This window comes from Parus major, chromosome 1A (genome assembly GCF_001522545.3).
Source record: "Parus major isolate Abel chromosome 1A, Parus_major1.1, whole genome shotgun sequence".
NCBI lineage: Eukaryota > Metazoa > Chordata > Aves > Passeriformes > Paridae > Parus > Parus major.
In genome coordinates, this window is record NC_031773.1 from 57,324,158 (window position 1) to 57,466,677 (window position 142,520).

The following is a 142,520-nucleotide window of genomic DNA, read 5'->3' on the forward strand; positions in this document are numbered from 1 at the left end:
TTTCCTTTTTTTTTCCCCCCTTTTTTTTTTTATTTCTTCTTTTTGTTGTTGTTTCTGTTTTAACCAGAAGCCCTCCTTTTAAAAATACCCAGGCAGGTAATTACTGGCACTAATTTGTGTTGCATTGGATAAGGTGGGGTTTTTAAGTACACTTTCCACAAGGCCAGCTGAAGCTCTTCTGAATGTTTTTTCTTTGAACTTTTGTTCATTAAAAATAAAACATAGAAAACCTTTCTTCCCTACAACTTGACCCAAGATTGAACATTAGATATTTTATGCTATGTTTTCCAACTAAGTCTTCCAATTACCAACTATCTTCCTCCTTTTGCAGAGGGGTAGAACAAGACAAAGCATGTAGCTGAAACAATAAGCAGTCTGGTGTAATGGTATTTCACCCTGTATCAGTTTCCAGATGTCTGAACAGAAGTGTGATGACACTCTCTCACTCTTCCAGAGATCCCTGTAGCCTTTTCACACCCATTCAGATCCAAAAAGCCTCTAGAAATCAAACTTCAGATTCCATGGGGGAGAAGCTCCAGGGCTGCCTGTGTGGCAGCAAGGAGGGAGGAACACAGAGCCACCAGAAGTGGCATAAGGACATTGACAGAGCCTGAGTTGCTCAGACAAGCAGTGAGGTTGCTCAGAGAAGTTTATCAGCTCTGATTGCATCAGTTCCTTGTTGCACTAGCAGATGCCAAAGAGGCTCCTTTCCAGTCAGCCCTGGACAGCACACAGAGCTCACTGCAAAGGATGGGGGAAAAGAAGTACACAGCATACTGTGTACTGTATGCTGGAAAAAGGGAGCAAAATAGACCAATAGAGATTGTCTCCATCCAGTATTTCTGGAGAAAGTTAATGATGAAGCAGTGTCTGATCCAGAAAGTACTCATTAACATTAGCTACAATATCAAAGGTAGCAAATATATCATTTTCAAGCAAGGCAATTAATGGGGACCACTGTTCATTGAGCCCTACTTCAGACACCAGACATCTTAGTTGAAACAATCATTAAAAATTTGGTTTATAAAGGAATACTACCTAGCTGACACAGGCATGACAGGAAGAAGAATTCAGGCTTCTGAACAAAATGGATCATTGATCTGGTCTGGTTTTGCAACTCATTAGTGGTCCAGTTATACTGAGCTAGCTAGTGCTGCAGCAGCCATATACAAGTACACCACTTCATTCTTTAAAGGCAAAGCAAAAGATCAGAACCATCAGCTGTAGCCCTGTCTCTGCTGAGCACACTGGGAAACCTTAGTTACCACAAAAGCCAGCCAGCTAACTGGCACAGGAGCAGGAAAGGGCACCTTTTGGAACACAGGGCCTCCACAACTTCCACAGCCCTGACAACAACAGTGCTAGGGCTTCAGTGGAGTTCATGGCATTGTCCTATTGCCAGTCAACAGTGCCACTACTGTTAGCTCACTTCTCACATCTAATGAGATTAGGCTCCTGTTAGCTTAGGAAAATCCATTTGTTGGGATATTAGACTAAGGACTGCATTTGGATGGCTTAAATCACAAGTCTCCAGCTGCATCAAGTTTCCAGCCTTGATTAGCTCAAATGATCTCAAGCAAGCTTCACACTCTGTCTGGTCTCAGCACAGTACCTACACCTGAATCTGGCCTAAAAGGCCTTCTACTTCTTGTTCAAACATTAATTTCTTTCTGCTCCCTGAAGCATCAGGGCACCCTGCACTTGTTGTGGGAAGAATCTGTACATTCAGCTTCTCTCCCTGATCACCTCCAAGTGAACCTCTGCCTCTTTGCTTTAAGTTACACTTCCCCTGAGTCACTGACCAATTCTGTCATTTCAGGGTTACTGTTAATTTTAATAACAGTTCCTCAGCTGAAAACAAGCTCCTCTTCCCTCCTGCAGTGCCTGGGCTTGATCTGATTTAGATTACAGCACATTTACAGTAAACGAGCTCGTCTGCCATAGAGGCCCAACACCTCAAGGAAATTGCCATTTAGGAGAGCGCCTGTGGCCTAATGCTGGACACAGGGCTATTTCTGGAATTGTTTCAGCTGGACAGAGCAACTTTGGCCTTAGCCCTGCCTTCAGGCCCAGTGTTCTGTGACAGAGTTCCAACAACTCTGTTGTGAGACATGCGCGACATGAACGGTGCAATCCCAGCGAACCATGAACTGTAAAGACCCAAAGTTTCAGAGGGGAATTTATTGTATGGGAGCATCTCCAATATTTTTTGTCAACCATTCATGAGAATAATAAAAAATAGAAGCTTTTTAAGTGACAAAAAATATAGTTACATATAATACAGATTTTCATCTTGCATTGAAGCGGAGCAGTAATAAAACACTCACTTGAGTTTTCACAGTTTGTGTTGCTTCTCCAGGTGAAGCATCAGCAACTCAAGTGTTCCAATCAGAACCCCTAGTTAGCAGTTTCATGGGATGACGGTGAGGGTAAATGCTCTCAGCATTCTGACACACTTCACAAGTACAGCAGGCACACTTGATTTGTTTCAGAATTTCTAAAATTCTCAGAGGTACCAGCTACACTTGAAGCATCCTTGCTGCAACTGAAAGGGTTTTGAATCAGAACATTTTTAGGTCCCAGTCAGAAACACATCTGTGGAACACTCAAGAATGTCCTTAAATCCAATGTGGTTCAAAGGGCTCTGAGTTGAGCCTTTGTGACCCCCCTGTTCTGCCCTCACAAGCACCACACATGGGCACAAAGCTCTAACCAGTACCTGGTCACATGTGTAAAGTGCTTGCAAGACCACAGAGATTTAACATTCTTCAGCACTCCACTTAGAGACCTAAAGGCATTCACTGCATGCCTACATTGGTATTGACTACACACACTTACACCCAGCTCCCCAGTATTATTGCAGTAATTCCTTGCTGGTATAACAGCTCATACACCAAGCTTCACTTATTTAGTTTTCTACAAACATAGGAAAAAAAAAACCCACCTGAAGAGAGCTATAACAGCTTTCAATCAGTCACTATGTTGGCATTGAAAGCTTTATTTTGAAAACTTTAAGCAGCAATACTGAATAAATAGACAGAATGATTGTTTTGTCATCTCCATACAAGTGATGGCCTTCATCCAAAACATTAAAATACTGTAGCAAACATAATAAACATGCACATTTCAATGTTCTAAAAAAAACAAAACCAAACAAAAAACAACAAAACAAACAAAAAAATGAGGTGTAATATAAAAGTAACACTTTGACACTTTTTTTTTTTAATACAGTACAGACCATTAGAGACTATTTTCTGGAAAAAAAAAATCTGAATACAGTTTTGTTATTTACATGTATCATTAAGGCCCAATTCACTCATGTTAATGCACATCAGGAATTTATATGCTTCAAGGTAACTCACTAAAAATTACAAGATCGATGTTCCTTTGATCATATGATCCCAGTTCACTAAAATAATGCAATACTCTTCATGCTAAAAACAAGGCAATTGCTGCCCCAAGAGGAGATTTTTATTTCACTGAAGGATCTTCTTCCCTCTTACCTCATATGTTTGCATATTGCTAATGCTAGTAGTGGTAGTTCTCTTCTTCAAGAACTTCCTCCAAACTTGCCAGGATTTTAGAAAAGCAAGCCATCTCAAAGCTAAAATACCATTTCCAGAAGCAATTCAGGCACTTGGGAACCTAAGTCCCACTGAAAGAAACTGGGAGCTGACTTGTCAGAGTGGGACTTGGTTTCTCCCTTGCTCATGCATTCAGTTCACCTTAGCCTTAACCTACTGGCTTTTCAGATGGTCACCCCCCTCTTTTCCCCTAACAACTTAGCATCTCCAGCAAAAATAAACTGTATCCTCATGGATGAGAGAGGTAACACAGTTAATTTCCATTAGTAATAAATTACAGGAGTTCTCCATATAAATTCCCTGTGCACTGGAAAATAGTGCTTGTGTATTCAACTATATAATGCAAGCAAAAAACCCCATTTTTATCATGCTGCCCAATAAATAATATGGCACTTGTTAAAATTAGTAAGTGTAGCTTCCTTTCTGCTAATGCCCCAGGAGGTTTGGAACACTTCTGAAAATGGACTTTTTGTACAGTTGTAAAGAAAGAGTGAGTTTCTGCAGTTGATCAGAAGCAAAATTCTAAATGCTGTAGTGTGAGGAAATTTTCTGACTGTTACACATGAGTCAATTCACATTTAATGCAAGGGCATGCCATTTCTTTTTGGTTTATTTACAGAGAGGGTGAAAATGCTACGGAACTTCAGCCTGGGTGAAATTCAATAAGCAAGAGGAGTATGGTGGGGGCAGGGGAATTTGTCAGTGTCTCACAACTGGCAGGTCTGGATACCAAAGCCTCTCCTTGGCCACAGGAGTGGCTGAAGCTGCCAACGTTTTTCAGATCACCTTGACATGTGCCAAAGCCCTGGCAAGGAGGGACCACTCAAAGGGTGCTGCAGTGGTCACTCCTGAGCCAGCTCCAGGCTGGCCCCTGTGTCCAACAGCTGCTGCAGTCAGCAGGTGCTACTTTATTACTCAAAAGGCAAATTCTTCCCTTGATTCTATGACAAAGCTGTAATTCAAGACCTCCAAAGCTGCTCTTACTCTTCCTTTTAATCCTTTTTGTTCTCCTTCTGTATTACAGAATAACCTGGCAGAGAAAGAGAGCCCAAACCGACATCTGTGGGAGATGGACCAGTCACAGAATGACAGAATCATTAGCTGGGGTAAATATGCTGATCTCCTTTAAAAATACTTCATCTCAGGACAAAACCTTTTCCCCCCACCCCGATGCAGCATAATTTGGGCCAGACTTTGCAAGGTGCTGAGTGCCTCAGTTCTCTAACATCAAGAGGTGCTGAAGATGCAAGATATCCACTGGAGAGGGCCATTTAATTTCTGTAAATTGAACCCAGAATGTAAGGCATATATGCTCAAGTACCTTGGACAGATATTGTCCCCAAACTATGTATATTTTACACTTTATATATATATATACACACAATCTTTCTTTTTTCTTTTTTCTTTTAATACAAAGTTATGGGCACAGTAAACATGAGCACAGAATTGTGATAAACTAACAGTAAAATGGGTGAGCACTGCAAAGGTTCCTCAGGTAGGAATATCTCATTTTCCAGTTTGCTCACAAGGGAAGATGAAAAAAAAAAATGGCCTGATAAGTTAAACAGTAAAAATTCAGAGTCCATTTGGAAAGGTCCTTTATATATTCACAGCCTTATCTGTTGCTGTTAATCTAAATACAGCAGCATTTTTAGAATATATGGTGCCATTAATAAGTGGAAAGGAAAAAAAAATGCATTAAACACTCAAGAATCCTTCATCTTCTGCTATATCTTTTAAAACTTCCATTTGTCAGGAAGCTCCTTTTTTAGAAAAAGAGACTTAAATTAACATTTATCTGCACATCAGTTAATCAACACAAGAGGATGCTAGGAGTATTTCTCTATGGCTAAAAGCTTGGAGTTTCCTAGTAGTGGTAAAATCCTGACCCTGCCAAGGAGGACATCAGGAGCCCAAGTCTTCAGCACTGCAGTGAGGGCACAGTGTGCCCCTTCATTCCCTGGGCATCTCCATGGTGTGGCTGATGCTGTGAGTTGCTGTTAGAACAGGAAATTTAAACTAGGGAAGGCCCATCCCTAACTCATCCATGAGGTCAGCCCCCAACGCTTACAATGTGTTCCACTGATGCCAGTCCCTTTCTCCACAAACCTGGTGTCCCCTGCAGCAATCTCACTTCAAGGCCTGCAACCAACAATCTATTTGGGAGTGGATACTTTCTGCAGGGAACCCTTTTTGTCTAATTCTTTCTTAGCTTTGATTGCATTAGAGCAACATCAAGATGTGATAATGTTCTCTTTTCATATGTTTTGTGAAAAATGGCCACCAAATGTGTCAATCTTCTGCTTGGAAGCTTTACATTCTGTAAGTGACTGTCTTTCAAAGGGACCAAATGTCTCCACCAGGGAGCTGAATGAAATCCTGGCCTCACTCCTATCAATAAGAACTGCTATGAACTTCAAAGGACTCTGCCAGGATTCTTCCCTTCACAAAACTTGAATGGATTCTGGAAGGTTGGAAGTGGATACTTATTTGTGTTGTGTCTTTCTTCCCCTCCAACAGCAAGATTTGTAACAAAACAACAACACTGTAATGGCTAGTGAAAAAAAATGAAGTACAAAATCACACACAGTGAAAGCCTCCTACTGTCTTTTGGTAAGATATATGAAGACAACTTCTTACATTGTTCTTTTCTCAAAAGGCATATACAATGTGGCAAAATATTTCAAATATACATTCTATATAATAAAATATCATCTAACTAGTGCATCCTCAATCATATGCTGGAAATATTTTTACCAAGCCAAGGTTTAAAATCCATAAATCTTTTGAACACTAGGTGCTTCATTCAAGGCAGATACAATAGCAAGTAAATCCCACAAGCTCACTTTTCAAGCCTTAAAAGGTAGCAATGGATGGAACATGACATATGATGACCCACGACAGAAATGAACAAAGTTAGTGGTGAGAAACCACTGCAATGGTTCAGCACCCCTCAGAACTCTGCATTGCAGGTTGCTGTACTTGATCAGATGGGGAATGTTGGTACACACAAATTAAAGTCACCTTGTCAGACTGATACACAGCCATACGTGATAATTCACAAGTTAAAAATAAAAATATAAAAGGTCAACATTCACAGGTCCATTGACTAAAGGGAATAAATTAAACCTCAGATAAGTTGCATACACAGTTTCCTTCACTCTCAGTCTTCCATTTATGCCTATACAAGGAACAATACTTTCCCAAACACTTCTGAAGTGGCAAAAACAATGAAGGTTTTTGCACTCAAGCTGTGTTGACAGCAAGGTCATCCTTGCCAGTTATGAACTGAGACAGTTCCTGTCTCTTTAGCATCAGTGCACAGGGTATGGCTCCAAGTAGTGTTGGAGGAAGAAGAAAAAAAATCACACGGTGGTGTAACAAAAAAACAAAACAAGACAAACTTCTTCCATTCATCATTGGCAGAATAAAATAAAGTGTATCTTGTCCAGGGTACCTTGCTAGGTCCTCTCTAGAAGAGGTATGTACTGTCATACATAAATGCCCTCCGGGTTAAAACCAGATGACAGGGGGTTCTGTAGGATCCGAAGGTTACTGGGGAGTTGCCTCGATGAGCCGGGGCGCTTCAGTGACCCAGATTGAAAGGTTGGCTCTGCATGAGAAAAAGGCAATTAGAAAAGTCACCAGCAGGGGTGCACCTCTCTTCCTACAAAAAAACTAATTCCACGTGTAACAAACTACTGAAGTGCCTGAATAGGAAGTGAGAAGATCTAAGGTGCACACTTCCTACTTATTTCAAAACAGAACAAAACCCACACAGAAGAATTACCCTCCCATGAGAAACACGTACACAGACACACACTTATATGGTCATGTGCAGGAAGAGCTTGAACCTGTGACATAACTCAAAGCTTCAGCTTCCTGTCCACTTAGAAGAGTTCATCATACAAGTGCTGCATTTGTAGGCCTGGTTGTCTTTTCTTCTCTCCCCATCCCCTTGCCCTCCCCGTGCCTTTTGGTTTTAAAGTTTTCTGAGCAGAGGGACAGATCCAGCACAGGAGAATGCCAAAACAAAGAACCCCTTGGAAGCAGAGCACTGGAAAAAGCACACGACCGTGCTGGTGCTGCAGCTCTGACACGCATTCAAAACGCTCCATGGTTCTGCCCAGGGAATTCTGAATGCAGATGTGGGCACGTGCAGGCTGCACTGATCTCACTGGGGGCAAAGTCAATTCGCACCCGCCGTAACAGCCATCTGTGCAGGGCTTCTGCATGGCTGGCAGCCCAGCTGGATTGGCTCCTGTTCCTGTGTGGCTGCTGTCTGGGATTTCTTGGGATCCAGACACATTCCTTTTTCTGCTTTGACAACCTCCCCACCAGAAGAAGAAGAACCCAGATGAACAGCAATGTCAGAGGTACAATCACGTTCCGTGCTGGCAGCCAGCCATGGCGGCCACTCTTGAAAGCTGCAGGCTTAATGCGTTGCTGATGGGACAAACGTATGCCCCGGCACAGTGGGAGAGAAGTTCTCCACATGCTGCTCTTTATTTAGAGCCTGCTAAACCCTTGGAATGAAAAGAAGTATTCAACGGTGCGGCTCTCATAGTGTTTTAGTAATGCCTTCGCTAAGGGAGCATTCACTTCGCTAGGAGTGCCAGCATTAAGCGGCAGTAAAGGCACTGCCCGCCCCTTCTCCCTCCTTCCCTCCCTCCCTCCGAAAGCATTCCGAGGGCTGCACCTCTCTCCAGCTCCACATGTGGGGCCTCCACCTCCATGGGGTCTGCCGGCAGCACCGTCACCTTGGTTCCGGTTTGCTGGATGAACTGCTGCAGGTTCACCTGGCGCAGCTCCTTGGTCAGTTGCTCCAGTTCTTGTTCCCTGTCCTGCCAGGAAACAGAAAACATCTGCTGAGCAAGTAAAGCAGCATTTCATGACCATATTGACAGCTGGGCAACTAACACTTCTCCTTTTGATGAGAAAGCCTCCAGTTTTTAAAGCTCAAATGCAAATTCAAGAATTGAAAGGTATTTTAATCTTGTATTTTATAAAGTGAGTCAACACTCACTAGCACTTACTAGAATCACAGAAGCAATTAGATGGAAGAGACCTCTGAGATCATGAAGTCCAACCCATGACCCTAATTGGGCTTTTCTTAATGTATTTTATTTTTATATTGCTTCTCGGATGACTAGCAGCTGTTTCTCGTACCACCTGAGAAAAACTTTGGCACACCAGCATATAAAGATAATAGTGTGAATGCTGAAAAAATAATCAACTGGGCAGCAGCAGTCTGGCACCAAGTCTTACTTCTTCCTGAAGTGTCCAGCATGGCTCAGACAGCTCATTTAATTATTCTGATCTTAAAAGGAATAAAATTATTTTCTCTTCTTATTATTTGTATTTTCTATTTAAACTTTTTTGGCCAGAACCTTCTCATTCTGCAACGGTTTTGAGCAATGAAGCCAAAGCCTGGCTGGTTCCCCACCCCTTCACAGCACAGATGATCATTTAGGATCTTTCTATGCACTTCTGTCACAATACGCAAAACTTACAGCTCTGCTAGATTACAACAGTCTTGGATTATTATTATTCCCACACACAGAGATTGAGCCGCTTCAGCAGATATCTTTAACTTTAGGTACACAATAAAATACTTGTCTATTTCCTCCCCTGCAAAGCTCCATAATGCAGAGCTCAGTTTATTTTCTTGTGGACTTCCAGATTTGTGCACCTTTAGGCATAGAACAAGATTGGAAGATCTGAATTGAAGGGGAACTTTCCCAAGAAAACCTAGACTACGAAAAGAACCAAGCCAGAAATATTTTGAACTATATCATAGACTCAGTAAATGTGACTGAGGATAGATAAAACACAAAGAAGACTTGAACCTTTCCATCAGTGCAAATCCTTAAGCACAGCATGTCTGGGAACTTAGCATAGATAAACATGGCCAAAACTGCTTACAGTTTTCATCCATTTTGCTTTGGATTAAAAGATTGCTTTTTTTCCCCCCTCATCACCTAGTAAAGAAAGCTCATACTGACATGGTTCTAAGGCAGGAGTAAGGATGCAAAATCCTTACATATTCACAATGGAATCACCTTAATGCCACTGCAGCACTGCAGAATATAGTAACTGTGAATCCTGGGAATCAGCAAGTACTATAACTACAACTCCAACCACAAACAGTGGTGCCTTAGGACGATCTTACGTGGCACATAAAAATCTCAGGAACGCCAATCTTTCCTCCACCTCATCCAGCCAGCAGCTGGAGTTCCTTTGTTCCTTCATGCTCTATCAAGTTCCAATTTATATCATTAACTTTAGCAAGGAAACAGGGATTGGATTCCCTTTAGACACATGTGCCACAAATGCCTGAGGTGTAGAGAAAATAAAATTCTGAGCATTAGCAAGTCAGCCAGGAAAAGACAGATGCTGTTCTTTAAAACCAAAGCCCTGCAAGGTTGCAGGTACTTTACTCAACTCTGTACCTTTCCAGGTGCTGCTTTTGGACCGTTGTTTGTAATTCATCTCTTTTGGTGGCAGACAAACCTATCAAAGACCATAAGTTTATCCCCAGAAAAGGCTACGATGGTGCAAATTACTGCTTTTCTTCTCAGTTTAAATGAGCAAGTTTAAACACAGGTGAAATAAAAACTGTCTGCTCTTCAAAAAAAACCCCCACAAACTGAAATACATTTTGAAAAGGAAAGCAACACTTTCCCCCTTTTACCCTGATTCACTTTGGAAACTTTCTTGTGTTTTCTTTCATGGGCTTCAGATTTGTGTAAGAAAAACTTGTCACAGTCTTTGACCGTCTCTAGCTATGGATAAAAAGACAGTCTTACCTGTAATCGCTTGGTAGCTTGGCCCAAAGACCTTTCTACCGCTTTAATGCCATTTTCCAATCTCAGGCTTTGCTGGCCCTGAATATCAATTTCTCCCTTCACCTTCTCAATCTTTTCCTTGACCTCTTCTTCATTTACTTGGGACTCTTGAACTTCCCGCTGTAGCTTCTCTGCTTCAAGGCCACTCTCCATGTTGTGGATCTGAGACACATAGTCCTTGAGCTTGCTCTCACACTCCAGGATCCTCTGCCTCATCTCCTGTAGCTGCTCCGTCAGCTGCTTTTCATTCTCCTGTTCGATCTGCAGCTCGTTTTCCCAGAACTCTTCCTCTTCAATCTCCACTTCATTCCGTTTGATCTTCTGCTCCAGTTTGAGGATTTCTTCTTCCAGGCTGGCGTTGTATTTTTGCTCCCAGTAGCGGATCTCGGCTTCGTTGGACTCCAGCTGCTTCTCGATACACTGAAGCTTCTCCGTCTGGAGGTGGATCAGTTTCTTCAACTCGTCCGCTGTTGTTTTACAGTTGTTGAGCACCTTTTGCTTGAACTCGGATTCCTTGCTCTTCCCGAAGATGTCCATCAGCCCCTTGGCGCCACCGGTGAAGGTGAGGGATTTCCTTTTCGGCTCCCTCCTCTTCATGGCCTTGTCCCCGGGCGGCCTCAGCTTGGCCAGGGGCGGCAAGCTCTGCCGGTACAGAGTCCTCTCGGGGATGCGCGCCACGCTGTCCGACGTGGGCCGCTCGCTCAGGGAGGGCCCGGTGCGCCGCAGGATCAGCTGCACGTCGCTGGCGTACTGTCCCCACTTGTTGAGGGACACGATGGGGTTCTCGTGCGGCGCCAGGTGCCGCTCCGTGTCCCGCCACTTCTCGATCAGCGTGTAGCGCCCGGTGCGCCCTGCAAGGGAGCACAGCGTCAGCGCGGCCGCGGGGGGGCGCCACCGCGCCGCGCTCCGCCCGTGAGGGACGGCAGCAGGACACGGCGGGACACGGCGGGACGGGACCCTCCCGCCCTCCGCAGGCTGCTTCAGAACACCTGTCCGTGTCGCAGCACACGCTGCCTCACTCACGGTGCCCGCACATCACCGAGTTCGCCTCCAAACCCCCTCTGCGCAGGGCGGGAGCGGCAGCAGTGAAGGATTGACACCGTGAGAACCGGCAGAACTGCGCAACCTGGCTGCCGTCAGGCTGGGAGGAACCTATTCATAGAATCACACAATGGTTTGTGTTGGAATGGACCTAAAGATCATCCAGTTCCACCCCCCTGCCATGGGCAGGGCCACCTGCCACTATCCCAGGTTGCTCAGAGCCACATCCAGCCTGGCCTTGGACACTGCCAGAGACCCAGGGGCAGCCACAGCTCCCCTGGGCAACCTGTGCCAGGGCCTCAGCACCCTCACAGGGAAGAATAAAGCAAGTGACCCAGCAGTGTTGGTAACCACCACATAAATACACCCAATGCAAACCTCTAGACCAAGAAAACAAGGAGTCCCACATCTTTCATACAGCCACGTACAAATGTCAAATGTGGAGGCAGTGAGTTTGCTGTTAAACTTTCACCAATCAGAGGCAGCTGTTAATGACTGACAGAGCCTTAGTCCCCTGTTCGTGCCCTCAGTCGCTGATCCAGCCCGGGCCACAGCCTGTGGTGCCCGTGGCAGTGCTGCTGAAGTGACAAATCTTCACTGAGCAGAGCAGCAGAGGCTGCCTAAACTGCAAACAAGCAATCGGGGTCCCTCCACAATCTTGTCATCTGTAACAGCAGCTCCCAAATCCTCACTGGGGCAACTCAGCCTTCAGGAAGAACCTTTCCTCTAAGTGTTGAAAGTTTTTCTGAGCGCTCTATTGACAATACTACTTAGGTTCATGGCCTCATTTTTGTTCTTATCAAACACACTTAAATTCAGCTCAGCAGTCTTCCTCCTCCAATGCCCCTTATGGTATATTTTTCTAAGCACTCACACTATTCTGAAATATAGCATTCTCCCATTCCAGAAGAGCTTCCCCTATTAAAGTAACCTCACTTAAAAGCTACAACATTATTTACAAAAAGATGGGAAAGATCAACTGCTTTTAAAGCATTTGATGCCAATGAATTTCTGAACAGCTCCACAATTGCCATTAACCTTAAAAAACATCATTAGCTACTTTAATACATTACCCACATTCATTTTCATGAGGAATGATCATTCAAGTTATTTATTCCAGCACATAAAAGCCTGAAATATCTGTCATATATGCAACTACAAAAGGGAAGAGTTGGAGGAAATGTAGTTATCAGTGGAAATGCATTCAGTGTGTTCCCTTACCTTGTACTACCTGCCCAATCCTCACATTTTTCTCAAAAGGACAAAAACATCCTAATCTCAGGCTGGAGATCTGTGACCTCCAGTCATAACACTCACATGAACTCCTCACTTCAGATTTACAGGAAACAAGCTGCACTGTGGTGATTAATGCACTGTGCACCCCTCTGGAATCAGACACTGCCTTCTGAAGAGCTTCCGGAGTTACAACTACTGTGTTGGAAATGTTCCTCTGCTCTCACTTTCTCACAATTAGCTCCCAAAGCAAAGAATAAGAACAAAAATTATCTGCAGAGGCACCACCTGGAGAACAGGTGGCTTTGGCTCGCCCATCCCAGAGGAATTGGTTGGCATAGTCAGAGACCAAAATGTCCACATTCACTTCCAAGTTAGGAGTGAGGGCTGAAAGATTTAGCTGATGGAAGTCAGCAAAACAAGGCAGGCAGCATGAGAACAGCAATCCACCAACCTGAATGCCATATAAATTAATTACATTATATAATATATAATAATATATCTGGGGGTAGGGACTGGGGGAAAAAAAGGGAAAAAAACCCCAAACCTATCAGCATACTAACATGCTTGGCAAACACTCTCAGAAAGATATTTAAGGCTTATTTTAATAAAGTTCTTTAAAATCAAGTTTATAAAGGTATATGGTATAAAGTGAGAGAATTTTGCTAATTCACAATATTGCAAATTGATCCATGAAGACTTGTAGTTTGCAGTAGGCATTGGTATTGTTACAGGAAAAATAAACCTATTACTGTTTGCCATAGCATATGAACAATAAAAGAAGAGAAATTAAATAAAAACATACCCCAGGACAAAGGCTGCACTTCACTGCTCTGTTTTGTTCATCTTAGAAGTTTCCAGCTTGTAATCATAGTTGTGCTACTAATGTTCATGTTGTGTCAGAAACAGTCAAGTTCAAAGAAGTCCTGAAATTCCAAACTGAAGTAGGTACCACTAGGGGAGCGAGCAGAGTGCAGTTCCTATTCACTCTGCTATTAAATTCATTACTTAAAAGAAATGTAACAGGAGAAAAGAGGAAAAAAAGGAAAATAAAAAAGAGGGTGGAAGAGAATAAAGCTCTAACAACCTTGACCAAAAGTAAATTAAAGAATTAAGCACAGACTTGCCAAGAACTATTTTCATCTTAGCTTAGGGTTCCAAACCAGCACGCAGCCCTAAATAATGAACTCAGCACTCAAGTTCCACATAAAAGAAAGTGTTTTGTAGAAGTAATACTTGCACAGTTCAACAACCACACCTGGGGCTCAGGACTGCCTCTAAAACAAAGCTGTTCTCTTCCGAGATCATTGCCCAGCTCTAGTGCTCAGCCTGTGCATGACGCAGATTAACAATACCGAGACAACCACAACTGTGATGTTTGCCTGCATTAGAGGGGATTAATTCACAAATGAAAGGGTGAATGAGTTAATTCAGAACTAATGACAGAGTATTTCAAAACACAGGCGTCCCTATAGCAAACTGCTGGTTTTGATGTGCAGCCACCACTGACAGGGAGAAAGCAGCTTGCCTGGGTTGTTGACGAGGAGCAGTTCGACACCTGCATGCTGCTTCTTGCCCTGTGTGTTGTCACAAGCTTCTAAACACAAAAAGCACCTGGCAGAACTCAGTCCACCTTCATTCATGTAATCTTATTATTATTCAAAAACTAAGTTACAGTTGCATTCAGGTGATGGCCACGTATCAGCAATGTATGGCATTCCTTAAATTGCAGTGTGTTTCTCCCAGCTGAATATTATATTGAATCCCACCCAAAATTTTGCAGTATCTCCAGGGAAGGTTCAGTGACCAGTTCAGCAGTGAATACCCCTAAAACTTCTGAAATAAAACTTTTCTTTAACTACAACTAGAACATATTGGACTACAAAGCCTGGAAAGGTAGAGAAAACAATCCAGACAGGCAAAAAAAGCACAAGCAATGCTATGTTCTTTGGTTTCCTCTTCATAAAACAGGGATTCAGGAGCTGGAGAAAGCACAGAACCTCCGCACTGTATTTCAGGTCCAGCTACTTCATGGGCAACAGGGGAAAGGCAGTTCTGCCTCACTCTGCTGAGCCCCCCCTGCAGGGCTGCATCCAGCCCTGGGCCCAGCACAGGAAGGACAGGGAGCTGCTGCAGCCAGGCCCGAGCAGGGACACCAAGGACATCAGAGGGATGGAGCAGCTCTGCTGGGAGGAAAGGCTGAGGGAACAATTGGGATTGTTCAGCCTGGGGAAGAGAAGGCTTTGGGGTGACCTCATTGTGGCCTTGCAGTGCCTGAAGGGAACCCACAGGAAAGATGGAGAGAGACTCTTGACAAGGGCCTGGAGTGACAGGACAAGGGGGAATGGCTTCACACTGACAGAGAGCAGGTTTAGATTGGATATGAAGAAGAAATTGTTCCCTGTGAGGGTGGTGAGGCCCTGGCACAGGTTGCCCAGAGAAGCTGTGGCTGCCCCATCCCTGGCAGTGTCCAAGGCAGATGGGGCTCTGAGCAAGCTGGGATGCCCATGGCAAGGGATTAGAATGGGATGATCTTTAGGGTCCTTTACATTTCATGCCATTCTGTGATTCGGTGGTTACTACATGGTCCCCGGAATGGGAACCCTACATGTACCATATGGTATTACCATCTTAAACAATCACCAAGAAGTTGTATCTGTTTTGAAGACAGCAAATGACAAGCAGATAATAACAGAAGCAGATATATATTTACATCCCTAAAGCACACTGCAGCTGCACAAAGGGCAGTGTCAAGGTTAACAGGTTAAGTTTCCACCTGCAGCTCCCTAAGCATACAAAGTTATCACAGGTTCTATTAATACAGGATCACCTTCAAAAGAATAATTTATTTCAAAACTGACAGACATCAAAAAAGGAAATATATATGGACTCCAGAATGCTGATGTTCTGACAACCTGCAAATAGCTGTCATGAGTGGTTTGAACCTGGGTTTCTTATGACATTAAATGGCAAAATGCACTTGGTGTCCTAGATCTGGCTCTGCTGCACAGCCAAACACAAGCTCTGGACCCAAGTGCCCAGGCTATGTGCCCAACCACTGTAGTCTTAGCTTGGGATTGATGTAATTTGCTAATTTAAACACAGATTCCATCACAATGAACAGTGATTAAACTAATGAAATATAGGTACTAGGTAATGAACATTTTTTTAGACTCTCAAGAGGCAGATTTTTAAGTTATACTCCATGAAGGTAATAGGACAACATTACTCACTTTAAGCTCCTCTATATGCTTTAATATTTGCAGCTGACATAGTAGACAGAGCAACCACTTCTGCTGCCAAAAGTGAAAATGAAACTCCAAAGGAAAGCAGCAGTAGCAACACTCTTGGCAGTGAGAGGTCATCAATTCCCTTTTTCAGGACAGAAATGATTCATCCCATTACTCACACCCAAATGTCTATCATCCTCTACAAGCAAAGCATTTCAGGCACTACATTTTTTTTTTTTTTCAATTTTTTTTTTTGCTATGCAGGTAGTATTATATACACCATGAAAAAATGTACCTGTGCCTTATCATTCCCATCAGGCTACAAATGTTTAGGCCAAGCACCAAGCAAGATGCATCTTTCCATTAAGTGTCTCCCATGCTTCAGAGCCAGGACCTACAGCAGTGAGTCAGTGCAAGCAGGTGAATCATTGCCCTGGTCTCACATTTCTGGGAAAAGTGGTGGGAGGAGCACTCTTAAACAGGAGGGTACCTCTCCTTCTCTAGAAAAGGGGTTGGGGTGGGCAGGAGCCGGTCTTTGTCACCAGAGGTGATAGAATAATTTAGGCTGGAAAAGACCTCCAAAATCAATTGAGCCGAAGCTGTGCCCGATACCCACTTTGCCACCCATCCCAGAGCACTGAGTGCCACATCCAGTCATTCTGTGGACACTTCCAGAGACAGGGAATCCAAACCTGCATGAGCAGCTCCATCCAATGCTTAACAACCTTTTCCATGAAGAAATCCCTGTTGATGTCTAGCACGAACCTTCCCTGGCACAGCTTGAGGCCGTTCCCTCTTGTCCTGTTCCTTGTTCCCTGGGAGCAGACCCCAACTTCCTCTGGCTGCACCCTCCTGTCAGGGAGTTGTGCAGAGCCAAAAAGGTCCCCCCTGAGCCTCCTTTTCTCCAGGCTGAGTCCCTCACAGCTCCTTCAGCCACTCCTCACAGGATTTGCTCTCAAACCCTTCAATGCAGCCTTGCTCCCAGTTTCTCCTCTTTCCCTGAGACCACCAGGATGCACTCAGTGCCAGGAGGGCTCTCTGTCAGGCACATTCCTAGCTCCCATTTTCCCCAGGGGTCCCATCACCTTTGCTGCACAGCAGCTGTGCCAAGGGCCTGCCCTGCAAGGTGGCACTCTGGACAGTCTTGGGGGAAAAAATAAGGTAAGAAAAGAAAATCTGCACCTAAGACAGAAGTTTTAAGACAGCCACACTAAAAGGGAAGTTGCACTAGTCTCAGTCTTGAGCTGAATCTGAATGAGCACCCCAGACTTATCACGGTGCATAATAAGAATAAACACACTGTGACCTGCCTGTACTCAGGTCTCCATGGAGGTAAAGCCAGACCTGCCAACACTTGGCTCAAGCCAAACCCAGACTGCCCAGAGCACTGAAAAATGCACACCCTCCACAACATGGATACAGCTTCCTGACCCACTTGGTTTCCCAGAGACAGCCTTCCAGCCCTAGGCTGTCTTCCTTAACAAGGCAGTGCAAAGAAAAAGCAACTGCATGTGGGTAAAAATCTTCTAAGAACTCTTAATATGTGAAACATGTGGGTGAAAATACTCTGCCTTACCAAATGGACATGAACATTAACTCCTGTATCTTTAACAGCACAGACAGGAAGGTAATTGCTGGCAATTATAATCAACTCAGGATGATTTGAACTCAGTATCTTTGAAGTATGAAGCTGACATTTCATTCATTATGTGATACTTAAGTTAACATCCATAGCAATTTTTAAAAAAAGTAATTCTGGCTACCTGAGAGTTCATTAAATACCCAAGAGAAAAAAAAAAAAAACAAACCTTCAAAATAGAGGTTAAAGTTCACATTACTCAGATTTCTTAACTCATGCTATATTCTGCAACCACAGGTATGAAATACAAAAGAAAATAAAGAGTGAGAGGAGTCCAGTCCTAGGAAGAAATACCCACAGACTCCATTGAAGGTCTGCTGAGTTCTCCAGGCACAGCCATCTCTTCCTGCCTCTACCAGAACTGAAGCCATAGTTCATTACTGTTATCCTTGCTCTCAAAAAAGGAGTATGCAGGAGTTTATCACAACCTGACAGAACAAAGCTCTCAATCATCACTTCATACTTTCAACTGCCTTTTTTCCAAGCTCCCTGCGGTACCACACCTATTTTAGAGCTGTGTCCTAAATAGGTGAAACAATGTGGAAGTTTGGCTGAGGTCACACAGCAACATGTGGCAAAACACATCCAGCAGTCCAGGTCCCTCTTGGTGGGGTTACTGTCACCAAATTTCTGAACCGGAAAGTTTATGTGATCACATCATGGGATCACCACAAAGCACAGATTTCTTGTACTTATTATCCCTCTTAAATTCACTGTTTGAACTGACAGAGAATGAAATCTTGGGGTTGAAAAAACAAAAGTTTTAAGCAGATCCTTAGCAGAGACAACTCTTATTACCCAGGTTGCTCAGAGGCCCATCCAGCCTGGCCTTGGACATTTCCAGGGATCCAGGGGCAGCCACAGCTTCTCTGGGTAACCTGTGCCAGGGCCTCAGCACCCTCACAGGGAACAATTTCTTCCTCATATCCCATCTAAACCTCCCCTTTGTCAGTGTGAAGTCATTCCCCCTTGTCCTGTCACTATACGGTTTTATAAAAGAAGTGATTCAATCTTTCCAGATACAACTCTGGTTGAGCCTTAAAATGCTCTAACACATGTGAGACAGCACTGACATTTTGACAAATACACTCCATTTATCTTTGAGGAAAAATACTCAAGTGGTATTAAAAAAAAAAAAAAAAGAATCCTAATGGCTGCATTTGTTTAATTTTAAAAAGAGACAGCTGTACTTCTTGTTCAGTGAAGTGCCACTCATTCTCCAGCCAGAAGCACCAAAATCCACAGCACTATTTAAAGCAAGTCTGCCAATTCAATTATTTGCCACAGAAAACTGCAGGGAGGAGGGCAGGAGGTTTCTTCTGGTAAGAAATTCAAGCTTCCTGTTTCTAGACTGAATTATTCTCTTTCTAGGAAACAAAAATATCATTCTGAGTAGAGGAGATGTGTTCTAGGCTCCAGGGGTAAAAGAAATCACAACAAATGCAGTAAAAATTGTCATGGGGCTGGAAGTGGGAAAGCAGCACTTCTGAAGGAACAGGACAAGTGTACTTGTGACTGCACTATTTGTCACCACATTCCTTTGGTGATTTTTTATTTTTCATGTTTGAATGGAAAACAACCAGTAAAAGCCAATTTAAAGAAAAAGACAATCTGTAGTTAAACTACATTTGCCTAAACCATCAGCTAAAATGATTAGCTCACTTTGTTTTAGGATACATCTGCTTTTCCCTTCACTATTAAATTGATTTTTTGAGAGGTGCCACTATGCTCACCCACATTCAAAACAGACTTTGTCTGCATTCATCAACCATCTCATCACATACAAAGTTTAAAAGTATCAACAACTCTATTTTTACTTTTTTTCACTTGTCCAAATTATGAAGAGGAATCAAAATGACCGAACAATGTTTCTGTGAAGCCATTTAGGTTTTTACAGAATGCACAGAAAACTTAGTGGAGAATGCACTGTCAAATGCACATTACTAAAAGAGACAAGGATGATTCTTGGAAAAACTCATTTCTCCTGGCAAAAATATTTTTAAAACAAGACTCATGCTTCTCTATTTAAACTGTGTGCTGACGTGTATTTTTGTTTTGGGGAAGGCTTTGTTTCTCATGATGAAACAATCACTTCTCTTATTTGAATTAAAAAGCCAAGTCTTCTTTGTCCCTTGCAAACAGCTTGAGTTAAAAAGAATATAAAGCAGACCTAGATAAAACTCATAAAAGGCAGTATTGAGTGTTCTTCAAGATCCCAGTGAGAGATGATTTCACTCTCTGGAAACTTGTAACTGAATAGTTTTATGTCTGTCTTGAACAGCATTCCAGTGACCCACCCTCCAGCTAAGGCAATTCCAACTCCTAAGTACAGATACAGACAATTTTAGTATCCCAAGTTATAACCAACCAATATTATTCTCTCTTGCATTCAATAAATTACATACATATTTTTTAAAATAAGCTTTGTTGAGGCACCAAAGGACACAATACTCCTTTTTTTTCCCCCCCTTTTTTGTTTTAAAGAATGAGAGGGTGTTTGAGATTGATATTTAACTTCAATCCAAACAAATTTAAAAAAAAAAAAAAAAAAAAGACAAAAGCCCCACAACCAACCAAAAAGAAACCCTATAATTCTTCCTTTGGGTAGTCATTTCCTGTTCTGCAGTGATCAAGAGATGGGCAGCAGGGGAAAGGGAAGAAACTCACAGTGCAATAACAGGTAACACAAATGTTATTTATCAGGAGTACAGCCCCAAAGAGACTTTCTACTGGAAGAGCTTCAGTTTCTAAGGAATCAAGTAGCATTAGATGGACACATTAAGTGACAGAATGCTATGGCCAAAGGATTAGACACTAAATATGGGACAGAACCTCTTACAAAGGCTCATAGCCCAGCAGAACTTATTTTTTTTTAATGCTAAAATAGCCCTAGAACATAAGAAAAAAGAAAATACCCCAAGAAACTTGTGTATCCTGAAGTTGTTACTGAATTTTCATGACAGGGGGGAAGAGTTGGTAAGTGGAGAGATGGAAACCTTTTTGTTGCTTTTATCACAGCAGGAGATCAAGAGACAGGGCCCTGCATTTGATCAAGTGACAGCAAAAGGCACTTTTTAAAATACAAGAAATTCCATGTACGGACAACACACTGACTGCCAGGGTGAGTGAGCACTGCTGCAGTCAGGTCTCCACACTTGTGCACATTCAGAACCCAACTGCTCCCCATCGTGAGCAACCTGTTCTGCCTGGCCCTGCTTTGAGCAGCAGAGTTAGATACTGCCCAAATGTGCCTTCTAACCACAGCTCTGTACTAATTTTGATTTTCCTATATTTGAACTATAGGACAAAGCTTTATTTTTCACATGGCTAGAATAGAGGCAGCTTCATTTGTCCATGAGAAGCTTCTTAACTCTGGATGTCTTAATCCAGGTATCTTTAGTTTGTGCTTTCCTGCATAAGTGGCTATAAAATAAGCCAGTTTGCAAATATTCCAGACTCTGCACTTGAAGAAAATAATATATTTCTTGCAATTCACATTTCAGGCTCAGTGAAGAAGACTGTGTTGTATGCTTTAAGTCAAGGATCTAGTAATAAACTGTAAAGCACAATGAAACAAAAGGAGCATCTCACAAACTTTACAGACAGACAAAATAATCCTGAGTGCAGCCAAGTTATGTGACCGCTGCAGGAGCCAGACTGCAAAGTGGAAAATCCCAGAGCCAAGTGAGGAGGAAGCCAACTAAGACTGGCTGCTTTCCACCACCAAATGTCAGGTGAGAGCTGGAGGGATCCATTTTCATAGATTCCCATTCAAACTTGAGTGACAATTACTCCTGGTAAGCCGGGACCTACAGACAAACCACAGGGGCAGCCAGATGGCTCTGTCCTGATGAATGGCCTGACAGGAGGGCTGGGAAAGCCCTCCCTGCCAAAGACATACAGGTGTAATTTATATGGTGCTTGAGACTGTCCTAGCTGGCCCAGTGAGAGGGGAATTGTTCTGGGGGTTTTCTAGAGAGGGTATTTGTCTTGGGAAGGAATTTCCAAAGGATTATCTTGATTTGGCTGTGGTTGCAGCTGAAATTTATCTCAGCATGGAAGCAGAGTCGCCTGTCCCAGACAAACTGGTGACGTGTTACAGAAAAGGAAGTCGGCAGAGCTGACAAAACCTGTGTGTGTTTCCAGCACTGAGGGAGTCCTTATGGAGCTCAGGCTAACAACTGAGGGTACAGAAGAAAACCCAAGGAGAAATTACACAGGAGAACATTAAATTACTGTCTAGAACTGTGAGTCTGACATTTCTGTGGGAGAAGGCAAAGGAAACAGAATGAAAGGGATGTTGAAAGCAAAGTGAAGAACAAAAGTATCAAAACCACTTTATTATTTCTAAACATGTATCACTTAATCATGACTAGAAAATGATCATGCTAGCAGAATTGTTTCTCAAAAAACCTGCAGGCAGAAAATGAGATATGGAAGCAACTGATGAACCAATTACCATTAAACAAAAAGCTTCAACTAAACCAGTAAAGAAACATTTAATAGTTTAACATCAACTACAAGATTTGAGAGAAAAACTGACTTTCTACAATTTTTAAATGAAGCTTTTAAAGGTATTTGGTGCATATAGGTAAGTACATGCCAGCATTTTGTTCAATCCTCTTAAAGTATAAAATAAATAAGTGCCAGTCTTTCATTCCATTAGATGTAAGTAGATGGAAATTATGTTTAGAAGTTAACATTTAAGTAAATAATCATCCATTTCAGAGGAATTGATTTTGTGCTTACAGGGAGAATACCTTGTTGACATTCATAGGCCTAACTCGCTTTTTATTGAGAAAATTATTATTTTCAAATAGAGTCAGACTGCTAATACAATTTGCAAAACTGCTGGCATACTAAAAAATACAGAAGCTTGCCTTTAAACTATTAACTTTAGGTAAAACATAGGTTTTATCTAAAATTAATAGTATGTATTTACCTAAATTTAAATAATATGTAAAGCCAATTATAACATTTTAGTGAAGAATAAGTATCAGCATAAGAAATACTGACAGGATGAGGTTGAAGTTTATTCAGGATGCTCTTAATCACTGAGAAGTATCTGACAAGACTTTCCTGTGTTGAAGCCTGAAAGATTTTATTTTCCTCTTCTGAAGTGTTCAGCAAAGGGCTAACAGCATGGAGACTTCCAAGTTACCCTTTCACGAGCAGCAAGTTATGTGGCATGCAGTAGTCAGAGGAGACCCTGAAGGATCTATTTCATTGATCTATACTACTCCAAATACAGCTAAAGATACTTATAATGGGTATAATTTCAATGAACATCATTAGCTAACCAATTATATTGCACTCCTTTTATATTTTCTTTGGTACTCAGAATATTGACAGTTTAGCACCTTCCTTAGTCCAGGCCATATTTACAACAACCAATGGCAGCATAATTGATATTACTTAGAGAATAAATTTTTACTGAAGGAAAGGTTATAGATTTCAAAATGTTTCTTTTCTGTCTTTTCAGTCTCTCTCTGGCAGGTGAAAAATCCAAGACTACAAGTTTACACTGCAAGATTATCCCACTGTGCATTGCATTTTCTGCTCTGCTGGTACCCAGTGCTCCCCCACCTCCCCTGGGTTTAGCTTCACAAAAAAAGCTTCATCCCACTTCCCACCTTGCAGTACTCACCAATAGCCTGAGCAAGGGCTATTACAACTTCCTGGCATGTTGTGACTTCGGTGACCCCACACACGATTCTCTGCACTCCATCCACCCATACTTTGAGCTCCATGGTTCACCAGATCATCCAAGAGCCATGAATGCAAATCAGTCAAGTCATTCTTGCAGCTGCACCAGACACAATGCAGGTGACTTCCCGCAGCAGCTGGAACAGAGAAAAAGCCTGGTGTTTAGAGCAAGGAATCACCAATTTGAAAAGTTGACAATTTCACTTTGACATCTATCAGGTAGGAGAGCCAACACAGCCTCCTTTCTTTAAAAACAACAGGAACCATACATCCACATGTTTTAAGGGCAGGGTGGCTGGAAAGTTCCCAGCAGGAAAGGATGTGGGGTGCTGGTGAACAGCAGCTGCACATGAGCCAGCTGTGCCTACGTGGGCAAGAAGGCCAGTGGCACCTGGGCTAGGTCAGCAATGGTGTGGCCAGCAGGGCAGTGACTGTCATCCTGTCATGGGCACTGGTGAGGCCACACCTCAAATCTGTGTCCAGTTGTGGGCCTGTCACTTCAGGAAGGACATTGAGGGGCTGGAGCATGTCTGTGGAAGGGGGAACAGAGCTGGGCAAGGGGCTGGAGCACAAGTCTGATGAGGAGCAGCTGAGGGAGCTGGGGAAGGAGCTCAGCCTGGAGAAAAGGAGGCTCAGGGGGAACATTCTGGCTCTCCACAGCTGCCTGGCAGGAGGGAGAGCCAGGGGCAGGTTGGGCTCTGCTTACAGGGAACTGCCTCAAGCTGTGCCAGGGAAGGCTCAGGCTGGATATCCAGAAGAATTTCATCATTAAAGGTTTGTCAAGTATTGGAAGGGGCTGTCCAGGGAGGTTTGGAGTCCCCATCCCTGGAGGTGCCCAGGGAATGACTGGACAGGGCACTCAGTGCTCTGGGCTGGGTGACAAGGCAGGGATCGGGCACAGGTTAGACTTGGTGTTCATGTCCAACCTCAATAATTCTATGATTCCATTCTAGGATCCCATGCTTTAACCATGTCTATCTCTTGTGCAGACTTACCCAAAGTTTCATTACAGTTTATTTCCTAAAATTTTATGAGTTGTTACAAAAAGAGCACCCAGAGAAATAGCACTAAATAAACAACTCCAGAATAAACTCATAACAGTTTCCAGTAACAGGTGCCCCTATTCCTTTATATGCTGCCTGACTGTTTCCAGGGACTAGTAAGGATGCTTTAAGTGTTTGTTCAATAATTTCTAGCAGATGGAGCTATAGAAAAACAAGGGGGAAACATTTTTAATTACAGCCATCCATGAGAGTCCAACTTTTGTCTCTCAGCAGAAGCAGCTGAAGGTTCCTATTCCCAACAAACCCATGCATTTTGTACCAGAAACCAGAAAGCAAAGTGAGCAGACAGCTTGCTTCTCTCTCCCTCTAAAACAAGGAGATGCATCAGGGGCAATGTTGTAGGGGTGGTTTAACCCTTGCCAGCACTGTGCTGGTTCTGTGAGAAGCCAGATCTTGTCTAATGTATTTTCCTAGGTTTTTCCACAGGCACTGCAATGATAACAAGCAAAAAAAAATTCATAGTAAACCAAACAAAAATCGTTGTCTTCAAAAGACAGAACATTCCCTCAAAAATGAAACAAAAAACAAACCACCAATAATGATGATTAAGTCTTCAAAAAAACCCCAGAAACTAACAAGAAAGCAAACACCCAAAAACCACCTACAAACCAACCAACAAGAAGAAACCAAAATCAAATAAAGAAAGCCTAATGAAACACCTGGGCTGCTTAAGCAGCTAGAGGGAAAATAATCAGTGATAACACGATAAAAAAAACTCATGTACTCAGGTAATCCCATATGGATAAAGTGATAAAATTAAAGATGGTATTTTTTAAGAATTAAGTACCAGGAAAATGGATAACACAGGGATGAAGTAAAAGAAATCTGAAAATTATTTAAAGGAGATTAGTGAAGACAGGCAGGGTAGGGTTACACGAGAAGCATGGAATTTGATGATGCTGATGGATTGAATGGAACTGCACCACGTGGAAGCAGAAACGGTGCACAGAACACTACTCAAATACTTAGTGCTGTTCACATTTACAGTCTAACCAGAGCTACTTTCCCCTGTGGATGTGAACATCTCTTCCTGCATCTGAAAGATACACCACTGCAGCCCCCAAGCTAAGGGGAAAAGTGACTTCCCATCTACAGCCAAACAGTTCACCCAGAAGATGACAAATACTGACACAAGATGCAGAGGATACCTGGAAGATCCTCACCTGACAGCCTGGAGCAGCAACAACCTCAGAGCCTGTTAGAGCCACAGGGGTCCCACCACACCAACAGGATGAGCTTTCACAGAAAAGCACCCAGAAGTAAAGTCAGGCCAGCAACCACCCCCAAAATCCCTACCCAAAGCTACCTGCTCAGAAGTACATGTAAAATTTGTATTTAAAACCAGATCTGAAATAGATTTGCACACTCAGTAGAAAAGTGATCACAGAAACAGTCTGAGAAATGAACAAGCACCTGAAAACCCAAAAAGGTTTTGCTAAACATTTTCCCACATAAAGCTAGGTAATTCAAAGAAAACATCTATCTGCACAAGCATTAACCATGTACAAACACAGAAACACTTCAGTCAGGTTAACACCATTTTAATGTACCAATAAACTAAGCAGAAGAAAATCTTTTACCAGCCTAAAACACAGTAGTGAGTGAAGAAAACACCTCACAGGCCTCATCCATGACCTCTGCTATTTATTCTTGGACCAGTTGTCTTCACAAATAAACATACCTCACATTCCTAGCCCAGCTGTAAGGAACTTTATTAATTAACTTAATAACTTGCTGAGGGTTGAACAGTTCAGATTTCCTGGCACCAACCAAGCCATCTCTCCATGTGACAACGCACACGTCAGCAAAGCATCCGACAGCTCTAATTGTTTTTCTGTCTGTCAACATCCAAAGTATTATCTCAATTTAGCAAGCCAGCAAATGCATTTTTTCCCCCAGTCAGCACACAATGTACAGTCTTGTGCTCAGTGCAGATCAGGTTTGGTCATTTGTTTTCCTACAGTCCATCTTTAAAAAAAGCAAAGACTAAAGAGAAGCATCATATAATAAGGAAATATTTGCTGACACTTCCAAGTTTGAAGAAAGCATTCACCAAAGCTGCAAATGATCTGAACAAAGTGCCTTTGAATCAGTTCAAGCTCAGGGGAAACATCCCCATTCATTTCTTACAGGACAAATAGTTTTAATAGGCTAAATAAGATAAAGAATTTGTGGTATGTGCATCCCTCAGACCAACAGGCAGGGCTGAATTAAAGGAGTGTTTTAATAAAAGGGCTGCAGGTGGAGTCCCCATCCCTGGAGTTGTTCAAGGAACAACTGGACATGGCACTCAGTGCTCTGGTTTAGTTGACAAGGTGAGGATCTGTTGCAGCTAGCAACTTCAGGATCTTGTCCAGGGAAGCAGCAGGATTCTGGGGACCAGCATCAAACTCCAACGAGACGGGCTCTCGTTCATGAAACCATTTATTCAGCATGGGAACAAAGTCAGGTCCAGAACAGAGAGCCCCGAACAGAGGCACAGCAGGGGTTTTTGAGGGACAGAACCCCCGAGGGTGGAGTTCAGGGTCAGGGACCATCAGAAACACAGCAAGGGAGAACCCCCAGGGACTGAAACCCAATCAGAACACCTGGGCCGCCCTTCACAAGGGGTTTGGGGTGGGACAATGGAACTCTTTGTCTCCCCTGAGGCCGCTGCCACAAGGATCAACCATAGGTTGGACCCAATGATCTCAGAAGTCTTTTCCTCCATGAATCCTGGGATTCCATGTGCCCCACAAGTGCTTACAGGATTCCTTTGGGACCTGCCACTAAGAATATACATCAGAAATGTTTGATCTCTGTGCTGAAATCATTGTGTCTCATTAGAGTTTCTGAGCAAAGCTCATCTGTAGTAAGTTAAAAAAATAGATCTAGGACTTGTTTTGTTTCTAGGATTGTGCAGAAATTCACAGAGAGGTCTGAAAACCAGAATTTTTTATGGCCATGTGCTTATCTCTGCTTCCCAAATAGAACTCTGCAGCACCTTTCAATTAACCTTTGGTTTTCCTTCATAGGTATTTGGTTCTTTATTTGCTGACAGTTAACTTTCATACCAGTAAAAGCTGATTTGCCTCCCCCACTTAGGGTCATCTGAGAGCCCCAAATATATTTTTCAAGCTGAAATCTGTGCCCAGAATGCATACTGTGCTTTTATGTTAGAGGAGGCAAAATAAGCCTTACCTCTATTACCATGCAAATCTCTTCCTGAAGACAATGGAGGGGTTGGGGGCTGGGGGGAGAATCATCTCACTTCAGGTTTCTCAATCCCATAAATTCAAAACCAGTTCACCTTATGCATAACTTATTTCAGCAATGACTGGGAATAGGAATGAAAAACTAATTTACTGAGAGGCACACAAGCCAAAGCACGCCTGTGATCACAGCTTTTCCTCAGTTTGTCAGCCATCAGTTCCACAGCCACACATAGTTCTGCTTGGAACCAAGCACTGGAAATCTGGCATTCCACTTCTTTCCCCCAGTTCTCCATGACCTTGCCTGAAACCTCCCTTCTTTACCATGAGTTAAACATTTTCCCAAAATTCCTCTTTTATCCTAATTGGCTGATGGTATCTTACTTTTTCAGATATTTTTTCAGTTTTTAAACATAAAGAAAATCCAGCATATATATATATATATGTACATATATACACATACAAATATATATATAGCATATATTATGCTTATATTATGCTATATTTAGCTACCTCTCCACAACTTGTTTACAAAATATAGAAAAGGCTGAAGCTTCACAAAAGACAAGCTGATCAGACTAAGTGCAAAGGATTTTTCTAGCATTTAATAAGAAACAATACTAAGTAAGCAGATACTAGGAAGACATGTTGCCAGAAGCACTAACTCACAAGGAAACCTGAGAGGTAAAAATTAAGATGGCAATTTCACCTCATTTCTACTTTTTAGAAGGTTCAGACTACCTGAAAGCATCATGCATCTCAAATAAAGGCTAAAATTCTGCTGCAGCAGAATTTTGACCAACCAGTTCAGTGACTGTAGCCCCAGCAAGTCACCAACATGTTGTTTAGCACACTTGAAAGTCAGGGTGCTTTCATCTGTAATTAGCAATAACCAAACATCATTTGGAGTTTGGCATTTACCCTTTATTTTCCATTCCCTGTGCACTATGGCCATGTTGTGCTCCTTGTTTTTCCTTATTATGACACCAGGTAGGGCCCTGGACAAACAGCTTGTTCTACCCATGCTATGAGCCATTAATAAGAATAATTAGTCAGTGCCAATAAGTCTTGATTGGAAAATACCAAACAAATGAGCACAAAGAAGCCAGTCCGGCTACCCAGAAAGAGTTTATAAACCATCCAGAAGAGCATGAACAGGGATGCATTTGGAAGGTGTTCCCCACCAGAAGAATCCTGGTAGGTAGCCAAGTAACATGTTCCAGATGAAGTTAACTGCGAATACAGAATTGGCTACTGGAAATAACCTCCCTATTACTTACCAAGAAGCCTCCTCCCTTAGACTGATGAAGAAGAAATACCCTACAAGATATGCAGCCTTCCATCAGTAAACAAGCAAAAATATTTCATGACAGGTTGAAGTAAAATTATCAAGTGAAAGTTTTCAGCAGGCAAAACTTTTATCTGAAAGGAACAGGTTGTGGGTTTGAAATCAGCCCATGAGTTTGAAAAAAAGAGTGTTTACACTGAGGTAGCATCCAGTGTGTTTTTTGTGGGACTAACCCTCGTGGAGGTTATTCATTTGCTATTGCAGAAGAATGCTCTGAGATAATAAGCACTGCTTGAGACAAATATCCAGAGGTCCCACAACCATGAAGACAGAAGTGCTGAGAACAAGCTTGAGCGAGTTTAAGACCAAGGAATTTTTCTCCATGAGACTGGACACAAATGATGGTCTGACATCTGTGTCAAACAGGCCAAAATCCTGATGCCACAAAGGATACCTAAACACACACAACACACACACCCCCTCACCTGTGAGAGGACAGCACAGCACCAACACAGGAGTTTGTACAAGCATTGACATGCAGGCAGTTGTTTCTGGCAGCCAAGGCTGCACAAAATCGTGCCTCTGGATAACCCAAAATTCCCCAAGTCACAGTTTCCCAGACAAATCACCAGTTGACTTCCATCCAGGAACCCTCAGCTGCCTTGAACAGGAACTGCTGCTTGCACTGCAATTTCTCCTGCTGCAATACAGCTAACAATTTGATGGGAAAAAATGAGGGAAAGAAACATTGTTCTGAAGCACAAATGCTGCAACTGGTATTTTGCCTAATTACAGAACATTCCCAAACTCTCCCTGAGCTACAATCTCTCCTTGAGCTGCAATCTTTACAGCACAGAAAAAACAAATTGTCTCTTCTCTTTGTATTGGTGAGAATTAGCTAGAAGGAATTAATTTGTTTTCTTTTGGGGATGGAGGAGTGATAGGAGGAGGTAAAGCATTCAGCCACGCTTTTTGTCAGCTCTTGCAAAGATACACTTTGTTAGTGGCAACTATTCACTTATTACCTGAAATAATTATTTCACCTTGAAAACTTTATTTTTGTCTTCACTATCTTAATTCTAAGACGTATCTCTGACTTCAGCAAGCATGTTAAGCCTTTAGGACTTCTTCCTGCACAGTGTTTTAATCTAAATCAATCACATGTGACAATCTGAAGAAACCAGAGAAACCACTTAATAAAGATTTAACTGCAGCACAGCACAAAACATTCATCTAACTTGGGATACAAGTGATGACATAGCTACAAACCTTCACAATTATGAACCATGTCCAAAATTCTCATGGCCTTCATAGAAAAGTAGTTCCAACCAGCTGTCACAAACACAGATTGATGGCTGGAGTGATAGTACTCCTATCACAGTCTGTAACACTTTGGAGCTACCAGGCTTGACCCAATTGTGCTGCAAAACATTTTCAAATCCCAACGAAATATTGGGAAGAAAATAAGTCAGCAGGTGAGTCAAGGAGACAGATAGCTTACTGAAGTTCCTTTGTATTTGGTAACTGCTGAGAGCATAACTTGCATTTTTAGTAGCAAGTTTGACATCCTTGCACTTGAATTAATTCAACAGGAACAACAACTCTGAAATTAATACTCTCCTTTCCCTAAGATTAGATTTAAAAACAGCATCTGAACTCCACATGGACTAGCGTTACAAAAATCCAAGGGTGTTTTGGAATTGGTAACAGCACTCAAGTCAGAGTTTCAAGGAATATTGCTTCTATTAGATCTCAGTCAGAGAGTTTCTAAAGCAGAAATTTAAAAATTTAAAACTTAAGAGAATTATATTGAGGATATGTACCAGCAAATCAAAACAATATCTGATGCAGCACTTCTTTCAGCTCTTGAGACAGGAGTTACTGTGATACAAGGGTGAATTCAATTCAAGCAGTCTTACTCACTAAATCCCAACTCTGAATGTGCTTCAGGATTTAGACTGAAGTATCACCTTCATTTTACATTCCTTTTCTTCATTCTCAAGTTTAGCTATGATCAAACAAAATTGTCAGTATGAAACATCACAATCCTAGAGAGGCAGGATTGAGAGGATTCATCCTAGAAAGCCTCACTGGTGACCAGTGTTCTAGGAAGGGCTGGATCACAGAATTACACAGTGGTTTGGGTTGGAAGGGACCTTAAAGCCCATCCAGTTCCAACCCTGCCATGGGCAGGGCCACCTTCCACTGTCCCAGCTTGCTCAGAACCCCATCCAACCTGGCCTTGGACACTTCCAGGCATGGGGCAGCCACAGCTTCTCTGGGCAACCACAGCTTTACAGGGAAGAATTTCTTCCTTGTATCCAACCTGAACCTCTTCTCTGTCACTTGGGAGCTATTGCCTCTTGTCCTGTCACTCCAGGCCCTTGTCAAGAGTCTCTCTCCATCTTTCCTGTGGGTTCCCTTCAGGCACTGCAAGGCCACAGTGAGGTCACCCAAAGCCTTCTCTTCCCCAGGCTGCACAATCCCAATTCCCCCAGCCTTTGCTCACAGCAGAGCTGCTCCATCCCTCCAACCCCCTTGGCCAGTCACTCATCTGGACTGGCTCCAGCAGGATAGCTGGTGGCAGCACAGCAGAGGTTCAGACAGCAGCTGGGACAGATTTACTCTGTGGTAGAGGAATATCCTTTTTGAGATACATTAGCCAATGAGCCTGCACTGCATATAAATGCTGTGACAAACAGCTCAAAAAAAAGTGTGTGTTAAACAAACATCTCCTGATTCATCATCGCAATCAACAGGCAGATGTTTACTGCATTGTAATGTCTTCCAAGCCATGTAAGTATTTGTTCCTCATTAGTAGCAAATATATAGTGCATTTGAGAAAACAGTTTTATTGCACACCACTTTATTAATAAACAGCAGTGTTAGGTGGAAGTCACATCTATACATCTCTAATATGGTCTAAGGAGTGTGTGGGAGTGAAAGAAAACAAAGAGCAGAGAAATAAGCAAGCTGGTTCATTGCAGGGGAAATATTTATACAAAATCTACAACACACACACCTTACTTCAAAGTTGCCTTAGACCTCGAGATGCCCTGGCTTCAAAGGAGACAAAATAGGTCATTCTCCAAACTGGTTCCAAGGAAGACACAGCTCCACCCATTCAACTTTTCCCCTCTCCCCTCGCGGCTTGTCCACAAACACTCACGCCCAGCTGAGAGACTGAAGACATTCGTGGGTAATTGCCAATATTTACACTAATGAGGCAATGAGCTCATCTGCTCCCTTTTGGAAAGACCTGCATTAACTCTTAGTTTTGTAGGGCTGAATCTTCTTTACACTTCAGCCCACATGCAGCATTTGCTTTGTCATTAGACTACAGCCACCCTGAGTCTCAGCTGTCAGAGAGGTATTCCCTGCACCTCAAATGTGAGTTGAAGTTAAATTTCAAAAAAAAAAACAAAACAAAACAAAACAAAACAAAACCATTCAAGAAACTTGTTACACTTACCACGTTTCAAGACATGGACCAAAACACAACACCTTCTTCCTCTATATTGTGGTGAACCTTGCATACAAATGAGCCCATTCCTCCCCTTCCAAATTTGCACTGAAGGATGCAGGAAATAAAATACGTCCTGCAACTGAAATCTACTTAAATTTGAATTAATAGAAGTTTTAAAAGTCACTTAAGCACATGATTTAAAGCTATGGTATGATACAACTACTGAAATCTCACTGTAATGAAATGCAATTTCTGAAACAGAAACAAGGTGAGGCACTTTCACCTTAATCAACATAACTGTCCAAAAAATTATCATCTTAAAGCTTTATTCAGTGAGCAGCTACATTATTCATTAAATATTATCCAAGAAATTTCAAGTTGCTCTCCTGGCAACTTAGAAAAGTCTGCTATACAGAACAGAACTTATTACTACGAGGAGTATTTAAACAGTTAAGCAAGATAAATGAGTGGGGGGAACCCATGACTTTCTAAAATTTACACTTGGCTGTGCTTACTTCCATATTTCCCCAGGCACAAAAGAACTTCTTTGCTTCTTCTATTCTCTATTTATAGGACTCAGCTGGATCATTTAAGTATTTCCCCTCTCTTGACAATTGTGAGCTTGGCTAATTTTACTAGAGCAAAATTTGAGGTAATCATAACACACAGCCAATATCTTATGGGCTGAAATACTTAAAGTACATTACTTAATTCATGGGATCATGGAACAAGTTGGGCTGGAAAAAGTTCATCTCATTCCCATCCCCCTGCCATGTACAAGGACACCTTCCACTGTCCCAGCTTGCTCAGAACCACATCCAGCCTGGCCTTGGACACTGCCAGGGATGGGGCAACCACAGCTTCTCTGGGCAACCTGTGCCAGGGCCTCACTGGGAACAATTTCTTCCATATATCTCACCTAATTTCCCTCTCTTTCAGTTTGAAATTCCCATAGTTTTCAGTCTGAATTCCCATAGTTCTGTGGCAATGCCACAGGCGGCTCTAACGTAAGCCTAACACCACTTGGCCATCTGGCCACACTGCACAGAAGGCATGTGGAACAAAATTCTACTTCAGGAGGTGAGGATACTTAAGTTCTCTATTCAGCTAATTTTAGGGAAACTGTTACAAACTTCATACTTTCTAAACTACTAATTCTCTATAAGTTTTGTTGAAACTCACCTAAACTCTAAAACTCACTGGGAGGAGTGAGAAGTGCAGATTTGAACGTCATAATAAATACACTTCCCCTTTGAAGGCTTATAAAGATCACGTATCACATTCATAGAAAGACCCAGCAAAGAGCTCTTCAGGAAAAACATGATTCTCTGCCAAAATACTGACAGCAATTAACAGAAGTCACAGCCAGCAATGCCAATAGAAAATAGATATTGGGTCAAATTAAATATGGCAAGCGGGGTGAAAAAAAGTTTTCATTTTCCTGCTCCTGCCTTCTTTCTCTGTGGCAACAATTTTTAAACCAGCAACAACTTTCAATGTATTAACTTCCCCCTGTATTTTCAGACAGCGTCTACATTTTGCACTTTCTGAGATAGAGACTTTCACTGCTGGCCATGCAGTCAGTCACAGGCTTTCATCTCAGCTCTAATGGCTACATCTTCCTCCTCACTGCACTCTCAGCAACCCCATTGTGTCCATTTGCCCAGCACAATGATGTCAGCACAGAATTCTGGAGTCAGCAGACTTGCCAAATGCAGGCAGAGCAAAGCAGCTCTCCCCTTTCTTCACTTGATCCACTGATTTTCAGGAAGTCCTTCCACACTGATCTCTGCCCTTCTTATTCACTTCTTGCTCAGTTTACCCAGTGAACTCTTCTTCATGACTCGCTCGCCAGACACCTCAGACATGCACATGGAAGTGCAACTCACCAAGTTACTGGTTAAATCTCTTTATCCTCCTTCACTCCATTCTTCAACTGCACAGCACCTACCAAATCACCATGGATCTGCAGGTGAGACCCAACTGCTTTTCAGGCTAATTGAGCTTACTCTATTCACCTCCACAGCTTGGGCAGGGTGCACCTTCTCTTTGGGGGTTCTGCTGTCTTTCAGAGAGGCCAAGATGAGCACAGTTTTGCTTTAAAGAGCTCCTGAATAGCACCCAGAAGATGGGCAACACAATCAAGACCTTCTGGAAGTGCACTCACCCCCCCCAGAAGGAACTGTATCATTAGTCCTCCTATCATGGTGGGTCTTCACCATTTTTTCTGAACTTGTGAGATGCCTGGGGTGCCAGACACTGATACTGAAGAGCACAGAATTATTAACATTGGAAAAGATCTCCAAGATCATTGAGTCCAACCTTTGACCAATCACCACCTTCTGAACTAGGTGCCACATCCAATTATCATTATAGATCTCCAGAGATGGTGACTCTACCACCTCCCTGGGCAGTCCCTTCCAATGCCTAACCACCCTAACCATGAAGAAATTCCTCCTGAAGCCTCCCTGACATAGAGCCCAAGTTAAACAAAACAGCATCTCAGCACTGCTGCATGAATTGTTGTGATGAACTCTCTGGGTTATCATCACACTGCTTATGAAGGACAAAGCCCAGCTTGCATTTCTCTTTGGAAGCAGGAAAAAAAAACAAACCAAAAACAAGAGATCTGATTAGGACATTTTTCATTTCCCCTGGTCTTTCTTACTTGAAAACAGCCCAGCAACTGTGGATTCTGTTTCTCCACAGAAACAGAGGAGAGGCTGTGCAGTCTGGAGAGCCACTGGTAGCACTGAGCCAGTTAATAGACAGGGTTAAGGATTTAGAACTGTGTGAGGGAGCTTAACAAAAGCAGCCTGGCCAGTTTTTTTTCAAGTAAAAAGTGGTTGCTGGGATTTCTAATCTTTACTGATATGCAGCTATGGAAATGTACAATACCAGGTAACATCAGGAGGCCAGAATGGCTTATTAAGCACAGTTACCTAGCAAGCAATCTAAATACTAGAAAGAACTCAAGGGGAACTGCCCACACAAAGTTTGTGCTAATCATAAGACAGTAAGCAAATAAACATTTAAAACTGTGCAAAATTTAAAGCACTAAGAATATGCTTTAAATCATAAAAACATCCAAAACATAACATTATATTAAAATCCAACTACATGAGTCTCCTCAGACCTAGGAAAGGTTATATGAAAGAAATCCTAAATTATTCTTTATAAAATTCTTTTTTATAAAAGTACAAAGCCAGACTTAGAGAGTGAGGTAAGCCAGACATTCACATTTCTCTTCCTATTTAGTTATGAATTACTTGAATATTCAACTTGCAGGTATCTGTTAGATTTTTGCAATTTGACAAATGAGATACATTACACTTTGTTTAGCTGCTATTTCTTCTTCCTCACTCCAAGATATCAAATACTAAACCATGTTTCCTTAACAAATACAATTCAAAACTTTATTTCTTTAAAGCCCAGAAATTCTCATATTTAAACATTGTGCAACTGTCCCTTGTAGGAAGCAGTCTACAGAACTGCCAAACCTACATGGAACAAAGAGAAGAGATTGTATCAGAATGACATGCCTCCAAAAAGCTGAGTTTCTTTCCTGCCAGACAGAGAAATGACTAATATGCATTGCAATTAGTGCAAAAAACAATACTATCTTTGCAGTTCCAGGCTGGGAAAAACTACAGTTTGATGTTTACACAGCAGTAAATAAAATGGGAAAACTTTTGAATTGGGTAATGAGCACATTTTTCCTCTCAAATGTTTAATGACAGTGAATCATTAAACACCCATGAGGTGAGATCTTCCACATTTTGCTACTACAAATATAAGAATATTGCAGAATTCCCTAGTGATTGATAAATTAATAAAACACAAACTAAGTTATTTTAACTTTAGAGTCCACAGGAATTGCATAATTTTGTTTTTTCCACTGTTCTACACCAAGTAAGAAGATGCAAACCTTGCCAAAGCTTAATAAATTAATGAATAAAAAGGAGGAAATGGTTTTCCTACAGCAGCGAAGGCTTGAATGCAGCAACCTATGTCTCAAGAATCAAATATTTTTGAAGCAGAAAAGCCAGGGACTATCATCTCTACATCTAAGTGGCATTTCCACACACCATCCCCCCCTTGCCATTTATTATCAATACTTCTGTCCTTTCCAGACATCCTGTCTCCACTTACATTCTGTTTCCAGTTTACCCTCAGCTGGCAAGCACAAGATGAATCCCAACTCTGAAAATGCACTGGAAGAATTTTTTTTTTCCCCCCAACTATTACACCACTGTATTTCTTCATAAACACTTTCAAAGTATTCAACTTGAAATGCATTTCAAATACGAGAAGCATTGCTGCTCCAAATGCAAAGAAACCATTCAAATGTGGATGTAAGATCTGAGTTTTATGTAAGGACAGATGTACACAGGACTATAAAGTAAAGGAAATTCCTTAAATGAGGAAGCAAGAAGCTGCACATAATAAAAATATGACCAAGTGAGGAAGAGGGAAGAAATGAATGTACATGCCATGGTATCTTCAATTTCAGCTGCCCCACCCGTCTGAACAAGTGCAACACAGACAGCAAGGAAACAAGCAGCACTTTGTGTAGTGTGCAGCTCTGGAGTGAGGAAGAGAGACAAGAGATAAAAAGTATCTCTTGCAATGCAAAGGATGCAGCAAAACTCAAGGATCCCAGTGATACCACTGTCAAGGAAATCTTGTTTTTTTCCTGCAGTGACTCAGTGCCCAGGCAGAAGGAGAAAGGTGTGCACCCAGCAAAGCTGAGACAGGCAGGAGACACAATGAGAACCTGAGAGGCAATGCTTTTCCCTTGAAATTATTCCTCACCTCAACCAGAACTCACCAGCAGGTCAGAGCAAAACTCTCCCTGAGCCAGAGATCCTCACAGGGAACACCCAGGAACTTCTCCCACCTATTAATGCCTTTTAGTGGATACCAATCGAAGGTGAAGGGCAGGAAATCACGAGCTCCATGAATGGAGCATTTTCTGATTCATGAGCTGGGGCACTCAGATGAAAAGGGAATTGCACTCTGCTTCTATGGTTCTGGAAGGGAGCATACAGGTGTTTTTTTTCCCAGCCAGAAGAAGTATCTGCCCGGCTTAGATAGGTCAAAGGCATCTAAATCATGACAAACACAGGTCACAAAACAGCTGGCAGATACTAATCACATCTCACTGCTCACAAACCAACAAAGTCTGGTTTTGTCACTTATCCAAAATCCCAGAAAATGCAATATCACTATGCAGAAAAACATGAAGTGGCATCCTGCGAGTGAAAGGTTCTGAAGTGGGTCTCAAAACAATTTTTGTCAACTGTATTTAAGACTTTGTGTGAGTTAATTCAATTTGAAGCATTGTTAGACTTACTCTGAACTTCAAAGAAAAAGTTATGTCTATTTTTGTCTCCTTTTCATGTTTAAAGTTTACGTATTGAAAGAAAAGTATTTCACTAAGTTGCCTCTGATTTGCTGTCCACTTGTGCTACCAGAGTGAATAAATTCTGTTCCTTTTTTCATTATTCTATTTATTGATTAACACTGAATAAAAATGGATTTATTTTTTTTTCCTTAGAAGTAAAAAAAAATCTATCATTACTCCATGATTTCAGCTGGGGAAAAAGAAGTTTTAATAAAACACATACTACAGGCTGACCCAAACAGCCAGCAAAATAAAGTCACGTAACAACAACAAATTACATTAGTGATGCTTGAGGCAAAAAAACCAAACTGGTTTGTTCAAAACAAGTGAAGGTAAATAAGTAACTCTCCCTGTATGAGGATGGGCAGGCACCATCCTGATGAATTTCCAGCAGGCAAATACCTTCTGCTCTCATACAATAAAATCATTCAGAGACAGTAACTCACATGACTTGTTTCAAAGTGACAAATAAAGGAGTGACACTAAAGTCAGCTGGCAGCCAGCCACAAACTCGCTCCACTGAAAGGAATTTATTCAAATAGAGTCAACAACAAATTCTTAAATATTTTAACTTGGCAGAAGAAAACCTGGCTCAACACCACTACATTCCAAGCTTCCTGGAGCTTCAGGTTAACATAAATATGTATATATGCTCTGGCTAAGTGTCACCTGAGAAAAATAAGGCAGCAGTGTCTGTCTAAATTCTGTGTGCTGCTTCAGCAGGACTGTCCCCATGGCTGGTACCAGCCCCCCACACAAACCATCATACCCCTTCAGCAAGCTGATGTTGTTGGCTGAAGGTAGTAATTAATGCTCTGGAAATATTTGCTTTAGAAACAATCCACTGATGTCCATTAAAGAGACACATAAGGTGCCTAGAATGTGGGGCTGAAAGTGCTTTAATGAATAACCCAAAACACTTCTCAAATATGAGGCAACTTATGGCAATTCTGAAGCCAGACTCTAGCAACACAGCATTTTGGGTGCTGTACATATGGACAGATGCATCCACACACATGTACTGCCCTTCGGCAAAGCTCCTCTTCACCACAGAGAGTGCATTTTATATATGTGCATTGATATTTCTACTAGTTCTACACTATATTAAGGATAATGGAAGTATCCATCCTATGCTGCTTTCCTTCAGCTTTTCCTGTAGTAAGATAAAGCTGTTGGATCTTTATCCTTATCTGTACCTCTGATACACAGAGCATGTGACAAGCTGTCATTGTGGCAAATGAACAAAGCATTTTAATTTATTTAGCTCTGTTGGTGCCTCAGCTGCTTCAGTTATCAACAGAATACTGCTATAAATGCTGCATTTGCAATAGAAGGAGTGGTAAAATGGCAATATACACAGAGAAATGAAAAAGGTGTGTGATTGCTATGGAAGTCTATCACAGAGAAGCTGATGTGTGCACAAAAGGCAAATCAGCGTTAAACAAGGCCTGTAAATGGTGACAAGCAAGAGAAGAAGCTGCATTCTCAGTATTTCTCACTTGCTTCACCAGCCTCATCATGAAACAGGGGACTGAAAAAATCAAACCAATATGAAAAATAAACCAATGCGTAATCTGAAAGTATATGTTTTAGTCTAAGTTCTGATATTTTTCCTGTATCAAGGATTCATCATGTCAGGAAAAACACTACCTGCTACTATTTACTTTTCCTGACAACTTTTTTTGGTTTTTGGCAAATGTTTGAGTGGCTAAGCTGGGAACAGCTCCTTACAGTAAAACACAGAATCATTAAGGTTGGAAAAGATCTCCAATATCATGGAACCTTTGACCAAGCACCATCTTGTCACCCAAACCAAAGAAGAAACACCAGTTATTGCTTGAACACCTGCAAGGATGGTGACTCCTCCTCCCTGAGGAGCCCATTCCAACACCTGACAAGCCTTTTGGTGAAGCTATTCCTTCTTAAGTGAAGATCTGCTGCCCAGGATCATCTGACAAGCAGAGGAGCCAAGGACAAAAGCTTCCTCTCATTCCACACTCCCCAGTGACAGGTTAGCTGTGGGCCTCCCTCTTATACAGCAGGAAGGTGCATATCCATGGAGATGACACCATTCAGGAGACAGAAATTCTGCAGGGTGATGGCAGGTCTGCCCAGAACACAAGTGTTTAGAGAAAACATTGTACAGAGCAGGGGGACTGGGATCTTGCTCAGATTTCTAGTCACAGGAAGAAAGGGGGAATAATGATGAACTTAGGAAGTTGCCCCATCCCTGGAAGTGTTCAGGGCCATGTTGGATGGGGCTCTGACCAACCTGGGATAGGAGAAAGTGTCCCTGCTCATAGCTGTGGGGTGGAAGGAGATGATCTTTAAGGTCCCTTCCATCCCAGACCATTCTGTAATTCTTTAGGCATTAGAGTTTTCAGAATGTTCTATGTGCAAGTACTTTCAGAAGGAAGCAGGCAAAGTCTCTCTTGGAGGGTTTTGGTGCTGAATTCTTACCTGCAGATGAAGACAGATGTCTGCTTATGCTCGATCTGCTGCTCCAAGCATCAGCGTCCACTCTGCTTACAAGGGCAGTTCCTAGAAGGAAAAAAGGAGGAATATTGCTATACATAAGTGAAACTACCTTCCTGAGGATTAACTTCTATTCCCCCTCCTTCCTTTAATGTTTTGGAAGAACACAAGTGTTCACCTGGCACCTATAGATCTACAACTGCCTGGTACACACAAGCAGTATTCTATTTTTGAAAAGTCAGTTCAAAAGAAAAGTGGAATACTGCTCTTAATTTGCTGCTTCTTATACCTGGTGTGACATGTTCCTGCTATAAATAATTAAGTGTGGTAAACAACATTTCAACAGCTTTCCAGAACATTAGAAAAAAAACCAAAAATCCCCTAAACACTGTGTTAGGTAGTCACAAGCATCTACCACTGGTAAATTGTAAATATAGGAGATTGTGAAATAATCTTCTTTCCCAATTTTCTTTTTAAGGAAAATAATCCTCAGACTGGAGCGCTTCCAGATGTAAAACCCTCCAAGTGCTCCGGAGCTGCACACCCTGACTCCCTCGCAGCAGTGAATCACGAGCAATGCATGCACAAACAGCCAAACAAACTGGGCAAAAGGTAACAAATCCCAAACTGCTGATTAAGACTAATAATCAGCTTGGAAGGGATGCTTACTACAACAATGTTTAACAGCATCATTGTGACAGACATTGCCTAATATTATGGCACAGCCAAAGAGAACATGTGAGATGTGGTTATTTTTTAAGACTTCACACCCAAAGATTTTCTGGATAATATTTTAAAGGAACATATATTTTATGTGTAACTCTACATGGGAACTTTATAGAGTGCAGCATGGAAAAACAGCTCTACATCAGAAAAACTTTCCACTGGTATTTCAGCATCTCCTCTACTACTCTTGTCAGACAATGAATTTTGCCCAGACAAAATGTTAGTCTCCTAACATCATTCCAATGGAAAGATGTAATAAGTACCAACTCCAGCATAAGAACATCATAAGAGTTTAGAAAACAACAAAAACCTCTAAAAGATCTGGAAAGAAGGGAGGTCAGTAAAATATTGGACCATGCACATGATGCATCAAAGCCCTATAGGAGTAATTGCTTCCCTCATTATAGCCCAAAACTCCACAATAGCACATTCAGGAGCTCCAAAAGTCTCAGGCACACATAATTTTCACCATGACTAACTGAATACGCAGCTTTCATCCATAAACCAGAATTAATTAAATTCCTGGTTTGCCAGAATATGTTTTTGTGATGTTTTGTGCTTTCCACTCTGCAGACCCACTAACATTTACTAATGGTTCACATAAGCCTTTCACTCTAGACCCGAAATGAACAGAATAATTTTTGGTGAGTTTATGTCTCTCAGCTGAGAAGCTGTAATTTAACAGAAGGAAGATATGCTTGTTAAATCTCCATAACGTATTTGATTGCAGTTCCATTAGAGAACATTCCTTTAAGTTCTCCACTCAGGTTTATTCACCACATAGTCCTAAGTAGGGTCAAACAGTCATAGAAAATGCAGAACATTCATCTAACCCACCACATCAGGTTAAATCACCAGTGCTTGAACCCCAGTTACTTATCAATCCCCACTTACACATGTTAGATTAGGAAAATAAATCTGGTTTCAGGATACAGATGGTGAATTAGTTAATCCAGAGGCACAGATGCTTGAATTTTGCTGGGGGAGGGAGAGAAGAGAGAAATAATCTCACCCTAAACTATGAAAACTCAGCTTTGAGATGCTAAAAGTTATCTTTATCTACTGCAAACTGATCAACTGCCAATACACAAATAGTAAACATTTCAAGTACTGCCGTTTGTTAATTACTCCAGGACACTTCATACAAAAGCCAAAGAATAGTGGATTCTGAACCTGAGAATGGAGTGGCCGTGGTGCTGATCCACAGCAGCAGGGACGAAAACTTCCACTCCAACAGAGCTCCATTATCTGCAGCTCTATTGAAACCCTAAAGCTCTTCTCAGACCACTCTGCAAACTGAGTGGGAAGGAGGTAAGGATAAGAGCCACATTCTGTCCTTGGGGACCCCTATTAAATCAGATTCCCAACATCAGCCGCTTCCTCTTTGTTTTCCTCAAGCCATATGGCTTCCTGACAAAATCTGTACAAACAATAAATCCATTAATCAAGCCACTGCTGGAGGAAAAGGCGCTTTTTTCCCCCCTTCTCTTCATCAATCCAGACATTTTAATGGAGATGTTTTATGTATTTTATTTCATGAAAGTCCCAAGGAAAATACTAAAGTGGTCTTTGTTCTCACACTGTAACCCCAGCTCCAGTTTGTACTTGTAGAAGGAGATCCTCACAGAAAATGCAAAAATATACAGGAATAGAGACAAATCAGTCAAACCAATGAGAAAGTAGTCCAGCCTAATAGAAACTTAGCAAGGATACAAGATAAATCACTGCCTAAATTTGCTGGCATACTGTCTCAAAAAAACAAAAGTTACAAAGAAAACATAATTAACAGAAGTAGGTAAAATAAGAGCCATTAAAAGTCTATTCTCGCAAGGCTCTGAGGAGATGCACACATGCAAATGCCACAAGTAGCTCAAAAGAAGAGCTTCTTTTAAGAGACAGCACAAAAAAGGACTTCCCCAGAGGTCAGGTTTCTTTTTAAGGTGAATCAAGATGACCAACCTGCTATACCCATCTGTTTTGGCACCTCCACACTGGTGAAACGGTGCTGGTGACAATGTGCATCTCAGATCAGGAGGAAATACACACTGCACATGCAGGGAACTCGGTGGGAGGGTGGAAATACAGAGAGCAGTAAGATTTCTACCTCCTGTGTGTGGGAAACTCCCTTTCCAGCAGGTGGAAAGATCTACTTCTCTGAAAGAAGGGAGACGAACACTAAACCCAAACCTAACCAGGCTCATTCTTTCACCAAACTAAACGTACACTTGAGGGACTGCTGTAAATGCAAACTGCCTGTTTTGATGATCCGTTCCCATGGAGGTTTTTCCCAAAACTTCTTTGACTGAACTTTTATTAGTCAATAGTCTGCAGTGCAAGAGGAGGATTGGGAAGAACAAGAAATAACTTTCCAACTCAGGTGGTCCCTTTCAGTCACATACTTCTAAAGCAACTGTGACCCTTCCACTCACATGGAAGGGAAACAAGATTGGCATGGTAACAAATCTTTTTACCTTTAATCATGTTTTATTTTCTTCACAGGTGGTCTACAGCTTACTGAATGATCAAAACTGTTCCTCAATTCATGTGAACAAAAACAACCCGCTGTTTAAATGAAGTTCAGGAAACACAAAGCAGTTTATCATACTGACAAAGACCTTAGAGAAAGAGCATTAAAAAAGGTGTGAAGTTCACTTTTCAAAATTTGGAGTGTGTTTCTTTTGGGGGGGGAAGGGGGGGAAGGTGGTGTTTGAGGTTTTTTTAAATACAGGAAAGCAGCATTCTTGATTAAAGGCAGGAAATCTTTGAAATTACATCCCTTTCTGTCTGTTGAATTAAGTAACAATTAGCCACAAAGAAGAAAAAATACAGAAAGAATAGCTTAGAAAGTTTGAGTCATTATCTCCACAGAGACACATCTGTAATCTTAACAAGGTCAGAACATTTCAGTCAGTTCTTGTGGGTAATGGGAGATGCAAAATGTTAGCTTCTGTTCCTATCAAGGCAACGACAACTCAGAGACTGCAGGTATCAGCTGGAGCCTACACCACTATGAATTACTAGCCTTGAGGCCACAGCCTAGAAAGATACAGTATCATATCCAAAGTACAGATGGATCTGTGAATGCCTGGAGGTAGTGATGAAAGGTGTGTTTGCTTTGGACAGGGTGGTGAGGAGGATCAGGTGCTGCCAGCTAGGGAGGCCTTTTACCACATCTGGGGCAGATGGTCCCAATTATCTTCTCATCACTAGTAATCAGAAGTCATCCTTCAGCAGCTATATAACAACCGATGTAAAAATAAACTTGGGATTGGTGTTTGGCTTCTAGCAAGAAGAGAGCTTGCCTGTCACAAGTCAGTCAGTGCAGGCAGCATCCTGGCCTGGAGTCTCATTTACAAGCCTGTGGTATGGAGCTCTGCAGGTGCCAGATGTGTCTTTGTATCAGGTGTGAAAACAATACAGGAAATGCTGACAAGAAAATTTAGGGACACACCAGTGAGGAGGAGAAGGCAGTTCTCCCTCCTGCCAGCTCACTCTTCTGTCCTTTCTGACCCTATTCATAACGAACAGCAGGTGCTCCCAAATTAACAGGATCTGATCACCCTGCTTTGGCTACTGCTCTTACCTGTGGGGACAAAACTGATTCAAACTGGAAGCAAGACACATTACTAGGAGAATATCAAGAACACCAAGCTCTTTATGTCTTCACTGACATGAAGAGTCAGTGCAGCCACTTATTCATGCCCTCACTTGACTGTTGAAGGTAGCCAGTCATAACAAGATGAAAAAAAAATTTATCACCTCTCTTCCCTGAGCAACCCAACACCTGAAAAAGAATCGAGAGGACTTGTCCAGCCCAGACTTCACTGCACCATTAAGTCCCACACCCTGTGTTTGCAGAGGCAACACCATTTACATCCCATAAAAGAAGGTGGTTCTTTGTTACTGCTCTCTTATTTAGCTCTTCTCAGGGAGAGAAAAAAAATGCTTATCTTCAAATTCAGCCTTAAACTACTCCTTATTTCTTATTTGCTCACAACACTGTATCCCAGTTTAAGCTCTGTGGTGTTGAAAAGCAAGTGCTACAAAAAAACATGACACATGAACCAAGAAAGAGTGAAATTAAAACCATAATGCAGCTTGTTATAAAAGGAAAAGTCTTGACTGAGATCTCCGGAGTTCTGCCTGTCATTTGTCTCCTCGCAAGTACGTGAAGGGCATTTGCTTTCCAGGAACAAGAGGATTGAATTAATTTAATACATTTCTAAGCCTTTAGAGTTCCAGTTGTTGAGAAAGAAGAAAAACACTTGAAGTAATTTATTTTCTTTTTGTTTAAATGACAGAGCTAGGGGAGCCCTGGCACATGAGCTCAGAGGACATGAGAGCAGAATACTCTCAGGTAGAGCATGTTGCTTTCTCTTCCTCCAAACTAACACTTCGTTTTGCAACCCCTGTGATTAAAGCCCATGGAACCATTACTCCAGGATGAAAAGGGGGTCTTATACAGCAGGGAACCATCACAGCTCACCCACAGACTCACCTGCACGTCCTACTCTAGTCCTTTATCCCCATGGCTACGCCTGGAAAACACCAGAGGAATTGCACAGGAACCAGGAGCTTCTCTTTTTCTCAGCTAGAAGACTTCATTTTTTTCAACACAGGAGGCACTGAGGTTTCACATTCACTGAAAGGAGGTTTTCCTCTGCTTCCTTCAGCAGCCCTGGAAGCACAATGGTTCCAACAAGCTGCTGATCAGAGGATTCCCTCCCAAAACACTGCTCTGACCACACCACTGTGGTTCCAAGCAGTCTGGCTCACTTCACAAGGTAATTATCCAACAGAACAACACACAAAGTCATGGCAAGAATTTGCTTTGCTGCTGAAAACTTCTTTTTCACTCACAGTCAACCCAAGTCTGCCCTTTGATTTAAAGGGAGCAGCTTCCTCACTTTACATTCCTGCCTCCCCTGCACAATTTCACACTTGACTACTAATTCTTCAAACACAGCAAACTCCTGCCATACCTACCTATGACTAAGTGTTTTTTGGACTGGTTCTCAAAAAAGCAGGTATGAGAAAGCATATTTAAAGAAAAAGAGCAAGAGACTAAGTAATACAGTCAAGCAGCATTTAGCAGAAATCAGGATTAGGCCTGGTTATTGACACACCCACTGACCTGTTCGGGTTGGAGGTTAGCTCTTGTTATTAATACTAGTGGTTAGAGCTACAGGAAGCCATTTTAAAGGAACGATTCAAGTTAAAACATGTATATCATTAAGCATGCACATCTCTGAAAAAGTACAGTTGGGCAAGTCATCCAGGTATTTAGGTAACATAGAAGGGGTAGCACATAAAAATAGAAGTACAATGACGTGGCATTTGCTTTCATTTCTTTCCTTGAGGGTAAGTCTATTTGACAGTAACTGAAAAAAAACCCAGTGGAATGAGAGTCTGGTTTATTTCCATTTGTGTAGTTAAAACCATGTAGAGCTAATGAAAAATGATCCAAAATCTCCCTTTCCAGAGGAGCTGTAGCTGCTCCATCCCTGGAAGTGTCCAAGGCCAGGCTGGATGGGGCTCTGAGAAACCTGGGATAGTGGAAGGTGTCCCTCCCTATGGCAGAGGGTTGGAACAGCATGAGCTTTAAAGTCCCTACAGATTTTATGATTCCTTTACCACTGAGCAGGTGTCCCTGCCACACTCTGCTGGTGGCAAAGCTGTGGCTCACCATGCAGCCTGTGATTGCAGTACAACCAGAAACCATCAGCCCCTCCAGTTTGCTCACAGTTGATATTGCAATTGCTAAGTAAACAATGCTCCACTTTCTAGGTACTGCCAGACAATTTCCATTTCCACATCATAATAAGAATCTATAGTCAATTTTTGAGAGCCTGTTCTATTTTTGAAAATAATGAAAGACTGCTGCTATCTTTGCAAGTGAAAGCCCTTCTTTTCTACTTCTCTGGGTTGTTTACACAGCATCCCTTTGTGTGATAATTTGGCCTGGTTTTGTATGAGCACCGAGGTAGGCTATTTGCAGAGCCCACATCAGGAGCATATATAATTAAGATATCATAAAATCATTAATAAAATAATTAAGATATCAGGATTAAACAGTCACTGTTTGTAAATTCAAATTGGTTAAGTTTAGGATTAACCCAAGCCAGCAAAAATACCCAGTGTCAAGTCAGTCTTGTCTGTAACATCAGCAGTACATTCAACATCACTCTGGATTTCCAAATAACCCTTTCAATACAAGACAGCTCTTGCTTAAACCAGAGATTTTACAGAGGGTTTAAAGGTGAACTTCAATTACTCTTTTCTTGGCAAGGAGTCATAAGCCACTGCTAATAACCCCGATTCCAGACTTCTTAGAATTGCACAGGACAAAGCAAAGCAGTTAAGACAGTGCTCCCAGCAGCAAAACCTGGCAGGTGACAGAAATCCAGCCCCTGTTCCACAGGCCTGCAGTGCTGTCTTTTGTGACTGCCACCATACAGGCAAGTGCACTGCTGCAGCCTTCCATTTGATTTCACAAACTCATCTTTTGCCTGTTTCCAAAGCACACAGCTCCATGGAAAGCAGAAAATTCTGAACTGTACTGTTCTTCCTGCCCGCTCCATTTCTGCCTGGCCCACATGGAACCCCCCAGTTCTGAATGAACTGGGGCAGGAATCAAATCCACATTTGTAAGAGCCAGAAGCTCACAAAGGGTCCAGCAATATATATATATATACATGCATGAGCCAATGAAACCACTGCTGAGAGGATCAAAGGAGCCAGTGAATTCCTCCCTGGACATGCCAGTGGCTCATCCACAAGGAAAGGACATCACCAAGACAAATCACTTTGACTCATGACACCCCCACTTCATCTTTGTACATGAGGCAAAGTTGAAGTGCTCAAGGGCCAAAGAGACTTCATATTCATCATCAATACATTAAGAGATCTTTACTTGAGATGATGTCTTGAAAAAAGCTTCATTAATGTATGTAAAATATGGAAAAGTGGATAACAACATGCAGTTTTCTTGTTTATCTTGAAACACCCACAAAGTAACTCTATTTCAGTATAAGGATAATGCAGTATGTTTGTTAAGCAATAATTTCTTCCAGGTAACTTGTGCCTGCAAATAGCTTCCATCTAATGAACTTCAAATGTCTAACTGAAAGCACACACTGGCTAATAAGAGGTAAAATAGTGAAGTGTGCAGCTGTTACGTGTTCCATGGCTGTAAAAAACAGTCACAGATGGCACCTGCAGAGAGCAAAGCCAGGCCTGAAAGCCTGCAGATTTCCAGCTTCCTCCACGAGCATTAGTCCTTGGGGAAGATGACTACTCTCCATCAGTCCTTCATCCAATGTCCCTGTCCTGTGCCATTGTGTTCCCCTCCCAGAGTGTGTCAGGAAATATTATGGGGATTATAATACACCATATCTTAGTTACTAACCAAATAAATAAACATCTTACAGCAGCTACTGCTGTTATATAATCACAGATTTCTTTTCATGTGGAGCTTTAATCTCTCACTTCATCACGTAGTCAAAAGATGCCAAACTTCCTTTTTCTTTCCTTGCAATTACCCATGAGTCAATGGAAGACAAACACGGAGCTGATTTTTGCTGGATTTACTGCACTCTGTCCAAGGAAATTTAATCAAGCCTCTGTACAACAAATTCCAAGTACACTTGGACCTCACACAGGTGCAAGTGTAAGGCAAATGTGAGAGAGAGAAAAGTTAATTTCATTATTGCAATCCACTGCCTCCTTCCCAAACAGCAGGAAGAAAAGCCACAGCATTTGTCTCTCTTGAGACTTCAACTTAGGAGAAACTCTGCAGAAAGTGATCATGGCACAGCAGTTTCAGAACTAATTACAATCTCTAGTTGGACACTTACTGGTAGTTAATTAGCACTTGGGAGATATAAGGGCCAACACATCATCAGCTACCAGGAAATGCAATTTATGCATTAAAGTCTTTGAAATTTATTTATTTATTTGATAGTATAAAGGTACATAAGTTCTTGCTTCGTCTGCTACAAAACTTCATTTTTGTCATTGGCAACACAACTCAACACTTAAAAAGTCACTAATAATCAAGAAAAAAACAACACTTTACTGTCCTGTTCTACAGCTCAGCTCATGGCACAGGCTGGTGCTGTCACTGTTAAATCCACCTCCTCACATCTCACACCAATGGGGTTGCTAAGGGTAAATAATTAATTCTAATGTAAACATTAAACCCAAGTCTTCTTATACAAACATGACCCCTCCCTATCAGTCAGAACTTGAATTCTCTGAAAAATTTTTGGGGGTGAAATGCAAGGTATGGAATGAGAGACAAGGAAAAGCTGCTTTAATAGATGACTGCTCAAGTCTAGTAGGTCAAATAAAAAAAGGAAAGTAACCACATAAGGGTTTGTCACAAACAATAAGATAATGGGCTGGTTAAAAAATATAGCAAAGTAAAAACAAACATCATAAAGCTTAGTGGCATCCCTGCCTGTGGCCTGCTGTAGACCAAGATGATTTTTAAGCTCCCTCCAACCCAAATCAGTCTGTGACTCTAGATAACCAGACTCTCCAAGTACTAGAACAGTGGAATGAGAGAAAATCTTCACATCCCCAAAGCTTTTTCTTCACAAGCTCTTCAAAGCAGGAAATCCTTTATTTTTAAAATTTTCCTAATTGACTAATGAAGTCCTCACATTAACCCCAGAGTCAGACCAAGGCAGAAGACAACACTTCAAAGACTCTTCCCTACAGTTGAACAACCAGTTGCTTGTTTACTTTTTTTTGTTTGCTTGGTTTTGTTAGGGGACTGTCAGACTCATTACCCAAAATTATGTGCCCAACTTAAGCCCGAAGAAATGGAAAGATTTCTTCAGGGTTCAAAAGTGGGACTGAGATCTGCTGCCATTAGCAGAAAAAACAGGAAAAGAATCAAGATCGAGAAAAGCAGCAATAAAGTCCATTGCATCTGTGACACTGTTTTCACACTCCTGTGGCACTGTCTCTCTTTTGATTGAGGGCAGTGGTCAGCAAACCCCCCCAAATTCCCTTTGGAAAGGTCCCATGCACTGTAACACCATGTGGGGGTTCCAAACTTGTGCAGTCCAAAGCCAAAGAGCTGCAAACACATGAGAGCAATCTGTGCCAGAGCCTAACACCCTCACAGGGAACAATTTCTTCTTCATATCCAACCTAAACCTGCTCTCTGACAGTGTGAAGCCATTGCCCCTTGTCCTGTCACTCCAGGCCCTTGTCAAGAGTCTCTCTCCATCTTTCCTGTGGGTTCCCTTCAGGCACTGCAAGGCCACAGTGAGGTCACCCCAAAGCCTTCTCTTCCCCAGGCTGAACAATCCCAATTGTTCCCTCAGCCTTTCCTCCCAGCAGAACTGCTCCATCCCTCTGATGCCCTTGGTGTCCCTGCTCTGGCCTGGCTGCAGCAGCTCCCTGTCCTTCCTGTGCTGGGATTTGGAGACAATTTTAGTTAACACTGACTCAGATCCCATCCAAATTACACCAGTTCTGATGAGCTCTCACACTTTCAATTTCCACAATTTCAGTAAAAACCAAGAAACAGCTAATTAAAGCCTTAGTTAGGATAGCTTCCTCCCCTGGGGCAAATGGATTCCACCTACACACAAAACTTACAAAACAGTCAATAGCAAAGTGTAAATATCGCCTGAAACTAACACTCAACGATCAATGAAACTGCATATATAACAAAGAGGCCGAATAGAATGTTTTAACCTTCTTTGAGAATGACCAAGTCTAACAATGTTAAAAGGCTTTTGGAGGCTAAGAAATGCACAGCTTGTTTCTATAAAAAGTCTAATGCAATCTCATTTAAAACTACTCTCTTGCTACTACATCTAAACAGCAGGTGGGTACACAACAACACTGGACAGCTGAGACACGGAAACAACCAAACTGTAAGCACAAGACCTGCATAGTGACCAAACTCCATCACAAACCCACAGGATAGCACTACCTCTCTGAAAAGTATTTAATGAAAACATCTGCTTTTCTCCTTTATGCTTCATACCTCTTAATGCAAGTGCTGAAATCACCTGAACAAAAAGCTCAGCTCTTGGGGGTACTTAACCCATGCCAGGATAGCTGGGAGCTGAACAAGAAAATCCTCACTAAGTTTTCTGTAGTTACTCAAGACACATGCAGACCATGAATTTGCCTGGTTCGTTCATCCCTTTGCTAATTCCTACAAGGACACAAGACAATTCCACCTCCAAAGAAACCAGCAGAAACCAGCAATTACCTCAAAGAGCCTCAATGATGCCCTTAAGCAGACTAATGTTTCCTTATGGAAATGCCATATAGGCACCTAAAATTCCACTGGGCAGAATCTAATATCACTAGAAGGTCTGCATTTGTATTCCTTCTTTGTTTGCTTTCCTGTTGCACCATCGGGTGCCATCTGCACAGCTTATTCTTTAAATTAGTGCTTTGTGGAAAAAACCACAAAGAACACTCAGTTATTAATCATAATCCTTAAGTATTATGTTAAGAACACACCAACTCAGTTGACTTAGCATAGTTATGCATTAAAACTATCGGAAGCTTTAAAGGACATTTACATACTTTCTCAGATTAGCCAAATACTAAGTGAAAAATCCCACTTCATGGTGAGAAAATGGGCCAGTTCTCAGTACATTAACAATATCTTAATTTTTTGAGTTAAAAGCCACATTCAAGCATTTTTACTAGACATTGCTGTTTATAATAACTGGACAACATCTGAGTTCAGGCAATCTCTTCAGCTGGAAGAGACACATCTATAACAATGAAAATTTTATTCACTTTATAATAAAGTATCAACCTACAGCACTCCTTGTAACATAATACACTAGTTGCACACAATATTTAATTCAGCTGCAGTAACTGAGAATCCTCTTTGCTGACAGAAGCTCAAAAAATAATTCATTTTTCACCTGATCAATTATAGCTAAATAATTCTATACTGTAGACTGTTTCTCTGCCACAGCACCAACTCCCTGCATTGAGACTCCTCTCTATTTCCAATATCAGAGTTTCCAACAGAAACTACTTTTAATTAGGTAACCTCTGGATTTCCATAAACAAAACAGCGTTCTACAAACTGGTTATGAGGGCCTAATTTTGACTTGCCCTTTGGATGCTCTTTACTAAAGAAAACACAGAGCAATGGGATAACAGTGCCACACAGAAGCACTTTAACTTGTCACCAAAAAGACCTATTTTGCTCACAAAATCTACCAGTTTAGGTTAGTACTACTTTCCTTTGCCAAATTTCTTTCAGGTACACTGTAGCTCCTTGTTCTTTGTGTTGGTTCAGGTCAGCAAGGCACCAAGGAAGAGATGCAGAAGCCAGGTAAGCAGTTTCAAAATAATGTTGTATGTACATGATTATCACAGGAAAGTTAGTAATTCTGACAAAAGGACTACAACAATGTGGTTGGCAAAGCGTTCCATCAGATTTTTCAAACATTCACAAGAGGCATTCAGAAACAAAGGAGAAAAACCAACATGAAACAAAGCAAGGCAAGACTTTCACTGCTGTGCTACACAGGAATCAAATGTGACTCACTCACAGCTTATCTCAGCCTCCTATCAGCATTTTCAGAAGGAAGCCTTCCCTGATCACAAGTAAAAGCCTGTTAGAACTGATACAAACATCTAATAGCTGACCCACACACACCAAAAATAAAAAACCGAAAAAACCCCAAAATAACCCAAACCCAAACTCAGCCACACCATGAACCAAACCTCAAAAAGATTTGACACAGCATGAGGAGAATGTGCTACTTCAGGAGTCAAGACCTCCTCACTCCACTGTGCTGGTGGCACAAACTCTGTTCTTCAGGCATTCAGGAAAATGGAAGAGCCACTAATGGCCAGAGCAGGAGTTCAGCAGGACAAAAAAAAACATTATACAACCTGAAACAACTTCGCAACTGATGGAAAGAGGCTTTGGAAATCCAGATGTTCAGCAGAACAGCCCAGGAGTGCCACATTCCTTCTCTGCAGAAGGCAAGAGCAGAGTGTAACACTACTTTTTTTTGTTTCAGAAGATGAATGAAAGTTTAATTAGCCCAGATCTTCAGAGGAGGGAGCTAAATTTTTTAAAGCCATGTCCAACTGTGATGAGAATTAGGAGTAACAAGAGTTATCTATATTTGATGTGTAGCAGAGGAACAAAATTACCAAACACGACCAACATTAATAGAACCAGACACTCTTGTTACTAATTTTTCTCAGTTACATTTTAGAAAGGACATTCTTTTTTTATTATTTGTAAATAGAAATCATACTTGTCAACTATTTATTCCAGTCATTTTTGTCCTTCTTGCCCTTGAGATTAATTTGATGTAGAAAAGCACATACTTTGCATAAGACATAATGCCCCATATGAGAACAATTGCTAGATTTTACTAAGTGACCTGGCATCACCATGAAATTATTTCTTTGCTACATAAAATATTTTTAAGATGGATTTAATATAGGACAAAAACATTGGTTCAGTCACCTCCAAAAGAACTCACAATAAAAAATGAGTGTATACAGGTAAGTATGCTGTTATGCAATTCTTAATAAATAAGTTTTGGAAATGCATTAAAATCAGAATCAGCATTTTCTTCACAGTTTGCCTTTAAAAGACAAATAATTATTTTATTCCTGCCAGTGTAGCAAGCTAGTAACAATCCAACTTAAAAGTTATTCTATTTCAAGCTTGTTTCCTACCCAAAATTAAGTGAAGTTGGTTTACATTACTTGACAAATGCAGTAAAGGCAAGACACCTGGCACTTGAATACAAGAGCGTCACATACACTGGATATTATTGCATAGCTGAAACAAAAATATAATTTAAATATTTAAATAATATTTAACATGGCAGAACCCTATGTCCTAGGAAAGTCCTTGCCCACAGCAGCGGCTTTGGCATAGATCAAGTCTGAGGCGTAAAGCCCCACAGGGAAACCTGAAGGGTAAAACACCCAGACCATCATTTCCCTGCACAAATAATCACTGTCATTGCACCATTTAGAACTGGATGTTCATTCACCAAAACAAAGCTGTGTATTTGGAAAATAAACATCCCCTGTGCATTTTTCTACCCAAAAAGAAGCAAAAATTAGACTGAACAGAGAGTTCAGGAAGTTCCTCCTAAGTACAAAGCAGAACAGGTGGTGCTCTAAAGTTACAGCAATAATGCACAGCTACAAAAAGCCTCACCCAAAACCAACCCAAAAACCTGAAAAACATGAGAGGAGTGCCTGTGGTACACTGCATCAAAGAATGAGAATGCATTAGAGTGGTTTGAATTGGAACAGACCCTAAAATCATCTTCTCCCAGCCCATTCCACTACCCCAGGTTGCTCAGAGCCCCATCCAGCCTGGCCTTGGACACTTCCAGGGATGGGGCAGCCACAGCTTCTCTGGGCAACCTGTGCCAGGGCCTCACCACCCTCACAGGGAAAAATTTCTTCCTAAAATCTGCTCACCATCATTCAGACTATTTTAGCTGTTGTTGCTGTAGGAAGAGGAAGATCAAATATTTTATCTCCATTTGCAGCAGGAGGAAGTAATCCACTTGCAATCCAGTTCAGTGCTACAACAGATGCATATCCAAGTACAGGATCAGCATGTCTGCACCACGTAAAAGCAGAGACCAAACACCCCAAAAGGCAAGTTGCAATGCAGTTACAGAAGGGAATATCCCATTTTTATACACCATATGAATGAAAACAACAGACTAAGCAGTGGCTTGAGACCACTGTTAAGTTCTAAGAATGTTTGACGTTAAAATCAAAGTAGGACACAATATCTCAAATAGCTGTTTAGGCTCCAAAAGGAATTATCATTTGGAGCATAGAGGCTGATTCTGTTCAGCCAACCACATTAATTAAATACATACTGCCTAAAATAAACCTGGAACTATGCACAGTGTACATACTATGATAAAGAGGTGCAGGGGAAATCCATCAGTTTAAGACATGTGCTCATAAACCAACCATAATTACTATTCTAAAGACTTCGGAATTGACTTCTTATGCATATTAGTTGAAAGGCCAAAAGCTATTTTTATAGCATGGTTTATGGTCTACATAAACCCTAGAAATATAAGATTAAGAACTAAGTCACAAGGCAAAACCAGTTTTTCAACCCAAGGTGGTGTTGTCATCAGCAAGGGGAACTCTTCATCTCCTCCAAGCCAAGAGTTAGAATTTACCGTCTTCTTCTGGAAGCAAATGTAACTGCAGATCTGCCCCTACCAATATCCCCGTGGGCTGGAGAGGGATGAGTGAGGTGGTTTTGTCTGCTTTTGCTCACAGCACAGTACACGAAGCCCTCACACAAAGTAAAACCAGTTACACTCAAGCACAAGCCCATACCTGTTTTATAGCTAGAATGGCCAAATGTCTGTGACCCAGAGCGTCCTGAGTGCTTCCCTTTTCACTCAGCTGTGTTACAACACAACACTATGACATGCTGTTGGTTTTTTCCATCCTTAAACAATGATTCTGGGGAAAACACAGATCTTCCGAGTACTAATGAGGTTATTTTTAATTCCATTAAAAGCCACTTGACCAGGACTGAGTGTGTGCTAGATGATGGATCAGAACACTCTTTACAGTAATTCAATTACAACATAACTCCTTGAGCCTTCTAAAAATAAGGAGTATAATGGAAGGAGAGTGACAATTGGTGAGCAAACTGCATCCAAGAATAACGTGAATGACAATCTCAGCTCAAAGATTCTGGGTGGGAAAAGGAGCTCCTTGCAGCATTCACCAACTGACTACTAGCATCAGAAAACAGATTTTGTTATTTATTTGTTTCTGTGTGATTATTTTTATGTCTATTATCCACACATATGACATGAAGGTGATCAAGAATTCAGCCTTGCTGTATTTCTGAAGTTGTTTACCTGCATCTTGGCTTCCTACATACACTGAAGAGAGCCTAGGTAACAAAATGCCTGGTAAACAATCTTTTATGCTCTAACTGCATTAAACAGTGTGGACAGAAAACCATTTTCAATGAGAACAACATAATATAACTCCTACTTCTGAAAAGAATGAAATATCACAGGATTCTGAGCTAGTCAGTAATTACACACTTCCATCACACAAGGCTTTCATGCACTAATACACATCTTGTTCATTATTATTGTTTACATTATTTTTTCTTTAAATCTGTGACCTATATAAGTGGTGAGAAGTCAAATAGTTATAGGAGAACTGAGTACCAGGAATGAAACAAGCAGCAGAGTAATTGCCCAGCTGGGCACACAGATATCCTGTGTTATCCTTTAAATAACACCCATGACATGGGAAGAGTAGCTGTGCTGAAGTTTCATTCACGTTTCCGTATTTCTCCATTTAAATTAATGTACAAGATCAGAAACACCAGCACAACAAAAGAATTTCTGCATGTTAAAGCACCTCCTCCAGTAACATTTCAAAAAAGATTAGAAGTTCCATTGGATTATTTGATGTTCCTGCATTTAGCTGCAGGTAAATAAGTAGTTTAGTAGGTAGTTTGGGAATGTTCTCCCTAACTAAAGGTTTATTACCATGCACATGTACCTTTGTAGAACTTATCTTTAGCTTTTAGACTTACTGATTGCTGGAACAGAGAGCAGAAGCCATTGCCAAATTATCATTATGGCAACACATTTCAAACAGAAGGCAAATTTCTTAATACAAACAAATAAGATTTCTTGGCTTTACAGGTAGCATCAGAATTATTTAATTATGCTAATTTCACTCATAACCCTGGATCTGTGCTGTAAGAAAAATGCAAGTCTCTCTTTCTCCCAGCTCCTGGTTTATATTGGCAAATTCCAGTCGAATTGCAGCCATCACAGCAGGGAAGAGTTGCCCAATTTTAGAATGAACCTGAACCTTCTACCTGAAGACAGAAAGGCCATCAGAGCAGGGATGCTGCATCTTCCTCCCGTTAAACAAGCCTGCCATACTGCACCTAAAAAAACACCTGGAATTAAAGAAATCCAGGCAGGAAGATCGATCTCCAGCAAATTCCAGCTTATGACAAAAGAGTATATGCAAATCAAATGATCTTCCCTTTTCATTCCTGATACTACTTATCTTTCTGACCTAATGAGCTTCAGAAGAAAAAAAATACACAAATGATCAAACTGATACTTCTGCTAAATAAACCTTAAAATGCAGAAAATTACATCTAAGTTCTTAATTGTAAATTATTTTTTCCTTAAGTGTTTGGAAGACATCTCTTCCAAGATCTCAGGCAGTGCTTCTGCCTTACTCATTTTCCAAAATCAAAATGGGACCTTGCTGTAACTTATTTACAAAGCTGAAAGCATAGGATTTTTTTTTTAATTTTGTTTTAAAAGTAGTCTTATTTACCTACCAAAAAGAGATTATCTTCTTTCAAACTGCCTTATTACTGCACAAAAGAAGTGAGAGGAGCTCTCTCCTTCAACATTTATGTCCAAACACATCTAGTACAGCAGCTATGCTCAAGGAATATGGCACCAACAGGGAAGGAGGTCACCTGTCCTGACTGACAGCTGAATATTTTAAAATCCAGAGAGGAGACTTTGCAGTTTAATGCACCTGTTGAAAGCTGAACTGGCATCACTGTTTCTGGTGAAGCTACATGCAGGATTGGCACCCAAACAGAGTTAATAGCCCACAAAGGCACCACTACACTACTTCTACACTACTATCCTACATCAGGAAAAAAGTTTAAAAATTTCAAGTTACAAGTCTCACACTCAATATACTGTCACTGTGGCCTCTTCTTGCACATTAAAGTAACAGAAACACAGAAATGCCAATCCATAAAGAATACTTGCTTTCAAACGGTGGTTGCAGTGATTATAACGCTCCCAAAGCAGCTCTAAATGAAAGTGCAACCCTGATACAAGTATGTCTAAATCATTAGCAGGAGTTTCACTTCACCAGCCAAGCTTCAAGAGCAGAAAAGTTACCTTCCCACACTTACTGAATGACCAAAGAACTGCAGGTTTCTGTTCTCAGCTCCACATCATAGTGGTACATTCTTCAGTGTCTCCACAATCTCACCAGTTCCATTCCACTCAGAGGCAGGAAGAGCCATCAGCTCCTTCAGGGCTTCTCCCAGAAAGTTCAGCCTTCTGCTGCTTCCCTCCCTGGCCTGTCACAGCCCTTCTGTCAGCACAAACTCCAGGCAGATCTGGCCTGGCAGCTCTGTTTTGCTGGCAAGGGCAGCACCAGAACTCAGAAAATCTTCATGATGAGCCCCGGAGTCGCTTTTTTAAAAGAGTGTGGATTGATGATGTCTTTAGGAGTAAAGTTGTCGCTGCAGATGATGTGTGCACAGCAAGGGAGAACACCTGCACTACTGCAGTCAGCTAATTAAATGAATTTGGCTTGCTTCAGCACCTGCAAAACCACACCAGCAATAAAGAAACGTCCCCACCAGAAACTATCATCTTACACATTATGCACATGGCAATTCCACAATTAGGTGACATGGCACAGGCTCTGAACATTCAGATTTCTGATCTGTAAGCAGCTGAATTTAAGCATCTCTCAGAAAAGAAATGCATGAATTATAGTTATCATTTCCCAGTCTCCACAAAATATGTGGTGCTAATATCCTGACGTGACTCTCAGTTCTGGAAGGTTTAGTGTAAGTGAACAATTTTAGTCTCCCCAAAGCCAGCCGAAAGCTGAAGTTGACAAGCGAGAGCACTAAACTTCCAGTTTCCATGGAAATGGAATTTGGATCAGTACAAACAGGGATTTCAGAATTTAAAACCCAACCGCTCTCCATCTTCCACACTTTACTTCAACATTCATTTTCCTGGGTAATAAGGGGTCAAGAGAGGCACAAATGCCACACACATTTGTGATCCAGTAACTCACCCTGCCTTGTGGCTCCTCATTTTCATTTAGAGGTTGCCAGCCCCTTCTAACCAGGCACCAGAGCCATCAATTCAGCAGCAGCCAGCCAACCACATTTATAAACATGACAGTATCCCAAAACTGTGCATCTGGGAGGACAGACCAGTTCCCAGTTACGTGATGCTAATACACATGAAATAGCTGCTTTACAGCCCCATGCTGAACCACCCAGAGCAGGGAAGTTTGTCATACAGCACAATCAGTAACAAAATTCTCATTTTTATTGTTGATATGACCCAACAGAACTGCACAGCACCAGAACTGTGGGATTTTCCAACTGTAAATCTTCAGGCAAGGACCAAAAAAAAAAAAGTACATTTCATCACCAGTAATGCAACACTCCTGCAGCAGGGGCTGTCCAGTGCTGCAAGGGAGAATTCCTACTGCAACGGTACTCACTGGCAAGTAAAACAATTTGCCAATGGTTTTTATAGCTCCTGTTCCTTCTGTTTGGCAAGAGCAGAGGAAGAGTAATTTTCTGGAAGTATTTACATTGATTTTGCAGCTGATGACAACACTCCATCTGCTCTCAGACACTTCAGTGCCTCTGCCAACTTCTTCCCTAATGTGGCGCTTTCTCCAAGCCTTGCCAAGGCTTCTCTGCTTCCTGCACTTCTTCCACCATGTCTGAAGGGGACATTTCAAGTTGAGATGTGAATATCTAACCCATGCCCAAAGCCACAGGTCAGCAAAGAGATTTCAAATTAACTCCCCCTCTTAAGACTACCACCTCCAGAAGCCTGAGGATGTGGCTGATAGCATCAACAGAGCTGGCAAAATCCCTGAAATAAAAGGGTCCAGGACAATGAGAAGAAGCAGAATTTAAAAAGTATCTAATTGAACTCATTAAGAAAAGCCCCAAAGTCCCAAGGAAATAAAGATTTTCCCTGACATTTAAATATGCGACCAAGTAAAGCAATATCCTCTCTATGGCAAATAGTGGCCTGCCCAAAAAAAATACAAAATTTCAGATGCTTATGCAGCAAGTGCAATTTTACCCACAAAACTTGTGGTGTAAATCAGAGAAGGAAGGATTCACTTTGTACCCATTTACCTGACACCTTTCACAGAGTTAAACACTAAAAGAAGCAGCAAAAGCAAATAAAGATTTGGAAGCCTGATTTTTTTAAAAAAATTTTAGGGCATTTATCAAGGCAGAAACATACACAAATAACTTGGCTGCTGTCTCCAATTTTTATACAACGTTCAAGCTACCTTGATGCCATGCCTTATCATTCAAGATAAAGTAGTCCTAAAAATGTAAGAGCTCATCTTACAGCATCATGTAAGTGAAAAATAACCCCCCCAAAGTCACATACAGCACTCTTTTTAAGATGAATCCACCACAGGAAAATGGATTGCAAGGTCAGAGATTCCTGAAAAGTGACTATGACTTTCAGTAGCTCACATGAGAATTGTAAGCGTTTAAACCCCCAAGTACTGAAATAAAGAGCATCAGCCTGCTCAGGTTTCATTTGAAAATAGGAAAGTATGTTAGTGTGAAATTGTGTCTCTAAGAAATAATCCCAACAGGGTAAATCCAGGAAATAAATGCTTTAATCCCTTTTCTATCAGTACATATTTATTAGGCCCTATCCAGAAATAACCGGGACCTGTGGTATGCAGGTTGGATTCGACATCTGAAGGTTTCTTCTAGCTCAACCTGTCTATAATTATCAAACCTATTTGCTGACAACCAGAAAAAGGATTACTGTGTTTACAGGCAAATTCTTTCTTCTGACAATTTACCCTTTTCTTCTCATTTCACTGACCACCTAAATACAGGAAAAAAGCAAATCACAGCACATGAAAAACAGGCGTCAGCCTCATTCCACTGCTGCAATTTGTCTTTGCTACTTCAAAAACCCAGGACCACACCGATAAGCCCAGAAAAAACAATGGATTTGAAACGAGCCTTTTTCTCTTCCAGAACCCCTACAATATGTAAGCAACTTGCTGCTTCAAGTTACAGGCTGGAAAAAGCTGAAAAAATTTGGAAATTACCAACTACTTTGCATTTAGGCATTGGACTCAGGTTTGCCTTTGTAGCAAATAAAAGACCAATTCAGCAGCTACATCAAATACAGCAGCTTGTTTTGGCAACCTTGTTTTTAGGAGATCAGATTTAGCTACTCAGCTTTAATACTCTTGGTTTTGAATTAACCATCTGTTCTGTAACATTGAGACAGACATGGTGAAGTGCAGTCAATCTTAGGGATCTTGAGGCTAAAACACACAAATACAGGTATATATATATATAGATATATGTACCCACAACAGGCAAAAAGAGTCCATCAAAATAACAATCAACTTTCCCCAAAAGGAGGCTGCAGTGTTGATTTGTCTATCTATTCTGGGGTCTCATTTTACCCAATTAGCAAGAGGAACTTGGGCCAACCCAGCACACATTTTAATCAATTAACACAAAAAGGGAACAACTCTGCAAGGCTTTAGAACAAAAAGACTTGCATTTACAACAGCTGTAGGTCAAAGATCTTAATCTGGGTTCTTTTGAGAAGATTGCCAAAAATAAACATGCTTTTCCACTGTAAATTGTCACTGCAAAGGAAATGCAGAATTGTCACATGAAAATATACAGTTAGAAAAAGCTCCACAGGCAATGATAGGTATTTTTAAAGTATTGCTGTGAAAATATGGAAGCTTCTTTTTCCCCTTTCAAAAAGATAGATGCAAGCACACAGTTGCTCTGCTATTTAAAGTCTCATCAAAAGAAGACAGGATTTTTAAGTGTTGCTTGACCGGTGAACTTTTAACAAACACTTTAATCAACTGATTCCTTTAAGAAAATCACATCATCAAAAAGCCATTTATTTCAGCAGGCTACCGACACAAATGGCTGAAAGTTGGCTAAAGCATGCTACAGAAACACATGACAAGCTCAGAGTTCCCAGGTCTTCAAACACTGTCTATAAAAAAACAAAGCTCCCAGTAACACCAGTGCATTTCCATGCAGTATCATCAATACTATGGTGTGCAGCTGATCCACTGCAGGAGGCTCTCCAAGATCCAGCAGGTCCTACTCCCACACGTGGTCAGTAATTAGGGCTTACTGGTCCCAGAATGCCACTTCAGCGACCTCCAGGACCTGCTTACAAGAGCTGCTACAACTGCTTTTACAACAGCTCTGGCCATGAGCCTGCACCTTGGTGTAAGGCTGGCAGCACCCAAACACTAGAGTTTATTTCCACTCTAAAATATTGCAGCTCCACATCCCAACAGACACAGCCTGTACTGCAATTCACCCTCCTATTCCCATCTATTTCCTAAAAAAAAAAATAAAATAAATTAATCCAATCCAAGTGATGTGCTACTCCTGCAGTAAGCCCCCTGTGCTCAGCAGCTTCCCATGGCACGGATGATTGTGACTGCAGAGGTGTTTAGCAGTGGCTCAGTTCCAGCTCTGCCCACCCCAGCTGGCACCGGGCCACTGGCTGCAGAATCAGTGCAATATGTGCATATTCAGAGCCCCGTGCTCAAATTCCAACAGATCATCACTTTTTAGCAAATAAACTAAGGAGTTAAACCATAAGCTTCCAAGACAAGCAAGCAAGCAGTTAAAGGGAGTCTTACATTTTACCAAAACCAGGAAGGGATACCAAAATAATTCTCAAGAACACACCTGAGATACCACAGTGACTCCAAATTTCCATCTAATCTTGATTTAGAAAACAGAAGTTGTCATTAAGGTAGGTAGGTAACTATGGATGCACGTGACTAAATCAGCAGATGATGCCAAAAACACACCACTGTCCTGACATTTCCCTTTTAACCTCCCCCAACTCACTGTGTAAGTTCTATTAAATTAACTTGTTATTTACTGGTTTTTAAATTAAGAAACTCAAGATTTTGCAATTCTGGTACTTTTGCATAAATAACTAAACACATTCAGGTATTTGCCAAAATTTCTAAGAACTGATGCTATAGTTGCTGACTGGTTTTGCACAGTCAAACCTGACCACTCAGTGAGTTTCCTTACTCCTGCAAAGTTTGATTTATCTCTATTCCATCTATCATTGCCTTCTATCAAGATTACTTCACCTAGTAAAAATTAGTGAAGAATTAATTAATTTGTCCTTTTTTTCATAGCATGTTCTAGCATTGCTTTACCAGAAAAGAAAAAAATCAATTAACTGAAAGGAAGAAAATCAGACTTCCATGAAAAAGGTACATCAAGCCACCTACTCAACATCAACTACATAAAAATTATATGACAGTACTTGAGCCAAAGGGGAACCCTTTCGCTCAACAAATAAAGTGACAGCAGAATGGTTTGATCAAGGATTTCATTTCAAGAAAAAATTCTAGTGATGTAGCACCTAGTGAAGCACAGGATATTAATCACTTATTCCCCTTCAACTTCATTAAAAATCTCTTCTTCTGCTGCCACTTCAAAGCTTGCAGCTGAAAGCCTGATTTGTCCTGCTGGGTCCAGAGTGTGGTGGCTCTCTAAATCTCAGAGTTATCACCAGGGAGTGACAGGCTCCTCCATGACAGCTCCAGACACCAACACACACTCTACTATTCCTTCCACAAAGCAAGCTGGTGTGTGAACAAGCAGCCCTGAAAACCTGGATTTACATTACCAAGCATGTATTTTTCCATATCAGCTAACTCAAGTATGTAAATAAACATTCCTATAGAAAAACCTGTATTTTAACTCCTTCTTAAAGGTCTCATCACATAAATGCAAATATTGCATCCTGTTAGAAGCATTTTGGATAGAAGATTTTTTTTCCTTCTCTTCTTTATCATCTCTAATATTTGCTAGGTTTGTAACTTTTTTTCCAACACAATGATTTTAACATATACATCTGTGACAAGTTTCGCTAAAGCACAGCTTGTTTGTCTGCTGCATTCACGTATAGAATTATTAGATTCCATATAAAAATCCAGTCCCTGGAGAGCTGAGAACTTTCCCTACAGTTTAGAGGAAGGTTGTAATAACTTGCCCTACTCAACCTATTTAAACAAAGATTATGCAGCAGTTAGAAAACAAGATGCAAAGAAAATCCTACATGTTCTGCATTTATCCAATAGAAACACTGTAAAGATAAGCAAAAAAGAGGTTTCTTTAAAAATAACTTACAAGCAAGGATTTATTTACCCCTCTGGCTTAACTGCTGGCAGTATCAGCAAGGCAATCCCATTACAGATGACAGTGGCTGTGTGGTACAAACACCTCTGAAAGAAAAAGAAAATAAACCAAAAGCCAGAGCCCTTCAGGCTGGAAGGAGCTGCTGGAGCCCAGCCTCCTGCTCAAAGCAAGGCCAGTGTTCTATTCAGACCAGGTTGCTTTCACCAGCTGGATCTGAAAACTTGACTCAGAGGATGAAGATGCTTCCCCAGAAAATTAAAGCCTTCTTTACGTATGGTCATTAATAATGACATAGCTCAGAGACCTCCCACTAGCCCTAAGCCAGTGACAAATCTTAAATCGCTTTCTTTAAATACTTCTACAGTTAATGAAGTTCAGAGCCACTGAATTACTCCAGTTTCCAATGCATTCCAAGAGTTTTTAATGAAGCACAAAAAGTATCCCCTATTATTGATGCTAAATACATATTTAAGTTGTGCTCACAAATTACTACATCAGTGCAGGCAGAGTTGGAGCCTCAGCTCTGAGGACAACCAGAGGTGACTCAAAGAAAGCAACTGGTTTTATCCCAGCCTGGGACAAGGTGGAATAAATCAACTGAAATTTCATAGAAATAACCTATGTAGGTAAGTTTGCACACTAATTTTTAATATGAGCCACCACAACTGCTCTGCTGTCCCCTCTATCCAAGACACAACACAAATCAGTTCCTAGAGACAAACCCAAACATACAAACACGGAAAAGCAAACTTACCTAAGTGATTTGTGTCACAATATTTGTTCAGGGATGATGGCTCAAATTAACTTGCACCCAATCACTCGTTACCTCACTCTCTACACACATTTTCAATGCTTCGAATAAGCTTCAGCATTTATTAAATGAGTGTAAGAGCATCTTACATGAAGACCAACAGATTAATTCCTACATATAAGTATATTTTTAATAGCATAAGGCACACAATTTTACATGCCTACATATATCCATACTTTAAGCTTTTTTTTCTTCTTTTTCTTCTTTTTAAAATAAACCCACATCTGGCAAATGCTAATGGGAAAAAAACAAAACCCCTGAAATTTCCCTAAGAAGCAAATGCAGGCACAATTCATCAGCTCTGCCTCAGATTCACACACATTGTGAAATTGGTGACAATGAGCAAATAGGTACTAGGAGAGCAAATAATATTTTATTTTTTTATAAACAAAATAGGACATGCCTGTCACCTGAACAAAGCACAGAAAGCACATATCTCAACACATCCACAGGGTTTAGCGTGTATTGAAGAATAGACATCATTTGCACCTCAAGAGTGCTAAGAAGTACAAGGTAACCAGCTAGACACCCTGAAGATGAGCTCAGCACAGCAAAACAGAATTCAGAATTCTTTTTAATAGAACTGATTGTAAAGAATTTCTCAAAGGATACTTCAATCAATTTGCTACAGTATAATTAAAATTAAAAAAAAAATCAGTAAAAGCTTCTAAACTAATACTGTTTCTTTACTTTGTGATGTCTTTTGAAGGTCTGTGTTAATTCTCAACATCAGAAATACATCCACTGCAGGAAATCATAAATGACAAAAATACATGTTTTGGAAAAGGACTGTGAAAATGAAGCAAGTCAAACTCAAGATTTGCCTAGACTTTAATGTCTTACTTGAATGTCAGATGCAGTAGAAAGGACCCATATTGGAGCACTATAGTTATTTCCCTTTTCCTAGTTCAACAAGTACAGGACTGTATTAAGACATCGCAGGAGTCAGACAGGGAGAAGAAGAACACAACACAGAAAAATGAGAACAGTGGTTATACAGCAAGATTATTTTGAACACACAAGAACACACAAACCCTCCCAAAAAGCTCTGTATGCTCAAACAGCACTGAAGCACTGGCGTTAAGAGTTACTATCCTGCAGGAAATCTAAAGTAGAAGTTGCAAGAAAAGATGGAAGAACAGCCAGTGGTTTATTTGCCACACGGTATCTGTGTACCAGCTGCTGGCTTACACTTGACACTCTTCCCAGCTCCTAGAATCGCCAAGATACAAGTACCAATTCATGGCTGCCTCCAATTACCTCGTAACAAACCTGACTCTCCCAGTCAGCTCTTCCCATAAAACGATGAACCTTTCCTTGACACTTAAAATGTTCAGTATTCCATAAGAACAGCCCTGGTTACATTTCCCTTTGCTTGAGCTTCTTGCCAGCCGAGAAGCTGTATCCCAGCTACGTGCCTGCTGTTATCCCACTTGAGGTGCCAGGTAAATCAGCTTATCTCTCAAAGGCACTTCCCCCTGGATATGTGACAGCCACAGCACACACGGCTTCCGTGACTCACAGGGTGGCTCGAAGGTGGCACTGTTTGGCCACCATCACTCTACATCTGTGCCTTTGCCACTCCAGCCTGGCTGAGGAGCGTTTCAGGGTGCAACAGAGGCTGTCATGCTGCTACACAAGTTAATCAAGAACTTCTTCCAGAGCTGGACTTCATTACAGGGACATTATCCTGGGAATGCCAACAGTATCGCCTGCTGAGGATGGGACACGCACCTACCAACTGCTAAGATCTAATTATTCATCTAGTAGCCATACCTTTTATTTTTTCGGGAAAAAAGGCTGCTGATAAGTAGTGGTCCAATGTCCAAAGGAAGTTCACAATGTAATTTTGTACTAAGATTTGAACTCTAAATGGAGCAACTCAGATAACAATATTGAAATCTGACCAGAGATTCCCATCTGCATTGTACTTGGAAATCCCAGCAGCGAAGAGGCTCAACGCTACATCTACACATTACATCATCATCACAAGAGATTTAAATATTCTTTTCTTCATTAAACCCTTGAACACTTCCAGGGATGGGCATCCAGAGCTTCTCTGGGCAGCCTCTTCCAGTGCCTCACTACCCTCACAGGGAACAATTTCTTCCAAATATCCAATCTGAACTTCCTCTCTATAAACTTGAAGCCATATGCTCTTCTTTCCTCTTGTTTAATTTCCTACTCTATTACAGAACTGTCTTCACCCTACCACATGCTTTATGTCCATGTCAGCAAGAAAAAGAAGGGTATTCTTAAAAATGGTGTATACATTGAATGCTATTCTCATTCATACTGGTCAAGCTGAGGATAATGGAGGTCTTTTGAAATAAAATACAGTTTGTCCAGAGATCATTGTGGACTATTAAAGTAAACCATGCTCAGGAAGCATATAGATTTCCAATTATTTAGGCTTTTGCTCATACACTTACAATGACAAGCATGAAGGGCACTGCAAAATAGGAAATAAATACCCTTGCAGCATATATTAAAATAAATCCAGTCATCCTCTACTCTGCTATCCACAATTAAAGCAAACATATTTTTACAAAAGTTGAGGTAATATTTAAGTTTTTTAGAACAAAATAATATTGTCTAGACGTGACAGAGCATTTGCCAAGCACGTAGGAAGCCACTAGGCTAAGACAGGAAAGTGTATTTGCAATTTCCTTCTATTTATGCCAAATTTTTATCTCACAGTGTTCAAATACAAATTCAGAAAATGTAAATGGCTTTTAAAAAAGTCAGAACATACTACACTAGTTTATGCTCAGGGAGGGAAACATAGGGGTCTTGCAGATAGTAATATTGGTATATTGTAATATGAAAACACAGCCAACTGCAGTTCCTTACCCTCTGCTGAAGATGGATATACATGACAAGTAGTGTGCATAAAAAATATTTACCTGCCACAGGCAGTTTAGCATTAGAGTACAATAAAAAAACCAAAACCTTGAGGAATGTGACTGTATTTAACTGTTCTGCACATCTGCAATCATTAACGTTTCTAAGCAGCTCCTGGAAAAATAATCAAAAGCTGAAGAATGAAGGGAAAAGCAGCTGATAAATGAAACTAAGCATCTTGTCAAGAAAGATAAAAATGTGGTTAGAGGTCACTGAAGGACAAGGGGAGGGAGAGAGTGGAAGAATTCTAGAAAATTTCTGGTTGGGCCTCCCTAGAAGGCTAAGGCAGAGAGCTGCCAGCAATAAAAACGCTGTCTCTCAAGGAGCAGGGGAAATGAGCACTGACAGGACGTCAGGATCACAACAGGACAGGTGCTTCATGCAAGTTAAACCCAACTCCTGGACAAGGAAACAGCAAAGCAAGTGTTCCCCCTGCTCCACTCCAAATAGCTCAGCAGCAGAGGAATTGGAAGAATGCTCTGTGGCTGGGAGATGGGAAGGGAAAGTGCCACTGTCTTTCTCTCCCATCCAAAAGCAGAAGCTGTGCTGCAACTAGAGAGGCACCTGTAAAGCCACAAAGTTGTGAGGGAGTGTTTAGGAAGCCTGTGGCAGGGCAGAGAGGAGTGGCAGTGCCATCAGGCACACACAGGGAGCACAGGAACAAAGCATGGCAGCAGGAGAACAGCAGGGGCTGGGAAAGAGCCCCATGTTTCAAAAGGCACACTGCAAATCCAGCACAGAATCATGGAATCACAGAATGGTCTGGGTTGGAAGGGACCTAAAGACCATCTCATTTCAAGCCCCTGCCATGGGCAGGAACACCCTCCACCAGGCTCAGGTTGCTGATCAATGTTGAAGAGAAGCTTTGCAATGAGTTACAAACAAAATACCAGGAAGTCCTAATAGACCCAAACCCCTTCTGTCTTGCTAAGAGTTGAAGTAAAATCAAACCCACCACCAGAGTACTTTTTAAATTGTAATTTCTGGCTGCTGGCACAAGTTCAGCTCTCTCACACCCCACCTAAGAAAAGTGAGCCTCTGCCCTAAATTTCTGCCTCAGAAAAATGACCAACCCATGGCACAGAGAACGTGCCAACAGCAAACTCACACACAGCTCTCCTCCTGTAGCACACACCGCCTCCTGAAGGTATGTGCCTCTTATCTTCCAGCCTTGCCCACACAGACTGCAAGTTCCTTTGATTCACTAAAACCACAAGGGAGGCAAGCAGCAGGCCCAAAGTAGGATATAATCTTAATTCTTGAGTTATGAGGTCGGACTGGGTTTTCTCACAGCTGATGATGATCACAGATGTCCATCCTCACTACACTAAAAACCATCTAAAGAGAGCTCTCTGTGCTCTCACACAGGACAGCTTAACCCCAAGTAGCGCTGCTGTGGTCTGTATCAAGCTGGTCTCTTTCTGGTCTGTTCCTGGAAAATAAGGGAACACAGGGTACAACCTTGCACATTTCATTTTGTTTTGCTCCCCTCTTCCATTCTTGGAAGAAGGAAAGCCAAAGACTTTTAATTTATGGTATATTTCAGTCTGAAACAAAGGCTAAGTTCACAGAATATGAGGGAAGCAGGTAAACTGCTAAGCAAATACAAGAACTGCAGTGAAAGAACACTCATAGTAAAAAAGAAAATTCCTTTTCTATTCAAAGTATTTCATAAACTCTTGTTAATTCAGTCATTTTCTGTCAGAACTTGTTCACTAGAGTGAGTTCTGACAAAAGATTCTGCTACACTCCACCAACTCCTTAAAAAAAAATAAAAATCTATGTTCCCTTGTATGCTAAATAGCCTTTGTTATCTCTTTGAAGTATCAGGTTACCAATTCCAATCCCATTAACTGCATGAAAACTCTGCATTGTACTCATTGTGACTGTTCTTTGTTAGGTCTGTGCTCCTCTGTGCAACTTCCACTGCTCAAAATACAAAGTCTCCAACTCAGCTTATTCAAAATTTCTGTCCTTGCTCCCAATGAAACCAGAGCATTGGTTTGACTTGGAGGTATGGATGAAGCCCAGGGCAAGCTGTCTAAAAAAAAACAACAACAAAACAAACAAAAACAAAACAAAACCAAACCTAAAAAACCACCACAATCACTTCCTGGTGGGCAAAGACAAGGACATTCAACCACTGCCATATGTTTCTCTCCAGATAGGAATTATTATTCCAGGTACTACTGCTAGTTAGTATTGTCAGCTACATAGCTGCAATGGCACATTTAAGCATTTGCTCTCTTGATTCCCAATACTAACTTCAAATATTACCAGCTGTGGCATCTTCCTACTTTCTTCTCAAGGAAGACTCTGACATGTGCAGCCACTGATGAGTTCTTTTTAACTTTCCCTCACATGTCACGGAATGAAGGCAAAAGAAAGACAAAGACAGATACAGATTTTGCAAGTGTTTAAGCACCTAAAAAAGGTGCAATTTAATATGGAACTGGGGGATTTGCATCGGTGAGTGTTCTCCCCTCTGTCTGCAAGGAAAACTTCTTTCTAAATTTCACTTAATGCCACACTGGTCAGAATTAATGTTAAAATTAATCTGCTATATTATTTTCCTATAAATTCACTAATTGTCAAGATACATGCAGCTTTTATACAGCTTCAAGCTTAATACTCAAGAAACACAGATGACAAGCAAATATCTATCTTTCAGAAAGCAAGTTTATGCTTTGCTCTCAATAATGCCATTTTACTCAGAAAGAGGTAATCACCGTCAGCACAGGCATGGCAAGAGGGAGCAGAAGGGAGAGGAGAGAAAGCAGATCTGATCTGTTGAAGATCTTCAAACAGCCCTGTAACAAGAACAGCAGACCCTTCAACCCCTAAAGCCACACTGCCTCCCCACTTCAGCACAGACACAAAACATCTGGCTGCCCAGTGGAATTACAGCCTCTATCAACGCTTACAAAACTGCTGACAGACAGTAAAACCTAAAGTTTCCAAAGGTTCTTCTGGAAACTCCAAACTCCCTTCGAACAACAGCTTGGAAGCATTGACAAACACTTCAGGAGTCCAAAAATATTTTAGCAAAACACTTCCAGTTCACTTGAAGCAAAAGGAAGTTCCAGCTCTGAAGATTCATAGGGGAAACACAATACAAAGAAAGCACCAACAGCCTGGCCAGTTTAAAACTGGACAATGCAGAGGCACAGCAAGGTACAGGCTGGAAACACGTCAGGTATTGTTGCAGTAAGGGAAGTAAAACTCAAGGTTACACCGAGTACAGCTTTCAAAGCAAGTAAATAAATTCAAACTACAATGTCAAGCCTGGAGCAAGGGCAGAAGCTGAAAGTCAGTTGCATTACACATTTCTAGAAGTTTCCCTCCCCTTTCTGCTCAAAGGGGTAGTAAGGCATTAAAATCTGACGTCCCAAAACACCATGAAACCATCACAACTGCCAACATGGAGAGAAAGAGCTCTCTTTTCAAAGGCATAGATGTCACATCACACTACTATGGAGGGAGCAATACCACAGCAGAGGACAATATCCAAGCTCACCTTTAAAGCTGTGCTGCTTGCTCGCAGGTGAAAAACAAATCCTGGAGTACCTCCCAACTTTTCCAACCTCAAATATCCTCTTAGTGCATCTACATGAGCATTTGTCATTGACAAAGAAGGTTAAACCCTCTTAGCTGAAAACCACATTGCTCTATCTGCAGTGCTCATTCCAATCCTCAAAATTAATGTCAGTCCCACACAGAAAAACTTCAGGGATCTTCACAGGTTATCCACAGACTACTTGTAGCCTCTCTGCTAGCATTTCCCCTGAGCTGCACTATCTGGGACTACACAGAACACACAGGTCGTGATGTGAAGATTCAGTCAGCAACGACGGGTGTAGACGTGTCTTGCACAGCAGACTCCAATACTGGAATTTAAGTAAAAAACATAACTCATAATACTTGGAATTGGCAGCATTGTCCTGTATTATAATGCACAAGTTCACTGGGGTTTTTTCAGTTACTGTGGATGAAGTTGTGATGTCCCTGAATTCAATTTGAAAGAGCACAATGTAATTGATGTAACTTTACTGCTTATATTTTGGAGATAAAATTAATCCAGTAATGTATATCACTATCTTTGGAGACACAAGTGATCAAAAGATCACTCTCTATGAACTATACCACACATTTTGGGAACAGCAAAAAAAAGAATAATCTAATTATAAATATTTATTCATTTAAATTACAGACCTAACTTGCTACCCACACAGAGGAGACTACAGAGATGACGGTCTGTCCTCATTACCATTCTTCTCTTCTTGTGCTAAAGATAGCATGGAGAGTAAAAATAAATAAATCCTCAACAGCATTAGGAATTAGACAATGTCATGTTGAAAGATACCCCAAATGAAGAGCCTTATCTCCCCTGGCTGGCTGGGAGGGCAGGGGGGCTCTGACCCACAGAAGGGAGGTAGCACTTAAGCCTCCCCTAGGTGGTCTCTTTGCAGCAGGCTCTGCTCCCAGCTGTAATTGCTTGCCAGTCCTAACTGGATGCCTGAACACTCTGGAACAGTTCAGCAAAGTATTTAAACAGATGGATGGTACAGGCCACTGGAACAAACCCCGTTTTTCCCTGGCTGCAGCTCTCTTTCAGCGCATTCCTTTGAAGTCTGTACCACTGAGGAATCAACAACAGCTGAGAAACATGTGTTATCATACAACACCGAGTGCAGCCACAGCGCTGCACAGTAAGATGCTTTTGTGCAATAATCCTACACTACAGCAAGCATTACAGGGTCTTTTGTTGTGGGTGAGCCCGTTTTCCAAGCACAACAAGAAAGTAAACAGATTCCTCCCTCCTTAAGGAGTGACTCAAAAGCAGAAAGGTGAATTAAGCGGATTTCTCGAGCGCCTGCGATCTGAAAGCTCACGGCGCCTGTCCTGGAGCCCTCTCGGATACATTAACACTCTCCCTATTTATGTCATCACAAAGATGACCAGATGCTTGCAGAGATCCAAGTGAAGGAACAACCCAGAGGCGTGTGCAGTTCCCCTGGCAGATGTGACAAACTCCTGTACCTACAGCTCGAACCCACCTTCCTTTCCCAAGCAGGACAAGTTCCGTCATCTCAGCTCCACAGGTGACAAACCAGAGAGAGACGGAGCAGGATGGCACCGCTCAGCACACACAGACCAGGCAACCCCCTCCCCACACTTTATCAGCACAGAGGGAGATAACATACAGCCCTCAGAACAGTCAAGGGAGAAAACAACATGAGCATCCCCCTTATCAGCCAGGAAAACTGCTCCTGTCACAGGCATGAGATCACCGCAAGCTTTGAAGGGGAATGGGAAGGGTAGGAAGAATTAGTCATTTATGAAACTGAATTTGAAACTAGATTCACTGTCCAGATTCAGAATCTTGGAGCTGGCTTATGTGCATATGCAGGAGGACAGCATGTGTACACATGTACACACAAATACACATATACTTGCCTAATAACAACTTTCTTCAGAGCTGAGTCTCCTTTTCACTGAAGAGAGACAATCAACAGGTTAGAGCCTCACATTTACTAAGTATCCCAGTCTCAAAAGTTACAGGAAGGCAGGCACTGAGATTATAATAAATCTAAACACACTGTAAAGTCCCAACCCCACCATAAAAAAAATTACAGGACAACCCAGACATTCAAAAAAGCCCCAGAAAACCATAAAACATTCACATTTAATGTCAAGATAGAAGTCTTAAAAGACTTAAAAAACCCAAGCAAAAATCCTAAAATAAGAAAGCAAACTGGTGGACTAAGCTAAGTTCATAATTACAGACCTCACAAAATAAAATTACCAGGAACAGCAAGCATCACGCTGAGGGGGGTCCTCAGCCCAGTCCCCACAGGACAGTTTTCCACCCTGTAATTCAATTTAACAATTTCTTTCTGGAGAGGTCAATGCTGTCCTTCATATTCAGCTTGAGGCAGACTTAAGGGACCATAGAAAAAGCACGCACTGATACTGTCAGAGATATTCAGGGGATAAAAATAACCCCAGTCTCAAGACCTTTGCAGCAATATAAAAGTCCAGGCTCACTCAAAATAAACGGTGATGCTCAAGATCCCTACAACTTTCCAAGAATGACTATTAGCATGAGCCAAACTATTACTTGATCAGCAATCAAAACCACAACTGAACACTTACACGCAATTATTCTTATAAATCATGTGAAAAAGCACTTAAGGGAATCGGGGAAATCTCAGTATCCCAGGAGGTGCAGGCAGGAAGGCAGCTCAGGCAGGAGGTCACACTGCCCTGCGATGGCAGAAGCAGGAACAGAACCCAGCATCCTCAGTGCTCAGCTCTGCACTTTCAGCAACTCAATCTCCTTCATTCCTTCTCAGAGCTTTCCTCAAACAGATTTTAAGAAGTTATATTAATCACCTTAATTTGGCTCTTCAGAATTGTTGCTGGTGTTTCCAGTAACAGTTCAAGTTAGTTTTGAAAGACTTAAACTTCTTGCTAAATATGACTTGGTATTTTTCTCCTCCTATTTCCCACTATCCCAAACTTTTTCATCTCTAGGAAAGATTAATTTAAACAACAGATCAAATTCTTCTGGGCTCGCGAAGGTGGAAAGGATGGAGAGATTACTCAGCTGTAAGAAGTGAAGCACCTTTATCTCTCAGTTGTCCTAAAGGGGACACAACTAAATATGATCAATCCCAAGCAGTCATTTCAGTTCCCTCAGCAATTCATCCCGTATCAAAAAAATGTGCTCTACGGCACAGAAAAGTACTTCAAATTTCGTGTCTAGCCTACTTTCCAATGAGATATCATCAATCAAAGAGTTAATCCGAAATTAAATTTTCTCTCTTCTTTAAAGAAAGCGGGGGGAAAAAAAGTAAGGCTGATTTTATTTGCCGTTCAGCTTTTGGAACAGTATCCATCACAAGAGGCCATGTAACAGAAAGAAGAAGAACCACCTCCCACCAAAAGAGTTGACAGTTCGTTCACAAGCTATGTATTCTCAACTAAGAAAAGACAGAGCCCTTTACTTTTACAGCACTTCAGACAATCGCACCGCTCCCCAACACAATGAGCTGGGAGCCCGAACGCCCTTAAACAGGTGTCTTTGCAGAGATCAATTGATTCGCTCGCTCCCCACAGCCCGGCGAACACTCAATTCCAACGTGTGATGCCGACTAGAGCTGAAGCAGAAACTCACAAGGTCCGAACCAGACATCCTAAACCCCCGACAGCACTTTTTGACACGGATGCCAGCAGTTTCCAGTGATTTTGTTAAATGTGTCAATCTCCGACACACCTGCAGTTTGGGGATGGAAGGTGTGACAGGTGTAATTCCAAAGGGGTCACCGAAATCTCTAACTTTCCCCCGCCTCCTCATTTTCCACACTGACGGAACCCTTAAATGCAGTTTAGGGCTGCATTTAAATCACCATTCTGCTGGACAAAAAAACCAACTCAGGCTGGCACACACCGGACTAACACAACCCCAATCCGGACCCTGGAGCAGACCTCCCCAACAACACTACAGAGCTGGAGAAACCAAGCAACAGAATCCATTTCCTTACCCTTTAAAGTTCATGCCTCTGTATTGTCCTACCGCACTGTATTTGCTTAAGCTTTTCTCATCAATAGTACCCCACGAGAGGGGAAAAAAAAAAACCAAAAAAAAAAACCCTAACCAAAAAGTCTCATGCATTCCCTGCTGGCAAAACACATTTTCTTCTAATCTTTCTTCTTACTAGGGAAGAAAAAGAGAGAAGGAGGGGCTGGGGAAGGAATAAAAGAGATTAATCGTGAAACAAACCTGCACTACCAGGAGAAGGGGGGAGAAGAAAAAAAAAAGACCAAAATAAACAGTCCACGTAGCAAAAGAGAAATGAAATGGAGAAAAATAGGTTTAATTTTCTTTCCGGGGATAGGAAGAGAAGGGGAAAGAAAACTACTAGAAGGATTTCCCTGTGTAAGAAAAGTAGGTTTTGAATTCCCTTCCTCAAGGACACCGAGAAATATCCCTTACTTTTCCACGCGATGCCCAACGGAGAAAAACAGAATGCCAGGAGAGGAAAAGCCGGAGGAAGCCGGGGAAGTTGCGAAGGAAGAAGCGAAAGGACAGAAGCGAGTGAGAGAGAGCTGGGAAGAGGCGAGAGGGGCAACGGCAGAGCCGAAAATGCAAAAAAAAAAAAAAACAAAAACCCCAAAACAAAACAAACATCACAAAACTGAGCTGGACGGTTTTCCTTTTAAAAAAATTAAAATCCATGGTACATACAGGAAGTGACTGTAGTGCAAAAAAAAAAAAAAAACAGGAAAAGAAACAAAACCCCCACGAAAATCCGAAGGGAGATGGGAAACGGGCGAGAAGGACGGGAAAGTTGGCGATCGAAGAGGGGGCAGGGAAGGGTAGCAAACCCCCCCCAGTGGGGACGAGCCGGGAGCTGCCGGAGAGGGGACGCGGAGCCGGGAGAGGGAGCGAGGGACGGAGGGAGGGAGCGGGGCAGGGGAGCGGGGCAGGGCAGCGGCACTTACCGCCCGTCCCCTCGCTCGCCGTGCCGGCAGCGGCTCCGGGCGCCCGTCCCGCGGCGGCTCCCGGGCAGCGCCAGCGGCCGCCGGCCCCGCCTCGCTGCCCGCGGGGGCGGCGCGGCCGGAGCAGCGCCCGGGGCTCGGCGCGGCCCTGCCCCGCTGCTGCCCCGCTCCTCCCCCGGCCCCGCCGCGCCGCGGGGGTGGGCGGGCGTCCTCCGCCTCCTTCCTGCCGCTCCCTCGCTCCCCTTCACCGGGGGAGACATGTAACGGAACCGGGGCGCCAGCGCGGCATTGTGGGAGCTCTTAAAGCCGCAGCCGCCCCCGCCGCCCCGGCAGCCTCGGGAGGCGGCGGCGCTGCAGCCTCGGCAGAGTGGAGTCCCTGCGAGCCGTGTCCGGCACCCGGAGCCGCCGCCCCGGCAGCCTGAGGCACTGCAGCCTCGGCCGAGGGCAGCCCCGTGCCCGGAGCCGCCGCCCCGGCAGCCTGAGGCGCTGCAGCCTCGGCCGAGGGGAGCCCCGGAGCCGGGGCCGCCCGCCCTCCTCCACAGCCCACGAGCCCCGGCCGCGCCGGAGACCTCAGGTTGCTCTGCTGTTTTCTACGAGATTTTAACCGGCAGACAGCGTGCTGTGTTGTGGCTGATTCGGATTTTGATGATGGAAAATTCCCCGGAAAAAAAAACCGAAAAAGCAACAAAACCCAACCTCATAAACCTCAGAGCAGCAAAGACTGCAGGCGGCTGTTTGGGGCAAAAAGTTTTTGAGTATGAAGTTTTAATCGGTTTTGGGATAATGACCATTAAAAAAATCCGAAACCTATTTGGAAATGAACTTGAGCGCAGAACTGTGATGCACAGGCATTTTTCGCTGTGTGCAAACACTGGCGCAGGGTCTGCTCTTGGTTCTCCGCAGTAGAGCAGCAGCAGTCAGTCCCAGCTCTTCCCAGGGCTTGTGGCCTTCCCAAAACTGCCTGTGCCATGTCCACGACACACCAGTCATTTAAAGAAGAATCTCATCAAAAGAACAGTTTTTTCCTGTTTGTGCTATCACTGTTCCTCTTGCGGGTTTTGAGCATCCCGAAGCGTTTTTATGGAGGTGTGTTTTTTTTAATTCCTGGTCCTTCAGCAGAGAGCAGGGTTTTGCTTCCACACAACTCTCTGCTGGTGCTACATGGAGGACATTTTCAAGACTACACGCATAACTTCAGTTTAGATATGAGCAAATAAATATTTGAGATTTGGGTTTGGGGATGTTTGTACAAATATTCCTAATAGGTCTGGATCTTGGGTTATGATCGCATCTTTTCTCATGGGTTCATTTTCCTAAGCAGATTTTTTGTAAGCACACCTCCGAAGTTCCTGCTGAAAGAGTCTTCAGAAGGCTGTCACTTTTATTTCTTTGTCTAGGCCTTTTTATCCTCTTTTACAGGAAGAGGTGCTAAGCAGCGTATGAGAAGAGCCCTGAGCACAACATGAAGTGAAGATGTGTTTGTAAAAATTAGATTATTCTGTTGGGGACCATGTGCTTTCTGTGGTCAGTTGCACACAAACACTCACCTTCCGTTTCAGAAACTTTAAAGAAAACAACGCTTGAGGGATAAAAGGAAAAAGGAATGGTGCTGATGACCAGTTCTGCACTCCACTGGGTGAGATTTGCTTGCACTATGAATTTTTTAGTGTGACTTTCAAAAATGTCAGACAACTCCTAAAAGCCGTTGTAGGTAGATTCTTTGTTGCAAAATATTTAACCAAATATACCTGTCAAGATCCCAAGGGCTGCTGTTCTCAGAATATACCACTGCTTCCTTTTGTTTTTCATGAAGCCTGTAAACACAACAGAGGCCATAAAACTCAAGGGAGAAATTTTCCCAAAATTCTGGCTTCCCAGGGACTCTTATGGAGTGAATGATCTGGGAAGCTATTGAAGCTATATGACCTGGGAAATTATTGTTAGGAGGAGAAAAGCCTTTTTGAAGGAGTTAATGGTTTACTGAAAACAAGTACTTGATAAGTCATTGAGTTTGTTTTTGCGCGCTCCAGGTGTTCAGCAGAACCAGGGGCCACAACATCAAATACTGTTTTCTACTCGAAGTTCACTCATCAGTTAGTTTCTCAACCCCAACAAATAATTTTTATACACTTTCTGTGTAATTTCCTGTGAGAAAGTTTAGTGAATGAAAAACACCCCTTTATAGAGGGGAAATTAATGGCCACATTTAAGAGATTTCTGAATGTTCAGCACATGCAAACATGGCATAAAATGTTTATGCTCAGTACTGTTGTGGTGTTTGACTTGCTGGCTGAGCACTGGCATTTTTTAATATTCTAATGTCTTATTTCTTCCTATTTCCCTTCTGCAATTTGGTTATGAAGTCACTGAAGGGAACACATTTCTGCTGCTTCAAAATAGCATTTGTGAATTTTTCAGAGCAATTTTTGCACAGCTTGATATGACAGGACGTCCAGAGAGGGCATCAAATACATTTTCAAGAGTGATCTTGTACATCAAAAATGTAACTCTTTTGGAAGATGAGGTGGTGGCAAAAAGAAAAAATTGAATTTCTATGTTGCTTCAATAGCATAAATTTGAGCAAGAATTTGACCAAGGCTAATACAGGGAAGATGACAGTGGTCATTGGAGCAAAATGGGGGGAACCAGGCTCAAATCCACTCATGAAATGGGGCTAAAATTGTACAAATACCTGCCTTATATAACATAGCAGTCCATCTGCTGTTTTGTGAAAGAACAAGATGCCTTGTTTCCCTAGAAAATTGGTTGGGAAGATGTTATGGAGTAATGCTAAGTTGTACCAGCCAAGGACAGGGACTCATGCTGGTGTGGGCTGACTCTGCTGTGACAGTTTTTCACTCCTGGTGCACACCCCAATCACTTCTTAACTTTGTTACTTTTAATGTAATCCCAAATAATTTGTGTCACATTCACCTTCACTCAAACATTTTTCCACACTTTGCTGGAGGAGGGTAAGGAGGATCTAGCCAGAGAAGTTTTCAGATCTGTAGGAAAGCAGTTTCCCCATAAAGATCCTGCTTTGGTTTTGCCAAAGGGGTTATTAAAGTATCCCAGAAAAAGAGTAAGCCACCCTTTGGATTCTAGTTGCACAGGGAATTCCTTACACCACACAGCCACAAGCTTGCAGAGCCTTACACATATGTTCTTAATGAGCACAGAAAGGAGAAAACAGGCCCACATGCCTTTTGGTTATGTAAGTTTTCCAAGAATGATGCTTTTTTTGACCAAAACCAGGAAGAGAATGTTTCTGAGGTTTCTTAATTTCCTCCTCTCCTTGATCTATCAGCAGCTACCTCTGCCCTTGCCACTGTCATTTCACCTTAAGAAACGCAGTGTCTCGGTGGGCTCTTCAAATTTAATCCAGACTATAAAATCTGGCTCGCTGAGGAAGAGAAACAGCCCTGTGTGGCCAGTGACAAATGACAAACGCTGCTTTCACTGTCATGGATTTGCAAGAAACTCTTCATGGTTGGAACAGAACAAACCTTGTCTCTGCAAATGCTTTCTTGACGAAAAGTAGGGCTGGATCCAGCAAATGATTTAACTGTGTACATATATCCGGGCATGTGAATAGCTTCAGTGGGACTGCTTACATGATCAAAGCACTTTGCTGAATTTGGTCCATAGCAAATAAATCTGAACTGATACCCAACAAGCAGAAAAACAAGCTAATTTGGAGTGGGGTTAATTTATGTCCAGTGGTGTATTTGATTAACTGTAAAAGGAACATTTCAAGAGGCTGTTTTCTTTTAAAATAGAGCTGCTGTCTGATATTCAGGGGAAGCAAACAAACATCAGATTAAAATTTAAATGCATTCTTCAAACTCTTTCTTCTTAGTTTTGTTTTTCTTTTCAGTTAATATTTATTTCTTGGAGCCTGAGGAGAAATAATTCCTGGTTGTTTCTCCTCTGTGTTTTCTATATCTTGCCTTGCTGTGCATTGAGTGTGAGTGATGTGCTGTGTTCAATATAGAGAAAAATGCGATCTCAGTCTTCAAATGGTTGAAATTCAAAAGACAGATATTCTAAGATGGGAAATAGGTTCTATTTCTGTTTCACACAGCAAATTCTGAATACTCACAGAGACTGCAGATTTTAAGACTCTGCTCTGTGGAAGAGATCCAAATGAGCTCAAAAAAGAATTCCAAACCAAATTCTTCCCTTTTCTATCTGACCTGGCTATGAATGTTAACTCACACTAACTAGGGAATTAGCCTTGAATAAACAACCAGAGCAAATTTATTTTTGTTGTCAGTACCAGCAGTAGCTCTCCTAGTTTCTGGGTCCAGCCTAAGCACAGTACGAATATATTCAGGGATAGTTACAGTTCTGGCAGGCAAGAGACTCAATATTCATGAGTGTGGCTCTTCTGTTTACTGCACAGGAATGGGAATCAGGTGAGCCTGGTTCTGTCTGTTCATTAATAAATGGCTTTTTTCCTCTGATTTTTCTTGATTAGTAAAAAGTCATCTTCCTTCAGAGATGCACCAGTTCACTCAAATTAGAGGAACATGTTGAAGTCTGAAGTGGGAGAATGTTACTGAGGAGTGAAACAGCAGTAGCAGATCTCATCCTTGTGCATTGGCCATAAGATTATAAGATTTGGATGAACGCCTTTAAACCATTTTTTTAAAGGCCTGTTTAAATCAGTAGTTACCTCACATGGTCAATAGTAAACTGTAATTTTTTAAACTATTTTTCTTCAAGTTCTGTCATCTGTAGATCACTGCACAAGACTCTTGGCTTTCATTAGAGAAAAAAACTAAGTTTGTAGTTGCCATGGTTACAAAGAAAAGCAAGAAAGATGTGAACCTTGACAATTCTGAAACCAAAATGCAAATTAGAGGAAATCTAAATGTTGTATAATAAGGGAGGAGAAATTACCACTATCAGTCTTCAGATGCTTAATTTGAACATAATGACAACAAAAATGCACTGTCTGTTAAGTTTTATGCAAGTGTTTTGCTTCACCTTTTTGCCAAGTCCTGGAAAGAAGTACCACTATAAATCTAAAGCATTTCAGAAGAGATAAAATTATGTACTGTGTCTCTAAGAAAGTGACCAGATATCGGCTAAAACAAATTAATATCTCTGTGGGGACTTGCATCTGTCTTGCCTAGATGGTGACAGAACCATTGCACCAAGCAAAGACTGAGAAACCATCTGAAGATCGAACTATTTAAAACAAGTCTTCTGTTGAAGAGTTGGCTCAGCAGAGAAAAAAACTCACACCTTAAAAGAAATCCAGTGATTGGGACAAAAATAGTTGACTTAACTAGGAGGGAATAACAAGGAGATTTTAATTTAGGAACCTGGAAATGTGCCCTTGAAATGGGTGTAATATTTAATGCAGGAGTTAATTTGCCGCATGTCTGGAAATCTGTGCCCTTCTCTGATCAAGGACATTTAGACAGGAATATTCTTCTGTAATGCGCAGAAAAGTTGTAAAGCCTTTGTAATTCCAATGTTTCTTTGGGATGGGTCTTATTCTTCCTGTAAAACAGTGGAATCATCTCTCTCTCTCTCTCTCTCTCTCTAGGTGTGATATAAAACTTTAGGATAGCAGGATATCCTTCCATTGAGTTCAAAAACCAAGAATATTTAAAGGGTCTGGCATGGTACTGTTACTTTTGATGAGGGACAATTATAATTTCCAGTGTAAGATACAGCTCATCAGCAATATATTTAAATATATTTATAACTATATCCACTTTCAGTTTATAAATCAGTTTTGTTGTTACTCTTCTGTGAAACTGGCAGGTGTGCCAAAAGACATGCCTGCTTTTCTATTATGCACAGATTTTCATCATGCACATAAAAAGAAACACCAAACCCCTTTCAAATTTTGACCTTGTCAATAAATTCTCGACCCTTGATTTTTTCCTGCTGCACAGTATTTCATCTCTATTGAAAATTATAGGAATTACCTGTCCCCTGAAGCAGCAAAATCGAGGCTAATAAACTTAAAATACAAAGAGTGCAAAATTTCAAAAACACCTCAATAGTTTCCAAGCTTAAACCCCATTTTTATAAGTAAGCTGGGGCTAGATCCCCAAAGCTTTTGGAAAATGCAAATAGATGCCTAGAGGGCTTTCAAAACACACATTAAAATGGAGAAAGAAAAGAACCCACCGCAGAATAAAGTATTGCTGCTGAAGTTTCTGTCTTAAGAATTTTGCATGGGAAAAAAAGAAGAGTTTTTTTACTTCTCAGGGATTTTTGGAAAAGCTTGGGAGTAAGCACTGACATTTCACTGCACCTCCAGAAACTTTGTCATACACGTTTTAGGCTGTCCTACAAATGTGTTGCAGCAAAAATTTGTGCTTTACTCTGCAAGGTCTCTATTTAACCTGAGTTCAGCACATTCATTTCTTTGTCAAAAAGAGTTTCCCTGTTGTCTTGTAAAGTATTTTTCTCAATCTCACTCCTTGCTTTTGTGGTAGGTTGGGAAACATGAGAGGGCAAGATACCCTCTTTCAACAAAGAACTAATTTCCTGATCCTTATGACCTGAGTGAGCCAAGCTTCCCCACAGAGAAACAAATTGGATGACTGTTTTAGGATAATTGGATAGTTCTATGCCTTGCAAGTAAGTTCTTGGAAATCAGAGCTGTGAAAAGCTCTTTTCTGGTTTTACCTGTTGTTGCCTCTCATCGAGCCCTTTGTTTTCCAGAGGTTTCACTTATTGTCTACTTCAAACTGAAAAAGGGCAAACAAATTGGCAAAGTAGGTTTCAGATATTTGCATTATCAGCTGGTTGTTATTGGGTTGAAAATCTTCTTCCTGCCGCTTTCCTTATCCCTTCTCTTCCTTTTACATAGTGTCTTTTTTGTTAAGGCAAAAAATCTTCAAAAGTCTTGTAAGCCTGTGTGATGCTGTATCCAGAAACCTGCATTCATTTCCAGATCCGTGCACATCCTCGCTGGATTAGGGTTTTCTGTGTTAAACTTGAGCAGTCAAGTGTCTTGGCTTCTAATTATCTGTTGGGGGGCTGACAGTTCACTGGTGAATCAAGGTGGGAGATTCTCAGTATTGGTTTGTGCCTCATGTTCTTCCCCCAAGCCGCAAGTCCTGCAAATTTGTTGTGCCACAGCCTGATTCCCTGTCCTGTGGGAACACGGATGGCTCTGAGCAGTTCTGGCAGCGGGGTCACAACCAGGCTGTACCTCCACACATCTTGGCTGAGGCTTGCTGGCCCAGGAGGGAGCAGAGGTTGGCATCCCTTCTCACCAGCTGTTTTCTGCACAGCCAGCACTCAGTCTCCAGGGAGCATGAGGGAGGTGCATTTTCCAGTATCCTGATACAAGGGAGAGCCTCCCCCACAGCCTTTGCTATGGATATGCCCATGGGAACAGCTGGAGCATGGTGTAGGGATACCCAAGCCAGTCCTGGAACAGTGGTGGTGTAAGCTCAGGCCCAGCCCGAGATCAGGGCAGGCTAATTTCCTTTTCTGGGAAATAATCCCAACACAATGTACTCTTTTGTATACCAGGGAAGGATTTTAGGGCAGTTTTTATTGAGAGCAGCTCTTTTGCTGAGTACCAAGCCAAAACTGGCCCAGCCAGTTCCCTTTTTGAGGCTCCACATCTCTTGTAATTGGGAAGGACTGGTGAGCTGCAGCAGGATGTCAGAAGTTGGGGTGTTGCTGCTCATATTCCATCGTGGTGGTGGTTATCTAAGGTCCCTATGTGGGAAGGAAAGGGGAAAAGTCGCCTTAACAGAGCATGCAGATCCCCATGGGCATTCCTGCAAGGAGGAGGAGCAGAATCCTGCTGGGAGGGAACTTTCTGGGGATGTGTGCTGGTGGTTGAGGGCAAGTGGCACCTTCTCCTGGGTGAGAGGGAGCTCTGATCTGCAATAATCTATTTTTGCCCAAGAGAAAATATCGTGCTCTTATGTGAAAATATAACTGCAAAAAAACCCCTCCATACTTATAACCATAATGCCTGGAAGAAGGGTCATTTTTGTTTTGGGTCCAAGGCCACGTTTTCAGCATTGCTTCAAAAAAGAGCTATAATGATTTGTACTCAATGAGGATCTGGTCTTTAATTTTGTATACCAAGTAAAAATGAGCACTGTTTTCATTTGTTTTTCTTCCACTACTCCTGAAGCACAGCCCTCCAGTGAACAGAATGATGAATATTCCAATGTCCTGAACATGATGGATTTTAATTTCTTATTAGAGGAAGCAGAGGAAGAGAGAAAGTAATAGCTTTAGAGAGAATGGCTCTGTTTGTTTTTTTAAGTACCTACATTTGCCTGGTAGTCTGCTATGTAAGTGAATTTCCTTGAAATCTGATTATTGTTGTACCATTTTTTCATTATTATGTCTTTTTATGTCAGGCAGCCCACCAGCGCAATTCCTCAAAAGAGGATGAAAGTGGTGTAAAAACAGAATTAGTGCTGTAATGCTAAACGGCAGGAAAAATATTAGCATCAAATATAGTTGGTCAAAACCCAGCAAAATTGTTAAATTATTGATGTTTTTCTGAGTAATTCAGCTGTAAAAGGGATCTGTTAACGTGACATGGTAGAAATTTCTAACACATAGACATCATTTAATTTGTTCACTAAAACTTTCTATGTAAATGTGGGCACGGGAGGTGCAAGTGATGCTGGCACAGCCCTCTGACACTGACTGGATGTATTTTTCTTCCCTTCTGTAAAACCACAGCTCCAAGCTGCTTTCAAGGGTCTGCTCCGTAAGGAAAGGCAAGCAGGAAAGCTGAAAACACGCAGTAAATTGATTTAGGCCAATTTTTATTCTTCCAAGCAATAACAAGTAACCTCTAATCTCTTTGTTTTTCTGACCTACTCCTGACTTGTGCTGTTTGTTTGCTTTTTCATGTCACTGGGTTTGTGTCACGCCTAAACAAAGAGGTAGACTGATCTTTTGTTCCTGGTCAGTTTAAATTTGTTTTCTACGACCTGTGTGTGCAAACCGCAGAGGTGTGAGGTTTGATATGCTGAGGGAATCTGAAAAACAGGTTTTGAATAAGACCCTCTTTGTAGGCATTGTAGCAGAAGAGGGTTTCTCAACTAATTACCCAGCCTTTCAGCCAAAGAGAGGAACAAAGGAAGAGCCAAGCTGCTATAAGATAATCATTCTGTTTATCAGAGCTCTACAAACACCACTTGTAAAGTAATGATAAGCCCTTTGCACTCAGATAGTGCAGCTGATCCAGGCATATCTCAGAGATGCTGTGCAGATCTCCCAATTCAAAAGAGGCTCTTGCTTACATTCAGGTGAGAAATGGTGTTCCAGATGGTACAGTGAATATTTTAGAGGCTGGCAATGAAATCAGAGGCATTTGGGACATGCAAGAATAGTTCCTGTAGACTGAGAAGTGAAGGAGGGGAATAACAGGACATTGTTACTTGGAACACATAGAGAGGGACAGAATGACTACAAGGAAAATTTGGTTTAGACAGAATTTTGTTTCTTAGTAGTGAGAGGGTTAAGAAGATAATGCTGCTTGGGTTTTGCCAGTTAAATCCTGCTGTGAAGCTGCTTTTGTTTTCTTCCATCATAATTTCTTTTTGTTTTTCTTTCATCCAAAGGCACCCTTCCTAAAACAACGTTCCCATCCCTTTTGAGGAAAGTTTGCCAAAGTCATGCACCTCTTTATGCCTTGCACTTTGTGAATTTTTCATCTTCCATAAGCCGTGCCAAAGACTCTCATCATGAAAACAAGGATCTAAATAATTCTGGGATAAATGAGGGCTGTTTTTCTCTTTTCCAGTATTAAGTGTTTATAAACTTCAAAGTAATAATAACCTTTAAAAAAACTACAAAACTGAATGCTTTGAAAAATCAATGCTTTAATTCAGAATTGCCACCATGAAGTATCTGAGATGGTTTTGATTTTTTTTTTTTTTTTTTTTTTTTTTAAACACAAGCCATATGTAGATACCCACAAGACCCTGTGCCCTCAGGACTAACCTGGCATCTCTTCCATGAAAAAGAATGGAGTTCTCAGAAATCTCATTTAATGCCTGGTACTGTGAACTTCTACTGAGGGAGGGCATGCCTCAAATCTGAGCAAGTATTCCTTTTTAACTTGTTTTCTCATGGTCACTATTTACTTTCCATGTGAGTGAAAGAGTGCTGGTGCTGATCATCCCACGGGAGATGCCTGCCTGGATAGACTGCAGCCAAAGGGGATGTTCAGGGCCAGGGCTGTTTGTCCCTGTGGGTCATTCCCCTGATCCATGGCCCCTTGGACCAGGAACAGCCCACAGGGGAATTGTACATCAGGACAAACAACTGTGCCTGGCACGGGCCCAAAGAAGAGGAGAGGTCAGGGACCTGCGGTATAAATACGTGAGAGAAAAGCCAGGGGGATGAGGGATGGGAAGGGGTGGCCTGAACCGAGAGTCCCCCGCTCAACATGTGACACTGATAGATTCTTTTCTGAGGGCTCTGTGTGATCATCACATCAGTCTTCAGGAAATTAAGGGACAAATTTCACCTTCTCTACTCTTTCTTCAGGGCTTGGCAATGGTTTCAGAGCCCAAGCAGGGCATGATTTGCTTTCTTGCATGGCAGGCTAATGCAGGTCTTCACCTGGGAATGTGATGGAAATGGTTTTCATTCAGTATCCTGTGAGAAAACTCCTGGAGTGTCAGCAAAACACCGTGCTTCCTGCCAAGTGAATTTTTGTGTTTCCATCTTCCTAATTGCTGCAGACACAGAAATCCTTCAGACCAGCCTTGGTTTTCAAAGCTCGTGAGAGAAAATCCCTGCTTTCCTCTGGCACTGGAAAAGTCTGCAGGCACAATCAGGTGCCTTTGGAATCTGCCTTGGGCCTGTACACTCTGTGCCCTTCCCTCTGTGCCACAGGAGAAATCCTTCTGTGCAACAGCCACGCCACAGTGCGAGTGTCAGACAGCTCCAGCCAAATCACTTCTGACTCGAGCCCCCAAAGAAAACTCTGCACATCTGTAATGTATTTATGGCTCTGCTTGCTCATTTGTCCTCCCTGTGGTCTCTTTTAATGAAGGGTATGAAAAATTAAACTCCTTCATAGGCTCCAGCGAGCTAAACAGACAAAATGAGTGAACGCTCTGCTCCTGAAGCACCATTCTGCCAGTTACTGGTTGACAAATTTACATGGGTACATGGAATGGGATCTGTAATGAGCTTCCTGGATGGTCAGGGCCAAACTGTGCCAGGAGCAGGGCTCATGTGTGTCCCATGCTGGGACTGAGGGTAGTTTTATGGCCCTGAGATGGGCAGTGCTGTTTGTGCAGCTGTGAATGAATTTGCAGTACAAAATTCCAGAATTACATTTTTTTTAATTATGCAGCAGCAAAATAGCCCAGAGAGGGGATATGGACCCAAACACCCCTGGTGGTGCATGGAGCAATGGAAGGGAAAGTTGGAACTGTTGTTCTCTATGCTGTGTCTTTAAAAAATTGGAATTTCCCACAAGCTGGGGGCTGCCTGTTCAGTAATTTCAAGGTGGATATAACTAACACACTGCACAATTTACATAAGATTTATCTTTGGTTAAATTCTTTTAAAAGGATACCATCAATTTAAAGATTACTTTTCCCTGGGTCATTAAAGTTAGGCACATACTAATTTATTAAAAGGTAATGTATTATACCTGGGAAGTGATAATATCTGCCAGAAATTCCAGGGAGGCTGTAGAGGTCTTGCTGTGATGAGCCAAGCTGATAAGAGCACACAGTGAGACAGCTGCGCTGATGGAGCTGCCTGCTCCTCATGGACTGGTGGCAATAATCCTTTGGGAAGGTGGCTTGGAGAGACGCAGCAGTGGAGCCTACAGCAGGGAAAAAATCAGCAAGGGAAAAACACATCAAATCTTATTTACCGGGCAAGGCTGCAGCGCATCACAGGAGCGGCCGCTAAGGCCACTTAGTATGTGCCAAGTGCTGTCCAGCCATGTGCAAATAAAAAGCTCCTCTGCGGAAGAGCTTTCACAATCACAAAAATGTGCAAAAAGCCTGGGTGGGTGCCCCATCAAGCAACCCGCCTGCCAGGAGACCTGGGGAAGGTTTGCAGTGTAAATAACCCTTTCCTAAGTTATCTCTGCTAGACTTTTGCAACTAAAATGACCCCGTGGGGATACAATGGTGTCCAGATCACCTGTGGTGAATGGAGCGTGGTGATGTTCTCAGCCCATGTGATATCAGCAAAACGTGTGAGCAGCAATTTCAGAAGTCAAACCTGAAGGCTACACAAACTCCATCACCAAGGGTATGAGCCACTGAGGCTAAAAACTTGGCCTGGGAGAGAGATGCTTCAGTGTAACCAGCACTGGAGGAACAATGCTCTGGGAAGCACCAGCATCAGCCTAGGGACGAGGTGACAGATGTGAACTGGAGCAAGTCTGATCCCTCAGCCTCACTCAGCATGCTGGGATTATCCCTGCTGGTCGAGTGGGGAAATTCAGAGTCGAGCTGTTCACTGGAAAAAGGAGAGGAAAAAAATCTCAGTGGGAATCAAAGCTGAATTGCAGAGATTGCTGCAGCAAACCAGGATGGAAAACCCATGGCTAAGAGTGGGAAGGAAAGAGCAAAGGCAGAGTGAGAGGCCCTGGCAGTTGCTCTGGGCTTGGCCTTGGTCTCTGTCAGCAGGATTGTGTAAGCAGGGAAGCTCTTGCCAGTGCCTCACTCTGGGACTGGGGCAGGGAGTGGAGGCTGGCAGGGATGCAGGGACGGCATTGCCGTGCAGCACAAGTATCTCCCATGGACAGGAAATGTGTACAGTGATTTCCCTCCTGTGAATGCCAAACTAGGCTACAGGAACAGGGCAGAGGGAAGGAGTATAAAAACCCCACACTTTATGCTGAAATTATTTTGTTAATTATTGCAATTCTAAGCCAGTCCCAGGATTTAAGAGTAACACCCTCGAAGTTCAGCATTGAGTACCCTACCTGATGTCTTCTGTTTTGAGATCACAAATCATTTCCAGACCTTTGGCTCCTAACAGGCACCATCAGCACAAACCTTTTCCCCAAACATTCTCTGTTTTTAACCCCTGAGAGGGCCTGAGAAACTCAAACTGTGATCTACTTTTTCCCTAAATCGCAAAGAGGCATCACTAAGAACTGAGGGCTGGAATGCCATGGGGCAGGAAAGGCTTGTTCCAGAGGCCAGAGCAAAGGCATTTCCATGCAAGATCTACTCGAGGCTCCATCACCCCACACCACAGGGACACAAAGCCTCCTCCTGCCCTGCCCAGGGGCAGGATTTGGGCAGGTCGCCCAGGAACACAGTGACAGACCCTGACTCAGAGCATGAGCAACCTTGCCCTTCCTGTGGATCTTTCCTTGAAAGGAGAAAGGAAAGTCACTCCTTGAAAGGAGTGACTTAGCCTTAAACAAAACTGGAACACCAAGGAAACGTGGAAATTCAGAAATCACATGTTTTCCTTTTGCACAGTTTCAGGTGTTCTATTTTCTTTTTCTTTTTTTCTTTTTTTTTTTTATATTTATTGCTTCTCATGCTCATTTTCTGGTTTGAGCAACTTTTAATGTGAGAAAGACACACAGAAAAGTTAATACATATAATTTCTGAACTGTAAGACAGCTTTCAAAGGAGCTGAATATGTTTTTCCGGTGCTACTGTCAAGATATCTTCAGGTTTTGAAACTAAAATCTCTTTTACTCATTTTTATAAAAACCTGCCTTCACTGGGAAGTTTTGATCTGAGCACAGAATCTGAATTGTGTGTCGGGCACTGACTTGAGATGGATTTGTGGCTTAAGCAAGAAACTTCACCTCTTCCCTAGTTTTCCTATTTGAACTATTGTTTCTCTTCCAGCAGAGCTTTATAAACATCCAAGCAAAAAGAACTTGGAGAAATGTGCTGCTGTTATACAACTGCTAATCATTACTATTCTTCTATTGTATTTGGTGACGTAAGAAAGCCCCAGCCAGATGCCTTCAGATCTGAGGAAATGTCTGTAAGGCATCTTTGTGGTAACACATGGGTGCAGATTCCATTCATCATTTCCTTGACAGTTTAACTAACTACTCCCAAGCCAGAAAAGATCCCTGAAATCCCTCCCAGAAATATTAGCTGAAGGACAGGAGCAAGTCATTATAAAAGCTCAGGCAGCCTGTGTGGAAATGCCAATGCTCAGGGACTGTCAGGAAAGGGGCTGCAGAACGTAATCAAAAAATGCTGCCTTGCTGTACATAGGCCTAAATTCTTTATAGAGGGATTTACACCTCCACTGGACAAAAGGGAAAAAAAAAAAAAAAAAAAAAAAGGAGAAAAAAGGGAAAAAAAAAGGAAAAAAATCAGAGCTCTGCACATTGTACACAGTTGGAACCATTCATCCAGAAACTCTGGTTTGAACTTTCCGAAGTACCTGTGGGATTTAGAACAAATCCCAGTTAACCTCAGTAGAACTGGGGCCCTCGCACACTTGAATAATTGAAAGCTCCAGTCAGAATCACCAGAAACATGTTTTTCAACCTTTTACAATTTGCAGCACCTTAAAACCTTTCTTTTTCAGTGGAAGTGTCAGTTCCTGTATAGTGATTTAATACTGCAGAAAATAGGTTTGCTTTTCTTAGTTACCCTCTACAGACCCCTTAAAAACACTCTGTGAACACACAGATCACAGGTTAAAAACTGTAACTTTGACATATCTCAAAGTATTTATTGTTTTCTCTAGAGCCCTTTGTCCTGGCGTCATTCAAACAACTATACAAGTCAGAGTCTAGTTCCTGTGGTTAGATAAAACTGAAAAATATCAATTTTAAATGTTTAGTGTTGAGTTTTTGTTGGTTTTTTTTTGGAGTGCAAATTGCATAATGTTTTGACCTCTAGCTTACAATTTTTGAATGTTTGTTGTTGGTAATGATGTACCCTTAATGGTACACACCTTGTGTTGGTCCTCTGTGCATTGTATAAACCCCATGTTAAAACCAAAATTTAGTATTGATATAATATGGGGGGGAGGAGACACTCTCCACACTTGTTTCCTGCTGAATACTTGGAAAACCTGGGGAAGCATTCCATCCAGGACCATCAGAACATGACATTATTACATTAGAGAGTGACCTGTGCAAACAGTGGCGCGGATCCACGCTGTCTTCAGGAACATTACAGAAAACCTGAACTCTGCTCTGTACTGAAGCCTACAAGAATGACAACCTGAGGAAAGCACAGAGAGCCAGGACCAGGCCATTAAACACAGCTTTAAAGGTCCTATTCCTCTTGGCACCAGAAGGAACCACGGCCATGAGCAATTTGCTTTGTGTTTATGGCTTTTACCTTGGTGTGTTGTTTGTCTTCTAATAAACTTCTTGACTCACTAATCATCTGTTCAGAGGAGCTTTCTGAGCTGTGACTGGGGAAGAGATGAATGCATCCAGTTCTGGAATTATGCAGTGAAGTGCTACTCTGCATATTACAGCTGCAGCTTGATATATTAGCCTATAAAACACAGCCAAGGAAAGGCTGAGAAAAATGGGATGGAAGGACTTGGTGAGCTGTGTGATGAAGGGAGGCAGCGCAGGGATGAGGTGTTAGCCTTGGTGAGGCCTAGAAGGTAATGGGAGACGATGGAGGAAGGGATTTGGGGTGAAAGTTCTGTGCCTGACATGGTAGTAAGAGAAATAGTCACTGCAGGACTGTAAAGAGCAGCAGCTGGAAGTGATGATGAACTGTGTGATGCAAAGAGGCAGAACATCACAATAATCTCTTCCAAGCTGGATACAATGGGAACTGAAAATCACAAGCCAGGGGTTGTCCCACAACCTGGGCACTGTCACCGTCCTTACACTCTGCAGTCCTGCCAGAGGCTGGGACAGTAACAGGGTTTTAATGACTTGGGAAAGCAGCAAGGCCCTTTCTGATACAGAGTGACATGTGGGAGGGTGGGAGACAAGTGAGGGGCAGTGTGTAGGGGTTCAATTAAACTACATCCAGCCTGAAGGCAGTACTCAAAAAAACTGGAGGTTCTTCTGTATATCGGGTCAGATTTCTCCCTCAGCCCCAAACTCACTAAGGGATAACATGAAGATCTTGACCTGGCTGTTTTTCTAAAGGTTTGGATGACTCTCTTTTGTTTGGTTTGGTATCTGGTTTGGTGGGCAAAAAGACAAACCTAGAGATACATTTTGGCATTGGAAAGGAATTGTTAATTGTTACAGTTTGAAAAAACAGATTTCTCCAAGGTTAAATATCTGAAGATATTAATGAAATGAAACAGAGGCTTTCAATTCTGAATCACAGGTGAAAATCAGCTCCAAATGAGGAAGGACCCAGCATTGCTCCTTCTTGGAAAGTGCTTGGTAGATTATATGAAGTTGGCTGGGCTTGCTCAGATAAGGTCTGCCCTTTGATTTTCATCATTTTGTTCAGTTTTGGAAGTGATTGGGTTGTTGTGGTCCTCAGCCATGCTGAGGTGTGCACAGCTGAAATGTAGCAGTGTAAGCAGAACTGCAGGAACCCGAGCACTGTTTCATCTGTTCATTTGTTTCAGTGGCTGGTCCCATGGCTTAGTTCAAACAGCCTTTCATGGCTGCTAAATGAAGGGAAATCTTGGGAACATGCAGCCAACATGGCAGATTTGGGGTCCAATTTGCTTTTAAACCTTTGGGTACTGCTTATAGGGTGGTATGGGATAATGGTGTGACTGAGCATTAACATTATAAAAGATCATTTCTACTCTGAAAAGAGAGTTTTTTTAAGTGCCAGGAAAAGCTACACGGTCACTGAAACCTTTATCTGGTCCCTTGTTCTCTGAGCCACTCTGAACATGTCCTTACTTCCATGACCTTGTACTTTTTTTGCTGTAGGAAAGCAATGGCCTCATTAAATAAACCTGACCAAACAGGTCCCTGTTGCACAACCATTGTCTGTGTGCTGAGGGTCACAAGGACAGAAATAAAAAGCCATTACTCTGGTGACCCTTGTGATATGCATAAGGAACATGAAGCAAGATTATCTGTATTGAGAACAGGAGTTTTCTGAGTTTCAAGTTCCTATTTTTACCCTGGATTAGCATCTCCTCTGCCCTTCCAAGTCCCACTAACAGAACATCAGCAGCAGAAGAGTGACCCCCTCTCCTGCTGAAACAATTCTGCTCTTTGGGTTTATGGAATGCCAATAATGACTGTGAGCTTGCCACTGGCAAGGCAGGACACACTTCGGAGCAGATACTTGCTGACAGAAGAAAAGCAGTGGATTCCTGACTTCCTCTCCAGGCTCCAGAGAGGGATGTGTTCTAGTGAACAGTTTTCTGCCTGCCTATTTGTAGCATGATCTTTCCAGCTTTTCCTTTTCCTTCTTGGGATGATATTCAGCCAAGTGTTGTCTGTGGGTTCTCCCATCACCTTGGGTGGGTTTTTCAAACTACAGGGAGATCCCAGGGGCCACATCCTGACCCCCATGTCATGCCCAGCTTCCCTCTCCCCACCCCAGACAACCTCTGTACTCTGTTCTCTGCCTCAGGTTTTGTCTCACAACCAAATCTCCTTTTCTTGTTCCTTATCTTGCTTCTCACACTGCTGTACAGTTCTGGTAGCTTCCTTCTTCATGTGGCTCAGTGGGAGAGAAATCCTGGGAAAACCCTGGGAAGGAGGGCTTACAGTTTGCTCTGGTGTCCTGTCCACTAGAGCAGCAGGATTCACAGAATCATAGAATAGTTTGTATCAGAAGGGATTTAAAAAATCTTGTAGTTCCAACCCCTAGCCTTTTATCCCTTGGACCTACCTCTGACTGCTAGCACAGAGCTCATCCAGTCCCTTTCTCTGAGATTAGTGAGGTGTGTGAAGGGGCCTTGTAGGACAGAGGAGTGACATTGAGGGAGCTGAGACAGCCCAGCCAGGAGAAGGAGCCAGGCAGGGACCTTTCCATTCTCTTATCCCAGAGCCCTTCAAAAAACTCAGCAGGTCAGAGTGATGTGGTCTCTGGATCTGGCCAAATGGTGCCTGCAGTTTTTCAAAACTTCCTGATGTTGATACATTGGGGCAAGCTTTCAAAAAGGCAAATTTCATGTTCCTTTTCCAAAGGCTAAGGGCGTTAAGGCCTCTCTGAAAAAGATTACCAGAGTATTTTGACAAGGCAAAATGCAACCTAGCCCTGGTCTTAGAGATAAGAGGAACTTTTGGCTAAGATTTTCCCATGTAGTTATTCAGCATGGAAATATTAGCTAAAATATCAAATGTTTGGTAAATATACTTGAACAATCTTAACAATAGAACTGTCAGCCCCACCTCCAAGAAAGAGTTTGCACCGTTTTGGCAGAAAGATCTAGGATTGAATGGGTATAAAGCAAAGCTGGGAAAATAATGCTGTTAACTATTTCCCAATGAGTCATCAACAGATTTTTTTAAAACTTTATAATAACAATGGTTTTTTAGAACACATGAGATGCTTTTCTTCAGAAGGCAGCATTATGATGAGGGAGGAGTGGAAATGCATGTGCTTTTCATCTGCAGGGAACACAAAGAGACTAGGTAATGTAAAGCAGACCTTAAAAGAGACAAATAAGAGTGTTAGAGAAAAATACTAGGAGAATAAATCTGGAGAACATCGTTTCAAGTGCACACAGAAATGCTTCCATATCTCCTGAAGTATATGAGCAGAGGAAACTGCTCCCAGAGCCGTGGCAGGGCCGATAGATCAGCTCGCACGCCCGGGACTGATAAACAGGTTTTGTGCAAATCTCTTTCAGACCGTTTCCCTTTTCTTCTGATAAATATTTAAGAAGAGATTTGTCTCACCAAGATGACTTTAGTATGAGAAAGTGAGCAGGGAGTTTAACATGGATGGATCTGAAAGAGTTTTACGAACTTTTTGTTTTGTTCTGTTTTGACTTTATTTTATATAGCAGGCAACTGGTATCGCTTACCAACTCCCACAGAGAGCCTTTGCTGCTGCTGCTGTGGTTACAAGGCACTCACAAACAGAAGTCTGAACGACTTTGGGTACCTTTTTGGTCATTCAGTTTCCCTCTTTTTCTCCTATAGCCTCTGCTTTTCTGCAGAGCCCTGGAAAGAGGATAGCCCCTGCCCCACCCTGCTGATGGAAAGTTCCTGGAAACCATCAGTCAGGAGGAGTTGCCTTTAGCAACCAACAACAAATCTGCCCGGGTTCACCTCGGGGATGGACAGTACAGGTTATTGCTGTGTTGATGTTCAGCTGAGAATTCCTGGCATCGGGAAGACTTAACCTGTAGGAGCTTTCAGAGGGCAAGTATTAAGTAATGTCTTCAGGGTGTGATGGGAGGCTCCTCCAGCCTGGCTGCACCCCAGTCACTGTCATTGAGAGCAGGAAGAGATGCTGAGCCAGAAAGAAAGGACCATGAGGTGCCTGTCCCAGTTGCTAAAAACATCATCAGGCAGCCTTGCAGTCCTCAGCAAGACTTGAAAAATCTGCAGGGGTGGACATGTCCCAGTCATCCTTTCTAATAGCCTGAATTATAGTATATTTTAATGTTCTTATTGCTGACTTGTTATGTAAAACCTTAAACACCTTGTCAATGTGTATCTATTAAAGACATAGGCGTGTGTGCTCTCCATATATTTTTGTATAGAAAAACCTATATCTGCCTGTGGATATTTTACCCAGGTACCCCACAGGTGTGCAGTGCTGTCTCCAGGCTCACCTGGAACACCTCCCATCCCTTCCCAGCACAGAGCAGTGAGACAGCACGAGCTGCAAGGTTATGGAATACAGGGATGAACAAACAGAATTACAGTCATTTGTAAGTCTTATCCAGGCACCAGGTGCTGCCTTCCACAGAGAGGGGCTTAAAAAAGTGCAGCAGCCTCTGAGGGTGAGTGTCAGCACAGGGGTTATGGATTCTGACCCTCCCAACTCAAAATGTTTCCCTAAGACAGGGCAGTGTGGGTTTCAGCAGTCATCCCTGTGATAATACTGATGCCCTTGTGAACAGGAGGTGGAGGGGAAAAGGAGGGAAAACATGAACATACACTAAAAATCAGCTCAGGTTTCAAGGGGGAAAAAGCCAAAGAGGAGACTTCCTTATTCCTCTCCTTCCTGAAGCCCCAGATGTGGGGAAGGAGCCTGTTGTGGGGTTGGAGCAAAGCAGAGCTGTTGTTGTGCAGATCCCAGCATCTCTACTCATTCCCTTGGGGAATTTCAACACCATCTCTGGGATTTTCCAGGGAGCACAATCTCCCAGTTAGTCATTCAGCCTATTCTCCCAGTGCTCTTTTGAAAGAATCGAGGCCTTTTCAGAGAAGTCAGAGGGCATCACTGGCTTGGCTTGACATTTACACTTGTGTGTTTTTATCAGAAGACAGGGGAATGCCTTTTAATGCTGGTAAACTTGAACACAGTGAATTTTTTGTGCTCACTTCCTCAGACCTATTCACAATCTAAAAATAACTGTCTTTTCATCAATTCATTAACAAACCCCTATTGCAGTGCACCGCACCTTGTTATTGACATTCTTAGTGATATAAATAGCTGCCTGACCACATCTACTGGACAATCAAATGCCAGAGCATATATTTATTTCATGATAGAGCAATCAATTTTTAATTTTCCCCCTCTCTTTTTGCAGCTGTCTAAAAGCTACAGGAATGCCTGGAGTCAGAGGAACTGCTGCCTACCAGAACAGGTTCTGCTCCCTGAGTAGCTGGTCTATCCTTTAGTAGGTCTGGGCACCTGAACACAGCAGGGGCCACAAAGGCAAAAGTGGAAGAAACTAAAATAAAATACCCAGTTTTGCATTCTTTGGACTTCCTGGTGATAGGGTGGTGAAATTTTACTTTAAATTAGATTCACTATGAAGTGAATGCATGCAGTAAATTTCCCAGCAACAGGAGAAATATTAAACGGTATTATTCTTAATTAGCAATAGATGAACGTTTTCTTCATCAAGCCCAGACTTTCACTCTGCTGGGCTAGGTGAGAAGTCACTCCTTGCTTTGAAGAATTTAACACCTAAAGAAACCAGAGTGTCTTCAAAGTCAGGCACTGACTTTATCAGATAGATAAATTTGACCTGCAGATGTCCTGTGTCCTTCTGCACAAGATCACTCCTTTTCCCACTGTTTCTTTAAAAAATAAAATGAACTTTGCTAATTAGCAGCATTGTACACATGATCTTTTCTTTGGCAAGTGTGTTCCTTAATGTGCCAGTTAAAATAATTCAGTTACCTTTGGCCCTCTCAGTTTATTTAGAGACCTCAAAGTACCTCAGCATACACACAGCAATAACTGATAAGGGAATGAAATTACAAACACTCCTAATTTGTATTATGCTGGGTACACCAAAAAGCTGCTTCTCCATAATCTGCTTATTGCCTTTGTAATCCTCACAACAAGACCTCTGAAAATCTCCCAAGAGCATAAAGATAGAAAATAATCTAATGGGGAAGGGGCAAAGGGAAGCAGGTTTAATAATTGAGGAAAATCTCGTTTGAGCAAAGGCTAATTAATGAGCACACAGAGCTTCATCTGGTTCTGTGTAAAGGCTCCAAATGTGGCTGGAAGGGAGGAAAACAGTGGTGCCTGTCAGATGTAGATTATACATCTAGACTAGACCTGGGCAAAACCTGAGCCTAGGCTGGAGGGACTTTGCTGTAAAAGGTATACAAGGAAGCAGGCAGACCTAAAGTAGCTTTAAATCTCCAATCCAATTCAACAAATACCAGTTTCCCATTCAATTGCCATAGTGCTGAGAATTTACCTGTTTCTGGCAGAAGTAAATGTGGTTTTACTTCCTATGGGGGAACTTTGTCCCTTAAATTTAACCTATCTGTGGGGAAAGCCCTCTTGTCCTGCTGTGGGTAAATTCAGTCATTTCAGCGCTGTCTTTACCACAGCTTTGAGCTACACCAATCTCTCTGAGTTGACACTGCCATGTTTGGGACAGCCCAGTTCCTTTGCTGGTTTCTCCCATATTTCTGTGCCTCTCAGTCCTTGGGACAGAGACTAGAAAGTAGTTCCTGTTAGCCCTCTGAGTGCCAGTGTGGTAGATGAACACACAATGCACAAATGCTAGACTTAAAGGGAAACATAATCCGTACCTGTGACTTGCACTCAGATAGATTTAAATGTATTTTGAACTGATTCTTTTTTATTTTGGGGTGCATTCCTGGCTCAGTACTATTTACTCCTTGTAGTAAACCTACACCCAACAGGGATGAAGGAAAGAAAACCAACCACAAGAGACAACCAACAGCACAGTGGTGACTGAGGCCAGTTCTAAGGAGAAGTGAGTTCCAGGAAGTTTAATGCTCCTGGTCAGGCTCTGGGGATCTTATGGACCCTGCTGACCTGGCAGACCCTGTAGCAGATCCCTGGGGGCAGTGCTGGTGTTGTTTTAGCTTCTTCCCCTTGAAAGAATTTGCAAATAAAGGCCCGGTGATGAAGGCAACATCTTTATTTAGTACGGTCTCCCTGAAAGCAGAACAGAATTTCTTCAGCTTTGTAATTCAAAAGTATTTTAATTCTGTAATGGCATTTATTCTTCAGGCTGTGAATTGACCATAAATAGTTCTCAGCAAGAATTTGCTGTTGGGACTGTGGTATTTATTAGAGACAAGTCAGATAAAGTACCTCAGGCTAGAGTGGAGCCCTTTCAGTCTCTGCTCATGGCAGCGAGGAGGCTGGGAGGGCATGAGGAGATGTCCCCACCCCAAAACACATCACAGCTTTCCACACTGCTTCCTCGCTGCCTTGACAGCATGGCAGGGCTGGGTGAAGGAGAGGGAAAGACTTGGGCACGTCACAGACTGTAAACCTGCACCCCAGGAAAGCTGACAGCTTTGGGGACTTAGAAGCACACGCACCAATGGAGCTCAGCATATTGCACAACCCCGGAATAAATGCTTAAAATAATCAGTCACTGCTTCAAGGAACCCATATTCACAGGAATCTAAAAATAATAGTGATTAAAGAAAACTGCCTTGAGTTGAGACAATGTTCAACATTGTCGTGCACACACCATGGATAAAAGTCTTTGGTTCTTGGAATTCAGTGGTCAAACAGCTTTTTGCAGCATTTTAAAGTTAATAATGTTCCTTATCCTCAAAGCAGGCATACTTGATTCTGCTGTACAATCTTTTTGACACCTACATGCTGCTAACTAACTCATCTTTACCCAGTGCCACCAGTGAGATACATGGGTTGGGATCAGTCTTTGGTCACAGGAATAATTGCCTGAGTTTGATGAAGCATGTGTCACCACCTTTCACATCAAGAAAGGCACAGATCCCAGCATCACTCAAGGGAAATCTGCCCTCTCTGATTTGAGTTTCCCATATACTTTATTTATTTACAGTGAACATAACCTCACAGAAGAAGCCTTGGCACAGTGAATGAGAAAACAACTGAACTGTTTGTTTCCAGGGTCCAAATCCTAAGACATTTTGCTGGCAGGTATTGGCTCAAAGACTGATGCAGCAGGATAAAAGCTTCCTTGTATAGGATAATTTTATTGGAAGCAAAGCAGCCCAAGAGCCAACTCATCCACCAGTAATGTTGTCATTTTTTGTTACTAGGAGAAAATATATCCCAGCGATTACCAGTGTGTCTAGTGCTTATTAAAAATAAATCCCATTCTTTCTGGTCTGGTCGAGGACTTTCTAAAATTCTTTTGCTGCAAAAGGGTGACTGATGTGGGACGCAGAATGCTCCTATTTTTAGTCTTGTAACTATACTTGCCAATCATTGAAGAGCATTGATACAAACCAGAAACAGCTGGATCTTCCGTCAGCAAAATGGGAAAGTAGGTGGTGTGTAGTCATTGAATTAAGGAGCTTCATTGCTGCCCATAATCACTGATTGCATATTATCTAATGGCAGAAGAAGAGATATTGTGAACATCTGACAGTTTCAATTTGAAGTATTTTTAGGAGTCGCATCAATTGAAGCACTGATTAGACAGAAGTGGACCAAAACCATCAGTTGATTGCTTGTAGATGTTACAATCTATTTTTAAAACAAATCTATAAATTTATTCAGCTGCAATTTCAGTCTGCTCACATGTTGTGATCTTGCTCTGTTTTGCAAACACCAAAGGGAGCTGACTTATGTCAAATGACCAACCCCCTTTTCTCCCCTGAATAAACAGTTCCTGTGGCTGATTTCTACTGGGAAAGAGAAGTATCTTTTATTTCTCTTCTGTGTGTAGATATAGTTTAGAGTAATCAGCTGCATTCAGGACACTTCACATTATTGTCTATTCTCCTGACAGGTCAAGAAAAGTAGCCCAGCAAGCTCTGTTTTGAAAGAGACATTATGAACATGTCCAAAGCAGTGTCTACAGCTGGGTTCAAGTGCTGCGTTTCCAAGGTCTTTCTTTGGGAAGGAAATGATGATTGATACTAATGCCTGTATATATTAATCAGAATGGGTGTTTTCTTGACTGCCTATTCAAACAACACCTCTGATATCATTTCCAGTCAGTGTCCCCAAGGCTCACAGCAGATGTTCATTTGATGGCCTCTCATCTCCACTGTTGTTTAGGAAGTCCATTTGGAAATAATAGCTCTATTTCTAACCACAGAAAGCCAGGGCAACATTATCAAAATCATTTACCCCGAGCAATCCAAATGAAAGCCCTGAGGGGGAAGAATATGTAACCACCACATCCATTAGAACTATTTTGGAAAAGTACTAGGAAATAAATGTGTTCATGTTCTGAAGATCCCTTTGTCTCTCCTTCCCAAAGCTGCTGACATATTTTCAATGCTGCTGGGTGTCCAGACACGCACTGGATGTTCTTAGTGTTGTGTAATTGTAGCTGCTGCTGTGGTGTTTCATTCAGTAAGGCTACTTTAGCATGGTGGAATAGGGAAATGGTTTAAAACATGACATTGCTCTGGTTTTAATGGTCTGTTAAGATAACTCCAGGTTCTTCACTCTTTTCAGAGTGCCTGAAACTGCCTGAAACTGAAGCTAGTGAGAACTGTGTTTGAAAAAAATATTTAATAAACAGGGGACTGAAAGAAAGGTTTTAGGTACCAGAGGCTCTCCATTTGATTTAAAGTCTGGGTCACTAGTTCAAGCTAAATGCTCATTTAACCTTGACACAGCTCAGTTTAAACTTGCCTGTGTAAGTGGGAGAAAAACAGTTCAATGGGGGACTTTAATGTGCTTTCAACACAGCTTGACCTTGTTTCCACCTGTGTGACCTGTGAAAGTCAGGATGCTGTCAGCTGGACCACAACTTCAGCATAGCTATGCTATCAGGAGAGAGCTGATCCATAACAGCATTTGACTCTTAAATACTGCCTTTCAGCCAAAGTGTTTCTCTATGACCAATAAGAATGATTAGGGTTAGTCAAAGACTTACTTTCTTATTATTGTTGATTCTTTATTCCACAAAACTAAAGTAAGGTTTTAGGGAAGGAAGATAGTTTTTATTTTTCCCTTGGACTTCATTGAAAAGCTTTGGATTTTCATTGCCAAAAACAATAATAATAATAATAATAATAATAATAATAATAATAATAATAATAATAATAATAATAATAGTAGTAGTAGTAGTAGTAGTAGTAGTAGTAGTAATCTGGCTTGTGTGATTTTTTATTACAAACATCCCAAACATTTATATATAAATAGGTATTTTCTTGCAAACAGCATCTGTTCTACCCAAGGTTCCTTTTAGGCTTCATACACTTTCAGTGCAGCTCTAATTCTTATTTCTGCCATATCAAGAGGACATCTGGGGCTCAGACAGATGAGGTCTGGTGGCAGAGCCTCAAAGTGTCCTGTTCCCTGACATCCACTCTCATGACTGAGCCTCTGCAGGAAGAATGACACTTATCAGTGCTCCCAAGACAGCTTCAATGTTGGGAACAGTCTTTATCCTTGGAATAGAGAACCAGCCAGATAATGGTATATCTGCTGAAAAATGCTGATGCTCTTTGGTTTTAAACATCCTCTGGAAAGATCCTGCTGCAGGCCAAGCTGTTGAGACAGTGAGGAATATCATTTATTATTAATCATTTGTCTTTCTGAATATCTGTCATATGTCTACTGAACACTTCCTTTAAGAAGAGATGCAGAGGCGAGGGAAATGTAAATTATGTTACTGAGGTCCTCCCCATCAGAGAAATGGCACTTGGCAATTAGAGTCTTTAACACAAATAGTCACTGGACATTTTAAATAGCAGTTGGGCTTAACTGGAACAATCATGCTCCAGTACCTGTGTAAACATTAGCCCCTATCTGCCTATTGTATAAATTTCCTCTTTGGGGGCACCAGGAAGGGTCTATTTTCATACTATCTCCTGCTGCTTTACCCACCCTGGGTTTTCCATAAAAGTGTATTTTTTGCTTTGAGGTGATTTATTGCCGTGGCTTCCTCAGCCTCATTTGAATGAGGATTTAAATAATTGGATTTCCCATCTTTCTTCCTGTTTGCATGGCTGTTATATGCAAGCAGCTTTTGTAGGACATAGGGCCTGTCATAGCTAGGAAAGAACATATTTTGAATATGATAATCTCTAACTTAACAAATAGCGTTAATTTACAAGGATTACAGGTTTTGGATTGCTGCTGGTTAGTGAAAATATGCAGGGAAAGATGAGTGCTCAAAAAACTGAGACAGCTGTTCTTAATGTGTGTGTTTTTAGTGTGACTTGCCAGCAAGCTGTGCCAGCTCATTATTATACATAATATGATGTATACATGGTAATATATATACCTTAATACTTTTGCCTCAGGAATATTGACTAAAGACTTCCCTTTCTCTTTGACTGGTAATCTCTACATATATTTTCTGCAGGTTCCAAGGCTTGTTATTCTGCCTCTTCCTAATTTATTGAGCCAATGTAAGCTTCAAGTGTCTGTACCAGGTTATGGATGAATTTCATTAAAAATTGCAAGGATAAGTTTAATTTGATATGAGCAGTGGGAGACCAGGTACCACAGCAGAAAATGTATTGCAGGGATTTGTATGAGTATATGGGAGTCACAAAAACATGTTATTTGCCTAGATTTGAGGCTGCTTTTACCTGAGGAAATGGGACCTTAGGAGAAATGTGAGGAGCCAGGTTCCACTGTGCTGTTAGGAACTGGGAAGGTGCTTGACTCCCAGGAGAGAAGTCACAGGGTAGAGGTGGGCTCAGGTTGCCCTGCTGGAACATGAGCAGACAGGAGGACAGGTCAGGTAGGGCTGGCACTGCTCCTGCAAGAAAAGACAGTGGTGGTCCAAGCAGAGTTTCCTGGAACAATTGTCTGGCTGCAACAGTCACTTCCACCAGAAAACACCAAGCTGCTTTCAGGAAAGTGTGCCTCAGTTCCTTAACTCCTTCAGAAAATGGCTTCTTTAGTTAATTCTAGCTTCCTGTTTGGTTTAGACTCTGAAGTTTGGGCATGTTCCCTTTTCTCTTAGGAAATGTCTGCGAAGGTATCCATGAACTTTATCGTCCCTCTGTGCATTCTCAGTCTATTTAAAGGGATTGGAGAAAAGAAAAAGAAAAGGTAACAATTTAGTAATCCTGGAGGTGTACTGAGAGACTAATCTGGACTGCAGTCATCCATCCTCCCTTGCTATTGAATTAACTCACTGTGTGTACTCAGTGCATATAACAAATAATGAGAGCTCATGCTGAATTCACAAACAATTGCACAGAAGCCTCCAGGTTGTTCCCAGTGCCAATATACATCATGCCAGGGAATGTTCTGTGGTGTAATTGTACATCACAGGCCTTCCCTGTAGGATCACAGTGCCTGGCTCTACTTTCTTTCCTTTAAAAGTACAAACCATGGTTTCATGTTTTTGTGCCATAACAGGCACTTCTCCCTGGGTCTTGGAAATGCAAGAGCTGGAAGTGAACTCTGGTGTAAAAGACAGCCTCCAAAAATAATTTTCCTGTACATTTGGACTCTATTGCAATGATGAGATCCTAGGCTTTTTTTGGGACACCTTTCCCTGAAGAGTTGTGACGCCTGGAAGCACCTGAATAGCACAGGAAATGTGGAGCTTGGTGTGCTCTCAGAGCCCGGGCTCAATCTTTGCTGGTTCTGTGGGGAGAGGCTGGGTAAGAGCAGGGGGTTGTGAGCCTTGACCAATGCATGCTGTTATTTTGAAGTGAAATGTAGTTGTCAGTACACTTTGGAATTGATACTGATGCAGAGACATGGCATGGCAGTGAGGATTGAGAAAATTAAAGATTTCAGTGGGCTTATACTATTGTTATCTTATACTATTACTATTGTTAATCACCAAGCAAGCAGAACAGCCTAAGAAGTGCCTGTAACTTGTCCAGGACCTAGCATGGTGTCAGGGTCTTTCAGGTAAGAATTACCAGGAGAGCATGGTGATAACATGATATGCTAGACTGGGTTGGTTTAATTTTTTTATGGTTTTGTTTGTTTGTTTGGTGGATTTTTTATTTTCCTTTTTTTTATTTTTTGTTTTGTTTTTGTTTTTGTTTAGGGGTGTGGTTTCTTTATTTTGTTTTGTTTTGTTTTTTTCCTCTTTCTCTTTGATGGCAATAGATTATCTATTGGTTACCTCATCTGGAAGGCATTTATAATGATCAGTGTCAATATTTATGATAAAATAAAGCACTCTAAAATGTGTTTTAACTGAGACTATTTTTCACCTGGCATTAATTCACTGTCTGCACAGTACAGTCAGATGTGTTAGCCAAGAATAAACTCAGGCCCCAATGTAGGGCTAGGGATGTTTAATGTATCTTGACAGTCATTAAGTAGTTGGTAAAGGACTAGCAATGAATTCATTATTCTCTTTATGAATCAATTCCTATTTATAGCAAACTATCAAAAATTCCATATTATAATATTGAGATTGAGATCATACAGAATGGTTCTTTTACCAGAGGCAGCCATGAAAGGACTGGTGAGACTAGAGCAAATTACAGTTAATGATAGACTCTTTCTCAGAGAATTAAACACTTTAATTGGTTAATCAGGTTGGGCATTTGAGAAAGGAGGACTTGCAATTATGTGAAAGCCTGCCTGCTGTACTTTGGCAGCCTTATGGGCCTCTGGCAGTTTTTCATCAGGATTTAGATTTGCCATCATGTTCTAATCCTCACAGCTACACCTCGCCAAGAACGAAAGCTGCTTCTTGACCTCGTGGGGTTTGGGGGGTTCCTTTGGAGGAACAAAACTGGTAGATCAGGATTTTGGCACTGCTGTCTTGGGGTAGAATTCATTCTTGACTTCAGCTAGAGTGTCTTTTGAAGGCTTGGGTGAGGTGTGATACCCAGACCCTTCTGCTTAAGGGTGAATTTCACCTCTGCAAATACGTGAGGCAGTGGCATCAGTTCCTTGTGAGTTTTGGTGCAGCGCTGAAATCAGGGATGTCAGGGTGGCAGCACTCGCTAGCAATGCTTGAAGACAGGTTTTGTTCTGCATTCTTATTTTTCAGGTGTAAGCTTGCATCTGGCAACTAATTCACAAGAGATCACTGAACATTAGCTGAAGACCCAGTATGTGCAACAAAATTCATTACACGTATTCCTGGGAAAAACCTTTCCTATCTCAGCTGGCCTCCAGTTAAACATCAAGATAACTCCATGTAGCCTTCTGCCTTGCAAGTTTAGCTTGTCATTTGTTCAGAGAAGGGTTTCTCTCTCAATTTGTGTTTTACCAGTCTGCTCTCTACACTGCCCTGGTTCTCTAGGCTTTGAGGTGCTAATGTTGTGTTGTGACTGCTTTTAACAGGCTGTGTTACAGCATCTGTAACAAAGCACCATTGTGCAGGTTTCTGGGTGTCCCACATGAATCAATGAGCTGGAGCAGCTGTTCTACATCAGAGAAAGCTCTGCCTTCTCTCCTCTGGAGAGTTTCACATTAGAAGTGAGGTAGGATTTTGTTCAAAGCGAAACAAGACTCTAGCTTGCAGCAGAGAGCAGTTCTTGCTTGATGATTGTGGGGAACACGATGTGCTTTAGGCCTGGCTAGTTACTGCTGGCAGTGGCACCAGTGAAAGTTCATGTTGCAGGCTTTGTGCTGTGCTTGTTCAGAGGGCTTAATAAGTGAGCTTTTGAAGCACAAGGGAGACTTAGCTTTTCCCCACATGGGAAGAACAAGAGGGCGTTGCTGTGGGGACACCACAGAAGCCTCTGTGCTGAGCTACGCAGTCTTATCCTGTGCCAGGGCCACAGCCCAGTCTGCAACTTTGGATTCGGGGGCATAGAACTGCTTTGGGCCATGCATGGAAGGCTGCAGAAAAGTGGTGCAGTGGAATGTAAAACTTTGCAGCTTGGATAGTTTAGATGTCATGAGAGAAAGAGGAGCTGGACCTCACACCCCACCTCACACAGACCGGCCGGGGCCGAGGCTCTGTGAAGGCAGCAGGTGTTGTCCTGGTAGCTTAACTTTGCTACGTTGTCCTCTGGGATTGATGAGTGGCCACATGTCCTCACCTTCCCCAGGCAGATGAGTCCTTCATCCAGCGCTCAAACCATTTAAAAAATGAGGTGTTCGTGGGTCCTGACAAAAAGCAGTCACCAGTGGCCAGCAGAGAAAAGCCATCAGCGGCCATGACGAAACCCCAGAGAAAACCTGTACCAACACAGCTTTGTTCTCTGGTGTCTTTTACAGAGGACAACCCATTGTTTCCTGCAGACTGACATTTTTTTTCCTCCCTCTACAGAGAAGTCTTCTTCTAGTTAAGCAGAGCAATGCTGAGGGCAGCTCCTCCCCAAACCGTGCCAGGACCGTGAGGAGAGGGCACAGCCCTGAGGTGAAATGCATGGCTGCAGTCACACCTGGGGCAGCAGCTCTCAGGGAGCGAGGGAGATTTCTTGTAGGGGGTAAATAATTCTTGTAGGGGGTAAAAGCTTTCCCTACCTGAGAGAAATCCTGGCCCATCACTGGATAAAGCTGGATTTTGTGCCTTTGCAGGGTGGAGGAGCAATGAAGGCATCACAACCTCTCTCAGGGCAGCTGGCAGGAAACCTGTGGAGGCTGAGAGACTGAAGGGGAGCCTCCATGCTTCTGGGTTTTGCCAGGAAAAGAGCGTAGGCAGCAGAATAAGGACATCACGATGCCCTGAAGAAGGTAAGAAACCAGCCTTGTCAGAGCTGAAGCAGAACAAGAACCACTGGCTGTCTGAAGAGCCCCAAGTCTGCCCTTACGCAGACCCTGAGTCAGCCATGCTGCCCTTAAAATCCAGCTGGTTGTCTGGTTGCCAACTAGTCTGGGTCTCCAGAAGACCCAGGGGCTCTCCTCTGCCCCTTCCCAGAGGGCAGTTACAGCTGCCCTGTGTCCCTGGAGCCCTCTGTCCCAGTGGGAAGTGCAGGCAGCAGCCTGGCAGTGCAAACATAGGCAGCAGGGCTGTGCCATTGCTGCCAGCAAAGCTGCCCCATGTAAGCCTCTCCTTTGCTCCAGCCTTTAATTCCATTCCCTTTGGGAGCTCAGGTTTGCTTAGGTACCGGAGAGTTTGTTGAAATTTGCCACAGCTTATTCGCCAAACACATTACAAACGTTATTGAATTAAATGTAAATGCTCTGGAAATACAAATGCCAGCCAGTGTTTTTATCTCTTCTGTGTTGCCTAGGCATACTGGAGAGGGGAGCTGGCTCATGGTAGGGTTCTCAGGAGTCTCTAAGCTTTTAGTGTTCTGGCATTTAATACCCATATCCACACTTCTCATATTCAGCTGATAAATTGGCCCTGCACCAAGGGAGCCCATGTTTATTCAAAACATCCCAGCCTTGCTCATTATTGTGACAAATCCATACTCCAGGCTTGCTGCCAGCTTGAAAGACTGGGTTCCTGATCAGCAAACTTTGATGACAACCAATTCAATATAACTTGCTATATTAGCAGATGAAGTGGGAACGAGCCCCAGGGAGATGAAAAGCCAGCAGAACTTCTGTTAACAATTAGGTAAAACTGCTGCCTTCATGTTGCATTTGCATGAGCAAAAGCTTTTTGATGCACTGGGCCTTCACCTTCTGTCCTTCCTCTACAAGAGGTGCGTGTCACCTAACAACACTGACATTTTGGCTTAGCCTATTAAGAACATGCCACTGCTGTACCTTAGGATATGTTTGAGAACAGCTCTTTTCCCCTGTAAAACACAAATACTTCTGTGGGCTTTAAAAAGCAAATTATTCCTTGAACTGTTGTATGTCTTCAGAAAGTATAGGAGCATCCACAAGGTCATGCTGGTCTCAGTTTCATACTGTGCTAGAAAATGGAGGGGTGCCCAGGTGAATTGTTTTCGGAGGTCTCACGTGTTTTGAACTTGTTCTCCTCATTGTATTTGTCTCTTCTCATCCCTTTTTGCTGTTAGTTCGCTGTTTTTCCTGCCCAGCTGGAAGCAGTTCCCCACAGATGTCCATTGCCATGCAATGATCCTGGTAAAGAAAAAACTATATTGTCTTCTTCTTCCCCACTGTGGCAAGCAGGAAGTTTGGCAGCTGATGTTTCCTGACAGGAAGCTGATGCAGGGCATAGGAATCTCTGTTATCTCAAAAAAAATCACCCAGCAAAGGCAATTTAACATGAAGCTACTTTGGTGTGATTGACTCCAATTGTTATTCATAGCTTGGTCTCACATTTGCATTGTTATCTAGGAATGAAATTGTCACATCTCTGTCCCATGTAAGATTTGTGATTGCCTTGCAAGCTGCAGAGTCAATTCAAATTGGAAGCCCTAGTTAATAATGTACAAGATAATCAGTTTCACATGGCTGTTCTCAGAGATATTAAGGAAAGTATCAAAGAAATACAAATACCATGTGACATGATTAGTGTCATACAAAATGATTTGGGATCAGCACAGTGTCTTTGGTATCTACTTGGTAATTATTACAATTCCCTGGTTTATATACATTTGTACCTGCAAGATTACAAGATAATTATACTTGAATTTATTGCAGGAAACTAGAAATTGCGTGGTTTGTTAACGACAGACAAGTAGAGTACAATTGGCAAACATGACATGATTATTTGTGCATTGTCTAAGAGCACATATTATTACTTCAAAGATCCAAAATGGTTGTGTGAGAGGAAAGCATGAACCCCAGCCAGTTTAGCACCCAGTAACTGGAAAGCAAAACACCAAGGAAAAACTGCATTGTAAAGCGACTTGGAAGTTCTCCAGGACTGGAAGCAAAATCTTAAAAATTAGGGTTTAGAAATGTAGCAATTTTCTACACCCTGTTTCCCTTTTCCCTTTATATTTGTGGGGTGGTTTTGTTTGTTTTTTTTTTTGTTGTTGTTGTTTTGGTTTGGTTTTGGTCATTTTCTTGGCTGGGATGCCAACAAGAATTTTTACCTTTTGCGTCTCCTGTAATTGTAGCCAGCTGGTCTTTGATAACCTGAGCAGTTTCCATGTGAAACAGAGGGATATAAATCTGACCACCTTATTCTTTGAGCTCAGGGGAAGATAGCACCTTCAGACGGATGGGGCCCAGGGCAGAACAGAGCACACTTGCATGGGTTTTTTCTGCCCTGCTCCTGGAGCTATTGCCTTTTGCCTCCTGCAGACAGATGCTCTCTCTGCTGAGACCCTGCCTAGCACACTGCCTCTCCAAGCTCAGTTAAGCCTTCTGGGCACAGGCAAAGCCTGGAAAGGTTAATAAAGATGCAGTGGGAACCCAGGCAGTGATGGGGATGTTTTTCTCCGTTTATTGGCAATAGCAGTGAACCATGTGCCCCGAGCTGTATCCTTCAGACATTGATCAGGCAGGTTTTGCTCCAGAGTCAGGAGGCATTTGGTCTGAGTGGCACATGGGTTCAGCTCAGCTCCTGTAGAACCAACAGCACTGGTGTGGTACAAAAATGTCACCCATTTGAGACTCCAGCCATCACCTGGGCTGGGGCTTCAGCAGTTTTGTCTAGGACTTGCCTTGTACCTACTGTGCTTTTCTAGGTAAACATGGAATTCTCGCACCTTGGCTTTTTGTTCCTTAAGTACTTGTTAAAAAAATTAAAAATAGAAAAGCAAAAGTATCTTGAAACTCATTAGCCTTTTCCTTGCCAACAAGTCATCTACAGTTGCCACCAGGTTTGTTGAATGTCCTGGGACTTGTGGAACATCAAGCAGGATGTTGAAGTATCCAATATCAGCATAACCCTGCGCATTTCTACACATCCTGAACTTTCTGTAGACATCAGGTGTGAATATTCCCTGGTGCTTGTGTGTAACAAGAGCAATTTCACCGTGTGATGGCACTCTGCAGCATTTGGAAAGAATTATTTTCAAAATGGCAGTGTTTCATTTCACTTAGAAACCTTGAAAGAGTTTCAAATATATTTAAGCTTTGTGGCTAGGCACCGAGTGGATAAGCAGTTATACCTCCCACTGAGACTACTTAAGGGTAGGGGTACCAGGAAAATGAAGAATTTAGTTTGGTACACAGACAGTGTTAAGAATAACAGAAATGAAGAATTCTGAATTCTTTGTTGTACAAGAACAAGGCTAGGAAAAAAAGTCTACAGCAGAGCTCAGTGGAAGATAAATTATGATTATCTATTACAAGGCACACAAAGGTGTTTCCAAAAGTGTTTGAAGAAACCAGATTACTTCTGACAAAAATGTCTCCTTATTTGAAAACACTTTCTTTTCCCCTTCAGAAAAATAAGCATAATAAGGATTTAAACAAGCCCTACCAAGTGAATTTTACTTGCCTCTGTAGCACCTTCAGCATCTGAATCATTCCTTTGGTTAGATGTTCTGTATAGCAATGGGCTGCATTATGTGGCACAGTTGTCTTTTTGCAGTGTGTATTCAACCATGTCACTGTAATTGGGAAAGATCTTGGGCCAAAATCTGTAATCCTCAGGCTAATATTTTACACAGCTTTTTTTTTCTGAATTCCTAAAGTTTCCATTTGTTAAAATTAAAATTTAACAAGCAGCAGTTTTTAAATCTTAAGTGACAATGTGTAACTTGTTTATACAGTGACTGTCTTCCTGCTAGTCCCCAAAAGAAGAGCTTGAACCTGGTAAGAGACGGCTCAGTCCTTGCTGAATTTAGGTTCGATGTAACTACGTTTCTTCAGAAATTTAGACTGGAGCTGCCACCCTGCAGCAAGTAGTTTGCTTGCCACAAGTTGAGCCAGGAAGCCCAGAGGCTCCTCCAGAGTCACTGTAGGGACAATGCCCCCCAGCACTGGTTTCAGGGGGCAGGGAAACAATGGCTCATGATCTTTTCAGAGCAAAGGAGCAGTGATTTAAGAGCAAATTATGATTTTCCTCCCAGCCAAGTGAGTGCTTCCAGCGGATTTGTAAAGAAACAAAGAAGGGAAGATCTAAGTCAGTTTGTACCCACTTCGTTATCTTTTACTCTTTGTCTTTTTACACAGTCAAATTGGTGCCTTTTAACAGGACCACAAAGACTGCTGCAGATGTGCTTTTGCAACACATCTATTTTATAAATCATCGAAACTAACCTGCAGGCTAAGAGAGCTGCACAAGGCTCACCGAGGGGTGGGCTGGAAAGCCTTGCTGAGTGACATCCTGCTGTCAGGGGATGCAAAAGGCACTGGGGAGAAACAGGGATGCAGGGAGGTGACAGAGCTGCTTCCCTGCCCCTTGTCACAATGACAGACACAAATTGGGATATCTGAGAGATAAGGCAACATTGGTCATACAAAATTTCAATGCCTGCTCCTCTCCCAGTTCCCAATGCTAGTGATTTGTGCTTTCACATTATTTACCGAAGTTGATTCCTTAAAAATCAACGAAAAAAACCCCACAAACCCCAAACTACATGCATAGCCAAAACAAGCATCAGTTTATTTCTCCTAATCCCCTCCCCAAACATCAAGCCCGAGAAAGAGCTTTTCCAGCGACTGAAATTTCAGACCAAGTACTGTAACTCCAGCACCAGGTGGAAATTCAAAGAGATAATTGCTTACAGATCCAAAAAGTAACCTTGGCCTTAAAACAGGCATCCTCTCTGGCCCCTGATTGCACTGTTGTTGCCACAGAGCTGACTTTCCTGCAAAAGTAGATGAGCACAGACTAATGGAACTGAACTGCTGTAGTGGTGCTAGAGCATTTAAAAAGCCACACTCTTAAATGCTGAAGTACAGATACAAGACACTCCCCAAAGTGCACAATTTCACAGTTTTTATCAGCTGCATTTCTGCACTACCAGGTGCAGAACTACCTAAGCCATCTTTGGTGCTGACTGGCCCAAATTCAAATTCAGCTGTTGTGCCTGATTGCCAAGCAGCCACACCTGTTGAGGTACCTGCTAGAGGTTAAATTTTCCTCCCCTGTACTGGCCAGTTAGTGTTACCTTTGAGGCAGAGAGAGTTAGGAGCCTTTGTGTGGTCCTGGAGTCTCATTGTGATGTGAAGCTGTTGTTGTTTGTTTATTTTTTTTATTATGATTTCCCTGTGAGTTTGTCACGCTTTATTAATACTGGTGATCTAAGATATGGCATGATTTTGCCTGAGTGTAAAGTTGCTCTCACATTGTGCACCTACTTGCAGAGGTGTATTTGTGTGGTGAGTAGGCACTGTGGCCTTGTGTCAGAGGGCATGTGCTGACACTTCTTATTTTTATTGTGGGTACCTTGTCACAGGTCCTTTACAAGAAGAATATTTAAGTAAGCTTTGAATGAGCACCACTTGAATACCTGATGTTCAAGATAATATAGCTTTATGTGTAGAATTCAGCTTTGCTTGGGCTGCACGTGCTCTTAGTGCACGAAGGAGGAAAATTGTCAGGGCTGGAGGAAGTGTTGTTCTCTAGATTCAGGCCCTTTTATCTAAGAACACTTCTCTGACTTTTTCTGGAGTTCTCAAGGAGCTAAGGAAGCCATGGCTCCAGTGGCTACCCTAGGCATGCAGCTCTGCCTCTCTGTGAATTTAAATAAACTTTTTTTACTCTGTGTATTGCTGTCTAAAAGGAAGAAACTGGAGCCTCCATTCTGATGCTTTGATGTTCCTTCACTGCTAAAATGTGCACTTAAAGAGCCTTAGCACTTTCTTTTTTTCAGGAGTGGGCTGTTTGTGGCTCTGTTTCTTTTGATAAATCTAGTGGCCCAACGGGAAGTGACTTGCAGCACTAAATAGCTGTTGCTTAGAACCTGAAATCCACAGTATACATATTTTGGGCTACTCAGCCTCATCCAGTAGGCTGAATGTCCATTAGCAAATGGGGCTGATCATTCTGTTCAGCTGCACTTGAAAGTAATCTTCTCTGTGTGTTCTCAGCCTCTCTGTGTTATCAGTTAATGCCACAGTGAAGGGGGTGATGGGAAACCTGCTTTTTTGGGAGCATATTTTCTGTTCTGACCACGTCTAATAGAGATTGACCTTTATGGCCAGCATGCAGTATTACTTCCCTGGAGCCCACCTGCTGGTGGGGGTAAAATAATGCTGGATATAGAGCTGGTAAAAGGTGAAAATGCATTTCACTCATTGATTTAAAATGTATCCAGGCCCCTGTATTTGTAGTGAGTTTTCCTGCAGTGGTTGCTAAGGGAAGAGTGAGTGCCTACTCTGAGGAAAATGAAAAAGCAAATTGTTTGAACAATCTGAAGTGTAGGCAGGAAAATCCAATGTATTATCATGGTGAATTCAGTCATTTAGTTTGGAAGTTGATGTGATACTTAATTAGTGTTTGCTAAGTGTTTTAAAATTCTGTGAAGAAGTTATCTGAGATTTGTAGGGCTTGCTGATGGCCTTATGCTGTAAGCTTTCAAGGTTAGATTGCTATTTAAATTGAGTGATAGAGCTGTTTCATTAAAGGGTCTGTCAGTACTTAAGTTATTGAGAAGTGTTTTAATATTAATTCTTGTTCCTGGTGAGCATGGTGGGAATGCATCCACCCAGACTGATAACTTCCCCCACCAGGGGACTGAGAGGTGTTTAAACTCTTGTTAGTCCTGGCACCGCCTTTATTGGTCTGGTAAATAAGCAAATCTTCTTCCCTACTGAGATTTTTGGTTGTGATCAGTTTACTTACTACAGCTGAGGCACAGGAGCTGAAGGTGGAGAAACAATGGGAGAGGATGAAGAGATTTGAGATCATGTAGTATTTGGTTTGGGTTTTTTTTTTGAGAAAATACATACAAGAATGGAATCTTGAGGTTGAGAGGAAATGAAAGAGAGGTCCTTGGAACATCACTAATTCAAGCTGCTGAATACTGGGAGGAAAGTTGTGTATTTGGAACTAAAGTTGGAATGAATATTGCCAGGTTCAGGTTCTCCAGGCTTCCTCCTGAAACCTCAGGGTTAACTTTTCCATTTAGTCTGCTTTTGTTTTTCTTATGGAACCACTAAAATAACAATTTGGCAAGAGAAATCTTTCCTGTGCATGAATTCAAAAAGAACAAGCAAAACATAAATTAGCATTTAAACTAGAGAGACACTTGAGAGAATGGCATCAAAGTCACAAGACAAAAAGCTCTGTATGTGTTTTGGTGGTCACCTTGCTGATCCATAAAACACTCTGGACACCAACAATGAAAGCCCAACAAAAGGAGAAGGAGTGGTTCTATGTTTAGGTTTCTGGCTTTGCCCTCTAGAGACCTGAGTATTTCCCTCTATCCCTTTTATCCTTGGGCAAGAAAGAACAGCTTTGGAGCACAGCTGGGAAGGGAAAAGCCAGTTGTGAGGCCGGGAGTTCTCATTAGTAGGTGAGTATTGATGTCATCTGCAAGAGATGAAGGTCATGGAAAGCTGTGTTGACTCGAGTGCTCACATGAGTGTTTTGTAAGCTTTTTTTAAAATACCATCGACATCTTGGGAACAACAATGGCTTTGCTTTCCCCTTGTGCGTGGATGTGCGGCAGGGACTTAGCCAGAGGACAATGTGAATTTTTGTGCCCTGTATTTAGGATACCAATTTTCTGCCTAAAAGTGAGCTGCTCATTTTTTTAAAAAGTGAGCTTAAAAGTGAGCTTGCTCAACTTGGATGGTTGCAAACTAAAATAATAAGATATTTGAATGCTCTGGTAATGGTTATCACTTTGGTTCCTTGTATAGACAGACAAGAGGCTGCTGGGAAGAAAATGTAAATATTTCTTAGGATCATATTGTAATATGTGTTGGTACAATTTGCATTTTATAGTACATGTATAACATCAGGTATAAAGCATTTTTTATGTTTAAAACACAAATGACTTGAGACTGCAAAAGCTGCTGCCAGGAACCCAGGAAGAGGAGTAATTTGCAAGAGAACAAGGATGGCACTGAGAGAAGATGGTTCCACCCAGGCAAGATGGGCTTACTAATGACCAAGCAATTAACACCTGATACTGACCTAGTCTAATTCCTCAGGACCATACAGCTTATTGTCCAAATTCTGAAAATCTACTCAAACTCTCTTCCATTCTTGGAAACTCATCAACAGACCAGCAGCAGAAACATGAATTGTAATTGTAATAACACAAGAAGGAGAAAAAAACTCAAGCTGCATAGCCTCAGGCTGAAAAAACTGTACAAAACTCTGCTCTCTGAAGGACAGTTTGTGAACTTTGGGGGAACCAGTGCAATAGAGGCTGGTTCAGAGTTCACCCAGCGTTGACCCTAGCTCGACGCTGACTTTGATTATGGTTGTTCCAAAATTTGATTTTGTAAATTTTTCAATAACATCTTTATTGATAAAATTTGGTTGATTTCATTTATATCAATTTGGTGACCCCGACGTGATTTGAATTGGGATCCCTGATCCCCCATTCCTCCAATTGGGAATGTCCCTGCTGAATTTAGCAGCTTGATGGAATTAGGAGATCTGGTGAGCCAATCAAAAAAGGAACTAAATTTAGATAAACAGCCACAATCCAAAGAGGTAAAGAGCTAGCTCAGGAGCTTTCCACGAACTCTAGAATGCCAGGGGACGTCTTCCAAACTGTGGCAAAATTTTTGCTCATAAAATTCTAGTGCACAAAGAGTCCACGTAAGTAAAAGGAACCATTCAGCCCAGAGACAGTGTGCTTGTCAAGATCTGGAAGGAGGTCCCACTAGCTCCTTGCTGGGAAGGCCCATTTCTCATTCTTCTGACTACTGCCACTGCCATCCAAACAGCAGAAAAAGGTTGGACTCATGCATCAGGAGTGAAGAAAGTTGAACAGAAGGAGGAGCCTGAGTGGAAGATAACCTCCTCCCCAGGCGACCTGAAGATAAAGCTTCGGTTACACTAATGACCAAGGGAAACACGATCAGTTGCTTAAAACCTGAATGCCCTTGTTATCCATGTATACATTTTGAGTTTGGTTACTGTCGTGAAATTTGGGTTGTGCATGGTAAAAGAGGATACAGACCAAAAGAGTTGTGTATTAAGTGCTTAGAAGAAGAGCAAAGCTTGACCAACTCTGTCTTAGTACTTGCCACAAACTTGGTCCTACTAGAATTAGACTCCCTGGAATGGTACTTCTTACCCCTTTATGGTGTAAGGGGAAAATTAAACTCATGGGTGCAGGTCTTAGCAATGGAGTGCTGATGAGAAAGTAAAACTCCCTGTTCTGCAGACACTGTAAGACTATCCAGGTGGGTGGCCTTTAAAAGGTGGTACTCGGCTTGGTTGAGCCAGGAAAACCCAGAAAGATATTCCTGCTGCTGAGAAGACAGTCTGCCCAGCTGCTGGCTACAACCCAGTGAGCAAAGGGATGAGCAGAGGAACATGCCTGTGGGTAATCCTGACGACCCTGAGCCTAGCCACGTGCCTGACAGGTAGTCTGCATTCAGAGAAGCTGCCCAGCACTGAAGAGCAGAACCCGATGGGTAAGTATGAACAGTGCTTTAGAACGATCCTGAAGGGACAAAGGGAGATGGAAAGAAAAATATACCAAGCCCAAGACTATTCCCTAGATAATGCAAAAGCAGTTTCTGCACATATAAATGTACTCATTTTTAGATAGGCAAATTGGAAGGGGAAACGGTATGTCATAACCCCGCTGTAAGGCCTAAGAACAAGTCATCAAGCCTCTCTCTGAGGCAAGAAAAACCCAGATCCATACAAGACAGAAACGGGATATTAAGTGGACGCTGAATTTCCAGTTTGTCAGCATTGTAATCGCATGGTCTGGATTGGAGGTAGAAAAGATTCCAGCTTTGTGTCATATTTTCAAGTTAATAAGTTATGTTATGATAAAAATAAGTTAGATATGTGGGTGATGAATGGGAATGGGTAGGGAAGAATTTAAAATTTGACAAATTGTCTTTTAATAATGAACCTATAGTATTGAACCGTCTAAAAGATGATGACAAAAGGGTATGCTTAAAGTTTGAGCAAGCTTTTTGTTTTTCAAGAAATGATGAAGGGGTGGATCCAGAGAAAAAAAATGCAACAGATAGTGATGGAATTAAAATGACACAAGTCAGAAGCTAGAAAGAAAAGGATAGAACAAGAACGATTACGCACCCTAAGTGAACAGTATGAGCAAATAGAAAAACAATATAATGATGGGGGCTTACCAGCATCAAATAAGAATTTATTAATAGATTTAATGCAAGAAATTGCTATAGAACTTAGACTAACAAACTGTTGGATATGTGGTGGATTAAAATCTGCATAGAAGTGGCCATAGAAGGGTGAAGGATTGACTCCAGAACAGCTCCTTAAATAGAATAATATTCAAATGTCAAAAACTATGCCAAGACCTGAGGGATAGGTTTTAGATGAAAGAATCATTGGGACCCACTGTATGAGTATAGGAGGGAAAGAATATACTGAAGTAGTGGGATACACCCCATGTATATCCACACTAACAGTAAATTCCAATAACAAAACCAAGTTCTGTCAGCCAGAAGCCCCTGCGGGCTTTGGAGCCGTGTAAAGGGGATTAATTGCTAGTAGGTTAATTCTGTAGGATTATGCTGGTACAAGTATGCTGGAGCCAATTCTTACCAATCCTTAAATGATCTAAAGAGTTATTGGAGCAAGGCCGAAAACACCGATATAAAATGGAATGCCCCTAGCGGAATATATTTGATTTGTGGAAAGAAAGCTTACAGTGAGCTACCTAATAGATGGAAAGGTTCCTGCATTCTGTGGATGATTAGACCCTCTTTCTTTGCCCAGAACTGAGAACAATCTGTTTGGAGCGCTCCTGTATGATACTTTAAACAGAGAAAAAAGAGGAATCGGGAAAATACTCCCAATCGTGGGAGGAAGTCAAAAGTGGGCAAATGAGGATTGGCCAGCAGAAAGAATAATTGAATACTATGCTCCTGCAGCTTGGGCCCAGGACGGGAGCTGGGGATACCAAACCCAAATTTACCTCCTGAACAGACTTATAAGATTACAGGTGGTGGTAAAAATCGTATCTAACCACACCTCGGATGCTCTTGAACTATGAGCAAAGCAATGTTCCCAGCTGCAGGCATTTGGTTGCCAGAACAGAATAGTGCTTGATTATTTGCTTGCTGAAGAAGGTGGATTTTGTGGAAAATGTAATGAGTCTGAACGCTGTGTTGAGATCGATGACTATGGAAACACAGTATAAAATCTAGTGGCCAAAATTAAAAAGGTAGCGCATGTCCTAGCCCAAAATTGGAACTCAATACTGCAAGCATCATGGTGGGACCATTTGTTTGAGGATGGAAGAAAATAATATTCTTCATAGCTTGTTTGATTGTTGGTAAGAATTGTATTCTTACCCTGTCTGATACCCTGTTTTATCTGATTGATACATTCTGTAGTACAAAGTATGCAGATCGCAGCCCTGCCTACCGATCCCAAAATGGCCACAGGAGGTTTGAGAAAAACTTCAAATGTAACAAAAATCTTAAAAGAAGGAGTAAAACAGGGGAAGGCAGCAGCAATACTGTCAAAATTTGAAGCTCAAGCAAAGAAAGACGAAGGGGAATATGAAAGCTATTGCACTAAAATACAAGATGAGAAAGAAAATAGCTATATGTAGAATAATAGTCTTTTGTTATTAGAATAGAATATGACACTGTCCTAAAGAAAGACAGATTATAAAATAAAATCAATAAGGATTCTGACTTAATACACCTTAGCAAAAGAGTACAACAAAATCATGAATTATAACAGTGCTATAGAAGGGGAGGGATTGTAATATATGTTGGCATAATTAGTTCTTTATCTATTTGTAGATAAATTTGTCTAATTTGTATCTCAGAGGAAAGAAAAAACCCAGATCCATACAAGACAGAAATGGGATATTAAGTGGAAGCTGAAAATCTCGGTTTGTCAGCATTGTAATCATATGATCTGGATTGGAGGTAGAAAAGACTCCACATTTGTGTCATATTTTCAAGTTAATAGCTTTCAAGTTAATAAGTTATGTTATACAAAGTGTAAAATGGTATAAAACATTTTTTTTATGTATAAAGCACAAATGACTTGAGATTGCAAAACCTGCTGCCAGGAACCCAGGAAGAGGAGTAATTTGCAAGAGAACAAGGATGGCACTGAGAGAAGATGGTTCCACCCAGGCAAGATGGGCCTACTAATGACCAGGCAATTAACACCTGATACTGACCTAGTCTAATTCCTCAGGACCATACATCTTATTGTCCAGTTCCAGAAAATCTACTCAAACTCTCTTCCATTCTTGGGAAATCTCATCAACAGACCAGCAGCAGAAACATGAATATGTAACAAGACAAGGAGAAAAAAACTCAAGCTGCATAGCCTCAGGCTGAAAAAACTGTATAAAACTCAGTTCTCCAAAGACAGTTTGTGAACTTTGGGGGAACCAGTGCAATAGAGGCTGGTTCAGAGTTCACCCAGCGCTGACCCCAGGCTCGATGCTGACTTTGATTATGGTTGTTCCGAAATTTGATTTTGTAAATTTTTCAATAACATCTTTATTGATAAAATTTGGCTGATTTAATTTATAACAATATTGTGTCAGAGGAGGCTTTTAATTTTAAAATAAGTTCATTTGCCTTTTAAGCTTACTCTGGCACAGCTTATGCACTATTTATTTTTATTTATTTTCATTTTTGTAGCCATTCACTTTAGGAGACTCTCTGGGAACAGTGCAGGAGTCATGTCAGTAACTGCTTAGGGGTGTTTTGGGTTTTTTGTGTGTGGTCTGTTTTGTGTTTGAGAACACTTAAAATTGTACAAGGTGAGATGAGAGCCTGTTGATTAGGAAACATGTTGTTTTATAATAAAGGGCAGCTAGGAATTCTGTTTCTGTATGCACAATGCAGAGGCGCTGATGCAGTGAGAAGATTCCAACCTCCCCTCAGAGGGATGGGACCCATGCTAGTGCCAAAAGCAGGAGTGTTGACTTAATGATCTGAATGGGAACAGCAAAGGCAGTGGTCAGCATTTTCTGGGTTTAATACCTTGCACAAACACAGGGATATTAAACATACATAGAATGAAGGAGCAGACAGAAAACTACTGGAGTCTTCCTTCAGACGGGGGTTATAAGATAAATCTCAGTGTTCCTCTGTATTGTCTTGTTGCTATAAACAGCCCTGGGAAGCTACTAGTTCAGTTCTTCTGAACATAGGACACCTTCATTCTGCTCTTCCATATCCTCTGTGGTAAAACCCAGTGCTCATCAGCAACTGGTTTGACTCCAGGTACCTTCGGGAGTAGAAACAAAGAGAGGCACTGCTTCAGGCTCTGTGCAGAGTAAAGAAGCACATAACTGAAGAAAAGAGCTGCTTGTTAACACTAATGTTGCAAGCTGCTAGATAAAATGGGATTTGTGGGAATTCCAAGCACAGAAAGCTCTCAAGATCTTGTAAATGCAAGCGTAAACATAGACATGAACACAGGGCTTGATTTAAGACCTTGGAGAAGGCTTCCAGATTTAGAATCATAAGAATATGAGTTTAAATAGAAAGGCATTAAGTTAGATTGTAGTTTTGAGGTTTTAAGATTTTAAAGTTAAGATATAGAAGTAGTTATAAAGGTAATAAGAAGTTTAAGGTATAACAAGTAGTCTTGTATGTCATTATATGATTGCCAAAAAGGTCAAACTGCAGCAAAGATGTATAAAACAAAATAATTTACTATTGGTGTAAAAGTAGAAACATACCTTTGTGGCATTTGTTTATTAGCTAATTAACCTTTAAAAGACCCTGTAACCTGTGGTCTTGTGACCACTGACCATGAACAACCGGTGAATATGGTGAAGGCGCTCCTACTCCTTCATGAGACTGAAGAAGAATAAATTGTGCTTTAAGATGTCTCCCTGTGGTCCCATCTCTCTCAAAATCCTGATAGGGATTGGTATTTTGCATTACACTGGGTGTGAAAGTGGAACACAGAAAAATGGGGTGCTGGGGTTCAATGTGTTTCTTTATGGTTGTTTTCTTCCCCCCTTCTGTCGTGGATTTGGGTAGGAGCTGGCTCTGGCAAGGCCAGAGGGTTTCTTTAATCACTAGTACAGGCCTGTTTCCATAAGGTGTTCCTCTTCTCTGACACCCTTTCCCCTCCCTCTCTACCCCTTTTGGCACTTCCACAATACAACACAGAAGCAGAAGCACCATTTTGTCCCTGGAGTCTGTCATTCTACATGGAGGCAGAAGTATCATTCTGAGATGACAAATTGTGCTGCTTATGACCTGTTCAGGTGTTTTATCCTTTCCCAGTGGAAGCATTCAGGGGAGTCAGGCTGGGGACTGCCTGCCACCTTGGAATGGGTGTCAACAAGGATGTGGTTACCTGGCGGGACATGCTCCAAATCCAAGGTGCTTGCTCTCTGTGGAGGAGGATAAAACCTTTTGGGAGAAGCAATGAGAAATGGAAGGTTCTCAGTGACAGAAACAAAATGACTTGAGAGGAAGAGCAGCCTGGTGCACTGGGACTGTGGCCATCAGCAGCAAGCCCAGTGAAGAACTGGAAAAGCAAATAGCAGGGCATGGCTGCTGTAAACCATTCCTGCTGTCCCTCTGTCCTGAGCAGAAAAAAAACCCTGGATGGCTGCCAGGAAAAAGTTTTGGCACCTGGACCAGGCTGACACAAAGTCCTGGCTGGTTTGCAGCTGGAGCTGGTGGGGTGAGCAGGGCAGGGTGGGATTTGCTTATTTTCTGTCTTTTCATCGGTTGGTTTTCTTGGCCGTTCCTGTGCATGTATAAACATTTCCTCCCTGTGTTCCCCTGCCTTTGTTGTTTCCCCTGGTGAATTGATGTTGCTGCTGCTATTGAATGATGATGGGATTTTTTTTCCTCTTTATTTTCAAACATGAAGTGAGGTGAATTAATGTGTGGCTGGAAAATGCCATAGACAAGAAGTGTTGCCCTTGGCATGAAGGGGAAGATCTTTGCCAATCTTCCTGAGGTCCTGTGCTGCTGGCTGAATGGTTCTTGAACCAAGCAGAGATGGACACAGATAAAAGCATATTGTGTTTTTTGCATGAGGGCCATGGTCCGAGCTGAAGTTTGATTTTTTAAATAAACTTATTTATTGCCTCTCTTGGCCCCTCATTCTGTAATGGCAGCAACTAGGGCTCTAGATCTGGATGCTGGGAGGTGCTCTGGATCCAAACCTCACAGAGTTGGCTGCAGCATCAACTGAGGTCACTCTGATGAGGGGTTTGCTCGCTCTTCTGCCTCCTTTCCCCCACAGCAGCTCTTGATGTATTAAGCAGGCTGCTGGAACCAGAGCCATGTGCATGATGTAACTGCCCAGCACATGTTGAAGAGCTCTGGGAATCTCATCAGCCAGAAAGCTGGAGCATGCCCTCTCCAGTGCTAAGTGCTGTTTTCCCCCCAGCCCTTCCTTGCAGAGGTGGGATTAGCTTCTGACACTACACAGAGCACTGGGGCTGTCTCTGAAACCCTGCTGGTGCTTGCTCTCGCTCCAGAAGAGTGTTTCCATCTGAAGCATAAACTGTTACCTGCAGTTCAGCCCCAGCTAAAGCTCTGAGGCAGCAGGAAAGAGCAATGATTCACCTCAGCCAGCTGCTCCATATAATTCATATCATATGTATTTGTGTGTCATAATAATGAGCATGATTGTTTTTCAGTGGAGCAGAGTTTCCACTCCTCAGCAACAATAAATATCACATAGATATTTTTTTCTATGTAAAACAAATAACCAGTGCTTGTTATTAAAAGATAATTCTTGGAGTGTTAATATCTGGTATTGTTGCATAAACAAAGATGCTTTTACATGACAGAAATGTTATCTAAAAACTGACAATTTTTTTCTTTCATATTTTTTTTTTTTAATAATTCAATCCTACATCTATTTTGGTGGTTTTGTTGTTTTTTTTTTTTCTCCTCACATTTCCACAATCATTTGTGAAGTCTGTGTAGCTTGAACCTCCATACAGAGATGATGGGTGACATGTGAGATAATTCCTTAAAAAGTAATGGAATATTAAGGCTGGTGTGTGTGTGTGTGTGTGTGTGTGGTGAAAAGCTGTCCTTTCAAGTAGTAAGCAAGAAATTCTGCACAGGATAGGGCTATGAGGAATAAAAGCATTTTTAAGGACTGGGGTGAAAGCCTACTGCTGACTTGTAGGTGATTAGTTGAGAGGTGTGGTCTGAAAAGTTTTATGTAATTTTCTATATTTACTCTTTGGGAAGCAGTAGGTTCCAACTGAAACATTTTTTCTTTTGTTGACTTGAAAAGTATAGTAAACTTACTGGTAGTTTTTTTCCTCCTGCTTTATACTCTTTTGCCCACAGAAGTTTGTAATTGAGTCTAACAAGGAACATAGGTATGTTACAGGTTCCCCTCCTAAAACCAGGCCTAGCAATCAGATAATTATTTCCTTCCAGCAGATGCATGGATCCAGAACCTGGAGGTTTTTTTTTGTGGTAATAAATGCTATGTGGCCATGTTCTTTACCAGTCTGTCCGCAAGACTCTCTCCATTTATCTCTTGGAATACTAAAGACACCAGCATGAGAATGGGGCTTGTTTGGTGAGAAGCTCTTTCCTTCCACCTAGAAGGAAACCTTTGGCACCTGAGTGATGCAAACCCACATTTAATGGCTGAAGTTCAGAAAACCTAAGCAGCCAACGGAGCAGGGGAAAAATTAATTGATGGTTGGGCTATAGCAGCCTACTATCAAAATCCGAGCCTCTAATGTATAACATGCGTTCCTGCTTTCATTTGTCTGCTTTACAAGAGTTAATTCACAGCGTTTTCAGGGTTCACAAGGGGGCTTTTCTCCCTCTAGGCTATTAGCTACAGTAACAGCTTATTTAGAAAGTTAGACTTTCTCCCAGCTGGGAGAAAATGTGGCCCTGAAGGAAAGGAAAAGGGGAGGAAGAGGAGAAAACGGAGTATTTTGTTTAAGCAACTTAACAATACAATGCCAGAGGAAATGAATCAGAAGAGAGAGATTTCTGCAAGCATGTATCTTTTTGCTTTATGAAAACAAAGAAGTTTAAATCCTGGCCTCCCAAGAGCCAATAGGGCCCATGTTCAGCTTAGGATGGTAATATAGGGTCCTGGTTCTGTTGCTATGGGCAGAAGAAAGTATTTCCAGAAGAACAAAAGATTGTTAGCTTGGCTTCTGTCTTTTACAACCCTTCTAGGACCACTTCCCAGGATTGTTGGTTTGGTTTTTTTTTGGTTTGTTTGTTTGTTTGTTTAGGGTATTTTTGTGTTGTTGTTTTAGTTATTTTTTTTTTTCTATAAGAAATAACCTCCTTCTTCCTTGTCTCACACCTGAAAACACATGGCTCTCCTCTAATGTCATCTTCCTCAGAAAATGAGGTCATCTGCACCTCACACAGTGTGGTCTTGTATTGGTGGCACTTGGCACAATCCCCTGGTTCCTTCCTGCTGTGGGCTTATCCCAGCTCTGGGGAGTCTCAACACAGCCCTAAGCTGTGCCCCACCGAGGAGTTATAAGGGGCCATCTGGCAGGCAGGGGCTTTGGAGGACTGCAAATAGACCCCTGCTTTTCTCGGACTTGCCCTTTGTGAGGAGGTTTCCTTCCTCTCTGTTTCCTTCGTTTGCGTGGTTTGTTCCTTTGGCAAGGGCAGAATGGGAGGATGTGCTCCCAGCCCCACACCCAGGCAGGCTTGGAGCAATCTGCCTGTGCATGAACAGTCTGTAGATTAATAATATTCATTTGTGGGCAGATTGTTGGTGTGGTTTTTTCTGTGTGCACTTCCAAACCATCCTGACCCTTTTTAAGGGCGGTTTCCTGGAACAAGCCCTCTGTGTCTGATTCATGATTGCTATCCTTAGACTAAGATTGCTGGGTGAGAGGGGTGTTTAATCTTGGCCTTTCACATGGACTGACAGCTGTTTCACACCTCTGATGGTTTTTCACTGTGCTTTCAGTATGTGCTGACCCTGAACTGCTCTTTTCCCTCTCCATTAGGGCATATTGACTCTCTGCAGATATTCTGAAACATCAACTCCTCTTTCTTCCTCCACTCTAAAAACCCTCATTCCACCTATGCTGGTACATTCTGGTGGGCTTTTTGTGTGTCTTGTGTTGCTCGGCTCATTTATCCATAAGTGGTGATGGCAATCGGAGTGAAATTCTGCTCTGAGCTTCCAAAGCCCGTGCCCTACCTGCCTCTCTTTGTGCAGTGTTTCTGGATCCTGACTGCAGACCCTTGAAAGCAGCAGGGAAGTGTTTTGAAGCCAGTCTCTGACCTCTTCTCTGGCATGTTTGGAAGGAGCAGCATTTTCCCTGCTACAGCCTTGGCTGTGGCCAGGCAGGATGTGTGTCCATACATAGCATGCGAAGTAGGTTGGGGGAAAGATTTTTCGGATGTTCTACGTGACCTTATTGCTCAGGCCAGAACAACATAAATTCTTGTGGTTTTTGACTTGACCTGATGTAATGGAGCAGCCCAACAGGGGCTGGACATGGGGGTGATGGCTGTGACTAGGGGTGATGCCAATAAGGGCTGTGCAAGACCCTCTGTCCCCAGAGCCCAGGGTTGCAGTACCTGGTGACACCAGGTTGTCCTCTTCTCCCAGGGAGCCAGTGACAGGACAAGAGGACATGGCCCTAGATTACACCAGGGGAGATTGAGGTTGGACATCAGGAGGAATTTCTGCACCGAAAGAGCTGTCAGGCATCGAAACTGGCTTCTCAGGGAGGTGGTAGAGCACCTGAAGGTGCTTGAAGAAATGATGTGACACTCAGTGCCATTGTCTAATTGACCAGGTGGAAATTGTTCAAAGTCTGGGCTCATTGATCCTGGAGGTCTTTTCCAGCCCAAATTATTCTGTGGCAATGGCAGGATCCCCTGACAGACCTAAACAAGGTAAGGTGGTAGACCAGGTCTGGGGGAGTCTTGCTGTGAACAGCAGGAGACAGGACTGGAGATGGAGCTAGCTTGAGTGTTGGTAAAAGAATTATCCAGTGTACACCATCAGAAATGACCTTATCTGCAGCACAGCCTGGGGCTTTTCAGGGACTTAGGATGGGGCTGCACACAGGGGTGCCAGCACATGGCCCCAGCAAAGGCTGGAGTCCTGGGGCTGAGCTGGGCCCAGGGGCAGGGGGTCATGGTTCTGGGCCCCCAGGTGAGGCTGGAAAGGCTGTCAAGGCCACAGGTGTCCTCAGAGCCCTGAGAGCCAGAGCCCTGTGAATACATCTCAGGATTGAGGGATGTTTTGTTTTTATGAAAAAAGCACTAACTGGTCAACATGCTGTCATAAAACATAATTTGCAGTTTCCTTGTCCAAGAGAAAGCATCATTATAATTTTCTTGCTATTCAATGGCCTTTTTGAAAAATGGCACCCAAAATGCATTGGTCAGGAACCAGTGAAAATAATATACCAGTGAAGTGTGTGTGTATGAGAAATGAAACAAAAGGATGATGTGAGTAATTGGTTGATCTTTTTATAGGATGGCTGAAAATGCATCTTCCAAAATACACAAATTGGAGGAATCTGGGAAGGCTCAGGAGGGTATTCTGTCTTTCCAAGTCATGTGTCCTTTGTCTTTTTCTTGTCATAGTCTCATGGGTTTCTCTTCAGATCCCTGTGTGAGCAGTTGATTAGCAAAGCATCAATTCTGCTATCAAACAGGTGATGCCTCTGAATGCTAATAGACACATCTTCATTTGAAATATTATTTCTCCTCAAAAGAACTTCAATAAAGAAATCTAAGTGAGAGTTACTGACACATTATTAGTACTGTTTTTTGAAATGCTGCCCAAAAAAATCTGTATATCTTTCTGGTTTTAGCTTAGCAAAAATATAAGGGCTCAAAATAGGACTTTTTAGGGTGGACCTCTCATTAGAGCTGCCTGTGTATGAAGAGGTGTGCTACTGGAATTGGACCACAATATGAACTCTTTTTAGCCAGGTCTTGTAAGACCTTTTGGGGATATTGAGCAGGGGAATAAATCGCAAAGATCTAAGTCCTTGCTTTAACCTATCCCACAGCTGAGCACAAGGGATATCTGGTCAAGGTGTGGGAAAGGGCTTTCAAACACACTTTTTCACAGCTATTTTTAATGTCTCTTTCAAAGATTGTGCTGGATGTTAGCAAGGGTTGCTTCCTGCTGTCAGTTTTATGTTTTTCATCCATGATGAGAAACGCTAAAATATTATTGAAGAGGTTTCTCAGCCCTATTTCTAGTTCAACCAGAGTTAGGAAATTCTGCACATCTACTTGGGTGTTCCTGAAACTTCTAGCCCCAAACTGCAGATGCAAGAAGTCTGCAGGAGATGAGTTATTTTACAACTTGTAGTACGTCAATCTTGGAGGATCCATGAACTCTTTCTGAGAGCCTAATTATCATCAGGCTTAAGTTCCCTAAACAGATTTGCACTTCCACTGGAAGATGTATAAGGATCTACAAACACACACAAAAAAAGCCTTGAATGAGGGCCTTAGATAACTCTGCCTACAACTCTGTCTTAAGTTTATCCTCAGTGATAATTTACATATGGGGACAGCAGTAGGGCTTAATTTTGCTTTTTTGCTGTACCCCTGAGCTGATTCTCTAATTATGATAGTTCTTCCCTCAGACAGGCATTTATTTTGCTTTTTTCCTCTCTGCCTGGGCACTGAGGTTAAGTTCTGCTGCTCTATAAAACCTGTTTTAAATTAGCCAGTAAGTCCTAAAGCTATTGGAGGTGAGAGGGACTCTGTGTGTGTGTGTGCCCATCCAGGTGTGTGGATGTGTTAATAAGCTGCTCAAGCTTAATTTCCTTAAGGAACAAAAGTAACAACCTGAGAAAATCAGACTAAATTTTTTTTTTTTTTCTATTGAATAGCTGTAGAAACAGACATTGGATCAATTAAGCAGCCTGTGGTTCCCTTCCTTCCCCCACCCCATGCAGTTGCCATATTTTAGGTACCTACAAGTCATAAATGCATAATGATATGCAAGCTTTTCACAGATCATAGAATCCTTGTGACTGTTTGAAGGATTGTTTGTTAGAGGATGGATGGTTGGGAATAGATCAGAGCCATTTTCTGCTAATAGGGCTGAAATGGCTATTTGCCATGTCAGGTCATGATTTGTGTGCTTCCCAAGGCATTCATCCAGTGGTGTTTGGGTGGGGCTTTTTTGACCATTTATTGTCCAAATTTACAGACCTTTGTCCAATCTCTCATGGACTGAGAATAGCCACAACCATTATTGCAAACTCTGCTTCTAATGTCCAAACTTACCATTGTGTGGAGTTTGATAGCAAATGTGGTTTTTTGCCAACAGACTCACAGAATTTGGGTCATTTTGGCAATTTGTTTTTCCTTTCATGTATGACTATAGATGAGAACCGTATTTGACTTGCTTGTATAAAATAATCTGTTAAATTACTTATACTTGAATCGTTAATAAGTGCCTTTCCCCCACCCCAAGAAGAATATCAGTATTTCTCTTTTTCTAGTAATGTGTGACTGATGGGATTGTAGCGTAATTCCCTGCCTTAGCCATGAAGGGGGATCCCAGGGTGCAAAGCTCTGGCATGGGTAAAATGAATTCCTCACTGGGGATAGTCTGCAAGGCATATGCTCCCAAGTTGGTTAAATTTCTCAAATAACATCTCCCTTGCTATTTGATTCAGGGGAAACAGCCTCGGCTCTCTTTGCAGGGGCTCTGATGATGTGCGTCAGTGGGGAAATTTGAGGAGGTAAATGACCACAGTTCATCAGCCACTCTTCTTTCACATCATGTTTCTGATCAGCGGGTATGCTTCTCCTGATGAGCTGCAAATGTGTACTTAATATTATATTAGCTATTAAATCCCAAAGTCAACAGTTTCCCTGGTAAGTTCAGAACATTTAAAACACTACTCTGTATTTAAAAAAAAAAAAGTAATTTTTTTTCAGTGTCAAAGAAACCTTACTAAAACATTTACAGATACTTTTGTGATGCTGTATTGTTTTCCAAAAACAGTGATCGACTGTGATGGATATGTTTGTCTGTCGTCATTCTCCACCCCCTGTAGCCTTCAATTCCTCTTCACGAGGAGAAAGTGTTTCTCCTTTTCCAGGACCTGGAGAAGGCCTAGACTTTTAATGCTCCATTATAAGCATGAATTGAAGCCTGGGGTCCTACAGCAAATGTGGAGGCTGGTGGGGCACTGTCGTCCTCTTGCAGTGGGGTGAAGGGTGTTGTCATGTGAATATCCCATCCCCTGGGATATTCTCCTGGGATATATTGGTTGTGGAACACCAAGAGGAGACCCCAGTGCTTCCTGTAGCTGCCAGCCTGCTTAAACCCCACAGCAGGAGAGAATGAGCACCTCTTCCCATGTGCCACCCTTCTCGTCCTCTCTGACAGCGTAAGAGATTTTCAGTAATAACTCTGCCAGGGCTGTTGGCTGTTTGGTTTGTAACATCTAGATTTGGACTTTCATGAAGCTCAGCAGGCTTAATTCTTGAGTCCAGATAACGACACTGGTGTCCCCGTGGTAGTGACAGGAGCTTGCTGTGGAAATGACAGTGCACCAGGGAATGAGGGGCCTGATCCCATTTAACAGGGACCCTGTTGACCTTGCTGCAGGGTGAATTAGGCTCCCAAGTAAATGTCAGCTCCTCTGAAGCATCAGTCAGCTGTTTTAGTGCTGCAGGAGGGATTAGTTATAAGTAAATGGTGTTTGCTGAAGTTCCAGGCTGGCAGCAAGTTCTTATATCCCTGGAGGAACAGTGCACTAATCAAATGAGTGTTGTGAGCAAGTATAAAGATGACAAGTTGTCAAATGGATCTTTGCTGCCTAAGAGGAGGGTAAACAGTGAACAGGAGAGAAATGGATGTGTATTTGTGTCTTGGGAATGTGCAAGCACTCGGTGAGCAGTTGTTGTGCTGTCCTGAGCACCCCAGGGCACTGCCCTGTGCTGCTTGAGCTGATCATGGTGTGCAGCCTAAGTGGTGGGTCCTGACCCCCAGGCAGGTGTTTAGAGGTCTGCCATAAACTTTATCAGGACCTTGGGTGCTTGTTGGGGAGTAGAAAGAAGGATGGCCCTGACAGTGCTGTTAAACCTGAGCTGGTGTGTCCCAAATGATGGCTCTTGACTTCTGGTGGGATCTGAAAGGTTTCAAAGAGGTGCCAGGTTGTTTGGACTCAGGTACAGCACTGCCTGCAGCGAGTTTGTAGTGTTCCTGCTCCAATGTGCTGTCACCAACCTCTTGGTTTGGTTTTGCTAATAATGTAAAAGGGATATTTGTGGAGTTTTGGGTTTCTTTCTGACTTGGGTTATTTGTTGATTATGGAAGCTGTCAGCAAGCACAGGGATAAGAATCAGTAGCTGGAACAGTCCTTGTGGGGAGAGAGAAAGGAAAAAGCATCAACTTCTTCAGCCAGCTCTGTGCCACTGAACCATGTGGCTGCTCTAGGCCTCTAGAATCACCAGGTCTGCAGTTGTTGGTTTTTTTCCCCCAGGTAAAAGGGGTAACAACAGGCATTAATTACTGGCTGAAAATGTTTAAAATGGCGTGAGAATATCTACATGCATTTAATGGTAGGATGGTAGGAGTTGGGCACCTATGGGGTTGGGAGAGAGTCAACTTCTGCTTTTGGTACTTGTGGCTGGTTCTTCTCTCTGCCACCCCAGGCCACTGCCCACAAGTGTTGTGTAAAAGCTGCTGAGCCAGAGGTGGGATGCCATGTCTGAAAGACTGAGAAATGATGGTCAGCCGTACTTGTTCGTGTGATATCACAGCCAGAAATACATCCCTGTGGGTTTTGGGGGTTTTTCTTTTTGGAAACAGACCTGATGAGAAACTAATACTCAGTGGAAAGATCATTTAGCTAGATAAAGTGAAAAATAGTAAACCATATCAAGCAGTGTAAGAAGATAAAAATGTTTCCCAGGACACTTGTGCATTTGAGTAAAAGGAAATCACCAACTGATTAATTCTGTCTCAGGAGAGAAGAGGGGGGGTTATTTCTAAGAATTTGGTAATGTGATGCAGTAATTACATCTGTAAAGTGGTACAGGAATGCTGTTAAATTAAAAGATGATTATGTGATTCAGAGGTTTTTATAAAGCTGTTACTAACAGGCTAGTTTAACTACTGACCCATTAGACTTTCTAATAAATACTCATTAATAGTTCTTTGAACTAGGTAGTGGTTAAGACTAAGCAACACACCAGAAAGTATGTTATTTCTAAACCTAGTAAAATAGGCTGAAAGGAAAAATTATTCTCCTCCTGTCTGCAATTATATTGCACTGGAATTACTCCTCATCACAAATAAAATAACTCCTGACTTGTTAATGTGAAGGGAGCCAGGCAGTAGATTTATGTCTGTAGTATCTCTGTGGGTGGTATATTTATAGTAGAGGGTGCAGTGGCAAATGTGGTTGTGTAACGGGTGGCAAGAAGGTGCAGCCCATAACACAGCCTTCACTAAAGTGAGGGAGAGCTATCTAAGCAACAAGTGATGCTTTGTCTCTCATTTTTGGCATGCTTGTAATGTATTTTGGAAGTTACAGGCTGGCAGACTGAGACTTGTCTGCAGTTAGATGATAAATACCATGCAGCCTCTGAGGCCTGAGTGGAGCCTCCTTCCACTGATGCGTTTTAATTCCCCTCCCTGAGAGCCTCACAAAGTAGGTCTGAATAAAAGGAACAATGAGAGAAAGTGAGTTCCAACAAGAATGCACTTTGCAGGTGTGATAGTTTCTGGCCTGTAAAGCAGGACTGAGTCTGCTCTTTCTTGTGACAAGGAATATTGGAGCAGTTTTCAGCCCACCCTACAAGTGCTGTATGTTGGGGATTCCTCAGAGATTTCTTATTTATCTTTCCCATTTCCCATCCCCAGCTGCTGCGCAAAGGTGGGTTTAGCCCTGGTGAGAGGTGGTTGGACAGCTCTGAGGATGTGTTAAATCCACAGCCAGGCACAAGCACCAGTGTCTCTCAGTGCTCCGGCTCAGAGCTGCCCTGCAGGGTGGCCTCCTGGGGGACCAGGCTGCTGCCGGCTCCTGCTGAATCACTGGCCTCACAGGAGCCGTGAGCAAATGGGTACCACTTGTAAAGGCTTTTTTGGCTATGTATCAACAAGCCTGGGCACCAGCTGCCCCACAGCAGCTCCAGTGCAGCTGCTGAGGGTGAGGAATTGCTGCTGGGCTGAGTTGTGTTGGTGCCTCTGCTTTTGGGTGAAAGCTGCCAGTGCCAATCCCTGAGGGTCCAGGCGCTTCTGGGCCATAACAACTGAACTAAACTGAGAGAGAAGCAAGAAAGCACTGCATTCTCTCTAGAGATTTACCCAGAGACAAAGAGAAGCTCTGCTACTGCCTAACTTCTGCTGAGATGGCTCTGAGGCTGTCTCATGCCTCTAAAGGTGCTCTGTGCTGGGGCAGAAGCATTAGGAGAGGGTTTGTGGCAGAGGTGTGGATATCTAGGGTATCAGGTGTCTGGGAAGTGTGAAGTAGGAGAGGGGTGAGAGTGGGAGAGCAGGAGAATGTGGGACAAGTTAAAGGCAAAGAAATCCACCCCTGAGGTTGTGATTTAAGGAGCCTTCTGTCTCTGCCTTTGGCATAAGGGAGATGAAGTACCCTTGACACAAGCAGCAAAATTCTCTCGAGATTTTCCCCAAGTTGCTTCCCACCTTGGTTTGACTTTGTGTCTTAACAGTGTTCCTGGCAGCAAGGAAAAATGCCCAGGTCTGTTTCCAAAAGTGATGCACTTTCCCAGGCCCATAGATTTGTGTATCCTGTGCCAGTGACTACAAGCAGACTGGACCTATTTACAACATAACAAATGTGGGGATCTGTTTTATGCTTGTTTGGGGTGTATTTCTTTTGCTCTGGATACAGAGCAACTTCCATTGTTGGCACAATGTACAGCTCTGCTGTTACTGGGGTAAACTAGGTTTCCTTCATTCTGAAGGGGAAGGTACCCGAATGTCAAATACCATGAAAGATGGAGGGAAATTAAATAAAATTAATTATAATAATTTAAATAAAAATACTTAATTTGAGATGGGAACTGGAGCAAACTTAAAGGGGGGAAAAAATCCCTTGCATTTGATTTTTAATTCCATAATATTGTTGACTTTAGAGCAAGATGAAAAGGCTTTAACATTCAAGGAGTTCTCTTTTCCATAGTCAATTTGCTCCATTCAGCAATAGTCTCTTTGCATCTACCTTATTTAACAGGTCAAGTAAAGAAAGAAGTGCAGAAATAATTGAAATGTACTCCACTGAGGAATAACAAGTGGTGTTTTTGGTTTTTTTCTTTCCCCTGTTTTCTCTCAAGACGGAGATAAGTAATTATTTGTTAGACCTGGGATTTGACACATAAACATTAATGGAACAAAACCAAAATCATGTGTTTCTCTTAAATTTCCCATCTTTTATGCTTCCAGTACCTCTAGTCAATAGCAAAGAGACGAAAAAGTAGCAGGGTCATATTCCTGTGTTTCACCATTCAGGCATGTGGCTAAAGGCTCAATTTTGGCAGGAGCTGCTAACCTTTTCCCCTTTGCTTTTAATTTGTCCCTGCTAGTCACAAAATCTGAAAATGCACCTGTTTCTCGTCTTTATTGCCTGCTGATTATTGTTCAGCTCTAGTTCGCTTCTTGTATTTGTGATGAGGCACCTGCCACTGTCAGTACAGGGGTGACTGAGGTAAGATGAGCTTTTTGCTTTCTGTGCCAGAGCAAGTCAGCACACAATGAGCAGAACATCTGGTTGGGAAATACCTGTTTGCTGAAACACAAACTCTGTGTTGCATGGTGCTTTTGTAAGGAGTTCAGACCATGGAGAGATGGGCAGAGAGAGCGCATGGACCAAAAATTCTTCCAGACATGCTGGAGAAATGCTTAATGATCCAGATGAAATTAAATGTGTGAACTCTCTCTTGGTGTTGCCAAGAAGCAGATTCTCAGCAAAGACTAAAGCAAGAATTCCCTTGAATACCTTCCTTCATTCTGCTTTGGGTCTTCCTGAGGCAAAAGTTTCTGGGTCATCTGTGTTTGAAAACCACTGATGGATGAATTCATTATTTTTCCACTTGTCCAGATTTTTCTTTAAATATGTTACAGGGAATATTTTGTGTGTGTTTTCTGTTTATGAGAATACAGAACTAATAACTCTGGTTTGGAGAGGTGTTGAAAGGCCAGTGTTGCTTGGAGCTAGGGGATAATCCTAGCTGATTTTGACAAAGTTGCTGGCATGCTCAGTATTTGGAAGGTAAATAATCTCCTGAGTTGGAAGCCCTGCTAGAGATAAATGAAAGATATATTAACAGCAACATGTTACCCCAAAGACTGCCAATAGGGATCTCTAAGAAGAAGACTTAATACTTTGTGTTTACACTACCGTATTCCCAGATAGAGCATGAGAAGTGTGGGTAAGAATTGGGTTATTTCTTGTTCTAAATACTTAAACCCACTCCCTGTGTCAGTGACTTGTAGCTCTGCTCTCCGGAAGACAATGTAGTTCATTGTATTTCTTTAGCAGTATTATCTAGGAGGATTATGGTCTTGTTTTTCTGCTTAATTTTGTCCAATTACTCCTTCAGAGACAATGCATAAGGAAAAGGGATTTATTCCTGCCTCTTATCTACAACATAGAGCTTTTGACCTCCTCTGGGAGGCTGTTTTGCACTCCAATGGGTTTGTTACTGCAAGTCAGTAATTCTTTTTTTTTTTTTTTTTTTTCTCCTCATCACCCTCCACTAGAGCATCATATTCTGATCCAGTTGGGTTTTTCCAAGTGTCAAGCTAGAAGAACTTAAAATAGTGATTCTCTTAACACTGGTGTAGGAGACAGTTTGATTCCTGTTTTCTTAAATGAGGGAGCTTCCTTCAGGAAATAAGCACAACACTTGTGTGACCAGCTTCTCTCTGTTGTGATGGAGGAGGTTTTCCATAATTTGCTTGAACAATAATCTGCTGACCTTGGACCTCTGTGATCAGCCCTTACCAGCTGCTTCAGTGGGAAAAGGCAGTGACCCTCTGGGTGGCACTGAAGGAATGAACCTCCTCAGGAAAGCTATTTTCTGACAGCTGGAGATGGTCTCTGTGGTGAGCTATGAGGATCTAAACCTTTCTATACTCAACAGGGTGTTTATTTTGCTTTCAGGTTGTTCTATTTGAATTGACACCTGCTTTGGAGCTGCTTCTTGCTAAATAAATGAAAGCACTGGAGTTGAGGGATGAATGGCCCAGCTTGGACACCAGGAGTTGTGTCAGTGGATGCCCTGGCACTGCCAGTGAAGTCTGTGGAAAGGTTTTTCATCCCAGGATTCAAGTGGGATGTTCTGCCTGTAGCAGTAAGGACCAGATCTCCTGGAGTGCCTCAGGAATCTCTGCTTCCTTGCTGGGCAGTGTACATGTGCCAGCAGGGAACTGTTTCATGGGGAATAGGTTTTCTTATCTTAACAGTGCTGGCAAAGGGTCAAAAATGCTGTGTAAGCAGAACTATACCTATATTTGTGGAGCTCTTAAAGCTGGGAAGAAAAGAGATGCTTGTATGTGCATGAGAAATGCACATATACACAAAAGTGCTTTGTTTGCTTTAAAAATAGGTATTTTATTTCTTCGACTATTTCTAAGGGAAACTTGCTTTATTTCTGTCCCAACTCACCCTGGGCTGACAAATACTTCATATGAGATAATTTTGTTTAATTCCCCTTCTTTACTGTTTCCCTACTAGTCCTGGCCATGAGGAGCACCAAATGTAGAGCTTTATGTGAAACAAACCTAATGTAAAGGTGAAAAAGTAGCTGTTAAGCAAAAAGTCCAGGAATTCCAAGTCCTGCAGCGTAACCAACGCAGTGTCAGCATGAATGCTGCCAAAACCACACAGCAACACCAGGGCTGGGAGGTGCTGGCTGTTAAACTCCGTGCTCCTGGTGAGGAACACGTGAGCAGCAAGCTGCTTAACTCCTGGTGCCTGCCTGCTCTGAAGCCTCTCTCTGTTCCTGGCCCTTCCTTCAGAGCTTGTGAGTCATTTCCCCTCTCCCCTGAAGAGAAGTTCTTTGGAAAACAGCATCCCAGGGCGCCGTGTTTGTTGACTTTCATAGATTTTGAGAACAAAAATCACTCCACATACCTGCAGAGATATATTCCTCTTACCTGCTGACTCTGTGGATTTTCCCTGGGTGTTGAAAGTCAGGCTGGTTTTCTCCTCACTGAGGTCTTGTTGAGGATGCTCAGGACAGACGTTCCTTTTGGAGGTGCTGTGACCGCCTCTGGAGCACGCCTGCCCTCGCTGCTGTGGCACGCGGATTGCGCAGCAGCAGCATCTCCCTGCACACGCCTGTGACAAGGACAAAGAGCTTTGCAGCCACCTTCTCCTACAAGGTGAAGGTTGTCTGGACTGCTTGGAGGAGAGGATGATGATGGGCAAGCAGAAAGGAAGGGCAGTGTCATTCCCCACCCCGTGTTTTCAGCTTGCTTTGCCCATTCCCAGTAAAACAGGGACTTGCCCAGGAGGCAGTTTTGGAGTTGGAAGGCTCTGTGCCAACTCCTAGCCTGGGACTGAGAACTCCTGATGTCAGTTCAAGTTCTCTGAGAATTCCAATGAGGAGGCAGACATGTTGGAGTTTTTTTTCCCTCTACCCACCCATTTTTTTCTTTCTTTGAGGTAGAAAAGGCCTCCAGGGCTGTCCTCCCTCCAGTCCATAAACCCTTAGTAAGGATGTCTCAAGTGCTTGATGCTCCCTGCATACCACAGGCTGTGAAGTTGCCTTGCTTCCATAGCAACCAGTGATGTTATTAACACAGGACCAAGCAGATGTGGGAAGTGCTGTGTGGCCTCTCCCTAACCCAGGAAAGGGTCAGCAGCTCTGCCATCCCTCACTTAGTTCCCCTGCTGTACTGGGACTGGTTTGAGCCTTAGCAGTGTCATCTTGGCCAGCTTGGAGCTTATCCACAGACTTTATTGATGTGTACACTAGCAATCTGTTAGAGTTGTCTGTGTTTTATGTCCTTTGTTTTATCTCCTTTGCGCTTGTCAGAAATGCTGATGGTGCTCAGGAGCTTTTTGTGTAATAACCACCAAGAGAATATTAAAAACATCCCTCTGTGTGGGGGGAAATAGAGAATTTGAGACTGTGTTTCCCTGGGAAAAGATAATTTATATGTACTTGCCTGCACTTTCTGCAGCTAAATAGCTTCTCGGTCTGATTCACCAGTATATTAAAGCTGTTCTTTAGCACTCTCAGAGTACAAAATGGCTTTATAGCAGATCAAGTAATCACTGGAGAGTATCTCTTGGTGTTGGAGGACCTTATGCCTGGGATGGTTGTCATGGTAGCTCCAGCTGACAGCATCAGAGTTAAACCCGGCGAGAGACCCAGCATCAGTTTCTTCTTAGGATCACCTCCTGCTTGGGATTTTCAGGTTGTTTTGAGCCTGTCTGTTGCCCTTTTAGTAGGGCAACAGTAGCTATAGAGCTCAGGTAGACTCTGTAATCAAAAATCTTGTTTAGAGAACATAGGGGTTTTCTAATTTATTTATTTTTTTAGTGTGGACTGTTCCTTCAATGAACTTAGAATTGGGCTAGTTGTTTCAAATTTACGGTATAGGTTTCCATTTTAAATTGCAATAGCTAATCATTAAAACTAAATTATCGCTCCAGGTTTGAAAGCAATTTAGTTGTATGTATATTTTCACTTCTCTAAATGTGTGTGTATTTATTTTTATATAGAGAAGTATTAATTTTCATAATGACTGTACTAAGTGTGAGAGCAATTCTGGTGAGGGGGATTAAATTTGATTTGCAGGCTTGAGCTCAGTCAGTTCTGCATGGAAACAGAACCCAGGTGTTCCTCTTCATTTTACTGTTTTAACAACATCACTGCTTTTAACTGTGAATTCTTAAATACATATAGTTATTATATTATTATATAAATAGTTAATGTGAGTAGCATTCCTTGTACACAGTTAGTTATGTCATGCAAAGCAATCAGAGGTAATGAGTAACAGGTCATGGCATGGCTGAGACCATTGCAATATTGGAAGACTTCGGGAATATTGGAAGAGTCATGACTTCTGCATGAAGCAGAAGATCCACTGTGGAGGGCTTCTGTTTCTTTTAAGCAGCAGTATAAGTAACTTTATTCCTATAACTTAGCATTTTTTCCCCCAGAATGCACACCACAGGCATTTCCGCCCCCAATAAATCCAGCACACTATCACTTACAATATTGTTTATTAGTTCTAAAGTCAGTCAGGAACAGCACTCTCCTGCTCATAAAGTTCAGTAAATGTCTCTTTTTAGACAGAAGAGATCTTAAATTTTGATCGGGATGCATGACTGAAAAAGGCTTAGTGAATTAAAATCTGTGACAAGCACCAATGCTTTATTTTTAATGGAGAGGAAATTGTTTTGTAGATGCTTCTCTCCGTGCCTTAATTTTGAGCTCTGCAATATTTATTGGCTGTGACATTGAAGAATAACCACACCTTCCACTTTGCCTGTGATTTTAAATGCGAGGATGAAGGCGGTGTGTGAGCACCACAGTTACTTCAGCCAGCTCCTCCAGGAGAGGTAAAGGTGTGTGGTCCTCTGGCTCAAACCATTAATTAAGGTACAGCCTGTTGTGTGCTCGTCAGTGATCACGTGTTCCTGCTGGGATCCACAGCCAGGAATGGTTTCACCCAGCAGCATCAGGCTGTGGGCTGGGTTGACTGTTGCTATAGCCCCCCAGGCTGCTTACCTTTTCTCAAACACATGTCATTTGGTTTGAAGTCTTCTTTTATGACTGTTTTGTTTCGGTTTTTTTTCCCCTTTCTCAAGACTGCAGACAAAAGGAAGTCTCAGTATTTTTGTTGTTCTTGACATTGACATTTGTAGTTTATATTTTGACTTACCTTTGTGGTAAGACAGTCCCCAGAACACTAGAACTACCAGCAAAAATACTTCTAACCTCTAGAAAGCAACATTAAAAAACATATAGCCTTTTCTGAAAAGCTGACTGTCCCAAACAGCACTCAATGCTTTTTCTCTCCCCTGCTCCTGAGAGCAAGTCCCGAGCAAATGCTGGTTTGACTGCATGCTAAATCTCTCACTATATCTTAATTCACTTGAAGCTTCATTAGTGTTTCAATACAAGCCTAGGTCCTACTGGGACCAACAGTTCCTCGGTATTTTTAGTGTGGCTTATATTCATATGATGACTGGTCATGTCTTGTCCTGCTGAAGCCACCAATTCTGCCATTCTTCTTTCATATGAGGAGCAGGAATGAGGGGATGGAAGAGGGTTCTAAACCATCTGCTATGGTCCCTTGGGACACCCAGGAGCTTGCATGGCTCAAAGAACAATTTCGCAGCTGACTGTCCTCTACTTCCCCAGTGTGCCTGTGGCTCTTGGGAAGCAGTTAAGTCATAGCATAATATATTCATCTACAGTCCCCTTGACACATCTTTTCACCATTCCATCTGGTTTTTGGTGGGTAGAGAGGGGAAAAACAATGTGGTGGGACTGTAGGACAGTTAGGAATAGGGCCCCATTTTATTTACACCTCCAAAAGCACAGCAGAGATATGCTGGCCTTAACTTGATCCTGAATTTGTTTCTGGACCTGCTGGATTGGTGTTCTGGCTCTGTTGTTTTCCAGGCAGTGCTTTTTCCTCCAGTTGAAGCAAACCCCAAGTTTCTAGTGCTCACATTGGCAATCCTGATTCTAGCCCTGTTAAATCTGGAGAATTCAACATCTGAAGGTTATTTCCCCGCCTGGTTTTGTCAGCTGATGCTCTGCTTTTTGAGGTTAAGTGTTCTTGTATGCAGACAAAGCCCAGAGTTGCTCTTTTCCAGATGCTCTGTTTCTTGTGTCATCATCCAATTACACTAATTAGCACAAGACAAAACTGATACAAGGAGGCAGAGATGTTACTTGGAAATGAGTTAATGGGGCCATGATTTAGTGGTGGCCTTGGCAGTGTTCAGTTGATGGCTGGCCTCAGTGGTCTTGGAGGTCTTTTCCAACCTAAACTCTTCCAGGATTCTGTAAGAATCTACTCTGACCTAAAGATTTGAGGTGTAATGTTTAACCTATTGGGAGGGAAAGGCAAACCCTGGCCTACCTCCTTCCCTTAATACTCTCTTTTTAAGCCTGACATTGAATTTATCCATCATCACTGCACAGGTTGAACAACAAATTAAGCTTTTCTCTTACTGGCAGCATGTTAATAAAATTATTATTTCTTTGTATACCTACATAAAAAAAGAAAAGCTAGCAGTACTGGTTTGAGGGGGTTTTTGTGCATTGGATGGTACATGGAGGGAGTATTATGAGTTTGGTTAGTCCTATGAAAAATAATTTTCTGGTTATCTATGTATCCACACATTTAGAGCTGGAAAAAAGCCTTAAAATTAATAATTACCAGCTCAAATATTTGTAGAAGGCAAACATCCCAGGAAACTCCTCCAGCAGTATTGCTGACTGGAATTGAAAAATGCATTCTTCTTAAGCTGCCATTTACCTCCCAAGGATTTGTTTGGGACTGTTCCTCCCTTTCCTGGCTCTTGTTTGCAGTCTACCTCTGCATCCTATCCCTGGGTGGCATTTGTACCTGCAAAACAAATTCCTTGGCTGATATGAGGCTTACTTTATTGTCACCTGCCTTATTTGCCTTAATTTCCTTTGGCATTGCCCTTAATCTAGAAGAAATCTTCAAGGCTGGTGGTTGCTCTTAAAAATTGAAAGATGAAAATATTGCAACCTGGCATAATTAATACTCAGTGTGTTGCTTTACTACCAGCACAAATCACAGAGCTGCTCAAATCTTGTGTTGGTGGGGAAAGTGAGAAGCAAAAGTGAAATAAATTTTACATGTGTAAAAGTTTCATACATTTTAATGGAAATGTAGTAATAATACTGTTTAACTAGGAGCTGTATCAGGAGGATTAGATTGCTGAAAGTATTTCTGATAAAATGCACTGCAGCGTTAAGGGAAATCCAAATGAATGTGTGCACGTGTTACTCCTTAAATGCTTTTCAGGTTTGTTTTTAATGAGACTTTTTTCATGGCTAATACAGAGAAATTTGGAGCTACTTCTTCCCTCTTATCAAGCTGTGGGCCTGAAATTTGCCAGCTGAGGTGTGCTTCATCATATAATAAATGTTGGCACTTGATTTCCACTCTGATAATTTTACAGCCTGCTTTGTTTGACAGGTCCCTCATGCATGTATGTTTGTTTAGTTATTGCAGTTTCACAAGCTGCAAATGAGGCTACACGCTGACCAAGTCATGCTGAAACAAGAACAAGGGGAGAACCAGTGCTTGGATCAGCAAGTTGCCAGTCTGTCAGCAGAGTTTATGGATCTGCAGAAAAGGGTGAGATCGATAGAAGGATAATAGAGGCTGTTGGAATGTTTGAGCCTTGGGAGCAGGTTAAACCACGGATTTTTATGCAGTTGAGGTTTTGCATGGGCACGTTTGCTTCTGCGTGCCTCAGAACATAATTTACTGTGTGAGGAGCGTTGCAGTGCTGTTTACTTGGTGATATTATGAAAAGATAACCTGGCGTTCTCAGTCACACACGGTTCTGGAAAGCTTCCAAATGCAACACTACTGCAACAGCCTTGAGTTGCTGTACCTAGAATGACCCAGTGGGGACTTGGAGAAACTACTGTGGGTTTGGGCTTTTTTTCCTTTTAAAAGGAGTTGAAGTCTGATACGGTTACATGCTTTAAAAGGAGATTATTGAGCAGTTATTTAAAATGTGGGAAGCACTCGACCTTTTCATGGCTGGAGGAGGCAATAAGACACGCCCTGCTCTTTATGACTACTCCTCCAATAAATTGCATTCTGGTAGATTTTACACATGAATAGTGTAAATCTATGCAAGCACTGTGCCTAACTTTTCAGTAGTTGCACATGGACACCAATAGTTTTTATATCTCTTGACTGTCTTGGTTTGAAAAGACAGGTGTCTTCTAAGGAAGGCAGAAACCTCCCTTGAAATAGAAAAATGTAAACCACCTGCCCCCCTCCCCCCCCTAATTATTATAATCTTGAAATCAAGGTGCTCTCAGGCAAGGATATGGGAATAGGAATAATAGTTTCTTACTAAGGAAATTAAAATAAAAATGCAGTAGTACAAAAAAACCCCAACAAGAAACCAACCCACTGGCAGAGTCAGAATACAACCTGTCACCCTGTTGGTCAGGGTGCTGGTAGCAGTCCCATTAAATGGTGGCTGCAGTCCTGGAGTGACAGATGTGTTTCTGTTGAAGCAATGATCCTGCAGAAGGGTGTAGTTTTCCTCTGAAGG

At 42.1% G+C, this 142,520-nt stretch overlaps 1 protein-coding gene and 2 long non-coding RNA genes across 5 annotated transcripts; 1 reads left to right on the plus strand and 2 right to left on the minus strand.

The window, feature by feature from the left end:
- Positions 1 to 2,957: 2,957 nt before the first annotated feature.
- Positions 2,958 to 76,215, minus strand: RASSF8 (Ras association domain family member 8). 3 transcript variants are annotated; one of them, XM_015629017.3, is made up of 6 exons: positions 76,136 to 76,215; positions 40,158 to 40,238; positions 23,223 to 23,418; positions 10,394 to 11,283; positions 8,284 to 8,428; positions 2,958 to 7,197 (listed from the first exon to the last, which is right to left on the minus strand). In XM_015629017.3, exons 3-6 carry the CDS (start codon positions 23,323 to 23,325, stop codon positions 7,076 to 7,078), a joined length of 1,260 nt encoding a protein of 419 aa, XP_015484503.1. In that variant the 5' UTR covers positions 23,326 to 23,418; positions 40,158 to 40,238; positions 76,136 to 76,215; the 3' UTR covers positions 2,958 to 7,075. The 3 variants fall into 3 exon arrangements, with proteins under 3 accessions (XP_015484503.1, XP_015484507.1, XP_015484504.1); XM_015629021.3 differs by lacking the exon at positions 76,136 to 76,215 and adding an exon at positions 75,175 to 75,789; XM_015629018.3 differs by lacking the exon at positions 76,136 to 76,215 and adding an exon at positions 45,397 to 45,575.
- A 135-nt stretch (positions 76,216 to 76,350) lies between these two features.
- On the plus strand, positions 76,351 to 80,697 carry LOC107205213. The gene is made up of 2 exons (XR_001521885.3): positions 76,351 to 77,768; positions 79,440 to 80,697. It is a non-coding gene; the product is annotated as an uncharacterized LOC107205213 (long non-coding RNA).
- Positions 80,698 to 85,246: 4,549 nt separating this feature from the next.
- LOC117244448 lies at positions 85,247 to 88,631 on the minus strand. Its single transcript, XR_004497572.1, has 2 exons — positions 87,765 to 88,631; positions 85,247 to 86,719 (listed from the first exon to the last, which is right to left on the minus strand). It is a non-coding gene; the product is annotated as an uncharacterized LOC117244448 (long non-coding RNA).
- Between the last annotated feature and the right edge of the window lie 53,889 nt (positions 88,632 to 142,520).

What these genes read in the sequence shown, in the direction of transcription:
- RASSF8 (XM_015629017.3), bottom strand. Translation starts at nt 23,325, where the DNA reads ATGGAGCTCAAAGTATGGGTGGATGGAGTGCAGAGAATCGTGTGTGGG. An exon ending in AGCCCTTGCTCAGGCTATTG is followed by an intron (nt 11,284 to 23,222) that starts GTGAGTACTGCA and finishes GCTCCCTTGCAG; the next exon opens with GGCGCACCGGGCGCTACACG. An exon ending in AAGCTACCAAGCGATTACAG is followed by an intron (nt 8,429 to 10,393) that starts GTAAGACTGTCT and finishes GTTTCCTGGCAG; the next exon opens with GACAGGGAACAAGAACTGGA.